This window comes from Acanthaster planci, linkage group LG17 (genome assembly GCF_054643075.1).
Source record: "Acanthaster planci isolate LZ-2023a linkage group LG17, COTS_SCS, whole genome shotgun sequence".
NCBI classification, from domain to species: Eukaryota; Metazoa; Echinodermata; class Asteroidea; order Valvatida; family Acanthasteridae; genus Acanthaster; species Acanthaster planci.
In genome coordinates, this window is record NC_141793.1 from 8,776,165 (window position 1) to 8,907,912 (window position 131,748).

The following is a 131,748-nucleotide window of genomic DNA, read 5'->3' on the forward strand; positions in this document are numbered from 1 at the left end:
CATGAATCAGTGAAATAAGCTTTTCGAAGACTTCCTCTTTTTGCTAAGGATCTTTTTGTAGACCAGTATGTTAGCCTTCTGGAGAGTGGGTTAAGCGTCTTGACAGCGTCCGGGAGATGTCCTTCGGCCAGTCAACTGAATCTCGGCGTGGTGCAGTACGTACGACGTCCCAGAGATCACCCCGTCTGGTTTATCCTCTACCGGCCCGCTACCGACAGCTACAGACTACAAAACATTGCCAGCCTCTTTCTTCAGGCGGAGGACGACCACGCTCGATTCCTTTCAGTGCTTCGAGACCTCAGCCTGGTACGATCCGACGCCCCCAGCGATATGCTGGTGGCCGGCGCCGGTGACTACTCCGTTTCTCCCGCGGCCCCCAATCTCGAACCCGTTGGCGGCCGCCTACTCGACTTCGCAGGGTTCTGGCGAGAAATTACTTCAGACGAATGGGTGCTCGCTTCACTTACTAAGGGCTATTGTCTGGAATTTACGAGTCCCCTCCGCCCGACGTATCTTTCCGGCCGACTCCAGTTCCAAAAGATCGATCCTAGTGACAGGCTCTGGAGTCGGTGATCTCGGCGCTGCTGCTGAAGTGCGTCATGGTTCTGGTGCAGCAGGGCTTCATGTCGACGTTGGTTCTGACCCCAAAGAAGGAACCTGGGAAGTCGCGACCGATTCTGAACTTAAAGCCGCTCAACGTTTACACAAGACCAAAGAAGTTTAGAATGGAGACGCTGCGTGCTGTCCTACGATCACTACCCGTCCCGGCTTGGGCGTCGTCCATAGACTTACAGGACGCCTACCTTCACATCCCTATTCATGTACAAGACCGCCTATTCCTGCGCTTTTCATATCGTCACCTGGTTTACGAGTTCTGCACCCTACCTTTCGGCCTGTCCACCGCTCCCAGAGTCTTTATAAGGAAGGTCCGAGCGGTGGCAGTCCATCGACGCTCAGACGTGCTCATATTTCAGTACCTCGACGACTGGTTGATAGTCGGACGCTCCGAGGTCGAAGCTGCTTTGGCGGCCAAGACAACGTACGACGTTGCATCTCGCCTGAGTTTCGTAATCAACCCCAAGGTCTGATGGCCAGCCTTGTCGACCCCGTCCTGCGGTGTTAGCTTTACATGCGGCCTCTACAGCTCCACCTTCTATCTTACTCCAGGCCGAGCAAAGATTCCGTCGTCTTCCAAGTTCCGCTATCGAGCCTGATTTACCGTCACCTGTCATGGTGGTCAGTCAGGGCCAACCTCAATGCCGGTCTTTCTTTCGTTCCACCTCAACACGAGATAGTTATCACCATCGACGCTTTCAATAAGCCCTCAGCCTCTTCCGGCCCATGATTACAGGCAAAACGGTCTTGGTTCGATCAGACAATGCGACGGCCATTGCCTACATCAATCGTCAGGGAGGCACACATTCTCCAACTCTCTGTGTCCTCGCCTGGCGCCTACTACAATGGACCATGCAATTTTCCATTCTGGTTCGAGCCGAAAACATTCCAAGAGTACAGAACGTCCTTGCCGACACCCTCTCACGGGGCACAGTTCGCCCGACAGAGTGGACCCTACAACCAGTGATCGTTCAAGCTCTTTTTCGGGCGATAAACAGACCTCACGTGGACCTCTTTGTATCGCATCTGAACGCTCAGCTGCTGACATTTTTGCAGTCGCTATCCACATCCCAAGGCATGGGCGTTCGATGCCCTAAGCATTTCTTGGGAGGGCCTTCTCGCTTACGCTTTCCCTCCGATATCACTCATTCCATTGGTACTGACTAAGACTGAGCAATTGCCGCATCCTTATCATCGCCCCGTTCTGGCCGAGACCAGTGTAGTTCTTCCGGTTAGTCAGGCTTCTGGCCGTTGGTCCCCTACTACTGCCTCCATGTCTAGATTTGCTGTTTCAACCCAGGTCTCGTCTACTGCATCCGGACCCCACTCACCTACACTTAACGTGTTGGACGTTGTCAAGCGATCCTTCGACCAGAAAGGCCTTTCTCAAGACGCTGCCGCCTTGGCTGATAAGGATTGACGAGAGTCCACAAGAAAGATTTACTGTTGCACCTCTTTCAGTCGTGACCGATTTTTTTAGTTCATCTTTTCCTCTCTGGTCTCCCCGTCTCCACAATTTGAAATTACCGCTTGGCGATCGCTAGGGTGCACGGTGGCTTCGCTGATGGCTCTTCGATATCTAACCCTCCAATGAAGCGTCTTGTTCCTGCGTGGTGTCTCGGTGATGTCCTCCGACTTCTGTCTTAACCCCCTTTGAATCAGCAGGCCGTGCCTCCCTCCTTCACCTCAGCATCAAACTGGCACTCTTACTCGCTGTGGTGACTTCTCGTCGAGGGGTTTCGAAATTAAGGCTCTCTCCATAGCTGAGGGTCAGCCGAGGGGGTCAGCCTTTAGGGGTACGTCTTGTTCCGAAGTTAGGCTTCCCTACTAAGAATCAAACTCCGTCCTTCCATCCCCCGATATCTCCGTTCCGGCAATCCAGTCCTGGGCGTCATCATCATCGGATAAACTTTGCTGTCCTGTCCGCATGCTGAAATGGTATCTTGATAGGACAAAGGACATTCGGGGGCCAATTACACGACTATTCATCACTTCTACCCGACTTCATCGTCCAGCCTCCAGAGATACGATTGCAAGGTGGGTCGTTTCGGCTATTAAATTTTGGTAACGTGGACTGGCCTTCTGGCTCTGACGACCAAAGTATAAAGCATATTCGTGCCCATGATGTCCGTGCCATTTCATCCTCATGTGCCTATTTCAAAGCGATTCCCGTGATGGACATTTGAAGCTGCCTGTTGGAAAACCCCTACCACATGTTATCTCAGTGATGTTTTGCACGGGGAACATTCACATGGACTGGCTGTGCTCCGGACGGCATCGCAGTAGCTCAACTGCCGGCCGTCCTTTGCTTGTTCAGGAGGAGACAATCGCACATTTGTCATGGTGAGTTAGTTTGTGCTCTCCTCTTAACGATATGTCAGTTGCTGTGTCTCATATAGTTATAATTAATATTTGTTTTAACCTGCTTACTTCCTCAGTGATACATAGATGTGGTTAGTAGTGCGCTCTCGCCTTCCAACCGTCCACAGATTTGGTGCTATTCTGCATATGTATTGGTAATCTGCATAGGTTGCAGGCAGTAGACTCTCCCCCACACCTAATGTGGGTTGAGTCTACTACTACTGCATACCTACCAGATTACCAGTCTCCCTCCCTCCTCCCACATTGCTTCGGTGCACTTCGTGCATCGAAGAAGAGGACAAGCATGGCTGACACCTTTGCGGGGGGCGAGTGAGTGGGGGCGCACTATTAGTAATCGAGATTTTAGCTAATAGAAGTAATGGACGTTAAGGAGGAACGACGAAAAAGTGGAGATTCTTTGGTTCGAATGGGCGAGGACCCAAAGCACGTCCCTCCCTCCACTATTGTTCATATTGTACAAAAGAACGAAAAAAGGCCTTACAGACGCTTTGAGATGAATCCATCATTTGTCCAGCGTTGGCTAGCTATGTATATCTGCATGTACATAAAAGCTTCATTCCTGTCCCAATTAAGCCATTGAGTCTCTCTTCGGCTGGTTGCACAACTATTTTTCATTCACAGGCAGAGTACATGCTTTACACGAAGTTAAACGCAGACATGCAGTCGACACCGTGGATTTATATTAATAAATTATGCCAGTTGCAGAAAATTGATACGCTACATTAACGTTTAAAAAGGCTATCGTTATGACTGTCTGGAGCTGGGGACCTTTCACACCACCAACAAGCAAGTTTCCTGAGTGACTGATTTGAGAACTACAGTTTACTGTCTCTTCAAATGAAAATTACGTTTATTACTTGAAAATACATGCTTACTCTTTGAATCCCCCAGTCGCCAAAGGAAATTCTTCCGTTTGGAAAATACATGCATTTGGAATATCATCTCATTCATGTGGGAAGTATCACATGTAAGTTTCTAAACGATTAATCTGTTTTGCAAATTGTACATGAATTGTGATTGCTGAAGTTGTATTTAAAAGTTGTTTAATAACAGCGAAAGAGGTAAAACTGAGGTTTAACCGAAAGTATGTTGCGACATGTGAATTTTAAAATAAATACACAAAGAAAAAGGATAAAAATAATAAAAAATTAGAATAAATATCTAAATTAAAATGAAAAAAGATGAAATAAAACTAAAATGGAAGGGATATGTAAAAACGAAACTGAAATTCAAAAGGTATGTAAAAATGAACGAGACGCATTAAAAACATTATATTGTGCAACGTAAGGAACGATTCGCTTTAATTGAAAATCGGTAATCTCAACAAAAAACGTTGCCGGTCCCGCGTCAAATCTAAAAATTAGAGTGTTACCTGTCTAAAACAATCTGCTTTATTGTTGAGAGCATTTCTTACGGTGTTTGACGTTGTAATTTAATGTCTCAAGTGCTTTTTCGTTGTATGTCAAGTCGCTTTTGAAGAATGTCCACACTCTACATTCTATAAGAATGTACTGTTAACTGTACATTCTTAACAATAAACGACACTTTACTGAACAGGGTGACGTCACAAGAGTGGTTTAATAGGAAATAATGCATATGTATTGGTAATCTGGTAGGTATGCAGTAGTAGACTCAACCCACATTACGTGAGGGAGAGTTTGGGTGCAGTGCTGGCTGCCGTAACCGTTTGATTTTTGCCACGTGCTTGCCGCTACGGTTGCTTTCCCCATGCTTATACTATAGCAGTGTTAGAGCGGCATAGATAAGAGGTGCTCTGAACTCTCCAACGCCTTACCAACTGCCGAGTGATGTAAGTTTTTTTTCAATAGATCTCATGACCAGCAAGTCCTGGTCAATGGGCAGACATCCTCTCTGACACCAGTTACATCTGGTGTTCCCTAGGGGACTGTTATAGGACCCCTGTGGTTTCTCCTGAATAGATATATAAACGATCTACCGAGGAACACATATTGTCAAACAAGATTGTTTGCAGACGATTGTATTTTGTACACCCTGGTTACTGCTGATCAATAAAGTATACGGCAAAATGACGTAAAATTGCTTGGAGACTGGCAGGACACATGGTTGATGAAGTTTAACCCCAACAAATGTTGCACCATGACTATCGGATAAAAAGAAACCCACCCCACCTCAAATACCACTTTTGTGGCCAAGAATTCTCATGTCTTGACACTTTTCCATACCTGAGTCTCCATCTTTCCCGTACTTTGAAATGGAATCTACATACCAAAGAAGTTTGCAAGAAAGCCCAAAGAGTCCAAAATGTTATCAGGAGCCCTTTGGGGTGCAGCAAAGAAATCAAAAGCCCCCCCCTACAAGATGTCAATGGTGAGGCCTGTACTCGAATGCGCCTTGGTAGCATGGGACGCTGCTTTTAAACAGAACATAAATTCATCAGAATGTATCCAACGGAAACTACAAGAGGGAGGAGGGAGTGGTTACCAGAGCACTGGCTGACCATGGATGGGACACACTAAAGGGCTAAAGAAACAAATTATATGATGTACAAGATGGTGAATGGCCTGGTCGCAGTCCCACTTCGAGAGTATATTCATAAAGCCAAATCCTTCCAGAACTCCTCCTTTGTAACAACCATAGTAGCCTGGAACAGGTTAATAACCGAGGTGGTAAACTCTCCATGGAATTATTTAAGAAGGTAAATCTGATCAGTAAATGTCGTCTAGCCACTCCACACATAGCTTGCCCTAAATGGGCGGGATGTGTGTCAAAAGAAGACATGTTGCTGACTGAATGATACAGAAACAGATGACCTTGCTGGCGGGGTTGGCCATATTTGGAAAGTAGAGAGCTAAGGAAAGTGTTACGCGGACTGTTGCGGATAAAAATAATTTTGTTTGTGTTCCGTGCGGGCCAATTGGGGGCGCTCTTGATTCGGACCATTCTAAAAACTTCTAAAAACCAAAGATCGTACGGTACAGCTTTGCTGAGCCCACCAACGTGCACCACTGGCACTAACACTAGGCGCCGGGCCTACATGTGTACTGCACTGAGACGTTGAGGTCTGAGAAGCAACTTTGAGGTATTGCTTGTCAAAGTTCGATATCTTTGATATTTGTAAAATGTTTTAAGATACGGTTTGAGTGATAAGGCTTCTATTATTTATTAAGATTTTAGCGATTCGGATAGTTGTGTAGAGGAGCCATTCTGGTTTTGTACGTCGCTTATTTTGGCTTGCTGATCTCCACGTCATAAATTAACGTTGCATGCATAGGCTTACAACTAGCCTACGTGTACATAGGCCATGTATCACAAATACTGCATGGGTGATTTTACACAATGGTAGAACTTCGGAGCATTGTTTAAAATCACCCATGCAGTATTTGCGATAAGGCTTACATATGTACATATGTTCGTACATGGTTCATACACTTCTTGTGACCGATTGCTATCGTGATTGGACTTTAGTGTTTACTCATTTTAACGTTGTTTAAATAGTTGAGTGCATCAATCATCATGTGGACTGTTCATCACACAACACATAACTACTTTTGTATAAGCATGGTCATCAGGACTATAGTACAGCAAAGACTAAGTTGAGGAAATCAATCTCTTGCAGTGTATGACTCTGGAGGCTTGCGCCTGTTTATATTGTGAGAATTATCTTGTTCCAGAGACCAGTATGTACAATGAATTTAGTCTGGAATGTATGGGCTTTGCATGCACGCTGAACACTTACAAGAACCTGGTTAGAAAAACTTGTTACCATCTGTGTTTTCTTCACCGGTGAAGGAACACTGCAACTTGGCATGCTTGGGGTGGATGCATGTATCTATTCAAAAGCAAGCTGCATGTAATTGACTTTTCTTTCTTTGTTTTTTAAAGTGAACAAATTTGCAGGAAAACGATCTAGAAATTTGATTAAACAAGGGAATAAATATGGCTGGTCTTAAACGTGCATTTAAGACCTGCTCAGGAGAATAGACATGACTAACATGCTCTCGCCTGCGACTTAGGCATTATCAGCGGTCGTTCTCCTCAGCCAGTCTTAAACGCACGTTTTAAACCGGCCAAGCACATATTGATTCCCATTCATTAACCCTTCTATGCTGAAGTCACTCTTTGGGTCATTTGGTGAACACCTCAAAGAAGCGGAGCTGTGTCGTGTTGTGCACTGCACTAACTGTCCCTCACAGGAATATCAGATTGCACTTTTGTGCTGCCCAACAACTGTGCTTCACTGTTTCATGTGCATAATTGTGCAGTAAACCAAATGCAGTGAAGAGGACTGCACAAAAGACCCTGGGTCATTTTGTGCTGGCAATCTACTGTGTACACACTGAACCTGTGCATGTTTGAGTTCCATATAGAAAATACATGCTCACCAGTGACTGGGCATTTGTGCACATTTGTGCTATAAAACCAAAGGAGGGTTAACCACTTCGTGCCGGGGCATTTTTCAATGTTGATGATGCTTGGCCATGTTGGCCGGCATGACTGTCATTTTTTCCGTTTTCAAAATCCTTCAAAAATTCATCATTTCATTTGATTGTGCGGTGTTATATAACTGTCTTTTGTTCATGAACCTGGCTCAGTGCACTGCTGACCTTTTTTCAATAGGGGCCAGATTAGCGTGCAGTGGTGCTGTACATGTATGGCTCATTGCTGTGGTGGTGGAGCGCTTTTGTCCCCGGTGGTAATCCGCTTGCTCTCAATGCCCCAAACCCTGGTATACAGTTTCAAAACAAGGCTGGATTGTCACCACTTTTGAGAGTGAAAAATGCCAGTAATGCCCAGCAGCCTGGTCTTTTGTTCAGAGTACGGTCTTTTGTTACAGGGCCCTGTTTCCTTTGTCTGAGTTCGGAGACCCTGGCCACCCATATAAACCATACGTCTCTGAACCCGGAGTCCCCGGCAGGAAGTGGTTAACACCTTTTCATTCAGAGAGTCACAAGAAGTCAATATCGGAGCGATTTTCAACGATTTTATTAAAAAATGTTACTTTCATTTTCCTGAACACCCCCGTCCGTTTTATGGTATATTTCTTTCGAAAGTTGTCCAATAGAATCCCCTTCAATGAGCTTGGTGCGCGCATGGCGTGTCGCGTGCACACAGACTCCTGACCAATCAGACCTGATTAAACGGTCTTGTATCCATGTGCCAGCTTCGATTTACTCAGCTGGCATTACAAATGTTAATACATGTAATATACGGTCATGTGACGCGTTTCAATCAACAGGAATAGAAAAAGTATTTTTGACTATTGTTGTGGTTAATTTTACTGATCCCTCAAATGAATTGAATGTTTTAATCCTGACAAATGACATTCCACATATGCATAGTGTACATTGAAGAACCCACAATCAGGCCTGCCAACCCAGCCATACTCCTTCCTGAGGTCAGGCATTACCACACAATAGATTAAAAGGTATTTAAATGAGCCTTCACTTCATTTAAAAGGTCTGCACAATTATACATGTACATGTATGTCTAGAATGCAGAGGAACATTGGACATTACTATCATTTCCGTTGCAGTACTTAATTAGCCATCAGAAAATGATTACATGTCCTAAAAAATTTAGCTGTGAAAATGTTGAACCAACACTTTTCAGACCAGTTTGAAAGGGTCTGTGCACAGGGTGTCAAGTGGTATCCAGAAATGGAACTCTTTCTGTCGCCGAGTCCCCTAATGGGGTTTGGACAACTTGACAGTTTGCCAACACAACATTTGAGGCAACTCGACCATTGAGACAACTCGACCAATGGAAGAACTTGACCATGTACCAGTACAATTGGGACAAAATCATCCAAAGAGACAAGTTGACTCAAAATGAATACGTTTGTACTTTACTTTAACATTACAGTCACATCGCCCACATCTTGTCTTTAAATTAAAATAGAGAAAGGATAAGGGGACAGATTTACCGTCTTCCACTCTTGAAGACTGCATACATGTACGTACAGTAGCAACTGATCCTTGGTGCTGCTGAGGCACCTGTGCACTTCAGATGTTTCTTGCCGATGAGACTGTGAGATAATTCTCATTACCTCACATCTTGGTATTTGCACCTGTTGGTTTGTGACGTCTATCCCATTTCTTCACCCATTACTCCATTTTATTTACTTTTAACTTTTTTTACATTGCTTGATACATGTAGTTTATGTTTCATTCCGATTTATTTGTCGTCCTTATAAAAATAAATCCAACATTTCTAGTTTCTTATTTGATGTAAATCAGCATTGCTAATGTTAGACAAAGATTGAAACATTTATGTGTTTATAATGTGTAGCATTCTCGACTTGCATAATTTTCACGACATAATTTTGGTGTAGTTTGCAGTTGAAACCAGCTGCAAGTAAGGGTTCCACTCAGCAGTGAAGTCAAGGAACTAGAGTTTCAGAATGCCGTCATTTGCAGGGAAAGTTATCCTTATCACAGGTACGCACTTACGTTTACAGTAAGCATGCTCATACCTTTCCACAATGCCTCCATTTACCCCAGTCAAACCCACTTTTTGTTGCTTAATTACACGTGTCTTAGTTGTTGCATCCATCAGTTTCTGCCCTGTGGCTGGTGCATGTATTTATATGCTGGGCTCTGGTGGTCATACCATGAGCTTATGTGGGTCAGTGATTATTTTTTACTTCAGAAATGAAATCCCCAGCCGCATCTTGGGCAGGAAAACCTCCTCAGGGGAAGGGAGAAATGAATAAACATACACTTTGGGTATTTGGAATGTAGTACACATCTGAGGGAATGAACCTTCCAAATGCCAAATACAAACATGGATAGACATCTTTTCATAATGCCGAAAACAAGTTAGTTTCAAATGCTCCAGAAAAAGAATTTTTTCTTCCTCCTTACATGTAAGTTGTCAAGATAAATTTTTTCTTCCTCCTTACATGTAAGTTGGCAAGATGAATGTCTTTGATGTATATGAATTGTGGCACACCCATGATTTGTCCCTAGGGGAGGGGCTTTCCTCCTTAAGTTGTAAAGACGCACGCCCTTAGTGTATATGAATTGTGGCACACCCATGATTTGTCCCCAGGGGAGGGGCTTTCCTCCTTAAGTTGTAAAGACGCATGCCCTTAGTGTATATGAATTGTGGCACACCCATGATTTGTCCCTAGGGGAGGGGCTTTCCACCTTAAGTTGTAAAGACGGATGCCCTTAGTGTATATGAATTGTGGCACACCCATGATTTGTCCCCAGGGGAGGGGCTTTCCTCCTCCTTAACCACTTGCTGTCGGGTGGATTTTTCTTGAGCAAGACAAGATGCCAGGTCCTTTTCAAGATTTTCCGTTTTCAAAATTCTTCAAAAATCCATCATTTCATTTAGTGGCTGTTTATACCAACGTGAAAGACTCTTTGGGCATTACTCTAAAGCTGACAGGTAAACTTCATCGACTCCTGAATATTTCAGCCAGGCCTGCAGCCTTGGAAAAAGAGCCCAGATTTTGCGGTGTTACGTAAGATTCTTTTGTTCCCGAAACCGGCACAGTGCACTGCTGACCTCTTTTCAATAGGGGCCAGATTAGCGTGCAGCGGTGCTGTGGCTCATCGCTGTGGTGGTGGAGAGCTTTTGTCGCTGGTGGTAATCTGCTCGTTCTAAATGCCTCAAACCCTGGTATACTGTTTCAAAAAAAGGCTGGATTATCTCCACTATTGAGAGTGAAAAATGTCGGTAATGCCCAGCAGCTCAGTCTTTTGTTATGAGGCCCAACTCATTTGTCCCAGCTCTGCATATAAAGCCTATGTACCTGAAAACGAGTCGCCCAGCAGGAAGTGGTCAAGTTGGCAAGACGAATGCCTTTGTGAATTGTGGCACACCCATGATTTGTTCCTAAGGGCCGGCGACCATTTAGACATGGTTTGAAAAGGGCCCCCCCCGGTAAGCTTGCCCTGTTGCAAAAACCCCTTTCATACCGGCCTGGCTACCGGCCTGGCTACCGGCCTGGCTACCAGCCTGGCTACCGGCCTGGCTACCAGCCTGGCTACCAGCCTGGCTACCAGCCTGGCTACCGGCCTGGCTACCAGCCTGGCTACCGGCCTGGCTACCAGCCTGGCTACCAGACTGGCTACCGGCCTGGCTACCGGCCTGGCTACCAGCCTGGCTACCAGCCTGGCTACCGGCCAGGCTACCAGCCTGGCTACCCAGGCTACCAGCCTGGCTACCGGCCTGGCTACCGGCCTGGCTACCAGCCTGGCTACCGGCCTGGCTACCGGCCTGGCTACCAGACTGGCTACCGGCCTGGCTACCAGCCTGGCTACCCAGGCTACCAGCCTGGCTACCGGCCTGGCTACCAGCCTGGCTACCGGCCTGGCTACCGGCCTGGCTACCGACCTGGGATGCTGGACTGGTTGTTGATCTCGAACTTCTCCATCCTGGGGTCTATTGTTTGCAAGTTACTGGTACATGTAATCTATCCAAGAAGGAACCTGCTTGTGGTTTTTAATCCTTCAGTGCTGTACAGTGTTTACACTAATCCGCTTAGACCCCTATTCATCTGTGCAAGCATGTTGGGGGAAGCCTTTCATCAGGGACTTTGAAATACCAATGTGCAGACAGGCCTTATACCGGCCTGGATTAGGCTGAATGCCGGGCAGGCATTATACCGGGTGGGCTACGGGGGGGGGGCCTTTTCAAACCAGGTCTAAATGGTCGCCGTCCACCTAAGGAGGTACTTGGACTGGATTTTATCCCTAAACGGCTCGTGTTGTTCAAGTCCCCCTACCCTGTTATGCCACAGGGGAGTGGGATTTATAGCAACATCAGAGCTACAGGTAGCAGGTTTAAGACGTAGGTACATGTACCTTCGTTTTTCAGAAAGTAAAAAAAAGAAAAGGAAAACGTATAGGGGAGGGCTTAAGTCCCTTATCCCTAAGCCCCCCGGTGCATCCCTGGAACAGTGGTCACTGTAGTGTTGCTTTGTGCATTAAAGTCATGTTAGAATCAATTGTGCCCTTCCCTTCAAGGGGCTAGCTCTGGCATTGGTGCAGAGACTGCCGTTGAGTTTGCGGAATCGGGATGTGGTGGTCTGGCGCTGGTCGGACGCAACAAAGAAAACCTGGATGCAGTGTGTCAACAGTGCCAGGATAAAGGCGTCCCAAAAGAGAAGGTCAGGCATCAGGTTGGATGGCTCAAAGTCAGACCATTGTCGTGGACTCCCTTTCTGATTCATGAGCTATATTTGGAGTTATAGAGTCCGTGACTTGAATTCTACTTTGGAACTTATTTTGTGCAGCTTTCCTCCTGTCTTAAATGTACAGTATATGAGTAGTCTGCTTGGTTAGTCTGTAATTTGAGAAGTCGACTTTTGTAAACAGTGACATTTTTCATGCTTTTGGACAAATGAGGGTGACATTGCTGTCATTGAAGGAGGATACCGTTCAGTTTAGAGCTTTTCTATTTAAATTGGGAATCCAATCATTGCTCCCAATTGAATACATGTACATCATTGGTGAAGAACCTCTCTACTGTTGTGTGCTTTACATTTACATGTAAACTAGCGATGAATCTCTAAATATTGAAGACAGCAGGATGTATGAAATGACATAGTTCTTTTTGCCGTGATTCCAGTTGATGATGCCAAAGTGAAAATTCATCCACAGTGAGGAACCATGTCGAGCAGTTTTTCTTTTTGCTGGAGAAAGGCAATTTTTTGGAAGCTGTTTTGACGAATCACTCAAAAGTGTCCTGCAATAAGCCAGTTCGCTATTCCACAGTGCATTCCTATATGTAGTACGAGGCTATTTTGGCTATGTGTGAGTGCGTGATCGTCTGTCCTACCAGCACAGCCATTATGTTGACTCATGCGTGCTTTGTTTTCAAAAGATTTTGGCTTCTTGAAATACTGAACTAGTTCATTCTCTGGCATACCAGTAGCCCTCAACCTGCCATATGAACCATTTTCTGATGTTTGCCTTGCATGAAGAGGCCCTGCCCCGTTGTGTTCTGACCAATCACAGACATGATTTTTGTCCGACACGTACTCATCAAAGTCTGACATGCATGCGCATACAATGCGCTTGGCTGGTAACCGCAGTATGTGTAAAGTGTCCTCGTGCGCAGTGGGCGGTGGTGCTTACTAGATCAGTCTATTGTAGTTATACGAGTTGTTTTTGTCCGACACGTACTCATCAAAGTCTGACATGCATGCGCATGCAATGCGCTTGGCTGGTAACCGCAGTATGTGTAAAGTGTCCATGTGCGCAGTGAGCGGTGGTGCTTACTAGATTGGTCTATTGTAGTTATATGAATTTGCCTTTGTTTCCTCCTGTGCATCTTTGAAGGTGCTGGGCATCATTGCTGACATGGCCAAAGATGAAGACGTACAACGCATTATGGACAGTACTATTCAGCAGTTTGGCCAGCTGGACGTATTGGTAGGAACCCTTTCCTGGCTGGGTTAAAATGTAGTCACTCAGTTGCTGACTGGCTAGCGAATGAAGTTTTGTGTTAAACTGTAAACCGGGGTTGTTGATTTTTTTGAATTTGTTTTTTAAGAAAAAAAATCGGATTTTTAAAATTTAAATCAGATTTTTATGATTGAAATCAGATTTTTTAATTTTTATGAAAATTTGAGACAAGTTGGCTCAAAGGTCTATTCAAAAGCAAGCAAATTACATGTAGCTGCATGTGTAATACTTTTCTTTTATTTATTTGTTTTGTGACAAAATTGAATAAATTTGGATTTAAATTAAGAAATTTAAATCAAGTAATTTGATAAAATTCTCAAATCACTATGTCTTAGCCTTAGTGAAATTCTTGCAGTAAAACACCTACCAGTACATGTACCTGCAGCAAAGACACTTCCTTCAGAGACAAGTACGTGTACATGCACATATACCAGGGGTAAAGTGCATACCAGGTTTTAAACTGAACTGTTATGTTTTGACAAAAGTACATGTAGAATTCACAGGAATTTGTTAACAGGGTACTTATACATGCATCAAATGATTAATGAGTCAGAAGCATGCCATGAACAACATTTACATGCGTGTATTTTGCATGCTGCATGTGTAGGTACAAAATGCTGGTATTTTACCTTGCTCTGTGGGCAAAAAGCAGTCTCATTTTGTTTGTGATCCAGCTCCACAGAGCAATGACTAAGGCTTGAGTAAAAATCACTTAACTAAAGGCAACGTTAAGGACTAATGTTTCTAATCTCAATAAAATACATGTGTACTTGTAGAGATGTAAAAGGTTGATGTACACTGATATTTTAGCATGTTAAACCATAGAGGAAGGACACAGGAGTTTGAACTGCCCGGGCTGTAACATCTGGCCAATTACCACTTTCTGGCATGCCTGGTATGTCCATAGCCAGAGCGCAGTGAACACTTGCTACACACCACCTGATTTACAACCACAAAACCCCTTTGTACCCTGTGATCATCTCCGCAATTTCTTGCTGGTAATCTGCATCCTGAAAATGTTGTACACTGCAGTATAGGAAGATGAATATTCATGCAATCGATGGTGCTCGGTATGACCTGAAAACCACATCAAATTTAATGCTTGGGCAGTTGCTTGTATTAGGCTGTGTGCCCTTAGTGTTCGTGTGCAGTCATTGCCCTTATCAAACACTTTCTTCTGGAGTTGTTTTGGGAATGAATAGCCAAGTTGTTTAGAAGATATTGTGTTTTATTTGAATCATTATCATTATGGCATTTATACAAAAAGGTATTTCATAACATCTCTTGAGCACTCCTTGTGATGAAATAGTGCATTTTGTTTGTTATGAACTTAACTGTCTAGTGATGGTCAACATGTTGGTCAGTCTTAGCCAAATTTGTACAAAGACTTGGAAAACTGATGTTTTGGAAAGACAAAATAAAATTACAAACATTGCAATTGGAAAACTGTGTACAATTGTACACGGTTTACTAAGTGTGGATCCTCACCCATCCTTGGACCCTGATTTGAATATATTATATACGTACCTTTACTTGTTAGGTAGTTATGAGGACTACACATGTATTTTTTTTTACACACAACTCCATCTTGACGTCCCCAGTGAATGGAGTTGTCCTTCCATGCATGACCAACACACGTTTGTTTCATAGTATGGGCATTCCATTATTCCTGTATGGTTCAGAAAACTCCCGGGGAAATGTCCCTTTTTCTCCCTCAGTCATGTGCATGGTAACATTTTGGCTGATGATTTCCTGAACTGTTCTCATTTATTTCTTCACAAATTATCCTGGCCTCTAATACCTCTGGAGTGGTTTTTGAGTGAAGGGAAAACACTGTGTGGACGTGTGTGAGTCCACACATCTTCTAACCCTACATTATTTGGCCTTCTTTTGTGTGAAGGTCCACACCACATGTAAGTATGCCACACACCAAACGGAAATTGTCAAACCAGCCTGAAATCACTATTGCATCCTACATACCCAGTGTTCCTTTGCAAGGGTGCACTGTCATCTTTTGACGTGCATCTCCCTCACACCTACAGGTGAACAATGCGGGAATCTGGTGTGTGAAGTACTTAGGCGAGGAAGGCATCATGAACGTCTATGACGACATCATACGAGTCAACGTTCGGGCAGTGCTGCAGCTGACCCATCTTGCTGTTCCACACCTTGCTCAATCCAAAGGTCAGATGGGCAGATTTTATCTCTCCAGTAATTTCAGATGATTGATATATGGCCCATATAGAGAAGCCAGTAAAGGACACTTTGCATGCATATATGCACATGTAGAGGGCTGTGGGTGTGTACATGTAACTGACCAATTATCGTATTAATGCGCACAACGTATACATGTACAGGCATATGTGTTCAGTGTACTCACTGGTGGTAGGAAGTGCACTCCGGAAATACCATGCAAGTGACCTTTGACCTTATGTTTTGTCCAAAGATGCGTGTCGTTTGATTGCTTGTGACATCCTGACATCATGACCTGGGTTTGAAAAGTTTATTAAGAAAATACCAGTGCTGCAGTTTTGTCCTTTAAAAGTTATGACCTACCCATCAAAGTTTGCCTAGTCTCAACTCCAGTTACAAGTTTCAGAAACCAGGCCATCATGCCATTCCTCATTCCTTGTTGCTGTTGGCTCTTCCTTCAGCTTTACTTACGTTTGACTCAAGACTACAGTTGTGGAAATGTTTGAAGTGATATAAAATTCACAATGGTGTTATGAGTAATTTTATTTTATTTGTAAGTTGGAAGAGTTGAGAAGTCTACTTCAAACACACATTGTTTTGTGCCAGCTAGCATTAGTGATGTGTCAGCAGTGCTGTAGTACAGTTACCAATGTTGAGTCCGAGTCCCAAGTCTCAAGCCTCCAGTCCAAGTCTTGAGTCACAAACCGCGAGTCCGAGTCACCTATCACAAATCATGAATCAAGTTGTTCAGCCCCATTATTCGAAGTGTGTCAAACCATGGAGGAACATCCATGATCAAAGTTGTAAGTTCATTGTGTGCTATCTGATTTTTATGCTGATTAATTACATACAATGTAATTGGGTACTGGGTATTGTATGGGTGCTTTTTTGCTTGTGAAAATCATCCTCCATTTAAACTTTAAATTCCAGTATCTTCATTTATTTCTATTTAGTGGAACAAAATTAATTTAAGGAGAGTATGTTGGCCAAAGATGAGGATATTTAAAACCATTTACAGTCACGCCCAGTGCAGGCCACACATTTTTCATTTACACACGAGCCTGGCCATTTCACTAAAATTGTTCATATTTGCGACTGGTTCTGGAGACTGTGAGGCTGAATATGTATGTCGGTACTCACCTGTAAATAACAAAATGTGCGCCAGTGAATAGTCTGATTACTGCTGCACAGTTTGTAGATGTGGAATATGACGCGTCTGGTTGACTCATCAGTTGATATTTAGCCATACATAAATGGGCGAAGTGGAAAATGTGCAATGTGTCAATGCTCCAGGCATGCAAACCAGCGATAGCACGGGTGCATACAAATTAATTTTCGACAGCGGATACGGTAAATATGTTTTAATGAAAATTACATGACTCAAGTCACAAGTCACCAAGCTCAAGTCAGAGTCATTGTGGTTGAGTCCGAGTCATTATTTAATGTGACTCGATCGAGTCCAAGTCATGAAAAATGTGACTCGAGTCTGACTCGAGTCTGAGTCCTGGACTCGAGTCATACAACACTGATGTTCTGCATCTTGTGCACCACACTGGGGATATGTGCACCACACTGGGGGTTATGTTCCCCTGACAGTTATCTGCATTGTTATATTTTAACAACAGCATATTAAACAATAATCAAACATCTAAAATTAATAAATTGTTTTTTCTCCACAGGGAATATTGTCAATGTTTCCAGCATTTGCGCCACTAGAACTGTAAGTAACCAGCTCACAACACTAAGCACTATTGAGTACAGTATATTTGTCAAAGAAAATTTCCCCCGGAAAATGTTGGAAGTAAGGCTTTCTTTCTATTTATCTCATTTATTTGAAGTCTGCCTGCAAAACCTTAGCTTGGATCAATATAGCAATGTGTATTAACATAAGTAGAATTGGCTCAGAAGTAACGAATCATTGTGTGACACTTCATGTATGGCGAAATACTTCTGTTAATTACCTTTATTAGCTGCCCATCCAAAATACTGTGACATTAGTAAAGTTTTGCTCATAAGGTCAATGCACCTGTGACAGAGAAAGGGTTCATAATCATGAGAAACTTAATAATGCCTAATAAAAAATGATCACCAAGAAGTCAGTGGGAGTGCCAGTAATGCACTTTAATAACCAGCTTGATTGTCCAAGTTGTACGAATATGCAAAATTTCATCCTCTTGTTTTCTGTGCAGCATTGAAGTTTGATGGAGTTGGAAAACATTCCTACAACAGTACACCCAGGAATGTAAAAGGTTTTCAGCAAATTCACAAGCTAGATTTGTGTGTGTGATATTACGGCAGTGTATATATATCCTGAAACCTCACTGTACAAAGGAAACTTGCATTGTTTGATCCGTGACAAATTTGAGAGCATTTTCCTATTGCATACATTGCAGCTTCCTATGATGGTCACATATAATATGTCCAAGGCAGCCATCATGCAGTTCACTAAATGCTGTGCACTTGGTAAGTACTCGTTGCACCATGAATATGTAGAGAAACAAAGCACATAAAATACCAACCTTGATTCTCTCTGCAACAAGGTGTTGAGGTGCTGTGGTTTGATCTGTACCATTCAAAGTTACAATCTGTGGAGATTGTTATGGAATATCCAGGTGTGATTATTACAGAGCATCCACTGTAATAATGGAAGTGTGTATAGCGAAAAAATCATCTGACAAAAGTCTTGAAAATTAAAAATTGCTGGAAATTTTTCAAGAGCTTCACGACTAAACTATGCCTTTTGGTTCTACTTATTACATTGACCGCAAGCTGTACAGTTATGCACCTTTGCATCTGATGCATACATTCTTTCTTTGTGTTTTGTACTTTTCTTTAGATCTTTTCTTCAAGTTTTCTATTCCACGTTGTGAGTTGTAGTTCTCACTTACGAGTTCAATTATAACCTGTGCTCTGAAGGCGTTCTTCCCTTTTTAATCCATCCCATGATGTCTGTGGGAAAACAGTAGGACAGATGCTGGCCCGTAACTAGGACTTTTCGTGGGGTGTGTGCTTTTTCCTCAACAAAGCCGACCAAGCATAGATATTTTGGGTTTTATTTGAAAAACAGTGGGGATTCATGAGGTCGTACCAATTGTTTTAGGGGGGTAACAAGTAAACTCCTGAAGAGGGCATTGACCGAGGCAAAAATTACTGAAGCGTGCAGCATTTTGCTTTTACACAAAATGTTCTAATATAGCTCAAAATCTTTTCTTGCCTCAAAAGCAGACCTTTTAGTTGGGGGAGGGGTGCAGACACATCCCCTGCACCCCTCCCAAGTTACGGGCCTGAGATGGTCCTGTGTGACAACTCCAATATTCAGACACACTGCATGCATACACTAGATCTTGTGCATTGTGGAAGTAGGCAGAGCTACATATGTAGATTGTATGTGGACATATTGGAATCGTCTTTGCATTTGCCCTAATTGTAAATGCATGCACACAACAGCACTGACTAGCAGTAATCTGTCTCTCTGTTGCCGTTCAGAGGTTCTTGCACACTAGAGTAGAACTTTGGAAGTGGATTTCTTCAGTTTGGTCCAGATGGAAAGGTTCAGTTTATTGTTTCCAACAATACTTACTTTAGTAAGTCCTGCACTTCCCCATATTAACGCCAGCAGTGGACGACAGTTACTTAATTTTTGCCGTGTTCTTGTTTTCTTTGCTGTTGACAGAATTAGCTGCAAAGCAAGTTCGCGTCAATGCTGTCAAGTAAGTTTTGTGGAGATTTGATGAGTTATTATATGAGATGCAGTTCGACGGATACAGGGTCTGTTCCTCATGATGAGACGTCTCAACAATCAAAACGTTCCCAGTGAAATGCTCCTTTTAGAACACTGCCTATTTGTGGCATGAACTAACTTCATTCCGATTCAGAATTATTGTTCAGAAGTCAGTTTGCATATGTACAGGCCAGTGTATCCATTTATGAACATTGTCTTGGATTGGAATACTGACGCCAGGCAAACACTGACGTGAGGCGGTTTGAATGTGGAATTCTCTGCATTCAAACCACTAGTCCCCCACAGCTCTGATGAAGGCCCATGGGGCCGAAAATTCATCACCTTAGCACACCCGTGAGCATTGGTTTTTCTTACTTTGCCCCTGTATCATTTATGAACATGTTGTTTTCAATGAGGAACAGCCAGGGTGCCTAACTGAAGCAAGCAATGTTCTTCCTGCGACGTTCTTTTGCCATCCAACTTTCATGACCCTCCCTAACTTATTTGCCTTGGAAGAGTTTGATGTTTCCCTCGTGTTCAGTTCTCATTTTTGGAGTTTGCGTCACTAGTGGTAATGAATGCAAGACTATTGTGATCATTTGTTTGTTTGCATTCTTTGGTCTGCAGTCCTGGCACAATTATGACCCCAGTGCATGAGAGATCTGGTCGGGCTGACTCAGTTGTTGAGGTATTTTACTAAATCTTAATATCTTTGTTCATTGAAAGAAAAAGGATTCTACCAAAGATGTTTCATTTTTGTTTTTGGAGCTAATCTTACTGGCAGTAAAATTACTGCCAGTCAGCTGAGTGAATTCTCCAAATCACCTTCTAAGTGATTGAAATATAATCCAAGTCGACCATGAGTAAGATACAGTGCAACAGGGACCTTAACAGAAGAATTTCAAAACCACGCAGTGATCTTAGAGTGAACATTTCTACTAAAACAAAAAGCTTGATATTGACAGTGTCAATGTTTCTGTCTCCTATTAATTGTTGAAACAAGGCAAGAAACATTGTTTATCTACGAGGGCGGTGGAGAATAAGAAGAATGAGGAAGAGCGGAAGGCTTTGCACTCATTTTCCAGGAAATCTGCTGAGACAAAACCAGTCTTAATGTTCAGGTTGAGGCTAAGGGTGTATCATGTATTTTTTGCCCGCTTTCTCTTCCTGGTTTCAGAAAGCTAAGAAGGTGCATGCCATGGGGCGGATAGGACAGAGCAGCGAGGTTGCTAAGGCCATCTTGTTCCTTGCGTCTGATGATGCCTCCTTTATGACCGGGACAAACCTACCCATCGATGGGGGCCGGCATGCCATGTGTCCACGTTGATTCAGCTGGATGAGAAAGTTTACCTGTGGTGCTGTCGTCACACGTTGGACAACTTGCTCGTGATACCAACATTAAGATTATTGAAAGAATCTGATTGGCATCTTATTAGATCAAGCTCGTGTGTTGGAATGCCTCAGGAAAATTGTTCATTCATTTTGGCAGGGGTGGCTGGTATGATCCCGACTGATTCATGTACGCTATTTTTGAGTTGGTATGCGTGTGAAATTATCATACGTGTATGTTCCCATGCACATCGGTGATCCTAGGCTGACCCAAGGTTTGAGATCCTCTCTAATCTGGATTGATCTTGAATTTACCCCAGTTCACATTTACCACTTTGACCACTTGCTACCGGATGCTTTTAAAAATGTAGGGCACATATACAGGAGATTTTCAAGATTTTCAGTTTTTTAAATTCTTCAAAAATTCATTTCATTTAATGGATGTTTACACCCACACAAATGACTGTTTGGTGTTACTCTAAGCTTACAGGCAACCTTCATTGACTACTGAGTATTTCAGCCGGGCCTGCCACCCTGCAAAGAGAGCCCAGAATTGTGAGGTGTTGCATAATTTTTTCCATTATCCCCAGTGAATGAGGGTGGCGTCTTTTCAAACGCGGTTGGATTAGCATGCAGCGGTGCTGTGTTGCTCATCAATGGGGCCCTGGAGCACTTTTGTCTGCGGTGCTAATCCGCGGGCGCGCTATGGCCAAAACAATGGTATACTGTTTACAAACAGTGACGGATTACCTCCCAAAATGCAAGCCGAAAAATGATGCCAATTCCCAGCAGCAGGTCTTTTATTCGGAGTACGGTCTTTTGTTACACGGACTAGCTCTTTGTAGGCACCCCAGCTCTCTTTTGCTATGCCAGTCGTTGTTTTGGTCTATCAGTGGTTGGCACACTGTGGCAAGCCATTGGTATAAAAGCAGAACAATAGTCCACAGTGTTAAATACCTCTACGAGTTTTAACCACTTCCTGCCGGGGACACCGGATCTGGACACGTATGCTCTGTATGCGTGGCCCGGGTCTCCGAATTTGGACAAAGGGAACGGGGCCCTGTAACAAAAGACTGTTCTCGGAACAAAAGACCAGGCTGCTGGGCATTACCAACATTTTTTCACTCTCAAAATTGGAGATAATCCTGCCTTGTTTTGAAACAGTATACCACGGTTTGGGCATTTAGAGCGAGCGGAGTACCACCGGGGACAAAAGCACTCCACCACCGCAGCGATGAGCCACACAGCACCGCTGCACGCTAATCTGGCCCCTATTGAAAAGAGGTCAGCAGTACACTGAGCCAGGTTCGTGAACAAAAGAATATTACGTAATGCCACAAAATCTGGGCTCTTTTTACAAGGCTGCAGGCCTGGCTGAAATACTCGGGGTCAATAGATTTTGTCTGTCTGGCTAGAGTGGACACCAGACATGCCTTCACGTGTTTGTAAGTGTCCAGTAAATGAAGATAGGAATTTTTAAAGAATTTCAAAAACAAAAAAAAATGATAACTATCCCGCCCCAGCATCATCAATATTGATAAATGCCCCGGCAGGAAGTGGTTAACGCAAAATAATAATCATCCCAAATATGTACTGAAAATACATCTACCCCATTCCACATAAACATGCGGCTAATGTGCAGTTCAAGGCAAAACCAAGGGTGAACTTCTGAAGTGTCTCGTAATAACAATATACCATCCCCAGTGTTGTCAAAGCTTAGAATTTGTATGTAATTCTTTCATCCATCGATCCTTCCATTGCAGTTGCATCATTTGGATATACTGGACTGATTCTATTTCTTTGAAGACATTTGAAAAGGACAGTATAAAAATTGTGATTTACTTGTGATTTACATCAAGTTGTATTCAATGGCCATTAAATGAATTTGAGCTTGTTTCCTCAAAGAAAAAGCCGTGTACTATCAACATGTGTCTCAATTTATTGATCAACTTTTTGTAAAATTTGTTTTCAGTTAGAATCGACATTCATTTACATATTATTACTGTCGACTCTCGTTGTTACAAAGTTGCAGAGACCAGACAAATTACTTTGTTATATCCTGAACTTTGTTACGAGTGGAAAAACAAAGAAAAACATATGAATTCAAGAAAGTGGGATTCGCAGAATTTGTTCTTTATAAAAGGATTTTGTTATAATAGTGTTCTTTATAATGAGAGTCGACTATAGTTGTGCATCGATGACTTTGAATGAAGTTACGATTGCAGGAAATTCAGGACATGCAGAAATAAACTCTATTTATATTTTGTTGAGGGACACAGCTGTTTGAAAATGGTCTCATTTTGCTCTAAGAAAACAAATCTGCCATAATTGGGAGGTTAGGGCTAACATAATGAAACACGTCTGCTGCAATTATTATAAACAAGTGTAATGTTGAATAAGCTACATGTAATTGATTCAATATTTTTGCCCTGCCCGACGTGTATTATCACACTGAGTATACAGTGTGAACAGGTTCGTAAACAAAAGAAAATTACGTAAAACCGCTTAATCTGGGCTCTTTTTACATGGCAGCAGTCCTGGCTGAGATACTCCAGCATCAATAGATGTTGTCTTTCAGATTAGAGTAGAACCAGACAGTCCTTCGTGTATTGTCACACTGTATACTCAGTGTGATAATACACGTCGGGCAGGGCAAAAATCTTGAATTAATTAACATCTCCCCCGTGCAAATCAATCCTTGGGAAAAAGCTTCATGTACGTGTACTCCATATACAAAGGCGGAAGATGGAGTCACAGGTAAAACGAGCAACAGAACAGAACTGACAGGGCCAGTCACATCAGCAGTGTTTCACCTGTGGTTATACATTTCTGCAAGAGTTTGAACAGCCATTAACAGTTAACATTACCATACCTCATACATATTCATGACAGACTGCCGAACTCTCATTGATGCATTCACAGTAATGCACCAGCTGCTATTTTTGCTGTTTGCCAAGCGCACACACGATTGTTCACGCAAGGAGTAAATATGGATGGTTTGGTTTTAACTGTCGCATTTTGTTGCATTGTCCAAAAAGAATGATTAGTTGGCCATCCATGACCATGTATGAATAAATAACATATCATTGGAAAGAGGAGATAGGTGGCCTTAAGGTGCTACATGTACTACTCACTTTGGTGTAAAGCTAACACAATTTTCATCAACTTGAACAGAAATCTTGTTGGGTTTTTTTGATACACACTGTACATTTATACTTGTGAATAAACATACAGGCAGTAGTTCAAATGAAAAAGTTCAAAATGGGCCTTATATTTATACCAAGTTTTTAGTCCCTTTTGCGGCCATAATGGAACAAAAGTTACATGTAAGGTTTGATATAAAAACAATCATTGATTTTTATTTCAAAACAGACTCATTCATGAGTCTCAATCCAGTTATGGTTTCCACATTGATAAGCACAGAAAACAGGCTGTGGAGTGCTTAGGACAGAAATCTAAAACCATCAGGGAAATGCAGCTATTGTGATGGTACATGTACATGTATACAGAGCACTGGACCCTTTACTGTGTTTTGTGCCACATGATTTTTGACTAAGACTAGTTTATAATTCCAAGTAAGCTTCAGGTCAAAGGGCTTTACTCAAAGGAACGGCAGTACCACATTAAAACTTCACTGAAATTTCTGACTGTAAAATCAGTTCCACTTCATGGTTAAGTATGGAATAACGCTAAGTTTTAAATCAATCATGTTCACTGATGCAGTTTAGATTTCCCATGGCGTATCTGCTCTATGCATGGCTGACTGTACAGCAGGATGTATAGAGCACATTTCTATGGCATAACTACAAGAGCAACAGATGAGTCTTTCTTGTTGAAGCTTACTTTACAGTCATCCAAATGTGGCCTCTGCCATACATGTAGCATGAAGCTTGGTGACTGCAACTTTGTTGATCTGGACTAGGAGATTATGCCGACTTGAATGTGTGATCTATCTGCATGCATTGAAACACCATGTTGCATCCAGGAGAGTGATTCATGCCACTTCCACAAAAACTGAAGTTTGGTGTAGAAAACCATTCTTCCATCAACCCCTGAAGGAACATGCCCATTCTGAGGGTCATGACCAGTAAGATCAGAATAAATGTGGCCAACGTTTGTGTGCTGCTTCAAGTCTATGCCCAAAGTAAATGAAATATTGTCAATGGCGGCATTCCTTGCTCTGCTCCTTTCTTGAAGCCTGCGATGTGGACAAAATAAAAAAGAAGCCTTTACAACTTCTTAATGTTGGGCATCAATTCACACTTGTTCTAGTTCTAAAGCTTAGTCACTGTTGTGGGAAATTTTGGTGAGCTGTGCATCCGGCCACCAAGTTGTTGAGTTCTTTAATGGTGTTATGCCCTAACTACAGCATTGTCCAAACTATAGGCCTAGTTGGGAATCCCAACTGTAATACTACAGTTCGTTGGGCTGGCCCATTTTAGTTTTGATGGTCCCAACTGTAGTTCGCAGTTGGACTGGTTAAAAATATATGTAATTGTCATTGCAAATTTGAACAAAAATTTGCTTGTTGGTTGTCTGAGATCAAGCTTCACACTTTCTTCCATATACTGTACATGTAGTTGGATGTCATTTCAGCAGGGGCAGAATCACAGTTACATGTTGGGTAGGGGGTTAGCAGGTTAGGGATATAATGTATAAACACCAAGTTTAAAAATACTGCTGGTTATGCCGGTATGTGAAACTAACATGACTAAAGCAACACTTCCTTAGTGTCAATTTTCCCAGGCCGAATGGACTTATCTTCAAATAATATGGAAATACAAGGTGACTATGGTGAGGTAGAAGATAAAAGAATGGGGGAAGGGGTGCACTCGACCATGTCGACGGAACCCACAAGACAGATGACAACGACTAGATGACTTACCTAAGTAAAGTAGAAACGGAATAAAACCAAACTGGAAAGGTCATTTTAGCAACCGTCATGACATTTGTCACCCTCTGTCTAGTTTCTGGTTTCAGCTTCATTGTGTTTGTGGACTTTTCACTTCGCCACTAGCTCTGCTAAAGTAGAAATGAAAGCCCCAAATTGATGCACAACTACACGCACGGCGACCGGTACAAAGGCTGTAGTGAGGGTGTACCTCACTTAGGTTCTGGCTAGCTACATATATATGCACAAGACATATTTTTAACGCGCATGCCCACGGACTCAATTCCTAAGTTTATTATATACTGTGGAAAATGTTGCAATATTTTCCCTCGCTCTTTCGTCAATAAAATATGTTATTCAAAATTTTACCACCAAAAGCATTCAATAATACTGTAGATTATCAAAAAGGTAAATTTAATATTAAATAAAATTATTTGTTACATACAAGATTTCTATTAATAAAGTCGCAATTCATTTGGCAAGATGGCGGCGTACAGAGAAGGTCGCGTGGTTGTTCGTGGCGGTGCCGACCTCGTTAAAAACCGTCCTGTATTTTCTTCAGATTCAAAGTGAGCGAAAAATAGAGATTGAACTACGTTTTCTCCCTTAAACTCTCCAATTTGCCAATTTAGGGGCATCTGCAGATTACATGGATGTGTTTGATTGAGCGTGATCGATGTGCGTCGTTGCTCTGCGGTGTACTACAACTTACAAGTACTGTACATGCTGTACGTAACTGCGTTAGTCCGGTTTCGAGTCAACTCGGACCCAAACCAACTCGACCCATGCCAACTCGGACCCATGCTAACTCGGACCCACGACCAACTCGGACCCATGTCAACTCGGCCCCAATACTAACCCGGACCCATGACCAACTCGGACCCACAACCAACTCGGACCCAATACTAACTCGGACCCACGACCAACTCGGACCCACCCTGAGTCAACTCGGACCCAACCCCAGGAGCGTGCTTAACTTGTTGAAAATTTTTATTTTGTCCACTTTTACATTTTAGCATTTGGTAAATGACACTAAACAGCCCCCAAAATTTTTGTTGCAATAAAAAGCCACAGATAGGCCCTTCTGATGTACATAAGAGATGCTGCATACGTACAACAGATACTGCAGATATACATCAATGTCACGAACATTGACCTTTTACAGTGTCTAAAATACCGGCAAGAATTAGGCAGATGGAGGAATTCATCCATACAGGCCTTAACTGACTGTCCAAATAACGCAAATAGGTTGGTAATTTCGAACGACACAAATCAAATCATTTTAAAATAAAAATGTGGAATATTTCCTATTGGCTTAAACTTGGAGATGGTTTTGAAGCGTCGTATGTCTGCTCGCGAGCTCATTATTAATATTTTGTGATCTCACAGTTTCCTATTTTCTACAAAAAGACGTGCCATAATCACGAGGGATCATAGAATTATTTATATAAATCCCGAATTTGGGATTGATAGTGTCCGGTTCAGAGTATTTCTTTCACAAAGAGCCCCACACTGAATGCGGGCCTATTTTGGATAGAGGCAGGCGGCTACATTTATATGAGCGCATAGTTTTACTACTATTAGGGGGGTATCTTCGGGAAAAGGCGAATAAAAAAGTTCATAAAATTGAAACGAAAAGTGATCGATCTGTCCATAATCTTGAATTTCCGGTCTACGGGCGCGTATTTGGTGTAATGCAACCATAAGACTCAATGGGTCCGAGTTGACTTGAGGTGGGTCCGAAACGGCATGGGTCCGAGTTGGCGTGGGTCCGAGTTGGTTGTGGGTCCGAGATGGTCGTGGGGTCCGAGTTAGTATTGGGTCCGAGTTGGCGTGGGTCCGAGTTGGTCCTGGGTCCGAGTTGGCATGGGTCCGAGTTTGGGAATGGGTCCGAGTTGGTTTGGGTAGGAGTTGACCTGATCCCGTTAGTCCTCCCACACGTAGGGGGAATGAGGAACCCTCCTTCCTCCATGGGAACACGAAGGGACTACGGGTACAGTGCGGCGCGATCACGCACATCGACCACGCTTAATCATACACCACCATGTAATCTGCAGATGCTCCTGATAAATCGACTGTTGGACATCTCGTGCCCAGGACAACTTGTACCCAGCATGCCCGGATAGCCGGACATGCCGGAACATTGTACCGGCTGTTGCCTCGATGCCCATGGTCTTTGCTTGGACGCCCATAGATAAGTGCAACAATGTACATGTACATGCTGTAAGGCATCAGAGGCAGTTGCCTTGATGCCTGTGGTCTTTGTCTAGATCATTTGCCCATAGAAATGATCAACGTGATTCTCCAGTACAAGTAGCCCCACTAGTATGGCACGGACTCTCACCTCCCGATCCATCCTTAGCCACACATCCGTATGCGCAATGTCGTGTTGGCGTACTGAACATTTTTGGCGGCACCCACTTATAATCGTGGGCGCAATTTCTTTTGCATACGAACATGATTCTTGACCTTTTGTTTTCTAAATACCATTTACTGAATGATTTCACTCACGTTATTCAGGTATTTTCCAGTCTTTTTTCCTTTATCCATTCAATCTAACGGGCTCACTCTCACAGTCGCCATCTTTGAAATAAGGTCGTTGAGCATTACGTCACTTGACCCCTCGTCGTCTCAGCGGCTGTTCCATGTCAAGACATGTAATAAACGGACTGAGCGATAAGATGCTACATGCACCAATGGACTCTTCCAAAACTTTGGCAGCAGTTTAGATGTCTTGACATGGAACAGCCGCTGATTATAAGTGGGTGCGCCAAAAATGTTCAGTACGCCAACACGAAATTGCGCATACGTATGTGTGGCTAAGGATAAATCGGGAGTGATCCGTGCCACACTAGTGGGGCTACAGTACAAGTACCCTTTGTGAGGGAGAAATTACCTTGTCCCTTTAAGAATGAAACTTTTTTCCTGTTAAGGGATTAAACGTGTACATGTATGTGTATGGGCAGGACCTGATTGCATTAATTATGTGTTTTTTACTCCTTTGCAGATACATTTTTGTGTGTTCAGGGCACACAGTGAAAATCTTCAGTGCAGCCAGCGGAGATTGTGTCAGGGAGCTGAGAGCTCATGATGGTGAGGTCACTGGAGTGGTGGTCAATCCACAAAACAAACTGCAGGTACATGTAATATACCAAACAACAATACCAGCCAACATGTCCCTTACTGCCCAATTGAAGCAAGATATGGGACGGAGAGAACCCCCCCTTTGTGTTGGTCATTGATTGATTGGAATCTCAGGAATTCTTTGCAGACTTCTAAGGGGGATGTGTTAGGTAACAATAGTCTAGAGTGTGTATAGGGATTGGACAGGTAAGGGGGGTACCCCTCCGTCCCATATCTTGCCTGGTATATTGCTGCTAGACTTTGATATCTACTTCTTACTGATTAGATGTAGTGTTGGAGTATTTGATTTCGTCTGTGTTCAATAAAATAATGACAACAAAAAAGTGTATTTGTGTACTGAGTACAGTAAACAAATTGAGGGAGATGAATTTCATGAGGAAAATGGAAAAAAAATTCACTGAAGTTTACTGGACTGCAAGAAATGTTAAAAGGCAGACTCACTATTAAGGGATTATTAACCAACTGTTGTATTAAATCATTTACACACTGTACTGTTGAAAAACTTTCGGCAATACATGTACATCTTTGCACGTATACCTTTAAAAGTTAAGCTCACAGAATTTCTTTTTTACAAAAATTTCAGGGCAATTTGTAGAAAAAATGGCAGACTGCTGGGTTTGTACTGGTAATCGGTGTTTTACTAGACCGGTGTTAACCACTTTTACTGTATTGAATGCCACAAATAGTGGTACAGTGTTTCAAGAAAAGGACGGATTACCTCCGCTATTGACTACTGAGAAATGTTCTTCAGGTCCCAGCAGCTTGGTCTTCTGTTCAGAGTGTGATTTTTTGTTGCAAGAGCCGGCTCCTTTGTCCAATTTCGGGCTCCCCGACTATGCGTAAAATATAAGGTACCCGATACCAGGTCCCTCGGCGTGAAGTGGTGAGGGTCAGTCATTTCTGTCCACTACCTGGTCCAGTTGACCGTTTTGAACTGTTGATGTTTGCCTTTTGAATATGGGTACCTCCATATTAACAGTTGTACATGTATGTAATTATTTGTAGGTATTCACAGGTTCTATGGATGGAACTATCAGTCAGTGGGACTACATGGACAGTGTACTTCTTAAGGTACTGGATTGGCTACGAACCATTTGAAAAATTGTTTCTTTTGTCAGTGTCTCAATTATTTTGTAATTTTGGTATTCCGTAGGTTTTTATGTACAGGTGTACATGTAGGGGTCTCCTTTTCTCTGTCATCGTCTGTGTTCATTATACACAAAAATGACAAGTGTACGTACTGACAAATATTTCCAAGGGGCAATCATGTACATGTGTAAGGGTAATTCCAGAAATTAGGGATCCATTTGTTTTCGTGTCCCTGTCACATCTAACGTATGATTTTGTAAGTTAAGAATACATTTTCTCATTTCCAAGAGTGGTTGATTAATGCAAATTACCTGCCAAACAAATAGTAATAGTTTGAAATCAAGTCTGGTGATACTTCCACATTAAATAGCAAAGGTCAGATGTAACAGGGACACGAAAATGTCACACTTTTGGACCCCTAATTTCTGGAATTAGCCATATGACTTCTTCATATAAGACCAAAGACCCCAAAATTGTTACATGCTAATCAACGGGTGAGAATGTAAATGGTAGTACACTTGTAATATGTGCATGACAGAGTAATGTGATCAATTATTTTGGAGCGTGTCCATGCCTGTTAACACTTCTTCATTTACAGGTAGTCCTTGTGTGTTCTTGTTTCAAGCACACTGCTTTATGAATAAAGCAAACAAGAATACACCATATTACATTATATGCACATGTGCAGAATATCGCGTTGTTCAAACACACTGGAACCACCATTTGAGAAGTACACAAGATGACAAGAGAGGCAAACAATTGCCAATTACTGAGGGTTTTTTGCTGGAAATAATAAAGCCACAGCCAATTTTCTGCATTAACCTTTTCACTAGGAACGATCCTCAATCCTCCAAAATCCTCTGATTTCGACGTGAAAAAAATTGCGTTCAGCTTCAGTCCTCCCAAATCCCCCAAAATTTCTTGAAAATGTTTTTCGGAGTTGTGTCAACTTCCTCAATCCTTCAAATCCTCTGGCAATTCCTGTCATTATGTTGACGCAGTGCAAATGGCATTCTTGAGCAGTGCGGTCGATTCAAAAGAAACATCGGGCTGAATTCATGCATGACTGAGCAAGAACAAGCCAAGGTCTGCCCATGACCTTCACTCTTGGCATCCTTTGCAATCAGCCATGCACTTTGCCAATCACCCTCAATCTTTCAAAACCGCCGAAGGATTTTGGAGGATTGAGGATGGTTAGGGTTAAGTTTATACCAGTGCGTCTGTGCAGTGCGATTTGGTGATGTTCATGTACATACATGTAGGCCATACGCAGCACTCTTTCTTCTTGTACATGTTTTCATTGTGTCTTCACAGTGTAGCATTCAGTGCACGTTTGCTTTTGTGAGATAACTCACATTGACAGAGTGTTTTGGTGTATTTTGTTCCACAGACATTGTATGTCCGATCCCCCGTCTGTGGCCTGTTTGCACATCCATCTCATCCAGATTCACTGTTTGCTACAATCTTTGATGAGAAAAGTGGTGAGCACATATACCATGACTAGTAAAATAACAATAATTTATTCATTTATAAAGTTCAAATTTCATATAGATATGTTCAAATGCGCTGTACAATGAAGACATTAAGCATGGAACAATGAATACATTTAAACATGGTTGAGCCGATGGCATACAAGGGCGCCTCAGGCAGTCGCCAAACGACCCATATTCACTTTACAACTAAAGATTGCTGTCATAGTAGCTACTGCTTACATTTCAGCACAAGTTATTTGTCTTGCTTGTATATCATTTGGCGTGTGCTATAGACCTTTCTCACCCACGTGACAGAATTGCGTTAAATGTACACAATAACACCACGTGTGGACCACCATGGCCGCGGTGATTGCATATATTCCTATGGGCAGCTTCATCCACATACAAGTGCATGTGCAAACGCTGCATGCTTGACTAGTTTATCTTGAATAAGTAGATTACCATCACCACACTATCCACTTGTTTACCATCACAACAAATCGCAATCCAGCATCGTTATGACACCACAGGAAAAAGGTTTATAGGTTCTCTGACTGTTTCAGGAACCAAAGTCTCTCAGTAACATTCACTTTTCTACATGTATGTGCAGGATACTAGAAATGAAAACGTGGAAAAGTATTGATTAGTTGCTTCACAATAGCAAGACCTTTAATATGTTCAAAAGCCTGTTTACCCCCAAATTCTAAAACAATTCATGTGGAAGTTAGAACTTCCAATATTTCAGAGTTGGAAAATTTAAGCCCAGTCACTTGTAATCAGTGGTAGGGGAGGATAAAGCCATGGCCTTACCCCCAAAGCAAGTGGAATAATTTTTCATATTTTAAAATATTTAATGAGAAAGAGCATTATTTTGGACTGTTGAACCTCCCTAAATGTGGAAAGTACTCAAGTGTAGCAGCACACTTAAGAAAGTACAAAATTGTGAAATCCTCCAATTTGCTTGGCGTACTGTGCCTCTGTCCCTCCCCTCCAAAAAAGTTGAGCTCCAGGTAATCTGGTTGTGGATTTAACCTTGTATTTACAATTATCCTTGTCCCATGCTGCCTTACTTTTGACAACAAACTCTTGCTGCATTCCTTCTAGATGACAATACCAGATTGAAACTTGTCAAGATAAAGATCCCCAAACAGGCTGGGCAGTGCGTAGACGTGGTCGACCAGTTCGTAACTGGGAATGTCCAGGCCGGTGACAAAGGTGTAGCATTCGGTGCCAGAGGAGAGTTCATTGCTACCATCATGAGGAGCACGCTCAAAATAGTGTTTATGAAAGATATGCACCTGAAAAAGTGAGTTCTGTGATGATCTCGCCATTTTTAACAAGAATACCTGCTAACTGTAGCATTTATGAAAAGGGCTATATAAATTATTATAACTGTACCGTATATTGGGTGCATTCTAATACTTTGAAAGGCAGATATTACCAGCGCTAATTATATTGCTTGTCTGATGGAAAAATGCATGGTGTGAAGTTATTTCTTAGAATTTGGTGGGAAGTTATTTAGGTTTCGAAACGAAACTTTCCTTACCATGTGAAGAAGGAAGCATGTACAAGTATGTGGGCCTACATGTACATGTATTGTAATTGGAAATTTTACTCCTGTCTTCATATAGTGGTTTAAACATTCAATTCCTCGTGTGGACCTTGGAACAAAAGAGTTCCACACAACGTGGAAGTGAAGACTTGGCCATGTCCTCACAAGGTTTCCCCCTCTGAAAAAGAGATTTGGAGGCATTGTGGGGTTGCTGACAGCAAAAGGAAGAGAAACAGTCAAGCACATTGTTACGATCTGAAAAACTCCAAACTGTTTAATTATTTTGAAGCTTGAATTTTCTCAAGAAATCAAACAAGATGACAATGATATAAGGAATAAAAAAACAAGTATGATTTGATGAGTGTGTTACACTTAACTTGTCAAAAATAAAATGCTTGGAACTAGTTTACAATAGTAAGGATAAAGAATCAAAAAAGGTCTTATATAAACAAGATGTTCTTAAGGGTGAGAGCTTGGCAGGTACTACAGTGAAGAATGCTGGACTCCACAGATAGTGAACAGTTCGGTCCTTGCCAGTGCAAAAATTAACCTGCAACGTGGACAAAGACCACGTCAAATAAGAATGACCGGCCCAAGACGAAATGACGAGGGCATGATGGCCGTCGCAAATACGGGAACTTGATGATCCCACAAACTGGAACTGGATTCAGTTCACAAACTGTCTCTTTTGGAACAAAATTCAGCTCTGCACTTCACTTAGTCTGGACGAACTTTTCTAACAAATGTCACTCCACAGACGACCCGCCACCACAGGTTGAAATGGTGCAGAAGTCAACAAGTCAAAGACTTCTCACAGCCTGCATGCGGTAGAATCGCCTTTCAAAATCTCTCTTGGTGTGTGTGTCTCTCGCTCTCGTCCTGTCTTTGCCTGCCAGAGCCTGTCTGTTATAATCTACAACTCATCTAGAAATTTCTTTAGTTTCTACAAAGTTCTCATCATTACATAAGTTTCTTAAAATAGACGTCTTACGGCATTACATAATCCTACTGGAAACTTCCAGAATGTACACAGAACACTATACAACTACTGTAGAAGTAAAGTAATCTTACAGGAAACCTCCATAACGCACAACTTGAGCATTCTGGACCACAGTGAGGTTATTCACCATGGCCTGAGTCAAACGCGGGTCGCACACAGAGTCGTGTGTGATACCGTTACGTAATCTGTTACATGTACAGAAACTGTGTATGTACATGTACACTGTATATAACAACTTCATCAACAGAAATCCAGTTTAAAATAGTGTTTGTAATTCGTGAAAAATGAGTATTTTCATCTAGTCTTAGTTCCAAGATCATCCTGTAGTTCATTCCATGATCCTTATTCCATGTATTCCCTTTCTGCTGCTCACTGGTGCTGAGGTTCCTGTGAAGAGAACCCATTGGCCCTTTAATGCCCCCGCCCCCTTCTCTCAAGGCAGGATCCAACATAACTGAAATGAAAACCCGGCTAAATGCATCAAAACACATTGCCGAATGCAAACTGGATCAGCATAAGGTCCTTTGTCAGTGGATCTTCCCGTTCCTGTCATGAAATATTCCCTTGTTGTCTTGTTTAGCACACTCAATAGACAAGAGGGAAGATGTAGAGAGTGTGATGTCATTTTGAACTAGGAAGTGTATTGCTAAAGAATGGAATACACGAGTGTTGGTTCATGCGCTGGTTCTAGTGCTGATGCCTTTAACACATACTTTTGTGGGAGACCATTCACTTTGGTACTTTAACCACTTCGTGCCGGGGCATTTTTCAACGTTGATGCTGGGCCGGCATGACTATCATTTTTTCCGTTTTCAAAATCCTTCAAAAATTCATCATTCCATTTAACGGTCGTTTATAGAGGCATGAGATAATCTTTAGGCACTACTCTAAGTTGACAGGTGACCTTCATTGACGCCCGAATATTTTAGCCAGGCCTGCAGCCTTGTAAACAGAGCCCAGATTGTGCGGTGTTATACAACTGTCTTTTGTTCACAAACCTGGCTCAGTGCATTGCTGACCTCTTTTCAATAGGGGCCAGATTAGCGTGCAGCGGTGCTGTGTGGCTCGTCGCTGCGGTGGTGGAGCGCTTTTGTCCCCGGCGGTAATCCGTTTGCTCTCAATGCCCCAAACCCAGGTATACCGTTTCAAAACAACGCTGGATTATCATCACTTTTGAGTGGGGAAAATGACGGTAATGCCAGAAGCCTGGTCTTTTGTTCGGAGTACGGTCTTTTGTTACAGGGCCCTGTTTTCTTTGTCCGAGTTCGGAGACCCCGGCCACACATATAAACCATACGGCTCCGATTTTGGAGTCCCCGGCTGGTAGTGGTTATCCCTAACCCCCTAGGCTCCTGCAGTAGAAAGCATACTGAACCTCACAAAATCCAACTGGTGCATGTACTTGTCTATGTACTTGTACATGCAGGTCACTGTACCAAACCTGATAAACTCCAACAGAATGAGCTTGTTGGAGTTTGAGTGATATGGTATGGATGGGTCTATGCAGTATGGGATGACTTGCACTGAACAGTAGCAAACCTGACAAAATCAAGCATAGTCCAACAATTGGTACAGCAAGCCAGACACTGCACACAGTGACCCGTGTGTGTCCAACTCACACAGAATCCAACACCATCTCCCTGGGCCTTTCATCCCAAGTCTCACAAAATTCAACAAGAAGTTCCTCAAGTACGGTACCAAACCTGCCAAAACCTCACAAAACCTGCTGTTGGAGTATGGCAGGTTTTGGGCAGTTAGGGCTATAAACAATGGCTGTAGCAGTTGCATTTTGAAGAGTGACGTTAGTTTTGTTCAGTTCAATTAATACAACTTGAATTTGTGTCTTTACTCTCCTGCAGACTTTCCCCAGACAGAACCCCACTGACTTGCATTGCCTGCCATCCATCTGATTACTGCATCGCAGTGGGCGATGAGAAAGGCCGGATCTCAGTCTGGCGGAACTTCCATAAGAAGGAGCGTCGAGCGCTGGAACACTGGCACTCGCTGAGAGTTGAGGATTTGTGTTACTCACCCGAAGGTTGGTACACGTAGCTTATTACATGCCCACAAGTAGAGGATCACCTCAGTCTCCATCTTTGCCTGTGACAACTTCTTAGTTTAGCAATTCATGCTGAATAAAGATCATTGTCTTGGTTGATGTCTCGCATATGAAGGACCCTTTCAAAATTGCTTTTGGTGACTCTTAGAGAAGTTTTGCTGGGGAAATGTTAATTTGATTTAGTTTTCTTTCCATTTATGGATGACAAAATGCACTAAATTATGCATTCGGGCAATTTTCCTGTGTGTTACTCAGGACACTTTGTGCAGGAAAATGTTGCATGTGCATTGCTTTCAGGTCGTACTGCATTAACGGTCAAACAGTGTGATGTAAGAGAATACTTGTGGTCTGGTTGAGTGCATGTTCTCACGCTTACCCACGGGCCGTAATCTTGCTGTTCTTGCACTCAGGAGTGTACTCTTGTTATAAACAGGAGTATTGCACTGGTACGCACCCTCTATGTCACTGTCAGTGTTTGACATTTCATTGGTATGCAACTGTTTTTATATGTGATTGTAGTGTATGGAAACTTGCTGTTAGAATGGCTCATGTAACCTGTTGGAGTCCAGAATAACACATTCGCAGTGGTCATTGTGGAATGCTACTTGCTGTGTCATGATTTACAAATGTACATGTAAATGGATGGGCAGCCAATGCACAATGCGTTAGGTCTGGTGTTGTAATGGTAAATTGATCAAACATACAAAAGGAAGGTGAAGGATTCCACAGAATATCAGTTTTTAAAGTAATGGCCTTTTCATACTTGAACCAAAAAAAGTAGAAAGTAGATTCTTAATGCCATACAAGTATCTGCACTTTGAATGCGCCAAAATTGAACATGTACATGTATTTCAAGTTTGACAAATGTCATTTGATCTGTTTAGCAGTGTCATATTCACTCCATGTTCTTGACGTTGTCTGCGCGGGAGTTCTGAATTGACATAACCCACCTGCGCAACACCAAATGAACCGAGCAGATTTGTGAATTTTATGTTATTAAAATGCTGCTTTGCAGGATCAGTGTTGTACAGTGTTGGTCATGAATGCACTCTGGTGGAATGGCGGCACGAGACCTTGCAGAAGAAGTTTCTTCCTCGCCAAGGTGCACCTATCAACCACATCGCTTATGCTCCAAACAGCCAGCAGAGGGCGCTGTCACTTATGACAAATGGTCAGTGACTCTTTGGAAGTATTCTAAGTCACGGTGGTGGCTTCTTTTTCATCTCAGTCTGTATCTCTGACACCAAAACCGCTCCTGGCCTAATACATTCCAATGTTGCAAATACATGTCTTTAGGCTGAGAGCATTCAGTATTGTGGCCTTGGAGGGACATCACCAGTTGTCAATATTGATGTCAGTATTTGCGACCAAATTTACGATCCATTCTTTGGTCATGAATATTGACGCCAATATTTGCGGCTGAAGAGTGGGTCGTGAATTTGGTCGCAAATGTTGACGCCAATATTGACGATTGGCGATGTCCCTCCAGGGCCACCATAATTCAGCCTAATGTAGCCCAAGCAAAACACATTTTTATCAAGCTGAAAATCCAAAGTTGGAAGGGTAAAACTCAAGGAAAGCTTGAGGCAGAGACATAGATGAGATTTTATTATACATGGTCCATGCACTGCATTGAGTAAAAACTTGCTGTGGTTATTTGTGGAGAATAATTACAATACTGTCTTATTTCCCATTGTGATAATGTCACATTATTGTATCTGAAGAAGAGATTCCTACTTCTCATTGCTGCATGCACATCAAGCACTTCCAGCATCTTGGAGCACATGTATGAGGCTAGTGTGATTCACAAAAAACTGACTTGCAGGTTGACTGCTATTCAGAGCTTAGTGTATGTGTAGTTGTGTATTGTGCTGGTATAACTCAACATTTGTGAACGATTTATCTTTCTCGGGGCACATACACTTACACTTTAATACAGGCCTACGATTCTTCAGTAAAGACACACAAATTTGCCATCTTGAGAGTCTTCTTTAGTTTTACACAGGTTCAGTTCCCATTTCAGTTACTTTTCGTTTGACTCAATATTTATTAAAGATTTCTAGACTTTGTGGCACCTGTGGGCGGAAGGTTTTAGGTTAGCACCTTTTAAACAGAGGCATGGGCTATGGAATTGAGAGATTACTGACAGAGAGCAAAATAGCTCTAAACTTAAAAGAGCTGGGCATTTTCAGAGCATCTGACAGCTGGGGGAGGAGGGAGGAATGTAAAGGCGTTTGTTATGTTAACTTGTGGAATTTCAATTCAACCCAAAAGAGTATTTGTCTTCATGGTAATTTACAGTGTAAAATTCATTGCCTGATACCTGTCAGCCTGTGTGCGTTAAGCACATCGTGGGAAACAGAACATTTTGGCTGCCCTGTTTTGGTAAAATGAGCATTTCCTGACATGCTACATGTATGCTCAAATTTTCATTAAATTGGTGTCAAATTGGTCGGAAAGACGCAAGTGGAAATCTTCTGACGGCTTAGTACAGAAAAGAAACCCGTTGTAATGATAAAAATGTGTGAGGGGGGGGTCATCCCGGCTGTCTTTTTGTGCTGGTGCAGTATTCCAGTGGCCACTGGTTCAACTCCCACCCAAGCAGTTAATCCAGAAATAAAGGAAACAGGTTTTTGCTGTGGCAAATATGAATTCATTCAAATATGAATTCATTCAAATATGAATTCATTCAAATATGAATTCATTCAAATATGAATTCATTCAAATATGAATTCATTCAAATATGAATTCATTTAAATATGAATTCATTCAAATATGAATTCATTTAAATATGAATTCATTCAAATATGAATTCATTCAAATATGAATTCATTCAAATATGAATTCATTCAAATATGAATTCATTCAAATATGAATTCATTCAAATATGAATTCATTCAAATATGAATTCATTCAAATATGAATTCATTCAAATATGAATTCATTCAAATATGAATTCATTCAAATATGAATTCATTCAAATATGAATTCATTCAAATATGAATTCATTCAAATATGAATTCATTCAAATATGAATTCATTCAAATATGAATTCATTCAAATATGAATTCATTCAAATATGAATTCATTTCACTTGCCAGCCATGCTCATCCAGTCCCATCTGACGACAACTCAGACCATCCAGGGATTGGTGCGTACAAACTTCAACCAGAAGAGGGAGGACTACCTTCCCACAGGCCTGGTCATAGATCCCCACACGAGGGCGCTGGTCACCAATGGCATGGTGGGACAGCTTCAGTTCTATCAGCTGGATGAGGATCGCCTGTTGTTCAGTGTAAGGAAAATCTCACTCTTCTTTTCTTCAACTGTGTACAGATCCTACATATTGTCACTGTTTTCATGAGGTGGAAAAACTGCATATTGAACGCTCTGTCGTAAAGGCCCTCGTATGTGTGTGTGGTGGGGGGGCATTTAATAGATTGATGCATGGTACTTCTCTTGCCCTCCACCTCTGTGCTCCAGGTTCGAATCCTACCCTGTCCTGCATATGGATTGGGTTCTCAGTCCCTGCCTGACTCTGGGTTTTCCTGGCATTGGCCTGGGGTTTTCCTCTCACTTCTAAGTATTCTTCTACTCTCTTTGTCTAAGTTTCTGCAGGCCTGTGAGATACAATACCTTTGCTCTTTTGAGGAAAATTTCATTCCATTATTAGACAGAATCAAAACAAATCCTGCAGTGTCAAAGCTTTACATAAAGTCACTGTTCTTGCACATTGTAGACTGCACATATTCTAATAGGAATGACTCCATGCTTTTCAAATTTATACGTGACTTCAAAAGGTGAGCTAGCATTTACTTTTATGTTGCATGCAACATATTTAGATGCACATAGTCAATTTAAGGTCTGCTTAGGGTTTCCTTAGCAGCAGTACTAAACAAATTAGATTTTTGACTGCCAAGCTCCAGAGAAACAAGGTTCCTTGATGCGGTTGTTAATTACTTGAAGAATCAGTATGAGTAACCTCATAAGGCGTGTACACTCACATGCATTAGTGTACTCAGGATTTCAGCATATTTTCTCCCTGTTTCCGCTTGGTTCCATGGTCAGCTTGACATCACAGGTGAGAATTACATATCTCCAGCAGACCTACAGCAGCCCCTGTTTCACACTGAGGTAGAGAAGGTGGCCTTTGACCCCCCAGGTGACTGGATGGCCACAGTGGAGAGGAGAGACGACAAACAAACATCGCCCGAGTTGCGACTCAAATTTTGGGAGTTTGATCAGCTTAAACAAAGGTACTGATAGTTCCACTTTTTAAAAGTGAAGGATTCAAACAAAAAGTCAAGTGTTTTGGATCTGTTCAGAAAAAGAATTCACAACACTTCAATGCAGAAGTCGATGTCGCTGTCTTGTGTCTTTTGTATATTGTGAAAGATGTATAATAGCACATGAGGCTAAGTTACTTCAAATAATTGAATATTCAAATATTCCACCTTCCTTTTAATCAAATATTCAAGTATTTACAATGTAGTTGTTTGAAATTACAACAAAAGCAGAGAGAAAACATACATGTTAAACAAAAAGTTAAAACTTTAAGGAAAAGAAATGTTAGCCTCACCGTCAAGTGTCGGCATTCAGCTTCCAGCAACCAAGTAAGTGAATTTATCCTTTTTTTTTATTGGTTTTTGTCCCTTAACATTTGATATTGAAGATAGATATTAAATAACTTATCATGAATGGAATATTCGAATTTTTTGAATTTTTGAATAATTGACAAAGCTGAACACAATTGCCAGAGATGCGCCAATTAAACTCAAAAGTCAAGATGATTGATGCCAAGACCCTCAACAAATCCATACAGAAAAGATATGCTTAGTAGAAACAGGTGACAGGTCAAACTATCATGGAAGTAGAATGTATCATACTGCTGACTGGTTCATTGCTTATTTTACTTTTACTGAGGACATGTTTACCAATGTTGTTGTCTACCTAATGTACTTAACTAATTCTAACACAAAGAGTTGTCATTTTAAATAGCAATGATGGCAATTTTGTGTACCCATTTTCTGGTTTCTTAAGCATTTTTGCAGTTTTAAGTTTTTTTCTTTTGGGATTTCTTAGTTTTGTCTTAAATACCGTCATCTCGGAACCACATGCCAGCAGGATCAACTGCCTCAGTTTCAGGCCATCCTCATCAGTGTCACATGACACCCACGAACCGATGGCTTTCACTACAAGTGATGATGGAAAATTTAAGCTGTGGGCTGCAGCAAGTGATGATGACAGTCAAAGTAAGTTCCAGGGGAAACTATGACAACTTCAGGATAGACATAATCCTGATTGAACACAGCGACATGACTTTAAGGTGAAGTTGAACTCTGTGACCTCTACAGCATTGTACTATTGCTCTACTTGTTGAAGGTCTGGACTGAGGTGGCAGTTCCTGTGTTTTTTGTTCTCTGTACTTTTTTTCTTGGGGGGATAACCAGTGATCAGAAACCAGCATAATTGGTGGCATCTTCCACATTTGCAGCGGGGTTGACATAGCTTACATCACTTAATTTAGTGTGATCTCCGTCGCTATGGTTTTCATGAGTGGCGAATGAATTCTGCTTTAGAGTTGGTGAAAGTGAATTGAATTGCGTCACATAGATTTGACTTTAACATTTGCTCTAATGAATTCATGGGCTTTCAAGTTTGTTTGAGATATAAATGAACCTTCAGTGATCGTTTCTTGTAAAACTGTTTCTTAGTAAAATTATAAAGGATAAGTAGGTAAAATTACAACTTAGCTGTCTTGCAGGTTGTGGAGTGTTTACTGTACGTCAGCCATTTGCCATTGACCATGTTTGATCTTGCTTGATCTGTTAGACACTCATGATCCCATGCCCTGCTATCCAGCTTTCTTAGCGTTACCCTCGTCGGTCGTTCCACCCCCATCCATCATTCCAGGCATTGCATGTGAAAATGCAAATCTTGATGTGATTTGTTGGGTGTAGCATATTGAGGCTTCAAGTGGGCTGTATATTGCAGTCACTCAATATTTTGGGATTTAGAAATTCTAAGTACATGTACCTCTGAAGTGTAACAAAAAAATCACTTTCAAATCATGGCGGATGAACACTGATAGGCCTACCCATAAAATTACATATACGCCTGGATGGAGCATGCTAACAGGTGTATTCCTGCACAGTGCTTTTCAAGGTTTTCTGAAAACTTACGTAACGTCATCAATGGCTCGTCCTTGTTAAATTTTATAGAAAAGGGCAGAAGTTGGGGCTGTGAGTCTGTTGGCTTCTTCAGAGATGAAATCCCCAGTTGCGCCTGCTTCTCAGCAGACGGATCCCTCCTGATTGTTTCCTTTGGTAATGTTGTGACGATGTGGGACCCAGACGTCAACGTCTTGAAGAAGACACTTTGCCATGGGGTTAACGACCAGCACATAGAGTAAGTTTGTTTTGTGTGTTGTTGGAATGATTCTATTCTAGCATAGCGTAGCTATTCTTGGTTTTTGCATTTCTTTAGCGTTTTATATGGAACAAATGTAGCCGAATAACCGGTGCTAAGATTGATCAGAGATATGAATCAATTATTGCCAAGTCTACTCAAACAGTTTTTTCTCTACTAAAATGGATCTAAAATTCAGACGTGGGTGAAATGATTGCGGGTGGGGGGCTTTTATGATTTATGGCAGTTCATACCTGGTACAGAAGTGCACATTGAATGCAAATTTGTGACATTTGATCGAATATGCAATGAATTTTCAAAAGTTGACCGCATTTAAACTTGAGTTAGTTCACTTTTAATGTTTTGTGACATCAAACTTGCTATTCTGATGTACATGTAGCCACCTGGAGTATGAACCAGTTATCGTGAAACATTTTTGACATTTTAACCTTTCAATCTGTAGGCACGTGGTATTTGGGCATGGTTCCGCAGCTCACTGTCTGATTTCAGCCTCATCGAGTGTTCTGAATGTGTGGAATCTCCTGACATGCACTGGTGAGTTGGAGTGTTGTGATTTGCTCCATCATGTAAAAGATCTCTTGCATGGTTCTAAAAACTGTGGATTATTGTCCAGCTGTGAAAAATAATGTTTGTGTCCTTGAAAACAAGGTCCCTTGCCTCATATGCGTTCTCTTTACTCAGTAAATGCCTGTGAGGGCAGAGAGACGATTGTTTGAATCCTATACTTTTGTTGGGTGCTCCCAAGTATCTGAGATGACTCTCTTATTTAAAATGCTTCATGCAGGAGTCTGTGGGATGCATTTATAAACAATTTAAGTTGACCTGGTGTCAGAGGTCAAAGGGGAATATGGCTTGCTGGCCATACCAAGACTGTTATTTGATTGAAAGACAGAGTCTGTGTGGGAATTGTCTTGTACATTGTGGACTGCCATCTTAAGTTTGAGTGCAGAGTAGTGTGTAATGTCTTACATTTCTATTTTTTCTCTTTCTTTTATAGAGACAAGATTAAATACATTGTATATTTAATGTTATACATGTACTTTAATCTGTCATGTGTAATCTAAGATTGGAAATTTATTTGCAAAATTTGAAATTGTGTGGTTGCATAGAGTTTAGTTAAGTGTTATCTCAGACAAGTTTAGTGCAAGACCAGTTTCTTACTTTTTATTATAACTTTCTTTTATCATTCAGTGATGTGGAGGGTCAACATGAATGTTAGTGTACTCGTTGCTGACACAGAGTCAGAGTTTGTCGCTACATTTGACAGATCAGGAAATTGTGAGTACACCTTACTTGCTCTAGCATTGCTTTACTGGTCAGGTGATTTGTGTTTCTGAGTCTCTTGCTCTGCCAGAAACAAGCCAAGCATTGCTGTAAATCTGAGGTGAATGTGATCTCTGACAAGATGAATTAGAGCCATTTTCTTTTTTGTCAGTCCTAGGTGGATTTGCATTGACTTAATTTGGTTTCATCTGGATTTATTTAATTTCAGCTGGATTCAGTTGATTTGAACTGAATTTGGCTTATTTCAATTAGATTTGGTTGATTTCAGTGTTATTCAGCTGGTGCAAGGCTAAGATTGGCCAGGAGTTTTCCTGATTACAGGGTTTTTAACCTCCAAAACATACCTACCTGAATTCCATCTTATTAGCTCACCACCCAAATGCAAAATCTTCGTTATCTCTGTAAAGTGATATCGCATTTATGGTTTTAATGGTTGTAGTTCTGAAGTTCCAGTAAACTTCAATTTTTTAAAAAACTTTGTCCACTTTGTCATGGAATTGCCCCTGGTGTGAAAGGCAATGTGTTATATCTATTATCGACATGCAAAAGCTGGTTCTGGTAGGCAGAGAGAGTCAAAAGTGCACTCAACTTAAGTCAGTTTATTACACATGTATGCATTGCCTGGGAATCCCCCCTCCCCTGTATGCAGGCATGGCCGAGTATATGTAATGCCAATAACTCCTTCCTCCACGTGTACATACTTTATGGATGGCCCCTTCATTTTACAATCTTACCAACTGCTGTATTCTCATGAATGACGATTGTACTGTTCACAACTCATTTTCAGTTGTTTCTGTCCCTTCCAAACAGTGTTTGTTTTCCACCCACTGGAACCTAAGCTAGTCTACACCAAGCAGAACCTGCCTACACCCAGTGTCATGGCAGCAGTGTTCATCCCCCTGACAAGAACAGACTCATCTTCATCTGGAGGATCTCATCTTCTGCCGTGGGAGGAACACTCCCACCTTTACTTTGTGACTAAGGGCCTGATGCTGATGACCGAAACTAGCCAACTTCATCAGCAAAGAGTCAGTCATGCTGTAAGTGGTTGACTTATTCGAGGCGTTATTGCGGGAACGGGAAGGTTTAATTTAAGTTCTCTCAATTTCCTTTCCATTGCCGTCTGTCCAGTTCCTCTTTGATTGGATTGAACTCCTCATGACATTCTACAAAATGCTGTCTGCTTGTGCATATAAATTCACCTATAAAACATGAAAAAATACCTTCACTCACCATATGCCGTTGCGTGCTGCCCTCTGTTGTTTAATTGGTCACCACTGGTAAATGAAACATTCATATTTTGTGTATTGTTATCTACATGTACTCGGACCAAACTATAACTTCTTGTAGCAACTCGGTGAAGTAATAATCCCCAGAATCCTTCAACAGTGCATGAATTGGTATGTTGTTTTTTGAAGAGATAGTTTGAACTGCAGGATGAAATGAGGACAGAAGATACAGTGCACTGAATGCAGCAGATTTGTTACAAAAAAGGAGTAATTATGAAACCTTCACAATTAGTATTCATGTATATTCATTGACAGATGCCGTTGTCTGCAAAACATGTTTTTGCCTGTGAGCATACATGGGTAGGCATTCACTGCGTTAAGGGGACAAGTTATTTTGTTAGGGAAATTTGAACCGAGTTGTGGGGACATTTCTGACTCCCCAGGACATTTTCAGTCCCCACAAAACAGGTGAAATGTCGAGTGTATGTCCCCACAAGTATGGTGCGGGAGTAGCTCTACGTGTAGATATTCACCAAAGTTCCACAACTCAAGTGAAGCCACAAGTCACATTTGTAAAAGTGAAGTCTCAAGTCAGCTTTTTCCAGTCACATTTGTACCTAATCAAACTTCCACAAGTCACATTTGTACAAGTGAAGTCTCAAGTCTGCTTTTGCCAAGTCACATTTGTACCTAATCAAATTTCCACAAGTCGCATTTGTACAAGTGAAGTCTCAAGTCTGCTTTTTCCAAGTCACATTTGTACCTAATCAAATTTCCACAAGTCACATTTGTACAAGTGAAGTCTCAATTCTGCTTTTGCCAAGTCAAGTCCCAAGTCAAACTTCCACAAGTCACATTTGTACAAGTGAAGTCTCAAGTCTGGTTTTGCCAAGTCAAGTCCCAAGTCAAACTTCCACAAGTCACATTTGTACAAGTGAAGTCTCAAGTCTGGTTTTGCCAAGTCAAGTCCGACGCAAAAGATAGCGACTAGAGTTTGACTCAAGTCTGAGTAAGGAACTTAAGTTTACTAACAAAACATCAACATTACTGAACTCATCTGAGCTCCCTGGGGAGTGTATGAGCCAAGTGCTATTGTGTTTAGCTGTTGATGCCCATTTCAGGCACTAACCAGTCTCTGCCCCCACAGCTACCCATTTACTCCTGGGTGGAGAGGTTCAGTTTGGGGTCAAGTGACTTGCCTTAGGTGGCAACATGTAACCAGCTGCTAGGATTGGAATCCCTGACCCAGTTATCAGGAGCTACGAACTCTAAACACTGAGCCTCGTCTCTATCACAGTCACCCTGCTTGAGGTGGTAGTCTTGGCATGTGCACGGGGCGGATGCATGAGCCCAGTTGAAAACTTCCCACCGGCCTAGTGCCTCCTTGTCAGAGAGGGAGAAGTTTTAGTTAAGAGCAGATAAAATAAAAATTTACGTTGTTTGGCACATTTCAGGACATGGAGGAGAGATTGCCGCCAACTCCATTTGCCATGCTGCTGAACAATCAGCAGCGTAAAGCAGAAAAGGAGGAAGGAGTCAGGATGCAAGACCTGCCTGCCTCAGCCAACATGAGAGAGGTGAGTCTTCTGACAAGGCATTCCTTGACCTGGTGAGGCATGGCAGTGTGTCTGTAACACTATCAATTATGGACCCCTATTACCCTTGAATTTATTTCCTAGATCTTCGGCTTACCGATTCAAGCATATCATGCACTCACCTAGCAGAAAACAGGCATGCAACATTTCCTCAGATCAGCTGATTTCCTTGTTTCTCACTTCACTTTCATTCTATTGAAAATTGAAAAACACTGTACAAAGTCTTGTAAAGATTGGAATTTCCTCGTATTTTGTCAAAGTCTAAGTTGCATGCCTGAGAATAGATCTTACCCTTGGCCACGCTTAGGTGCAAAAAAGCTCCCATTGTCCCACACCACATCAGAAAATACCTGTTTGCACATTCTCAATGTTTGTACTTGTCCCCGTTCGTCAGTGGTGGTTATACCAGAGAAAAGTTTGTATTGGGAATTTTGGCTTGTTTTTAGAAAGGGAAGTCTGTTATGTGAGAATAATCTTGGCAAAGATCCACCTCATACCGGCTAAAATTGTAGAGTTGGGTCTTTTTGTCCTTTCTTATCCACTTCTATAATGTGTTTCAGATTTATCTGGTATGTGAAGTTTTTGTGTACAAGGCCTGTGCCGGGTACCCGCCCGTTGATATCAAAACTCGGTTCCATTTTTTCAGGTCGAGTACCCTTAAAAAAAGTTCCACATATAAAATGTATGTGAACTTCAATAGTGAATGACTGAAAAATCACCATGCCCGCTGAAAAACCTGGTCCCACAGTCAAACTGCACTTCAGAGATAGAGGGAGCTATTTTTGGTATAAAATGAATGTAATAATAAAAGGGGGGGATTCCCCTCTATGTTTAGAACAATGTGTTGCTTCCTATTTCCAAATAAAAAAGCCATGTTTCGGGCACATGGTCTGTGAGGATTGCACGTAATGCCATCTGTTAAGTGTTCCTGATATGTTCAGGGTACTTGAGTACCGGGTATTGACGTAAAATGGATACATGGTAAAAAAAAGGCACACGCCTATTGTGTAGTTTCCTGTTTTTGTACTAATTATGTATTTGGGTTATCTTTTGTTTGGGAGAATTTTGTGAAGTTAACACCCATGTTATTCCAGTTCCCTACATCTGTATGTGTTTGTAGTCACATTTCATGAACTGAACATATTTGCACTTTCTTTCTCATCCAAGATGCTTCAAGCGCCAGCTCACATATTACCACCGGTCAAGTCTCTGTGTGCTACATTCCTTCAGGGGCTTCTAGACCCAGGAACAAAAATGCTCAAAAGGTAGGAGCTCAAAAAGTGCAAACCAGACAGTTGATGAAAGCACAAACAATGTTTTTTCTTGACATGCTTATTAATACAAGCAATAATAATACAATAATACCATAATAGCAATAATAATACAATAATACACTAATAGCAATAAATATACAATAATACCTAATAGCAATAATAATAGCAATAATGATACAATAGTAACCATAATAATACAATAATAGCAATAACAATACAATACACTGTATCCTGAGTGTTACAAAGAAACTAATTTGGTTCCAAGTCTGTGTAGCTTTGTATTCCATTCCTTACAAGACTTCTGCTGTTACAGGTAATTTGCAAAGTCCCAGTGACATTGTCATAAAAAGATATTGTCTTGCATCGGAAACAATGAAATCTGTTTTATATTACATTGCATAAACTTGAATAAAGGATGATACACACGTACACTGGTGATTCTTGTTCACGTACTTGTATTAAGTAATATTTCTGAGTTCTGTTTTGTGATTCCAAAAGTTTCTTGTTTTTCTTTTCCTAAATAGGAAAGAAGAAAGAGATATGGATGAGTCAGATGAAGATAGTGACCAAAAGTCCGACTCTGAAGAATCTGATATGGACATGGAGACAGCTGGTGATGGTGCCGTGAACCAGTCAAAAGACACAGGAAACGGCACCGACCAATCACAAGACTCTGAAGATCACAAGGATCAATCAGAACTACAGGCCAGATCAGGTGGTCAGTACAGAACTCAAGCATTAAGTGAGGCAGATCTCAGGCGATTGGCCAAAGTGTCGAGGTCTGGGCTCAAATGGATGCACAAGGTCTTCCAAGAAATATACTAGGATTGGACTTAAAGTACTTGCACCTGAATGTGGACAAACCACTTTCATCAGATAGACAGGAAGGAATGGATTTGCTTTCAAAGACAGCACTGTGGACCTTAAACACCAAGTACTGTGGAGAGCTTTTGGATCCAAATTAATTTCAGCTGTGTTTCACCTGAGAAGTGGATGGGGGGAAAGCTTTGACATCTGTTTAGGTAAATTACCTCGATTACTCCAAGTACAACCTGGCCTTTATGACATTAATCAACTCTTTCTCAAAAGCCTTCAAGAGAGATTCCACTGGAACCAATGCACCATGCTCTGTAGCACTGTTCGTTTCAAGTGCTTCCAGTCAGAGTCTTTCTTATAATTACAACTCTGTATAGACATGGAGTTTGCTGAAAACTTCGTTGGGCCAGACATGCCAGAGGTTGTAATGCTGAGATAACTCTTCTTCTGAGAAGCCATCACATTTTTAGCATTGATGCCAATAAATGTTATCTCCAAAGTTTTCCAACTTGGCAATTCAAGTATTGACATGAGTGTGCTAATTAATCTCGACTGTGAACCCCTTGACATCTTCTCTAGTATCATCGCAGTGTATTTTTTGCATGCACCAAACCTTCAAGATTATTTTTGGAGAATCCCTTGCGGTCATTTTGACACCACTTTGGTGAAATCAGACAAACCGTTCTCACACTGCACCCATTTTTCTGAGGCAGGTCAGCCAAAAATGTGTACTTCATCCATTGACTTGCTTGATGCAAGCACGCTCGAGGTGATGAACTTCAATGACCGTGACAACGTAAACGTGCTTTGGATTTTGTGGAAATTTCCTAGTTGTATTTAATATGAGTCTTTCGATATGCATGCCAAGCTCCAAAAAGATTGGACATGGGACAGCCGATTTAACCATATTTATGGAAGAATATGCTGCTCTTATTACATCCCCCAAATCTTTTTGTTTTTTCGCCGTAAATATTGAATATGAGAAAAATAAATTCACTTGAAGTTAACGTTTTTTAGGAGTTGTTATAGCTGTTTTCGATTTTGATCAACGAGTGAGCTTTTTTGGGGGTGGGACAGAACATTTAAGAGAACATTTCTTACCTAACTCTGGCGTTTTGGTTATAGATTTCCCCAGTTGTTACGTCATTTTTCCATGAGCGTCATCAGAAAGTCCAAAAAATGAATTCATTAGCAATTACCGGCCTTTCTTATTTTCTTATTCAGCTTGCTCGAGAAGCCAAGCTTAACCTGGCACGCACATCGTCCTCTAGGCTCCTCCGTGTACTTCTGTACAGATTACAGTAGAAAAAAGTAGCAATTACCGGCCTTTCTTATTTTCTTATTCAGCTTGCTCGAGAAGCCAAGCTTAACCTGGCACGCACATCGTCCTCTAGGCTCCTCCGTGTACTTCTGTACAGATTACAGTAGAAAAAAACGGCTTTCGCAATGGGCCGCTTACCACGGGCGTAAATATCCTGGCGGGCTATGAGGGGTGTATGCTCTGCCCCAACTTTTTGAGTGGGGGAATGGGCTATTGAATCATCCATTCCCCGCACTTTTTTCCTGAGGTAAAAAACAAAAAACATTTACGGTGGACTTTGAGGAATCTTTGTCGGACTCTTCAATTACCAAAATGTATTATGCGCTGGATAAGGGAGAAAAATGAAACAAAAATCCATACATACACATAGGTTGTTTTGATGCAAGATTCAGGGATTGTAAGCATGCATCTGTATAGTGAACAGCGCTCCCTAGTATCATATGGTGTCAGCACCCGGGCAAACTTTGGATTTATACCTTCCCACCAGTTCCCCTGCACAAATTTACACCACTGTTATTTACAGTGTTTTGTTCCAAGTAGGTCTTTCTACAGAGTTGGGACCTCAATGGGTTTGTAATACTGGATCTAAGAGATAGGAACTGATCACCAACGAGCCCTTTTAGGAGGGTTGTTTAAGCTCTCTGGAAGCTACTCGAGAAGCATTGCTCGATCTTAAGGGATGTCAGGCTGAGCATTCATAACACTTCGCTTCTCTCAGCTCTGGATTGGACAAAATGACCGCTCAACAAGTTCTAGCCGCCCGACTAGATCAATTCGACACCAGAGCCCTCCGAATGATCGCGGCCTTAAGATGGAGACACGGTATGACTAATGAAGATCTCAGACTCGGACAGCGAATCTGCAACAACCTGCTGTGTCTACCTATAGTTGCTCATCGCCGTGAGCGCACATATATGAAGCAAGATATGCGACGGAGAGCACCCCCACCTTTGTGTTGGTTATTGTTTGATCGGAATCTCGGGAATTCTTTACAGACATCTACGGGTGTGTTAGGTAACAATAGTCTCGAGTGTATACAGGGATTGGACATCTAGGAGTGTACCCTCCATCCCATATCTTGCTGGGTATATGTACGCCGGTTCGGTCACCTTCAACGGTTACCAACTGACCAGCCGAGAAGGCCATTCTCAAGTTCGACTAAAACTCCGCCGGTTGGACGAGACCCAGGGAGAACGTCACGCACCCGCTGGATTGACATCAACAGAGATCTTGAGGAGCTAAACGTGGACTTCGAAGAGTAGGCCTCGTGCAGGATCCCCTTTTGCGGAGATAACTGGTGGCTCACGTTTGGCCCACGAGTGTCAACATGCAAGAGACATGATGATCATAATGATGATGAATATTGGGTTTTGGGAATACCGCTGTCATGGCATACACATAGGGAGACTCTGTCAATAGAGGGAGCCCCTCTTGCTGTGTTTTTTAAAAGACCGTATAATAATTACATGTATTTGAATCTAACTTTGAATTTTTATTAATGTACCAATCACTATGAATACACCAACAAACCTCAATCCAAAAAGAGCTGGGGTGGAACCAACACCTACCCTGGACACTCTGCCCGATATCCAACATCGTCGCTCTGCGTTTTTCCCGAACCGAGACTTCTGGAGTCCAGTAATGTTTTGCAGTTGATTTCGACACCGAATTGTGAAAAATCGGTCAAGCTATTCAAGCGAAAGGTCTGCCAAAAATGTGCTCAATGCCCGCGGACCGTATGTATCGGATTGACTGAAACTTCACAGATGTAGTCATAACGAGAGTCTGCATGTGCCACGTTTCAAAAAGATTGGATTAGTAAAAACCAAGTCAATACATGTTCACTAACATGCGGCCATGGGCTCACAATACAATGCTAGAGTGAGACTTTCGTCTCAGTGGATAGCAAGATATGTGTAATCCGTTATCATATCCGCTCTGGACTTCAAGGTTTTGTCAGGTGCACGTTTTTATCGACAATTGAATCCACCAAACAGAGCGGCTGCCGGAAATGGAATTGAAAGCTAGCTGGTGTATTAGAAATTAGTACATCACATGGTAGAAACCACATTAACAAAGTTACATCCAAATGTTGTATTTTAGCTGATAGCCGGGTAGGTTGAAAATGTCAGCTGAGATTACAAACCACAAGCAGTAAAATTCAGTGGAAGCCATTTTAGCTGATAGCCGGGTAGGTTATACTCTGTGCTTACAGCAGCAGCACTTCATTGAGGACACCGTTGACGTTTGTCGGATGTGCAGCGTGACCTCGTATCATGTAATTACTGAACTTTGTAAGTGTAAGATTTCATATAAACTCTTCCAAATTACACTTTCTCGGAAATTCTGTTCAATCATCCTGTTTCGAAATCAAGATCCTTCATCTGAACACCAGAGGACACTGACTAATTGTGACGCCCTAGAGGAAGGTTTGGAAATAGTCAGCAAATTATTTAAAATTGTAGAAAACAATTTAATTTCACCTTTTGTGTATCCGTCTGCAGTGTGTCCATGTAAATTTACGGCCTGGTCGATTCAACTACTTCTTTTTCTCTCCACCAGATTCAACTACTTTCATGTTCTTACCTCTCTTTTGACGTCACAGTAATGTTTTGCCTACAAGTGGCTGCTAAAACTACAGCTCTCAGTACAAAAGTAAAAGAAGAATTCACAAAGTATTAAAAGTCCACACAGCTATCAAAATACCATATAACACACGTACGCATATTTGCTACATGAAAATACAACCCTATTTAAAATCAAAGGGACAAATGTAAATTTTGAACGAATTTGAGGTACAATCGAAAACCAACCAAAAGGTGATATTTAAGTAAACTTTGGTAAAATGAGAGTGGTCTATGAGCAAAGTGTCTTTAGAGTGACGCATTCAAGACCCATTAGCTCGCTTTTGAAGATGGCTGGTCTACCATCAACAAAGTGTCTCACCTGGAAACATAAATTAACTGACTTGCCAAATAGATCCTGCAAGTTAAGTCAAAGGTCACGCAGCGAGCTATATAAGAACCCTAATCGGAGAGCCCCCACCTATGGCGATTTTATATGAGGCTGCCCTGTAATTTCTATCATTTTTAGAAGAATGATGTCTGACTAAAGCCACCCCAAGAAACACTCATGTCAGAATTTTATCTTTGTGTTCTTTTAATAATATTGTTGAAAAGTCACCTGAAGATGGGTAAAAATAAATTTCATCATCAACCTTTCACTTCCAGCACTGGCCTCCCTAGGTCTCCTCGAATGTGTATGTTTATCTTCAATTCAGTACTTACGCGAGAACGTTGCTCAGATTTAATTTGCCTACAGGCAACGGGTTCTGGGCTGGCCTAATGTGGTTCTTTTCAGCAAGGAATAGATTAGATTTGAAATTTTTCATAAATGCTGATTATCTCTTTGAGTTGATTCACTGTAATTGTAAATAATTGTAAACTGCTAATTTTGGTCTCCTGTCTAAAGTTTTTATCTATAGACAGCCATAAAATAATTTTGTTTGTGAACATTCACGTAAGAGTACACGCAACTGCACTGGTCGACATGTATTTTAGATTTTCGGAAGTGTGAACTCATGTTTTGGCACGATATTTCTTTTTCGGGTCAGGCAATTTTGCAGTTTCTAGAAATTAATATGCTAGGAAATATTTTACAAATGCCCTTTTCAGAGGGATTTTTTTGAAGAAATAAATGACAAAACATAACCGCGAATTTTGGAAGGTTGGTTTCTTATCCAAGGGTTCCGGAAGTGCGCCATCAGGGGTCCACTTCCAAGCTCTATTCTACTCTGAGTGCAATATACTATAGAACAATTTACTAAATACGCGGAGCTACCTGAGTTGCCGATCGATAATCTGATTGCTGCTTCCGTATAACTTTTTTTTTACGCCTTTGCTTGAAATGCCCCGCGCTTGTCTCGCTACATAATGTGTTTGTCGGGGCCAGGTGTGACCTGGACAAAGTTCAAGTGTTAGGAATAATCTACAGGGACATTAAATCAATGACCAGGAACATATTTAAGGGTGGCCCCTAAAAACTTAGAACTGAGGAACGGTTAGATCATCCCAGAGAGGCAAAGTAGGCCTACACGGCAGCGGAAGAAATCGTTGACCAACGTCATTCAGCAAGATTCTAACGCCACTGCTCTCTCTTTTTACACTTTTTAGAAGAATGCGTTTTGGTTCGCTACACGCAACAACAAATCGGGAGTACATGATTCACTTATTTTGGAGATGACAAAAATATTTATTTTTCGTCATTTCGAACCGGCGGTAAACCAACTCCAAACTCGTTTGGTCGGAACTATGACGTGACACAGGCACGACCGAAGTCGCGACAACGCTCAACCAACGACCAAGCCAGAAACAAGTTTTAGGTCGGGGTCTCGAACTCATCCAACTCTCTGGATAGTAAAGCAGGCATTGCCTCTCCCATACACCAGACGAGTAAAGTGTTTTTGGATCCATTTAAAGTAAAGCAAGGTCATTCCTATGATCAATGGGGCAGTAGGCCGAATCACACCCATGTCCTAACTGGCATTACGCCAGAGGTTTTGTTCTCGAAAAATCTTGGGCTCAGTGCGACCGCGGAAAATTTCCTGCGGTTCAATAATTCACAGGGTACAAAGTATGCGGGGTTGTATCAGCTAAGGTTAATAAGAGAATTCTAACGAAGGCTAAAATGGGACGACCAAATGGCCTTACAAAATAATCCGACAAGTGTAATTTTTTTCCTAGGAAGGTTAGGGGTAATTATCCTATACGCGGAAGTGGTTAACTGCGAGCTAGTAGACACTTACCAACTTCAGTGCCAAGGTAAATGTGGGGCTTTACTTTCCAATTATAGAAACATCTACCAACCACCTAATTCCCAACCAAGAAAAAAAATTAACACATAGAGAATCAAACTCTTGGTTTGTTGGTTCTAAGTATAACGCTCCTCTAACAGAGCTACCATGCAAGTCGGCCGGAAGAGCAGTTTGGTTGTGTCTTATACTTAAAAGTTTGTGTATCCCATTTATGATAACTGCCCCCAGCTTTCCTAGACGAAAACGCAACGGTTAAGATACGCCCATTTTATTATAATTTCCCTAACCTCCCTAGGAAAAAAATATGCATCCCACAAGCTGTGTCTAGATATTCGTGTCAATTCAGTACAGCCGGTAAAGGCAACATAGTTACCAAAATAAACTATCAAACACTGCTTTCCATGTTTTCCATAACAAGAAGCGTATGTAATGTATATGACTACTGCTTTGTGCATTGTTAAAGTGCTAATAATTTCCGTACTATTCTCAGTTTTTCATCCGGAATTTCATCTCGGAGGTTCTCAGCGAGTAGTAATAGCCTTTCCACTGGTACCATACCACTCCCTTGCCGTAGCTGTCCGTGTTACCGCCCAGGTAGTCTCCATTCAGCGAGGCATAGTAACAACTGTTGTGCCACCATGCACTATGGTACTCCTTCGCACAGTTCTTGGTACCCCAGTTGTCGTTATCGCGGTCCTTGGTTGTGAAGGGTTGGTTGTCATGATTGGCCATCGCATCACCTGAAAGAGACGGTGTGCGCAATGTAAAGTGTCACGTCACAAATTTGTAGCAATGTCTACTTATATGGACTGCCAAAGTTTGCAGAAATATCATCCTTAGTTGGTGTCAGGTTTTCCTTATTACATTTGCCCAATTAGGTTGGAATTTTCAGTTTAGTAGTAGATTATTCAGTAGTATTTTTTATTGCGTTTTATAGCTGCGTGCACGTTTAACATTTTGTTTGATGGACTGAAAAGCACGTTTATTATAATTAGTTGCTATATTATGTTCATCAAACTAGCCAGCTTTAAGAAGTTTGTTTTTGGATCTTACTGATTAAACACAGATTACCCTATTCAATCCGTCTGCGGGTTTTCATCTGCTTCTGCCAGGATTTGGTTTCGGAAACAATACTTCTTTAACAATGGTTGCTCTATCTACCCTCATAAGCGAAACCGGACATGTGATCTCCTTCCACCTCAGAAGGATCATATTCTATTCGTTATGACGGAAGCACGTGCGTCACCTACTTGAGATAAATCGTTGGTAGCCATTCATTTTGTACAGCTAATGTTGCACCCGAAATGTTTCATGATTAAGCAACTGTCACACGTCAGGACTTGTAAATACAGTGCATATTAAGCAGATGAGTGCAGAAGTCAAGGAACTGTTTACAAATTATAATTATACTTCCATTTTTTTTACAAACCGAGCGCTCCTTGGGCCCTGATTGCCACTACCGCTCAACTGACACCAGCGAGCAAAATGAGTAGGCCTACATCGTTGAGACAGGCTTGGCGGTAAGCGTCAAAGTGCGAGTGTTGAGGGTTGTTCTCAATTAAAATTCGTTTCTTGAAGACAAAAATACCAATCATTCCTTGAACTGGTTTCAAATTGCAGCTTTTTACAAATGGGGAACGGTGCATTGATTCTTTACAAAGTTTGACAAATGAAGAGCGTTCTACATAGCAGACACCGAGCCTAGGCCTGTCAGCCACACAGGCCCTTTAGTTAAATAAGCCTCTTTCAGGCTTCGCACAATTTAATGGGGGTTCTTACGTAATGGCTAACAACAGAGTAATATGCATGTTCTGCAGTTACAGCCTCGATGCTGTTCTATTGTTTGGAGCTTATGGACATGATGCTACTCCCCGCTACTGATGGCATTTTGTGTCTTGAAAAAGTCTAAATACCAGAATAATAGCTAGCTCATTATGACCAATAATTTAAACCAATAAGTCCAACCTCTCGTCCTCGTAGTGGGAGACAAACATGTGGCTTTCAAGTAGGGTATAGTTCAGTGGGCTGAAGCTCCACGGGCCTTGACTCTTTTAAACCCTACGGTAGCCGTAACAACCCACTCCAAATCATGGAACAGCAGGTCAACAAGGCCCTAGTGAAAGTCTGGTGGCGACAATCGGAGCGCGCAATCTAACAGGCGTCTTCAAAGCTAAAAACCCGACCTTGAGATCTATGGCTAACCCGCTGATAGCACAGAAGAAGGGTCAAGTCGAAAGAGCCTGCGTCAATCCTTTCAGTCCAACCAGCGTATGCGTGGCTCCCTTAACATGGATGTAGAATTTCCCCAATAAATGAGACTGATGGCAACCCATGCAAGACGGTCGAGGAGATGGTGGCCCGCTGGCAAGAACACTGCAACCCCACGCTCAACCACCCACCAGCCATGCCCCGCCCTGACCTCAATGCACAGGCAACAGCCGCAGTCCCCGTTACAGGATGTTCCCTGAGACACCCCATCCCGGCCGAGGTACGTTGTGCCATCAGAAAACTCAGGAACGGACGTATTGCAGGACCTCACGCGTTGACATCATTCCTCCTGAACTTCTCAAGTGTGCAGAGGCCCCAGTAACGAGGCACTTTATAATCTCTTCCTCAAAATATGGCCTTTGGGTATTGGGCTCATATTGAATGGAGAGACGGCACCATCTCCCTGTACATAGGAAAGGGTCATCGAAATGAAGGCCTATCACGCTGTTGTCAGTCCCCAGAAAGGTATTCAACCATGTCCAACTATCTCGCTTAGAATAAATACTCAACGGTCACAGTCGCCAAAGCCGTCTGGCTTCACGAAGCGCTGCTCAACAGAAAGTGCTGTGCCTTCCGATTCCTGTTAGAACTACGTCGTAAAGAGACATATGAAAAGACACAGAAGCAGCCTTCGACTCAGCTGATCAGGAAGCTCTATGGCAAGTCCTGAAAGCACTACATGTACAGTCCCACCATTCCTGCTTCATCTGCTTCAGGCTCAGCATGAGGATAGCACATGTACCTCGACCGGGCGTTTTGGAGACGATATCTCAACCCCCTTTTATAGGCCTACCACCTTAGGTGTACATCTGGGCTACATTCCCGCCCAAAATCTATTATGCCGTGTCATCGACCGGATCCTAAACTGCTGCCAGTCAGATCTCCGAGTAATAGTTGGAGACAAGCCCTTTACAGACACTGGACTATGCCGACGATACCGCCCTGTTCATACAGAAAAACACGACCAGTAGCCTATCTCACTCAAGAGCTAGTTTGAGAAAGAAACCGGGACAATGGGGAATGCAAGTGTCAGGGCCAAAACGAAGACCTAGAGCTACACCGGCCTTGGCCTATCGATCGCGTCACCTACTGTTATGAACCTGACTGTCCCAATCAAGGAGAAATTTGGGTATCTCGGCTGCGACACAGACTCCTCAGGATCTCTTTTCCCGACATTCCCCGACAAATAGACCTCGCTTCGTCAACCTTTGAACAACTAAACCGGGTGTGGCAGAACAAACGCATTAACCTCTCAACCTAGCTGAAAATATACATGACTTGTGTCCTTTACGTTCTACTATAGGTCTATGGGTCGGCGACGTGGAAGCCTAACTGAGGACGAGCGAAGGCATCGAGCCTTCAATATGACGTGCCAGTGGCACGTCAACGGCGTCCGGCGGTCCGACTTTGGACTGTCACCAACACCGCTGTATCACGAGGATCACTGGTCTGAAGAATATCCACGCAACCATCATTTACAAGGACGTCAATCCCTCTTTGGCCTCGTCTGACGGCAACCGGTTGACACGCCAGCCAATCATGTCTCCCTTAAGCTGAGCGTCGATGTACAAGGGGACTCCACCCCGACACTGCCCGCAGGAGACCCATGGACCAACCACGCAACACCCAGGTGGGCCAGGTGGAAGTTGACAATGGGACGCGAGCGCAAAAGCTGTGGCAGTCTGCATCCGATAGCTTCGTCTGGGCAATATACTTCTACCATGATGGATCACAGAAGAACGACGATAATAATGATGCTATGCATCGTTTGTCTTGTATAATGGAATTTACTATTCATGCGTTTTGGTATGCGCAGAGTAACAGCTATGGGCTTAACAGCGAAATGGACGGTTGGTTGCTTTCACCAACTACAATTCTGTAAAAAATCTCTGTAATCTTAATTAAATTCATCTAATCTAAATTAATTCAAATATATCTCGCTGGCATTTTTCTCATTGAAGTATGAAATACAGGAGAAACTGAAATTTTGAAACAACGGAAATTAAAATTTGGAATTGTCCCCTTTTGTTATAGAAAAAAATGTAAGCAACAAATCAAGGAGTTCGCACACTCATCATTGACTCTGAAAATTACAGTCTGGAACCCATAACAGAGCAGAAACCGTAACTCATGTTCTCGTACCGATTTACTTAAATTTGACTCGTGTGAAGAACTTCTGAGGAAGAGGTCGAAAAATTGTTCAAACCTTAATTGCAAGTTTGACTGTGTACGTGTAGCCTACAGGAAATCATTAAAAAAGATCCCGTCTGAATACTCATCTACCAATAATCAATCCACGTGTATAATCCACAATGTAGAAGAAGTTTGCCGCTGCTGCTTGCAGGGTACGTGGAGCGTCTATCATGAAGATTCACTTGGTACTCCTCGTCACAGATTCACAGCATACAATAAGCCTTTACTGCGTTCTCGTTGCATCATGGGATGCATTTTATGCACGAAGGCCATAGGCTGAAAAATGATCGTGATTGGCCAATGCGGGGATGAATGTGCGTCGAGTCCTGATTCTGGTCAGTACCAGCTCATTGACATACGCGATATCATGGGCTTAGAAACTGGTGTTCGTGGAAGGAAAGGCCTAAAGTTTTCTTTTTCTGACAAGTTTAAGAATGTTACTTCTACAAATAACTTTATTCTAAATCTACCTTTGGTAAAAAAGCATGAAATAAAGTGGAAAGGTATATGTTTTGCTGGTACTCTTCTATCATAGGGTTGTGCCTAAATGCATTGCTTGTTTTTCATCCAGTCCAGTGATGAATTATGAGCATCGGAAAGATTTATACATGTACGTGTATCTAATGCAGTCTAGCAATGTTGAAGGGTAGCTGCAATCAATTTGTGTTCAACGTTCAAACTCACACACGCGACGTTTCCCTGTTCGCCTTAGAAAGACGTTTTCACACAACGAAGAAGAGTACAAAGATGCAGAATAATTGTTTAAGAAAAAGTCATTGCAGGCTCAGTACATATTCAACCGGTGCTGGATGTCCAACTTCAATGCATGTTTATGAATGGGAAGAGCTATTGTTGCTATTCACCGGGGGTTTTTTGCTAGTTGGAAGGCATCTTGCCCGGAATATCAAGTGTGTTTTATCAGACTCGGCTCTCGTTAGTGTGCTTTGTGGTAAAATTTGTCAACGCCGGAAAATGCATGAATATATTGAGCTGATTTATCACAAAATGCGATGCAATACCACAAAAACGATTCTCTCGGAAATCTTGTGACCTCAATACAAGTATGAAAAGCCCAAGCGTTCTTTGCTTGCGTACTTCCTAATAGACTGATTGCGCCCACCAAGCCACGTGACCTACAGGGTATCAAACATCGACAAACGTGGTGTAATCTCATAGCAAAGAGCATCCTAAGTGTAATTTACCAACACTGACTAAATTACTGACTACTTATGTGCTGAGTACAAAACCGAAAAATGGCTTCATTTTTGGTAAACAACCACTCAAAACACACTTTGCTATGGCAGGACGCCATGTTGGTGATGTTTGATACCCAGTTTACCCACTATAGGTTATGTGCGGCGGGTGCAATCAGTCTCTGGATCACAGGATTGGCGTGAAAAATGGGCGAATGTCGACCAAGTTGTGTTCATAGTCTCTGAGGGCGTTAACAGTGAGGTTCTATTCATATCTTACCAGCTGTGCCGGAATATTCTCCAACTGTCAGCCTGTAGTTGTCCTCGGCGTCAGCGACGCGGAACAAGTCGTAGTTGGCGTATGCCGAATTACCCTCAAAGTCCGTGAGATCGACGCGCAGCTCGTATTCATCCTGCGCGGTTAGTCGGTGAAGGTTGTCGTTACCTAGCCAGAACTCCTCCTCAGGGTCGCCAAAGCCTCGACGGTATTGGGCAAAGTTGCGGTCAAAGTCGACTGTACCGTCTTTGCGCCGTTGGAAAACCTATTAAAATCATATTTATGAGACAAACTTACTGTGATTTCATTCCAGGGAGAAAATCTTAGCGTTCATTAATTTTGAGCGCTAATTGTGGTTAAACTATCTGATATTTTGCTGCGTTAAACTTTCCTTTCCTTTTGTGATTCAATATTGTGTGAGTGCATGACAGAACACCTTCATCAGAAATGCTCTCCAAGAGGAAATTTAAAAAGAAAACCTGAAAACAGATGCAGTGTATTGCCTGAATGACATCAAGGTAACAGCACCCTCTTTTGTCGGGAAAAGCAGGGATAATTTTTGAATGTTGAGTGTACAAACGAATGCCAAATAGTTTTTAGGCATTGAGGAAAAATACCAAGTTGCACAATGAGTAAAATAATTACCCCAACTTTTAAATCGTCACCGACAACAAGAAATAACACTAAGGTCCACTCCACTATTACTTTGTGAAAATCGCTACGTAAAAACAATTGGTTTCGCGAAGTAACACCACAGAGCGTGCGCGCACACAGACACTTTTTTCGTTTACACATCTTTACAACACAGTTACCGAAACACAATTTGGAAAAAAAAATTGACTGGGATGTTGCTGCATGCAGGGGAATAGGGATAAATATCTCCTTCCACTTTAACAATAATAGTTGAAATTGTGTTCCTGATGGTCTTACCGTCCATCCACCACCATCAGTCTCCATATCGCAGTACACTTCGATCGCCCTTGAGAAATCCAGAGGTTGGACCATATACACGCCGCTGTTCGTAGCACCTCTCGCCAGTGCCTCTGAACAATCCTTCGGCAGTCCAACCAATGTCGCTGCCACAAACAAAGATCATGTATCGTACATGTTTCATTTTCTGTGTGCTGATTGACGCGAAATTAAAAAGTCCACTAAACTTGTTGACATTGGAGAATTTTACATGCGCACAATTAAAAGGATGCTGTCAACAGCAATAGCGTAGTTGAATGTGAAAAAAGGACAAAAAAGAAATGGGAATAGGTTAATTCTAGGTCACATCTAGGTTTAAAAGATGACAAAAAGAATGCACAAAGTACAATGTATCTGTTATTTGATCTGCAAACATGTAGTGTGTAAGAGAGACTCTCTTGATCATTTCGACACGGGTTTAGGCTATATTATTACATTTAATGCTATACTTCAAGCGATATTGGTGATACGGTTGGATCCAAGTCTAAGAAAATGTTTGGGTTGAGCACTTTGCTTTTGTGTGGACGTGAGAGCTGCACTATGGACCTGTATTATACTATAGACGTTTCCTTAAACAGTAAATCGGATATTTCCAGCATAAATTCCCCTTGACTACACTCATAATTCCATACACTCTTTAGTGCAAATACTCATACAATTTTTCCAGACTTCATTCCTGTTTTGTTTTGCAAAGGCCTATTGAAACATTAGCCTAAGTTAATGTTAAATGTTTCAGTTGAAATCTTTCAGTTGTTATTATTATTATTAGAATTCGTGCTAAAAAGTTACATCAAATGGACCCCAATGAAACAAAACTGAGCTGTCAGCATTAACCAAAGAACAATGTATATGGTTTAACTATATAGGCGCGTTTTTGGCAATATGCAAATATAGGTCTATGGCCCGTTGGGTCTACGGTTCATAAACTGAAAAAGCAAATAGGCCTTCGTCCTTTCATGATTATAAAATTCTCCCTATTATATCACCACTCAAGGCATGATACATGGACATGTCATTAAAAGATGACATTGGGAATTAATGAGATGGAAAGGGACGAGGAAGTTCCGGGATGATCTATATTCAGAAAAAGCAGTAGGGCCTACTTAAACATTCAGTGTAGCAATTGTGTGCTTTGGAATGCGACCGCAACATTCCTGTTTTTACCGCAAAACATCACTGAGCAGGTGTGATTTCTCTCATTCTCATTCACAGAAGACATTGAAGGGCACCTTGACATAATGTTTGGAAGGACTCGGAGACTAAAGGTTGCAGGCCAGTAAATAGGTCCAAAATTGCCAGCGCGGACCAAATCACGATTTGCAGGCTGTCAAATTCTCTGCTATTAGAGCCTTTCGTGGCACGTGGACTGGGTGGTTTGTTAAAAAGGTGGATGAAATGCGGGGGCAAGACTGTCAGCTTGTATTTCTCAAAGTATCCTCCACAATGGCCACGGGCCTCTTGACTGTTTTGAGGGGTGATTTTCTCTGGAGAGAAATATCTTCAAAAGTCATCGGTCAAGCCACAGAAAATTGAAAGGAAAATGAAAGATGAGCAAGTGAGCTTTAATTTGATATGTGTCTGGAATACCTTTCCTGAATTTTTAAAGTGGGGATATTTATCACTGTTGTCTATAGCAACTGATTTACTGGTCTAGACCCTATATTCGGTTTCCCTGAAGTATGACCTAAGGAAATGAGGAAGTGCATAAAGTACTTGTTTTGTCCTTGTTGGGGTTCATTTTTTTATTTCAAGTAGTACATGCTAAACACACCTTTACACTGAACAAACTTCATTTGTTTTCTGTGTGGATGTAAATCCGTGTACACCGGGGGCGAATCCAGGATTTTCTGCTGGAGATGGGTTTCGGGAAATCTTTGTTCGTGCGGGTAGTTGCCACGGTTAAATTTAATCCCTTTGTTTTGTCCTCAACCGTACACACAAATAAGACTCCTACATAGTTTCTGCTATTTAGGGGTCTCCCAGCCTTAAGACATAGCAAGAAATCGCAATGGGTGGAGTGGGGTTGACCCTCCATCCCCATCCGTGCCTACACAAAGACCAAATGAACAAGAGAGAAAAATCAAAATAAAACGAAAACGGAAACCAGCAAAAAACGACAACAAACATGTAAATACTCCAGAACTTTCAACAGACTTTATGCTAAAACAACCAGAACACCGTTATCTTCTAACTTTAAATGACATCAGTATTTGGGATATTGCATTAGCATAAAAGTCACCCTAGAAAAGGAAAGACGAAATCCAAAGTAGGCCTACAGATGTAATTCACAGATTACATTGAGAACACCATGTTCCTTTCACATTGGCCAAGGAGCTCTTAGCTTGTGAGCTCCAGGCTCTTCTCCAAAGGGGACAAACGTTCCCCTAGGTATGGTAGTTGCCCCCGCACTCGCATGAACTGTTTGTCAGTCAGTGGACAAGCTTATCCAATTAACAGATTTTCACGTAGTTTTCAAACAAATGGGGCTATTTGTTGTAGTTGTGTTCTTATAATGACGTCACCACTGTTTGGCGGTTAAGTTGCGTGTTGAACAATTGAAACGCACAGTTTTGGCAGTGCCAAGTTTGGCACGATGGTGATCGGTCTAGCGATCACGTTGCGCAATCGATGTTAACCCTTGCTATGAGAATTCTGTTACTTGGTATCGACGTGTAATGTTCACACTACATTGTCAGTGTGGTCCCAAGTTGCGAAAAAAAAATTGACGAGCTTGCTTAGAGCGCAGACATCGCCGGATCACGCAGAACAACCGATCCTGCCCAACATGAATACTGACATTTAATGTGGGGGTGTGATGTAGTTATCTTAAAACAATGCTACAGCATTGCGCAACACTTGTTTAATGATGAAGAGTGATTCAGGCCCGGATATCACTTCCCAACATGACTGTTTTTGCGTTTAAGCACCGATTGAACCCGCACTATAGACCCACCAGGCCTGACTATGCCATGGGATCAGTTTTGTACGCATTATGAACATCCACCTTTCAGCATTTCAATTGGCTCTGCAAGGGTTTTTATTATTTTTTATTTTCCAGCATTACTTTGGTACCAGGAGAGCTTGTAGACCCGCACTGTGATTTAACTAAACATACCGGTAACCACGAGTTCCAAATTATTATTTTGTTTATATGGAGTGAACTGAATTTAACAAATCAAAAAATGGCTGGATAATTTAGAGCCACCTGTGTTTAAAAGCTGATGGAAACTTCCACATTAGTGAATAGAGATACCATCTAAAGTTAAAGGTTTCGACATCGGCTGCCTAGACATGAAAAGTGTTCTGAATTTGCGTGTGTGTGTGCTGGGGGGTCGCATGGGTGGATGGAATGGGAAGGTTACGTTTTCTGTTTTGAAGTGCTTCTTGATTGACTTGGTTCATGACAGGGAATAAGTGCAAAAACATTTTGGAATAGTCAAGTTGTCTTTTTGCTGTGTAGTGCAGTTCTCATCAGACGAAGCCCGTTTAGCCCACAGTCACGGTAGGTCCCGAAGGGACGCAGGAACTCAGTACGCAGGTGGGCCCTTCAAATACAAGCTTGCGCAGCGCTGTAATAAGCGCTTCGTAAAAATTTTACTAAAATTCGAAGTTGTGATTTGTTTTGGATAATGGCATTCCGATCACCAAGGCAATTCAAATTTAAGATGGAGGAAAAATAAGTCGAAATTCACTGTGTCCTTTTCAATTTCAGTCACTAAACGATCTTTTTTTTTTCAAAGTTCATATCTGATTTCGAGTATGGCTTGTGAACATCTATAAATAAAAAAGATCCCGTGATATTTCCTTCGTTCGGGTTTGCCTTCGTTAACGGGACATAAGCCAGAGTCAACACTTGGATGATTGATGCTGAAGCATTTTCGAAGCTTCAAATTCTTCAATTCCCAGCGATTTGCGCAGAGCCTTTAATGCCAAACCAATTTTGTACGTCGATGACCCTGACTGCATTGCGGTGACCTGACACTCCGTATAGTTACAACAAAGGCATGATTTGTTTCCTGTGCTGGGACAATAAACAGACCTTGCCAGTGGCTTTTGCACGCGCAGTGGCAAAATCTGAGTGAGGGTACGGTTGCAGAGCGTAATTGTTAGACTACATTTCGGGTGACCTGCTACCGAGATCGATACGCTAACAGGCTATCACATTACCGTAATTCAGTCACCATACCATTCAATTTAAAAATTAAATGGTACACGCGTGATTATGGAAAATTGACTTTCCTGGTCTGGGGATTTAATGAGTTTGCCGTATGCACCTACATTTTGTTTTCCTGGTCTATTTTGCGATAATCATTAGAGGCGGATATATCGGTATTATTTTTTATTTCCTATTTTTTCCCCATATGGAAGCACGTAACATAACGAGTCGGTTCTAAACTTGCGGCTACAATGGGTTCCAATTTCCTGTAAAAGTTTCGAATATTCTCAATGTAGCCTACGTGAGCCAAAAGAAAAGGTTTACAACTGATACAAACTAACTGAGGAGAACGTTGACACGCTCAATCTGTACAGTGTAAAATGCAAATTAACTAGCCAAGGGGCAACCAAGGGGCGTCCTCCAAAATGAAACAGGAACTTCATCAATAAATTGAGAGTCTTACCAGGCACTGGGACCCCAGGCCGTTGAAATGCCTTCAAGACGACGGCAAGGTCTGAAACTGCCGAGTGAAGTTGCTGCAGTTGCTGCCCCGTGTTTCCACGACCCAGAGCATCACGGCAGCTGTCCCGAAGTCTGGCCAACTCCGACGAGATCATCTCCCGAATGGTGGAACAGTTGCAGCACGTCCCGGAGCTGGTAGAAGCAGCGGGCGAGTGGATGGTGATGTGGGGCTGACAGACAAATTTCCCCGAGCTTATGTCGTCATCCGTTCTCGATTGAGTAGCGGGTCGGTCCCGGTCATCTGTGCCGGGAGGCTGAGCATCCACATCGGTACTACTGCGGGTTGTGGTTCTGCTTTGGTAACGTTCTCTCGTCATGTCAAAATCTGTAGACAGCGGGCCTGACGTGTCTTCGTTCCCTGCCGGGATGAATGTACGCGGCCCTCTGGCAACATCGGGTCTAGCGAGGTTGTCCCTATTTGTCGAAGTTTCTTGCGTCTCCGAACTGTTTCCGTGTTCAATTTGAGATTTGGTCACGGTGACATACAGTGCAGCTAACAAAAGAACAGTTTTCACGTGTGAAGGGCCCATTTTTTGCATGAGATGAATGCGCACAGACAGCGACCAAGATGGCAACAGCACAGCTTATACCACTGTCTTCCTGTAATGTTTATAAACTCTACCAGGGCATGTGCGCAAAATCGTGTACTGCACAAAGATATACTCAGGAAATGACAGTGGTACGGTAGCCTCGACAAATCCCCCAAAAGTTTCAAGCAACAATACAAAAAATGAAAGGGAGGCATAGAACCCAAACTGGCACCATCCCATTTAACACATTACATTGCAGAAGATTGATTCGTGGAACATGATCAAACTGGCTTTCCTGTAAATTAGGTCTATTTTTAATTACATTATAGTTACAATTAGCAATAGTATTTTTTCAGTAGTAACACAGTCAACAGACTTGTCCACATTCTCTTAGTATTAATTGGTGAAAAGGCATTCAGTGGTCATCGTACAGAGGAAGGTCCCGACTTCCTAATTCAATCGTCACACAAGTCCCTTGTCCAGACAGCGTATGAAGACGTGCCAGACCGATTAATACGACAATTGATAACGCCTTTTAAAAAGGAAGCCTTTAAGGAAAGGAAGAAGAGGGCACGATCAGGGAAGTGGGAAGTCACCTGCAAATATATTACGTCTAAGATCTCTGAAAACATTGTAATTGCTATGGGCCAACTAGAGGACTGTTTTGTGCATTATTCTGGTAACTCAAGCTCTGAAAGACAGAGAACTTTTCAAAGTGCTGTTTTTTTTGTTTTATTAAGCCTTCCTGTGCGCACTTTGCGAACAGTAAGCGAGCAAGCACAGAACCATTAACTTAATAATTATAGATCTCAAACCACATTTCCTGCCGCTCTGAATCCAGGACCCTTAGACAAAACTTTAGGGAAAACAAGGCCTGCCCGTGTATTAGTTTATTACACACGATTCCCTCGTAAATGTAATGACGTGATTTGAAATGTGATCCTGCAGGTGGAAATCATCTAAAGCCCTAACCGATTTCATGAAATTAACACATCTTCAGTGAGTAATAAGGGTTGAGCGAGTGTAGCCGACCTAGCGGTTGACCTGGTGTTGGTGTGGGTATAGACCTTTGTGCGTAGATTGGACCCCGTACTACATCGACCGGGGTAGAGATGGAGATTGATCATCAGTGGTGCGTTTTTCATGTACAATTACATATAAACATTCAGAGGTTTTCAGAATCATCACCACAGGTAGGTGTCAGGTGTTTCAAAATATACCCTTCGCCCCATTAGTTTTATTGGGGCCATATTTTCTGTTTAGTTTGTATATCATTTTGTAGAAATATAAATTAAAATAAAAAAGTAAATAACTAAATACGACTGTTGCATACAAAGAGAAGGAAAGCCCTTTATAGTGCAATGGATAGGGAATTTTCAAACAGTGAAGTATCTTTTTGAAATTTGGTTTTCCGAAATGTGAAAATGAACTTGAAGAGTGTTATTTATTGAACTAGAAAAGGTACATCTCATAAACATGAACAGTATTGTAAGAAATATTTTTGTTTAATTTTGGTAAAACGTTTTACGACATGCACAATTTTGAAGTTATGTTGATGAGTTTTGTTTTCGAGTTCGTTTTTGCGAGATACGTATTTTATATCTGATGAAAATCAACTCGAAAAAATACATCTCATAAAACTATTTTAAAAACGTACATCTAAAACCAGTTGCCTCCAAATACGGGCAATGTTTCTAAAAATAGATCTTGTAATAGTGAAGCTGAAAAATGTATCTCGTAAAAACGAACTCTGGAAAAAGTTACACATTGTAAAAACGATATTCGACAAAACTTCGGTATTTGAAAATGTTTACTTCATGGCACGAGTGGGCTTTTCGTAAAAGAGGGTGGGCTTTGCCTGTCGCAATCACCTGGCAATCCGAGCCGAGTGGAACTGAGTCCTTGTGCTATCTCTGTTTGCTAAAGCTTGCCGTTTATTGATGTCTGTCAGTGGAGACACAGTTGGACTGTTTGAACGTTTGACGAGAATAACCCAACCATTTTGGATAAGGACTATATTGCAAAAAGGGGACACATTGCACAAGGCCTTTACTACGGGAGCCATACTAATAGCGTTAATCCTGAGCATTCCGTGTGTAGTGTCTGAGTACCAGACATCCAATGGAACATAAAGGCTAAGTTTAGTGTTTATTCATGACTTTTTGCCATGATTGTCGTTTGCTTCCTTTAGTTTTTATCTCAAGGATGTTGTGTCAGAACGCATTTAGTAATCGCATCGAGTTGCAGTGTGTTTTCGTGGTCCTTTCAAGGTAAGTCGAAGTTTGAGTTATGCTTCAAGTTGGTCTGTACTGCAGGCGTTGCCTTTGACTGAATGGCTCCTTACGGAGGGGGACACGGCAACCACTTTGTAGATGGGATCAATGTTGGGGATTTTATGAAAGCAGGAGCTGTATTGGCCCTTTTCGTTTCCTTTTTGTAAAGTATTTTTCCCACTTTCTTCAACGCTCCCCTTGCTACGCCCGCCGCATCCTCCCTCTCTCAGTTCAATGGTTCAGGTATAATGCGCTTGGTGTTACCCTGCGTGTTGTTTGATCTGAAAATGTCAGATACTGATGTACGTACGAAAGGGTAACAGCAAATATGAAGCTATCAAGCTTAAGGATAGGACGGAATCTTTTAGTTTATGTAAAGAGAAGAAAGAAACCAAAGGACAAAAACACATTTAAACAAGCCCAATTAAAACGAAAATGTATTAGTTTGTTGGGTCATCAACTAAAGAACGCTCCTAACAAAAGCTGCAAATAGATGACATAGATATTTAGTCAATGTCTTATACCCCACGTTTTTCCAGTACAACATGCAAATAGCCATTAAAAAATGTTCGCTCGTCGACTACTTTCCCATTAGTGTCAAAGCATCAACCTGGAGAACGGATCCATGGCTTTGACAGCAATAGCCGTGTAATCACATCGGATTTCCCAGACTTCCGCTAGCGCTCACGTTGGACAGATTGACACCAGAGCCAGCAGGTGGACGGACTGTGGGTCTATTGAATTAAGCCTCACATGCTGAGGGTCGGTCTGGGGTCCATTCAGGAAACACTGGTTCCTTTTTTTTGTCAAGTTAACTCCAACTACAAGAGCACAGGTGTGCAGCACAACCAGCCGTGCGAAATTCCGCCACAGTATCTCGAATTGTTTCTTGCCACTCTGCATTGTGGGAAAACTTCACCCTAATCATTCTATTCAAGGCCCAGTCTGTTCAGCCAAGGGTTCTGTTTAAATCAGTAAAGGATTTCTGACAGCATTTATGAGACGGAGTGTCTTAAAACAAGAAACGTGGATATGCACCCGTGCCAAATAAACGGCCACAATAACGTGTTTGTTAGCATGAAAAAAAATTCAGGTGAACTTCCCTGTCTTTTTGTAGTGTCAAATTTTAATTTGAATTTCCCTATCCATGAACCGTGAGGCATGTAATATCTTTGGCAGAAGACAGTATCAGAGTAATATCTTTGGCAGAAGACAGTATCAGAGTAATATCTTCGGCAGAAGACAGTATCAGAGTAATATCTTCGGCAGAAGACAGTATCAGAGTAATATCTTTGGCAGAAGACAGTATCAGAGTAATATCTTCGGCAGAAGACAGTATCAGAGTAATATTTTTGGCAGAAGACAGTATCAGAGTAACATCTTTGGCAGAAGACAGTATCACAGTAATATCTTTGGCAGAAGACAGTATCAGAGTAATGTCTTTGGCAGAAAACAGTATCAGAGTAAACATGGGCAAGTTCGGCCAAGGACCACAATGAACCATAGAAAGTGTCCTTGCTCAGTGGTTTGACCGTCAAAAAGTAGTCTATTTTGTTTGGATATAGAGGTCTAGTCGACTATTTACCGTGCGACCAGCCTACACCTCACGAGGTATGTCGCGCCTTTGGTTGCCAAAGTGCAGAGAGGACCAGAAACAAGACAAAAATGGGAAAAAACGGGAAATGTAACTAAGTACATGTACGTCACTAGTAAATCATCAGTTTTACTTTCCTTTTGTTAGTTTGCCCTTCATAGGGCCACTTTTTCTCCCCATCGACCTAAAATGACCTGACAACAGTTGCCTACACGGTACGTGGGTTATGGCCCGAAATTTGCCTGCGCCTGCGAAGCGCCCTGTATACGCATGCACGTCATGACAACACGTACCCGTCAATAATTTGACACAAGGCTAACAAGGTTCACAAATACATCCCACGCTCCCGTAAAAACAATAGGCGTCACAAAACACCTACTCCCTGTACCTTAATTACGTCCTAACACGCACAAATCCCAGCCTCCGAGGTGTGGGCGTTAGGGGTCAACAGTAACGATTGACAACAGTGTTGGGCTCTGGTGATTTGTTAGGGGACTTCTTGGGTTGTGCTTGCAGGAGCTGAGCAGCTGTTTCTCAGGCCATCTAGAGCCTGGAATGAGTTACTGTTAAAACCTAATGCAACGCGTGCTTGTCAGTGACAGTGGAATTCTCTTGCAAATACCATGTCCTTTGCATGCCAGTAGGCTGTTGCGCGGAGGCGGCACGTTTAGCACCCGGCACTTAGCCTACATTGAGTGCCACGATGCTCTCAGAATCGACAAGAACGAGCTTGTACGAAAACCCTTGAAGAACTGTAACTAAAAAAGTTATCTTTGTTACTATCGCGGACGCGATGATGGCTTGTAGACATGTGACTGCTCGTAAATATATGGCAGCTTTGCGTACAAAAAAGAAAAAATAACTAAGGTATACAATGGACTCATGGAGCATTGGTAACATTCAGGGGAAAAAGGCGAAGAAAAAAATTGTGTATCAGGTCTTCTTCAATTTGCAACAGTGACATAGTTGAGATGATCAGCGCCGTTGCATTGCCACCTATGATATGCCCAAAACAATGATCCCACGGTATGGTGTCCTGTTTAGAAAGGAATGTTTATAGAAGTCTGGTTGAGGGTTACTCCCTGTTAATACATCGACAAAGGAATATTTCTCAGAAAAAGTTTTTATACACTTCTCCCATCCCAGGCAGAAGTTTAACAACTTAATATCAAAGGGAAAACTTTTAAAACTAAATGTTGCTAACGGGTTGGGGATTAAAAAAAGAAATTCTTGTGCAGCACAGATTTCATTTGTGATAAGTTTATATTGAAACTCAGAGTTTGACATTTTTCCGATATCAGTCGAAACTGCATAAATTTATCGTCAAGAAACGCGCAATGTTGTTTTCAAATTTAAGAGAGAATGTGAAGCCATGTGCTTTTCAATGACAATAAAAATATATATGCAAACGTTAATCGCCTTTCTCGGAGCATTTGCAACCCTGTGTTACGAAATATAAAACTACCCTTTTAAAAATCCATGTCCTCGAGATGACAATGTCCAATTAAATTAAAGCAAACGGAGTTATAAAGAAATCCATTTCTCCTTCCCAGCTAACTTAAATTGCATCCCGTCAATAGCTTTGTCTGGTTTTTCAAGTACAGCGTCTTTTTAAAATTGCTGATAGCACACAGCCACGTTTTAAACCACTGTTCAATAGGTGAAAAATGCATTCTCAACTTGATTAGGATTGTCCATTAAGGAATCGGTTGATGTGCAGCTTGCAAAATGAACAATTGTTCCATCTGGGATAAACTGATGTGTGTTGATCGGTCTACGAAGATAATTCATACATTAGTTACGTTTTGGAAATGACAACTTCGCAGGCTGATCAACTTCACTACTGTTAATAGGTCCATGCGATGACATTTTGTGAAATACGTGTTTTGTGCTTCTAAAAACCTTGTTCAATGTATGAAATGAATTTCACATCCTTTGGGAAGTCAGAAGTAAAAAAAAAACACCTCTGTAAACATTTCCTAAGACTTTCTGGGCACGGAGGGCGCTGTTACAAAGAGCATACAGTGCACTAGGGAGACACTTTTCAGTTTATATGTTTTTCTGTTGGCAAAGTGAACCCAAATATTGTTCATTGAAAAACATTTCTAAGCATGGCTTGCTCGTTGGCTTAAAATATCGCTCTGTATTCACACAGGTTTAGTTCCTTGGATAACAAAGAGTATTGAATATGAATATTTTCATTTTCATAAAACTGACAAGGTACCCATCCCTATTATATAGGTACCGATAGCTAGCTGCAGTGTAACGTATGCGATTAGCTCGGCCAATTTGGTTGCTGAATATTTAAATTTTTGTCAAACTAATAGCAGTGCTTTATGCATAATATGACCATTGTTTAGAATACGATAAATGGGACTGATTATTCTATTTGAGGTTCATTCTTTTCAACGTCAATGTCAATCCTATTTTTTGGAGCAGATTGATAATTTAATTATTTCAATTATTTGTGTATGCTGGAATTATATGGCTCTTTTCAGAGTTTGTGCTGCCTACTACTGTCTAGCCTGGCCCCTGCTATCGATAACGGATCATTTCCGAACCTTGCTACCTGACACGTGGTGCATATAACATTGCCCCTTGGTGGTCACCTATGATGGTCCTTGAGGGACATCGCCCGGAAACGTCAATATTGACGTCAATATTTGCGACCAAATGTACGACTTGTATTTCCGGTTGCGAATATTGCCACAAATTTATTTCCGGCAAGCTAGGCGGAAATGAAGTGTCCACGCGCATGTGTAATGATCTACTGAAGTCGTTATTTGGCTGCAGCAGTTTTGGCACAATGCAGGGGGCACAACATTATTAAGCAATAACTGTGTCTACAGCCGAGCAACTTCTCTCTCTACCTAGCTAACTGGAAAATATATTGGCGTCAATATTCGTGACTGAAGTTTGGTTTGGTCACAAATATTGACGTCCATTTTGACGATTGGCGATGTCCCTCTAGGGCCACCATAGTCACCCGATGGTCGCGACAATAATATGATATATAAATTAAAAACAAGGTGGAAACACCAAAGTACATCTCTAAGAATTTGAGAAATTAATTGTATTACACGGATCCTGTAAATTTGCATAAAAGCTAAGAATAATTCTTTGGTGGGCTGTTTATTTAAAAAAAAAAAGGTTTCTGTCACTTCTTGAGAACACCGAGGAGATGTAATATGTGATTTAACATACAACGTAACCATAGAATTAAGTTTTGTAAACAATGATACCCAAGATTTTCTCCATCTCTCTCACCATCTGCTTGTCAGCAAGTCCGGGAGGCAATACTTTTATCGCACAAGATTCTGTAGATATACTTTGTCCTCTATGCGAAATGGTTTTAATGCCGATTTTCAGAGGAGACCAGTCTTCTTGTTTTTTTGCACCTTACTTCTTAACAGAGAGTGTAGAAACAACCTCAGACTGTGGAACCCCAAATGGCTGTCATTATGTATGCAGTACACCATGCAGTATTGTGTGCCAACTCTTCATGTGCACTGACGCATGACCCACCATTTTTGTTCTAACAACAACAGCTCTGTTAGTTCCCTTTGAAAATCGAGAGCCGCCCTTTATTCGCGCCGGGTTTCCCGGCGTGTTATGTAAAAAAAGTGCTTCCGGGAGCAACCAATTTCATAAAGATGCGGGTTTGAGAATTTGAGGGCGCCTGCATGCCGAGCCGGTGTTTTGTATGGCTCTCTAGTATTGAAACCAGTGGGAAATCCTCTGACCCGAAATCCCATATCATAAAATTAAATGCTCATGGAGTGAGATCCTGCTATGCCGGAATATTAGGCAACATCAAACCATCAGGGATTTACAAATCCGTATAAGTAACAAGTCAAACAAGGAACATTGAGACAAAGCACAACAATTGAAAATGCTAATTGCTCACTAACGTTTATTTTCCAAAGGGTCTGACTCTAGAACATTCACGTGCACGTGTAATAGTCATCCTGAACTTAATTTACATGAACTTAATTTACATAAAATCTTGTACATATTTTTCTATACATATTGCAAATGAACACATTGTCCATTGTATAATTGTCGATTTACATATTTTTGTGAATTAGCATACAGGGATTTCTTGGGAATAAGATACAAGCATCTGTTCCGAACTAAAAATAATTCAGTTTTTTTTGTGAAACCTCGTTCATGAAGAATACATTAGTCAATAAGTATTCAACTGGCGGATACTTAATTTATAGCACCTGTATTGCTACACTTGCTGCCTGACTATTCAGTAATTAAGAAATGAACCTCGAACAGAACAAGGAAGCTCACAGTGAATATTTAGTTTGAGTTGTATGAAGGATTATCTAAGATTTCTAGAACGTGTGAGTGAACCCACTGAGGCTCCAAAACAGAATTCACGTATTATCGTAACCCCTTCAATAATTATGGTTTGCTTCCGGTCACGCACTACAACCCTTCCTGTTTTCAGACCAAAAAAATAAATGCTACACCTGCTTCTTGACCACTAGAATAATCATGTGATTAACTTTTCTTATCTATCACAACAACGACATTAAGACCAACATATACTGTTTACTTGAATATTTTGGGGTGCAAAGACAAGACTTTGTACACTAAAGGTATACGGAGAAGGGAAAGAAAGTCAAACCAAATCTCCCATTGCGAGTCTCGTTTCGTTGTTTTATCTACAATAATGTGCCAGCACAAATAATATTGAAATAAACAACTTCGTCAGTATTTACAAGTATATCTTCAACTGGCTTCCAGATAGGAAAAAAATGCTTTGACATGTCAATAAAAGGGGCTTACATCTACCGCTGAGAGTCGTGACATGTCGTGGAATGTTAGCAGTACAAATTTCAATAATTATCGAGCAGATATGCTATAATCAATATATAACGGACATTGAACAAATGCATCGTGCATGTTGTGGACATTACTGGAGATCGTGGGTGAGGTACAGGTTTATGTGCGCATGTGTAGACATAAAGCAGTAAAATAAATTATCATAAAACAGAAACGACGTTCATTGAGAATTTCTACTTCACCGTTTATCTTTGCTTGGGAGAGTTTGTGTTCAACTTAATGTACTTTCCGTATTCCAGTAGCAACGTTTCAGTCGGTGCAAAATGCAGCGTAAGCACCAGCTGTATATAAATGATTTCCCAATGGTTTGTCAACAATTATACCCACCCATAGCCATACAATTATAAATACTCCACTAAAAGTGTAATGGAGACTAGATCAACAAAACTCTTAAGGTATGTATTTTTTCTGGTTGAAATACTGATACAATCTTAAATGAAATTCGTGGAAATATAACGGTTATTAACTTGGAGGACTTATTGGTATAAGAAACTCACATCGCTGTTGCTAACCCTTTGTCCATTTGACAAAAATTCCTCCCTACCAATACCGTGTATAACTGCAAAACAGACGCCACCTATCTGACAGCACTGTTCGATATTCACTAAATTCCATTTGAGATTGTAGCATAGTAAGAATAATCCCGTCCAAAAGGTGTATAGCGCCCTCATGAACTCGTGTATCTTCAACGGCGTCCATCAAGCTATGGCAGTTTGCATGTCATGATCCGGATCCATCGTTTAAAAAAGTGTTGATGTAGTCGTCGAAATCGCTGTGAAGAAATCAAATGGTAATTAAGTTGTGGTTTATTTGGGGGGAAGGGTATCTTGAAATGTCTCGTCAGAAACTGCATGCCGCAAAAGGTGTTCACAAGTGTAAACAAATAGGCCTATATGCCTAATCGTCTTTCTTGAATCGAATAATCCATAGGTTTTACTTATATTCCTGTCTATACAACTATTAAGGTAAATCAGTGACAAATTTTTGAAGAAATAGAGACAAATTGTGCTTCAGAAATTGAGATAGATTTAGGTGTAACATTTTCTACAGAAAATAGATGAAAGCTCTATTTTATCCATGTTATGAAAGCCTGATTTAACAATGCTTGTAGTAAAATTACAACGCTTTAATCAGTGGTGTAAATCTGTGTCAGCGAGTGGAGGGATAGAGATGGACCAACTCCTACAATTTCCCGGCCCTACGAATTCGAAGTCCCTGCCTCCTTGGGTTGGGGTTTCAGTACACCACCTTAAACTGAGGGGCACTGTTCAATTACACAGACGTTCAACTTACTCATTCTTTTATGAGCTCACACACCTTAAACGTCCATCAGAACGTTCTCTGACATCATTTTGTTCTCCGTAATGGTCGAAGAGCTCTAAATAACCCCAATGTGACTTTAATAAGCAAAATGGGTGTGCGCGTGGGTGAAGGTGATCAAATGGCCAATTTCCCCACCAAAAAGTGGGAGATATAATGCCCTCGTCACTCGGGAGTGTGCTCATGTCGGTAATCAAGCAGCCATCGCAGTTCTTTGAATATTAAAAAACACAACGAAAGAATGGCATTTGTTTGCTTCTGTCTCGTAATATTGAAAGAATATATACCAGGTATATCATTCGGTTTGGTTCAGTTTTAACTCCTAGGGCATGGCATGGTTAGAATGCGAACCTTTTGACTTTGTACCTCGGAGTTCCTTTTTCTTTTCACCTACAAAAGAAGATGGCAGGAACTGGGAATTTCGTTGAAATCACTGATTGTGCTAGTGGACCTGGCATTTGAACGTGACCTGATCGGAATTAGCCTCTATGGCTCTGTTTATATTCGATATTGTATCATGGTATCTTCACCTGATGATTTATTTGCAGTACACGCTCTGAAGTTTCATCTGTCTGCACCACTTGATAATGTTCAGGGTGTCCATCATCAAATCAATGGATTTGGAGCTCGCTCGCTTTTCTTCACTGATCACACCGCTCCCTTTGCCTGCCATTCTCTATATACACGAAAAAAGGACAACAGTGGACATTTCAGTCAGTGCATAGCCTATAATGTCTATTTATGCTTTACCCGCCACACACAAAGCCCTACCTGTCAAGGTGTACTGGTTAAAATTGAATTTAAACATCCATACATAGCGTGCCTGTAACGAGAACAGGGAAAATAAACAAAAGGTTGGTGGGAGTGGGCTGCAGCGTGACGTAAAGCGTAGAGTGAAATTTCGTTGACCATTTCTATTAACGTTAGAGTGTCGTGGCTTGACGGACAAACGACCCCAGTTTGGCTCCATTGGGACTGTTCGGCGTCATACCTTCGGATTTAAAGAGGCTTTTTCGACAAAGTCTCCCAGACTTACAGTACTCAGGAGAGCTAGGGTGTATTCCACTGGTATATTTTGCCGCTGGTCGCTAAATGTCAAGTTTTTGACCAAAGGTTCCGGAAAATATTGTCTTCATTTACCGCATTTGGCCATTAAAAGGCTAAACTGTACGGTCCCTGTCACATATTATAATAAGTCAACTCATTATGAAGCCAGCCATCTTGACTTGAAAGTTTGCCCACGAATGACGTAACCATTAACAGACGTAACACGTCGTACGTGACGTCGCAACATAATCACTTGAACAGTGAGACAATTTCCCATTGAAGGGTATACCACAAACTGTTGATTTGGAAGTATGATCTAAAAAGACAATCTCATGACGGCGCATATGAGGGATTTTTAGAACACTGTGTAACAAATGCCATTCAACAGTAACAAAATACTTATCCCTCGACTAAGGCATTGCACAGCTCGAATAAGCCTCTAAATTGACGGTACAGTTTCACTGGTTAGGTCAGTCTTGCAAAATTATGGGCATGTAGGCCTATCCTTTAGTTAGGTCTGTCTCAATTTAGACTAGATATTTCAGCAGCCAGGAGTTACAAAATAGACTTCGACAAGCAAACTGTTTTGACATGGCCATGAGAAGCTTGACTAGCATGCCATCAGAGAAATCAAATTAGCCTATAACGAAGTTGGGCCTGCATACCACAACTCTTCATCGATGAAGCACTGCGCACTAATTCTAAGCTAATTTGAAAAATTGAGGCTCTTTGTGCGTCTGAACATGCCTAACTGATGGAAGTGCCATAGAAGGACTATATCTCCGTCTCAATGCACCTCTACGATTGGCGGAATTCGCCCATGACTCTCCTGACATGATATTTCCATTTCTTGGACGGGCCTGTGATCAACAGGCCAGCGGGGTCTGACGGTGCGCCTGATCGGTGATTGAGTACTTGCCGATCCGGCTAATATGCTCTGACGTCTGAAGTCGCGCTCCCACTCAGTCGTACGAGCACGACGCCCGCGGGGCTCTCCATAAAAGCCCAAACCGAAATGCTCGCGCACCGTTATTTTCCTTCATTCAACCCTGAGGATGTTCTCGAATCAGGTCCTGGTCGCTGTTTGTTTTTGCTCAGTAACCCTGACCGACGCTTGGGCCGGCAAGCTCCTGATGTGAATGAGGAATCATAACAAATGACCGATTTTCCCCCATATCTGTGACTTTCATCGACAAAATGACAGATTTTGCTCAGACTGTCCGATATCAGGGGGTTGTCTAGGCAACACTAAACGTTCTGGGGTATTTAAGTTTGAGCTTCATTTAATTTCCTCTTAAAAGTGAAGTTAAGTATGTAGAATATCAACAGCTAATCCAATTTATCACTGTGTATTGAAACTGACTTTGCCAGGGGGGCAAGAGATTTAAATAGCTCTTTTGAATCCATTACCATTGGTAATTAAACCTCTCAACTTCACATTAAGAGAGCACTATCTCAAGCAGGGAATGACGAATTTCTTATTTTCTTTCAGCATTTTCAATTTTCACATCTACTTTTCCTGAGAGAAAGATTTTAATGTGCTCTTGAAAGTGTTGTTATACCTACGCCACACCAAATCCTGTTCGTTATATCCCATTATTATTCAGCACGCTAGGGTTAATACCAAAAGTTTGTTCTAATCAGGTTTTAAATTCTTTTGGGGCTTTTGCAGAAAGCATAAATTTGCAATATGATCTGATATATAGTCAACTTGCGTTCCAGTTTAATTCAATTACATTTCATTTGTCACCAAGTGTCATCTTCCACAAGGTGTCACCAAGTGTGATTTTTCCCCAAGTGTCAGTCATCGTTCCTCAACTTCTTTCAGACAATGAATGTACCGGTAACAACTTTGGCTATCAATGTGTAATGCAGATCTAGAACTGGTATCATTTTCTGTTCTGAAAAGGGGGATTATTAAGCTTAGGGCAAAGTGTACTTCTCGAGGACACAGAAAATGGTGAGCATGAATGGGCCTTTTCGATGAAGCTACTTGTATTCGTTGTCAGACTAATAGCTTCTGACCCCTGACCTATCACTGAGCCACTCTACAGAACCTATCACAACTCTGGGATCGCTCTTCACCCTATCGCCAATGTGATTTTGTTACCATCACTGCATTGGATTTTAGTTTGAAACGTCACCCCAAGTCTCCATTAAACTCCAGAGTCATTAGTTGCACAAAGGGACATGGTATCAATGTCGCTGTTTTATTCATGCGATTTTAAGGAGAGACACAACAAACTTTGATTTTTAAAAAATCACCAATCTGTACCCAAGATAGGGCTGGATCCGGTAATCAGGTTGGTTTTTTGGTTTAAAAATTGAAATTTAACTGAACAAAGTATATCAAGACGTCCAAAGTGGTACCCAAAACTTAGTGTAATCAAACAATCAGGCGTCTGTAGACAATTGTGTGGGAATGGGGTATAATCGGGTTGTGCCTAGGAGACAGCGGATGGGTTTGCTTGCTTCATACCCTTACTAAACCCCTCACTGAAAACCCTGTGCATTTTACTATCAAAATCATATCTGTGAGTTTCACAGAAGTGTGTTATTACTGCACTGTTAGTTCAAGATTTTAGTCGGCGGATGTATGCTTCATGTGCGTATCTTTCCCCTTTTTCTGTAGTTGATGTTTTGTTCATATAGCTTTCAGCAAATGCGTTTGACATCCCGAACGTTTTAGACATTTTCGAATTTCAAAGCTTTAAGTAAATAATGCTATGTTTCAAAACTAACTGGAACGTACTTAAAAGAAACGAATAATCATGTGTATGTTACTGGCTTTGTTCTTTCCCACAAAATGTGTCCCATTTACTTGAACCGAGAGTGCCGTTTCATGGACACAGCCAAGTACTTTAGGGCCAAAATCCGTCCACATTACCATACATACAGTGAACTCGCAGTTAGTGACTATGCTGAAATGCCCTTTGTACCAAGTGCCAATTTTTGAGGTTTCCCAAAGAGCTAATTATTTGTTTTTTGAGAGACAACCTCAGTCAATTTAATTAGGAAAGTGCAGTCGCATTAAGTGTGACGCGGGGATGGGTGAGACCCATTGGGAAATACTAGTCAAGCACAGGGCGCTCAAATTACTGTTTGACAGGATAGGCCGAAAGGCAATATTTAAGTCGCCCAGTTTAATTCATAGTATCTAACTCATAGTTTTAATACATTAAATTAATTTCGTGCGTTGTGTGAGTCAAGAACCATTTTTACGTGCAATTATTTATGAATAACCAATGTGACTTTTTAAACACAAGAGCAAATAAAATCGCACAAAATACAATAGCATCAACGATGACAAAGAAAAAACGGAATAAACACGAACGATGACGTGCAGGAATTCCTAATGTGTTCACGATGACTATTTGGGAACTCCTCAACTTGTACAGTGTTCATCTGAGAACGATTTTCAACGAAGCAATCTCTCAGTATGGCACGTAATGTTAGAAATGAGGTTTTCTCGATGCTTTCAGAATACCACAAATCAGCTCAAACACTAAATAAAAAGCCGTTTTAGCAAGGATCATTTTCTTTTTTCACGATACTATTATCCTCTTTTATACGCTCAAGAGTCCTTCTAAATTGTATATTTTAAACAGAAACGTATTCTCCTCCAATTTGGGGGTGATTTCTGTTGTCCAACAGATTTATCTTAGTTGTGTTCGCCTGGTGAGGCTGCTAATGAAACCATTAAAGGTCTGGATGCCAGTGTCATTTTTGTCTTCTGTCACAGCATTACTAATGTTAATTGACATGCGGTTCAAACATTGATCCCTTTGCCATAGTAACCGGAGAGTGGTGGGACACCAGACTAATTGATTTCGATTGGGGCGAGTCCAACCAACCGGACTTTAGGCATCTGTCAAAATAGCGACGGGCGTGAATTACAACAGTCATGAATTTACAAGGCTGTGTGGTGCTGTCTTGTTCAAGCTTTACGTCTTTTCCCCGGTACTGCCTCTAATAACTTAGACGACACCGGACAATGAAATAATATTGCTCTTCAATTTCCGTCAGGGCCTTGAGCCCAAATCAAATAAACGTCATTTCTTTGTGCAGGCCTTTTATTATGTCAACAACGTTTCCACAATGGGATTCTACAGATAATGGGATACGGAAGGTACACTTTGTTTTTAGTATTTCTGCCACAGACTGCCATGAATGTGTGTATGATAAAAATTCCAGTCTAGCATAGCCAGCCAACAAGGGATAATCCTTGGAAATATTTCCGGAATAGTTAACTACTTTGATGGGCAACCATCCCCATCGTTGGTTTTCTCCATGCACAAGTTCCCCTTGGGCTGCTTTTCCTTTTGAGGAATACAATACCCACATCACGTTCAGTGTGCGCTGTTTTTTGAGGTTCCCTCACTGCAAAGAATTCAGCAACAATAATCATATGCTAAATGTTCAAGCCCGGATTCCTCAGGAGTCAATGGCACAAAAGCTGATGCTGAGACACTGATTGCGTTGAGGCGTTCAGAACAGTAAATTCCTCATGCTTTGAGGGAAAACAAAGTCTTGCTGAAAATTTCAATTTAAGGTGAGGCGCATGGGGGGGGGTCGATAATGCCGGATGTAGAGGTAAGCTTTTCTAAGTCAACCTTCTCCCACAAAATAACAAAAACGTGAGGAAGTAAAACAAAAAATTGGACGGACTTGAAATAAAGGTGCAACGAAAACAAAATACAGGGGGGAACAAGAAAAAGGGTTTATGGAAGATTTTGTTGTTTGGAGCAACATTTCTCTAAATATGTGCACAGCCATCAAGAATTCGATAATGATCTCCGAGGATTTCCCACATAATAGAGATGTCTCTTTAATATATTTAAGAGATGTCTGTTTTATGTGCCTGCTACTGCCGCCCGGCATTTCTGAAAATCTGAAATGCGAGCTTAGAAATAGATCTCAAAATTGAACCCCCGAGATCCAGATGTCTTTTTGGTTTTGTTGGTGCGTTGGTGTTATTTTTATTTCGGAAAAATTGATGGGTTATGTAAAAATAAGTTTTTATCATATGCCATTACGTAAAAAAGAAATTGCCTGAATAATTCCCCGTCAGGCGTACCCAAGACACTCGTTATTTTTGGAGCACCAAATTTTGCGCAGGGCACTATAATTTGGACAAAATTGAAGAAAGTGACACTTAATTGTCTGATATGTCAAGACTTACAAATGTTGTTTGAAAGCGGGAAAGCTTAAAGGTGTGCACAATAATATAATTTTTGTGTCATTTTCTTGCCGTAGCATACAAACAATGCAGCCTGCAAACGACACATTTATAGGGATATAGTTGTATAGCTCACTTTTGGTTATAAGCAACTAAAACAGAAAACGCATTTGAAATTCAAACAGTAACACATGATTACCATGGGGTTTTATACAACATGACGTTTTTAACAGTTTGCAGCACAGCTGCGACTTTTTGAAGACTGGGTTATATTATTGCATGTGATTAAAATTAAATCATTGTAAGATATTTGGTAGTTTACTGTTGTGTACACCAAACACCAGCACGCGGGATCTTTGTTATGTAAACATACCGGTCGCAAGAACCCCAACGTGACCGGCGTTTGACCCAGAGAGGCGGGCCGGTTATGATTCACTAGAACTTTCTCTTTGTGTGCATTAGAGATTTATGGCGTTTTGATTAATAGTTAACTGTTTTGAAACTTACGTAATACAGGCGTTCCACAATAGCGGGCCTTCAAGAGTTTGCAACACGTTGGCCAATCACAATGCGCGAAATCTGTCAACCCAATGCGCGTTTGGAAGGATCTCGCGCATTGTAATTGGCTCATGTGTTACTAAGTCTTGGAGGCGCGCTAGTGTGAATCGCCCGTATTATAACAGTTTTCTTGAAAGTTCAAAGTAAGTTCTATAAAAGAAGAAAAACCCCATATAAAGTCAGCACTTTGGGAAATATGGCAGGATTGGGATTTGAAAAGTTCTCGACTTTCGTCGAAACTGCTGTAAGTCAGGACACGTGATATGCTGGCCACTCATTTGTGGGGGGAGTGGAGGAAATGCGTCTTAACCCAGGAAGTGCTTGAGAGCTAAGTCCAATCCCAGAAGAGACATTTTGGGAACTGATTTTTCAGTTCAGTATTTTCGAGTTGCCTATTCCCCATGTTTTTGTAACGAGGGTCAGCTTGCGTCCCTTGCAGTTTCGTCTGTTTCCAGCCGTTTGTTGGATGTGAATTCGCCCCGCGTCTCAGCCTGTTTTACACGATCAACTGTTTTCGCCATGACTAGAGTCGTCCTTCATTGCCCAAGTCCTCCCCTATATCGTCTCATTTATGTAAGATCCTGTATCTAATCAATTTTCGCTAGTAAACCTTATCAATCTTAACTTTTGTTGACAGTTTTAGAGTTTAATATTCTTGTTAAATGCTACTTGTTTCTTTGCTCTTGATATTAGGGCGATCTTGTTTTATTTCTTTTTTTCATCCGAGAAATTTGGGCTTTTTAAATAATTTACAATCGCTGATAGTTTAGAGATTTCTGGATAGCAACATTTGTGTGGTTTTACAACTGAAGAGGTCAGGATTTGGAAACTGCAAAAATGAACATGAAGCTCATTTGCATTAACGAGTGGCTTTAGAATAACTCAAGAGGAAACATCGGCCGTACATTATTTCATCCCTCCACGAGTTTTTCTCTTTTTTGCACAAAACACGCTTATTTGTCGACTTTGACCCAATGTAACAGGCGGTTGAGATTACTGAGTTACTATCAAAATGACTGCGCTGAATATTCCTAACAACTATCATCAGGATGTGTAGCTGAGTGAGCCCTAAGGCTTTTACTGACAGAGAATGTCATTAGAACTGTTTCCTTGTGACCAAGATTGCAGAGATCATTGAATTTACGTCGCAACATGAAAAGGATTATCCCTCTTACTATTGGCTACGTCATGTTTATTGACGTCAATATTTAGGTTTCCTTCCTGAAAGGTGACTTGCCTGTAATAGTGTTTGAATCCGGCGGTTTTTGTCGACGTTGTCCTCGTTTTCCCAATTGGTCGCTCCCCCTGCTCGCCTCTCCATCAAGTCATCAAACTCGCGCGCCTGCGTACTTCTGCTCTGGAGTATGAGGATGAGGAGAGTGGCGCTGAAAAGGACCAGTATGGATGCCTTCATGATGACGGGCAAGATGTGACGGCTGACGGGCCTGTGTGTGCCTTTCCACTCGCTCTTATTTGATCTCTCAGGATTAGTTCCTCCTGGAAGTGCAATGGAGAAGCAAGGGATTGCGTTTACATTTAGATCTGGGCTAGATGTCTAGTGTGGCTATTTAGATCGTTTACTGCAACACAAGAGGAAACCGACTCTTCTGTCAAATTTATACACTATGAAAGTGCATTTACTCTTCGTAATCATCTTCGCAAAATGAACGTTTGTCAACAGCAGGAACACACACCAATACCTCCTTCGAGAACATGCATTATTTCATGGCTATTCGGGAAAAACATCCTTTTTCAATTGTGACTTTAATTTCAGAAAATCGTGGATGTGACACGAAATAAAATTGGAGAAGTATAGCAAGCGTCTGAAAGTGGATCATTCCAAACTTTTGGTGAGGATTGACTTCGAGATGGACTAAAAATACTACATGTATAACAGACAGTGTACCCGAATGATGGGAAAAAGCGGACAGGACAAAAAAGAAGACAACATTCAAAGTCTAAAAAGGGAACAATGGTTAAATTAATACATTAAACATGGAGGTGTAAATAATTTTGAAATATAGTTCAATCTTTGACTTTTATTTAAAGAACTAATTACATTTATTCAGTTGTTCAATTAATTAAACAACGGAACCTGTTTCGACGCTTCTTGGTTCCAGTCGCTTGGGGCCGGTTTAAAACTTGTCATTACCACGAGAAACGAACAACTGCCTTCACAGGTATTTGCCCAAGTCCGTTCGATTTAGCAGGATGCGTGTCAACCTGGCGTGGTTGTGCGTGTGGGTGCAATATGCACAATGCTCTTTCCTCTCCCTTTGCGCCGAAATTTTAAGGGCAAATGCCGGCTCGTGTTCTGTCGTGAGAAGCAGCGCATGAGCCTTGTGTTTATTTTTCCACTTAAAAAAGGTCTGGTAGACGTGGGTTGGGCCGTATAGCCATGCCCCGGCTTCCGTTATCGCAGAGCGGAAGCCGGACCGAAGTTTGATCGGAAGAGTGCCGGTGACGTCAACGGGATGGAACCTATTTGCGGCTCTTAACTCCACCTCAGCATTTCCACTAGGCTTTAAAACTCTACCACATCTATTCAGAAATGTTGAAAGTTCCATGTTCTTCCTGTCCAACTTTTCACTATTTAAACGGCAGTCGGCTTCCTTTAGGCGGTATCACCGTTTATGTCTAGAGAAAGACTCATTGATCACCCGATCCGACTACCCACCGCTACTTATAAGTGAGGCCTATGCAGCAAAATAGCCATGCTCTAACTGTGATGGTAATATAATATCGTACGATGCAATACCGGTACTGTAGGCAAACTTATAAGTGAGGATTGTTCGAGCCTTCTGCATGCAAACTTTCGTGACGCTGACCTTCTGCGTGCAAACTTTCGTGACGCTGACTAGTCTCACTTATAAGTTTGCCTACCGTATTGCATCATACGATGATAATAATAATACATGTACTAATTACTAAAAGCGCAAATTTCATATAGATATGTTCAAATGCGCTGTACAATGAAGACATTAAGCGAGGAACAATGAATACATTTAAACATGGTTGAGCCGATGGCACACAAGGCTTCCTTTATGATATATTAGCATCATAGGCTATTTTGCTACATATGCCTCACTAAGTAACGGTGGGTAATCGAACCGGGTGCAACGACATACACTCCTTGTAGATTCGTTTATATTTTCCTTGCATGCATGCAACGAGCTAAATGATCGTTTGAGATTATCCAAAATAACTGTAACTTGTTAGCTTAATGTTACGCCAAAAATGAAAGCCTGCTGGAAATGCAGTAGCGTCAGTGTGAAGTATGCACAAACATTCATTTGTAGCCAATGTAGGCATGACACGCGGTTGAGAAACTTCACATTTAAATTGACGTTTGGTCTAGTTTCAAAATCATTAGATACAATAATACTTTTTTTTTCAATTTTTTTTCGGTACCCGCTGCTTCACCTGACTCGGACCGGCCAGCCGACCCCGGCAAGCTCGGTGGTCGAGTGGTGAAGACGTCTGTATTAGTAAGCAGGAGGTTGTGGGTTCGAGTCCCACCCAAGTAAGCTTGTGACTCTTTTCGCAAGCTTTCGGACAAGCACTGAGCATACAGTGTTTATCAATATGTACGTTGGGCAAGGGCAAAACCCGTTATATAAACAATAATACTTACAGGTAAGACTTTGCCAGTACCCGTTTTTCTTGATTCTTTTGAGGGGTGTGGCTGCAATGAATATCTCTTAGGCACATTTTTTTTTGCAATTTTATGCTCTTTTTCTATGAAAACTCCTTTTACATTACTATTTCGTAAAATGTTTTGAAAATTATCTGTGTTTTCCAAGAAAACTTAGGGCGCAGTTGTTGTAATGCCATGCAGGGAAAATACATTGCTCTGCATAAGTTTTCTGTTCAAATTATGAACCCAGAATTTAATCACTGAAAACATTTCTGAGAATTGGATTGACGCCTTCTTATTGCTGTGCACATAAACAGCAAGGAATCAGCAATGAAGTGAACATTTAGTCTAGAACATGTACAAATGTGTAGAACATTTTTGGGCGCAAATCAGTGTAACAGTGAGAGTTTCTTCCTAGGATTACATCACAGTTTTGCTCATGAATGTGGAAATACACATTAGCATAAAACCAAAAAGGCAATAAATTACCCTTTGAAATATTGAAACCGAAGGGGAAAATAAGGTCAACTGAGATAAAAGGTGTATTTTGAAGGTCTGTATTGAAAGAAATTGACTACAGCGACCCTTTAAGGTGCGAAAAGTGTTCGCAACGTTTAACGTTCTACGTATCCTATTTTTGAAATGGGAGATATTAAGAGAAATATTCCACGAGCATGTAGCATACAATGTCACTCGAATAGAATAAGTTGATGTACCAGCAAGCTCTTTTAAATATCTTATTGCATAAACAAGTGACCTTGGCCGCATCACGATGCACACTGCCGTTTTTGAGCGGATTCATTGTTTACTTGAGTATATTACAGCTATTTCTCCGAAATTTCCCATACTTCTGAATATATTAGCACCAAATATCCGATTTTTGACAGATGATTCACTCTGTTCCCTAGAGATATATCAAATTCAATCACAGCGCCAAATCTTTAAAGATGCCATTCTCTCTTTGTCTCGTTTCCTTTCTTGCGGGTAGGTAAATATGTGGTACGCTGGAATGTATATGGCGCATTTAAAGAGCCCTTGGATATTATAATTGCCAAACCACTCATCATAGTGAATGGTTGCAGAGAATATTTTTCGAAATACTCTGAGAAGAGCACTAGCACGAACCCGTGCCAACATCATAATATACTCCCCCACAGCCATTACACGCTTGAATGAGTGACTCGCTATACTTTACTCCAGTGTAATGACCAGTGTATAACGTCCATTAAAATACTACAGAAGCCCAGGGGAGCTGTGGGGGCGTGCTACATTGATAGGGAGAAGAGACATACTTCCTTTCTCCGCTGATGGTGGAAGCACGTTTGTGGTATTTCGGTCATCTGGGAATCTGAGTTCGTTTACTTAATAGTTTCTCACTGAGGACGGAAGAAATTATCAGTTTTGTGTTTGAATGGCAGGTTGATTTGTAGTAATTATGACTTCAAAAACATGATTACGATTTTATGACAATCAACAGATTCTAATACTTTTTCAACGAATATTTTGAGCTTGGAATCATTTGGGAAGCTGAATGTAAAACGTTTAGTCTGTGAATATTGATGATGGCAAATGTGCCTTCTTATCCAATTATACAATGTATTTTTACATTTGTGAGTATACGTATTGTTCTCTTACAGTAATGCCAAATAGTGCGGAATTCTATTAAAATTTACATATGCCTACAGCAGGAGTCTGCAAGATCTGCAGTGCAAAGTATTTAGCGTTTTCCTGACGTTTGAAATATCAGTCAACTTTGAAAATTCCATTTGAAAATGCACTTCTAACTATTAGGTTTCCTATGTTAGATGTGCGTGAACGAGCATCTTTTGTGTTGTTTCAGGCGTCGAATATTGCGTCCTGACAGGTACTGCTGTGAATGATAAGCTTTCCAATACCCCAGCAGTCCGATTATTTCTCATTATATTTCCTTGGAGTAGCTCTATATGCACTTGTTGGCAACTGAGCGACGGGTAGCCCGAGCCCTCAGAAACATGTCAGTGGTGAGATTGATAGGGTTCACACACAAATCCGTGGCGGCACAATGGGCAGGAACGAGCCATTGAGTTTGGATTCTGTTAAAGGTGACCACTGAAATCTATTGAGAATATTGTTGATAACAAGACCTGTAACAACCCAACATACATCTTTCCACAGTGGCACACCTAGGATTTGTCGTGGGGAAGGTGTCGGACCGGTGTTTACCCCCGAAATAGCTCATGGTGCTTACCCACGATTACGCCACAAGGGACTGGGATTTACAGCTATGTCAGAGAGTTGTATCTTCGCTTTTTCAGAAAAAAAACCTTGAGTGCGCGCATTTCGACAACATGCCGTTTTAACTGCAGTTTTATTCACGGCGAGTTTCCATAACTCGATTGCCCTGTCTCCTCTTCCTTGGTCGTAATTTGACAAACAGTCCCGCGTCCACGGCACAAGGGGATTGGTTAGTGGTGATGTAGCGCCAAGACACTTCATGGAACACACGTGCGTGCCACTGGCCATCACCGCAAGTTTACAATTGCCGCCAAAGGGACACCGTGAGTTGCTTATCGCTGCGGGATCACCCAGTAGTAATTGTACAAGTAAACCTCAGATTGTGAACAAACACACAGTAGACTCAATTCTCTTTTATCTTGGTAAACCATCAACAGCGCGCGACGCATACCATTACCAACGTGGTCGATTACTTACTGTCGATATTTGGAAATTGTCAGCCTCAATAAAGTATGACCCACATACCTCGATGCGCAGCTTGTGGAGAAAACGTATTCTTAAGGGTTTCAACAGAGTAATAAATCATTCAGGATGGGTGTATTTCGTTGTACATTTAAGGGATAAAGTATACGCTTCACTTTCAACACCTTTTGACTAAAAGCGGAAATCCAATAGAGACTGATAATGTCATTATAATGGAAACTTATCTAATTCAGCTTGGTTGAAAAGATTCGAAACCAATGTTTAATGACCATTCGTGAGCATCAAGTGAGAGACTAAATATACTCCGAATTGACGGAATCGGAATTCGAAAGCCCTGCTAAAGGAATTGGGTGGCATTGGCGCACTTTCCGAAAACGGATGAAATAGAATAATTCAGAGGAAACATCATTAGGAAACGTATTCGGAAGTAGGCTGCATAATGTGGAACTCTTTCAAGAAGCCCCGAACTGAAAAGTACATTAAACTTTACATTACATTAAAGCATTACAGCTACGCCAATGAAACAAAAATACTTTAAGATAGATATAAATTTCAAACGGCGGGAAACTGTTTCCTATTCATATAAATATTCGTTATATGATCTATCAAACAGTACTCGGATCTGTGTCATTTACCTCAACATGTATACGTGGTGAATACCAACAAATCATGGTGTACAACTGAAAGGAAAATAGGAAGTACCAGTTAAAGGACAACTGTGGTTTCCAAAAGAAACAAGTTCAAAGTTCCATTTAGCAGATGATTCCGTAATGTGCAGACGGGGCAGGCTATCTCGTTTTCCATCCGTTTATACAAGAAACACGCAGTCCATGCACGTACAGGTCGTGTTACCCTGTGGCGTTGCGCGCCTCGGCCTTAATGCTCCCTAGATGGGCTAGCCGACTTGATTGTTCCGAAATCAGATTCATTACTTTCTGCAATTGGAAAACAGAACGATGATGGAGAAAAGTGCAATCCATTCGGAGAGATGGAAGGCCGGGATGCTATTTTGTGTTTTGTTTTTATCAACTACAGTGGTGTGTTGGTTTCGTAACATTAGGTCTATAAGTACGGATGACGTCAAAATTTGTTCACGTGTTCAATTCCCTAAGGAAGCAGTGAGGGCTATGGTCCAATGAGCACCATAGGACAGCACACAGGGGTCTAATTATTTACGCCTTTGGTTGACAGTTTTAGCAGGTGTATGTGTGATTGTGAAAACCATTCTGTGATCTTATATACATCAAGCAACACACCAACACGCCTTGCACACGTACGTGATATATAATTTCCACAAAATGATCAAAACAAAGACAATGTTTATAAGAAGGGATCAACATAGTTACAATGGCAGCTGAAATCTATCACCTGTTCTTTACTTAACAGGCAGGATCAAGAAAGTGTGTACTGTTTGCAGACTTTCATTTCAAGCGATGTGATATAGCAACAGTGGCATTCGAGACAAGAACCAGGCTTCAGGTAACATGATGAGTCATGTGCCAATTATTCAACATTCATTCATTTCAGACGATGAAAGACCCTTTGACAATTACACCAATTCGTGCTTGATAAGGGCAGATATGCAAGAACATGCCATCTTCAAAGGAGTTTCCCTTCAGGTGGAAATATTTCAATCAGGATGATCGAGCTAGAGCTATGTGTTTCTTGCTGCTATGTAAATTGTAAGGTAACCGTGGATGGCGAATCTTGATTATGCCAGTATCGTGCAAATTAGTTGCAGTACTTCGACCTCCGGTTCCTATTCTGAGTCAAGTTCTCAATTTAAACGGTTGCAGTTGTCAAGGAGACGATGACGGTCGTTCAAGTCAAACAGTATGGTGGATGCGAAACTGCATCATTCAAATTACTTATTTAAGGAAGTCATTTATGACATCTGAGAAAGCCAAGAATAGAAACGAAAATTAAAAAAAATGCACAAGCTGTCCCAAAACAAAATGAAATATATAGCAACTAGTTTTTCTTTTTTTTCTGACATATTTTTATCGCAACGCATTTCTAGCAAGCACTGCTGTAGTCAACATCTTTCACGAGCCTACCAATAGATTCCGTTGAAATGAACAGGAAAAACAAACTTAACATATACACAGAGATGCCCCTGAGAAAAGGATAGATTCCCTTCGTAGTTTGATATAAAATTAGTAGCATTAATATGAACACGAAATTCACTGACACAAAGTAACATTAAATATCTATTCAATCCGCAAACATTTCTTTGTTTGGGAATATAAACGTGTAATACCTTTAATTGAGCCCCCCAACAATTAAGGCGTTACTTGCAATTTCAAATAGAGTTTCTTTATTTTTTCTTCAATTCCACTCAAATCTTATTTTTCAAATAATCATTCTTGGTGTTTGATGTGAGTCCCAGGTGTGTAACGTCGTGGGGTTTTGGTTAAATATCTGATATCCTGAGATGCGTCGTGCTCGCTCCTGCTTAGCATACATAACCCCGTCATAGTGTTGGGCGTTTAAACAAAAAGCGCTGTCGCAGAACATCTCTTTCCGGGCGTAGCTTGGCTGTCCCAATCGCCATCGCCCATGGCTAACCGTAACATCTCCGGTCGATATGCATCGATCGCCACCATTCTCTGACCAATCTCTGACTGAAATTTGTTGTCCCACCAAAATAAGGCGCATGAGATCTGGGTTAAGTTATACGGGGCTCCGTGGCACCCCCGTTCATTGTTGTCTGTTCTGCTTTGTTGTACTCGGCGATGCAGGGAAATCTCTCCTGGGGAAAAATAGCTCCAGCAAATGCGGAAAGTACTGTCGAACTCTTGAGGACAGAAAAGGGGAAAAATCGAAGGCCACAAATCACAGGGTGGGAAACACTGTGGCCAGGTGTTGCCGACTTAAATATGGATTTTTTAGGGGAAGGGGGCTTGATCTTAGATTCGAGTTCAATGCATGATGGCGTCTTCTACTGTATCGCAACAGGTTGTGTGGAGACATCAGTCAGTTTTGACTGACTTGCTGAGTGTTATTGGCCGGGGCTGTCGAGTGCCCGGCGGAAACTCTAGAGTACTCTTATTTGGAATCAAGGCGGTGACGTGGACTGGGAGCGCGGGATTGGAAAACACCGAAGTGGAAAAAGAGAAAGCTGGGATGAGTGCTCGATATCCATCACGGCTGAGGTACCTCAATGGGGCGACCTAAGACGCAACCCGAGCACTTACGGATGAACAACGTACAAGATTACCTGTGTTGCCCCGGCGAATACTGTACATTTTACGAAGCGGTGTCGGCATACTGTATTCTCCAGTGTGACAAAGGCATTCTGAACGGAGTGGAAATGAACGGAGAACCCTCTGGCGGTAAATCATGGGCGCAAATGTTGCATTTGTCCGCGGCGCGTCTTAATTCAATCCAAGGTTCCCTGGGGACAGACCTTTTGTGTTTATGCGATTACACTGTAGGTTTGTTCAATAAAGGACAGCGGCTGTAACAATAATTGTACAGCAATGTAGCTGCTTAAAAAGTTGTTTCGAATAGATGAGGAACCCATTGAAGAGCACCACAAAATGGTCTAGGGAACGCTTAGAAAATATCTCCAGACATCTGAACTTGTGCTTTTGTATTATAACAAAATAGCGACAAAGGCGAGAAATGGCCTTTTTCACACATACAGAAATTCACTTTTAAAACAATACGGGCTATTTACAAATATGCATTTCCAAGAAATTGCAACGCGTTGACCAATCACAATGTGCGAAATCTGTCGACCCTTTCGAAACGCTCATTCGTGGACAGATTTAGCGAAATTATGATTGACCGCTGCGTTGCAAACTATTGGAGGCGCACTATCGTCTATTAATGAATAGATGTTGCAGATTTATCTTTGATCTACAACAATGGTCATTCAGTCAGCTCGTGCTGGTTTAACATGGCAGGGTCCTTAAAAGTGTTTGAGCCTACAAAAGGCACAGGTTCGAAAACGCAGAACGACTTCTAATAAAACAAATTTATAACTTTATTAAATTTTGTGTTCTTTGCCTATTTCACTTCTTTTTTCTTGGGCAGAATGGATGCGAAGATACTGGTACTAAGTAACATGTTAAGTAGCATCAACTTGTAATCCAGTCGGCCAATCGACAAAACAACTCACACTTTCTCATTTTGTAGCGGATCTCTGTGAGAGAGGCCCTATTTGAGAGCGTAATTGCTCATTGATCACATGTGTATACGGCACCCTCCACATTATGCACAGTCAGGATTGCATCGCACAGCTGATATAACTTCAAAAGGCGCGACTTCTCATCTTGCTGGAGGTGCAGTAAGCTGAGACCAAAATTAAATTAAATCCGAGAAGTGGTGATATCCCCTGCGTTTGCACACGGCCTGATGAAAAACAAAATGTGGAACACGCTTCTCGTCGGGTGGATGCATTCATTCCGGTTTGGGATTTACACCAAATTTTTTTCCCCGTCGCCAAAACAAAGCAAAACTTGGTCTGTTTTTTTCTTCTACTGAGCTCCGATGTCGTCGAAAGGGCTCAGTGGACAAGCGATATGTTGCAGGGGCCACTGGCGACATGTGCTCCGCCACGGCCTCTGCTCGGATTTGGTGTTGACAATGGTAATGGACCGCGTCCATTAAAACTCTGCGAACCGTGTAACACGTCATCGCCTGCCCATAATCAAATAATGCACATCCAGTATCACTTGCGTGTATACCATTCACAAAATTCAACGGAAGCTGCAACTCCAAAGGTTGACGTTTGGTTGCATTGATTCTCTCCTATGTCAGAGTTACTTAACTATGCGTAAACTTTAACCAAGTGTATGAACCAAATTCGCAGACGTTATAGAGTGCATCATACGGCGCACCTATTTGAGTAAATACTACGCAGGAAATATATCTGGGACTTATTCCCCTGTCATACCATAGCCGGTAAAAAAATGCCAAAGGAGAGAGTCTTAACTCATTTCACATCCAAAAAGGAAATTAGACCCAAATTGAAGGTGTAGGTCCATGTTGTTGCTTATAGTGGCAAAAGTTGAGCTACACCAGAAAGCAAATGATGGTTGGAGGCGTCTGTCCTTGTTTCAGGTAAGTTCTGACCTGTTCATGGTAAGAATTGGTCGTGGGCGCTAATAATCGGCCATTAGGCAAAACTGCACTAAACGTGATCATTGACAAAATATGTCGGGAGGCTCAACGGAGCTCTCTTCAATCAGTTTGATCGTTCCACTTGTTCCGCTTGACACTTTCGACAACAACACTGGAATGCGGTTTTTTTTTGGGGGGGGAAGCTTAAGGAGTTTTCCAGCAATAACTTATGCCCATTTCACTAAATGGCAAAAATCAGACATCCATTATCGGGAAACTTGTGCGAGAAAGGCCAGCCAAAAATCGTGGCCTTAAATGGGGGGTATGAGACAAGGGGGGGGGAGATAGTGTGAAAAATAGCTCTTTCGGGTGTCAAATAAACTGCCTGAACTGTATCCGTCAAACAAAACGCAACGTTGGAACCTCTGCAGTCTCCTGACGACGCACAGAGCTTACTGTCTGAAACGTTGAGCATCCTTCGGTTCTTTTCAGAACCACACATGCACGCTCAAAAGAGATATCGTTGCTTGGTGCTACCGCAAACCTATATAACTAGCTACCTTCACCACATGGGCTTCCAAGCTCAAACTGCAGGTAACAGTCCAAACCTGCATGCATACGTACTCAATAATACATTGTTTCCCTCTGTACTCGCTGGGCTTCTGTACAGAAGAGTGTGCACTGGCTATTTCACATTTCGTGTTACAACATCGATTGTACAGAATAAAGGAACGATTTTATCTACAGTGACTGCTAAGACCAGAAATCCCCAACCTGTAAGGGGCGGGGACCATCGGCTTGGGACGGGGGCGTAGAAAACAACTGACGGGGTGCATCATATTAAACCTCTTCAGATTAGGCAGGTGTAACTGACTACGCAAGGTGCCATACATCATAGGTGAGATTTATCGTTCCGGGTTGGTCCCATTCAACCAGTTTGATCTATCAGTTCTCAGCGGTGATAAAAGAACAATAAATCACCTTGCTCATTACAACACCGCCTTGTTGCTAGGAGCCGACCGCTTATTACACGGAAACACCACAAAAATGGCGAGAAGCCGGATTCACTGCATTTTCAATTACGAGTAATCTGGGGGGTCTTGGGATCCACACGTTTTTTTGATGTATTGAAGCCAGATTTATGGTCGGGTAGCGTTTCAGTCGTTACGCACTGCAGGAGAGGTTTTGGAGAATGATAGGGGACGAGCGACAGTGTCTGGTTTCGTCTTGTGAGGTATCGGACTCAAAACTATGTTCAATTAATGATTACGTTCGTAACTGGTATCAAAAATACCAGATGCAAGCTTCGTGATTCATCCATATTGACCAAAGTAATTTTCTTGTATTCTTAAGCAGTAGTAAATACATGACCATGCGAGTGTATTCGCTTCCTGGTTTTGTGTATGTGTATCGTTATTTTTGATGAATACTGTCTTACCTGTACTTTTGATGAACACTTTTTCAAGGGAAAGGTATATATGAATTTTATTGTGAAGGTTCTTGATTAAGGACCTATGACAAATCTGTTTGTGCCCAGATGTAGATAAGTTAGGTTAATTTGATGTCTTAGTTCAATATCAGCTTTGAATGTAATGTGTTTATACGTCTGAGTCCCAAACGTTGTGAGATTGTCAATGTTCAGCATCATGCCGTCTGGTACTTGGCCCGAACGTAAACATAGTCCCCTGTATTCTCCTCTACGCTTTCCGGTCCCATTGGCCAATTTCCGACACCGGGCCATGTTACCAAGTGGGTCAAGCTGCAAGATTGATTGATTTTGTGACAAATCTCGTTTCATTTGACGCTATGGGAATTACAGCCCTTTTAGCAGGCGTGGGTGCAGCCCAGTAGAACACATGATTTCCCTGGCGGTGTAGCCAGAAAACGCAACAAAAAGTGGAAAGTCATTTTTTCAAGAAATCAGGTCGTGCTGATCAGTGTCTTGAATTCAAAAATTTCATGTTTAAGGCGAGAAAGGGTAAATTATTTCAAAATTGAGACTTCAAAATGAATGCCACGCGTGTTTGCCAAAGTCTTGTCCCCAAGGCCGAAGCGAAGTCCAGTCATTGATTTCATAACTTAAACCATGACAGTAATATGCCAACACTTCCTGCCGAAGGAGGCTGTTAAGCACGATTCAGGAAGATTACATTTTTTACCACTGTTGCCACCAATAACCTCCGCAAAATACTGAGTTCCCATTTTAGAACAACACTGCCCTAGGTGTACTCCGTTGCATTTATACCGTTCAAGACGACTTACCAAAAACCAAACCGAAACAAAAGCCTGTGCAAAAGAAAGCCAGCCTTGCGTGTTAAACTCGAAGTTCATTTCGATCAAAATGCCACGGTGTTCTTCCGGAGGCTGTCCAACCGGCCCTTTAAATGGGAGGGATGGCGTGTATTCGAGGTCGTCACATTTTAGCAAAAAGAAGGAAAAAAGAATGACTAGGAGAGCGCTGAACGGTACGTTCGCACGCAGCTTATTCAACGCTAGGCATTTTTTATCACAGTTTTTGAGGCAGTCCATACAGCAATTACCTTCCCTTCATGCAGGACGACTCAGGCAATAACAGGTCGGAAATTTCAAGAATCAAATCCTGCTAAAGATCAACCACCTGCTGAATTCTCACAATATGTAAAGCCTACATGGTTTGCTTTTCGTTTTCCTTCAAAACTAAGAACTAGTTGTTACTCTGTTTTTCTACAAATACGGAAAGGTGTTATGATTCTATATTTTAGTGTATGCCTTTTCAGGCCAACTTTAAAATACCGAATGTTGAAAGTTATGGCATCGTTTCATGTGTTTTATTTTCATTTGTTTTGTTCCAGTCATTTTGGCATAGTTCTGTAAGTATATTTAATGAAACTGCCATTATAAAAACGTGTTTCTGTTGAATGATATTACTTTTGACCTTTATGACAAAATGAATTAGTAATAACAGAAACAGAGCATGCAAAACATCAAATTATGAATTTATGAACGCTTTGAGCATCATACATGTGTACTGAAGGTATACACAGTTTGTTTGCCAGAGTACTGGCTTCATTTCAGAAGGCAATGGTTGTTAAGAGTCTAAAGAATTTGTTTCAGAGAAACCAACTTCAGCTGAAGAGCTTAAAAACACTATCAAGTTTACATGAAGTCTTTAGTCTTTCAAAAGGTAACATCCTAAGCTTTACTTTATATAATAAATTCGTTTTGGGTGAAAACTAATGTCACTTTTGGGTTGCGTTTTTTTGTTACCTGTACCTGTATGGCTCTTTAAAGAGCCATAAAGATTTATAATTTGTTCATATCCGTTATTCGTTCATGGAGCCCTTGCTCCAGCCTGTCGAAGACGTTAGTCAGAAATCACGATAAGGGCTGTTGACAGGTCGGTGGTTGGCAGCTGGTTTTATTGTCTTTGGTGGGTTAGTCCCCATGTCTTGCAAAATTAACCGCCAAATGTGCGAGGTGCAGCTCTCCTGTAAGATATCCAGTTCGTAAGTGTGACGTCACTTCAGTTTAAACCACGCCCACTGCACATACACTGCAAATAGAGACACATACATTGATCGCCGTTTATATGGAACCATGGAACCGGAAGTTAGCGCAACTTCTCTGCGATTGTCCAACGGAAGCCTATAAATCGTGGCGTGTTTGCCTTTGTGACAAAGTCTCTTACAAACCGGATTAGTCTATATAGTACCCCAGCAAATAACAAGTTATTACACAGGAATCCATTTGTAGTCTAAAACTTTGCCTTCACAGGCCAACCCGTGGCGTCCTTTCCTTGCTCTGCGACTACATCAGCTCCATTTTATAACATCACGAATACAGTAAGCGTAATTCCAAAGGTCGCAGTTTCTTTTCGATGCAAAAAGTCTGTGCTCATATTCGATTTTAAAATTCGGTTTTATTTAAGCAAAAACAATGAAATTGCCTCGTCTTTACAAAGAAGAGACCATTATGTTTATACTTAAAAGTCTCGACCTTTTGGTCCTCATGTTTCACGTGTATCGTATCTTCCTTTTGACTTTATAAACCCGGGTAATGCAGAGATTTTACAAACCGTCAACGCCGAACTTGTCCCAGATATTGCAATCCAGCATAGCTAGAGAATGCCTATACTAATTTGGCTATGCATTGTGATTTCATGGGACCGACTGATTAAATGCAATAAGAGCGAGCACCGAGAAACCAACGTGGCTTGTGTGCCATGGACATTAGGGAAAGTATACTATACAGGCAGCTGTTCAAGAATCCGCTAGGGCTGTGCAAGAGGTGTCTTCTCTGCGTAGGTCGTATCCTTTGTCGCACTCGCAGTATTCGAGGCACCAATGACTGCGATTTATCAGCAGTGAAGGATATGTAATCTAATCTGTTTGTATTGTGTCTTTACCCCAATGGCTGCATAAAACCAATTGAACAAGAAAATTCCTAGGTTATGCGCATTATTTCAGGTTGTCCTCGTCCGAAGGGTAAAATTAAAAAGTGACCTTACGTGCGCACGGCATGGAGATGTTCAGCATCAAACTTAGAGATAATTTGCAAATAACAAAGACTGTTCTAAAAAAAGAAACGATGTTTCGACTAACATCATAGCAAAATTATTAAAAGGTCCATGGCATGAATTTTATTGGAATATATTTTGCGTATATTCCAGCTACACTTAAATGTATGAAAATCATATAATTTTAGGTCTATTTCATTGTAAAGTAGGCCTACGTAGATCCTAAGATTTTCTCTTTAGAATGAAAGCACCGTTAGTGTGACATCATGTTAAGACGGCACTGTTCATTGTAAGGGTTTTCTATTCGAACTCTGAACTCATAAATTGAAAATACTGTAAGAAATCTCATTCATTGGACTGCTGCCACGACTAAAACAAACAAATCACCACCAAAAAAACCGAAAAATTCGAAAAAGAAAACTATTCCGAATTCTTCATGAATTTCCAACATTCGTAACGAAAAAACAATTGTAGGCCTAGGCTATAAGAAGCGTAACAGCTCAGTCAATTTCTGCATTTTATTGGAGGAGGGAGAACAAAGCACATTTAGTTCCATCTTTTGTGCATGGAAAATCTCGCAGGTAATATGATAACGGGTCGATAAGTGAAAAAAACCCTGGACTTAAAAGAATTGATACTTTAAATGGTCCTTAAGAGAACAATGATCGGATCGAGGAATATGCTTCATTCTATTGTCCGGGATGTCTGTCTGGGAAGTACTGATAAGGAATTCAAACAAGTCATGAGCGAGCACGTCCGCTTTGGACTATGACAACGTCTACCCCCCAGATTTCAAACCCATTAATGTCAAACCACAGACATAGAGACGGGTAATACCAACTGCCTATGGTTGTATACTTAAGTTTGGAAAACTATACAGAAACTATAATATCATTATTTCTCCTGAGTCCATTTGCGATTTTCAAATCAACTGCTTGATGAAAGCCGCAGTATGTTGAAGTGTTCTTAGGACAAAGAGACTAGACAGGATGGGATGAATACAGGAAGGCCAACAAGCTCGTATCATCAACGTCTTATCGTCAGGTATAGACACAGTCTAACTGGCGTCATGCAAATTTCTCAGAAATACAGATGGCGGATTCTCTCGGTGGACGAGACCCTGAGATGAACGTGGCAAGACAAATACGTCCACGTGAGGTCCACGGCGCTGGATTACAGACGTATCGACGCTCTTAAAGCAAAGACAGTGTACGACACGAGGTGAGAGCAAACATTTGATCAGACAACAGACCCGAAATCAACGCACAAGATGTATTAACACAATGCGAAGCTGTTAAAATGCAAACATTCGAAATACTTCGACTTGTCTTGCTATGTCAACGGTTTTCACTGCTGTGTTACTTTAATGAGGAGAGGTGTTACTGCTCAGGATCATGTAAGGCGTGGATATCGGTGACTGGACTTACTGCATTACATGTTTACGAAAAAGATTTGACGGATTGCATCCAGCAAATATCCGGATGGGAGTTAATAGAACATACATGAACCAAGTTTATAACAATACGTCTGGATAATCATTAACAACATTCATAAAACAGGGACGATGTCGCCTGAGAGCAAATTAGTAAGAGGATTTTTCTGTTTGTCGTTGCAAGAATTCGAAGATGCCAAATTTAGTTTGTTTGAACAGTATGGGGCTACCATCAGAAACTGAAACCATAAGTATTTCAGGCAAACGGTTTATGTTTGACTCTCACAAACAGGAAGACAAACACCATTAGAGAGACAAGCAAGACACCATTAAGGAGACAGACACTTCAAAAATTATTTTTTTAAATACATGTAGTAAATATGTAAAATAAACAATACTTCACGTGGAAACAACAGTTTAGTCCCACAGGATGGGTATGTCGATTAAGCTGCAGACATGAATTCTTGAAACGTATACATTTTAAAAAGTTACCAGTAGCCTTTAATTTAGCTCAGAACCACAATAATTACATGTGGAAACTGTTGCAGGCAAAATGTGTCGGCGCAGTCTTTCTGGCTTTAAATGGATGCCTGTCCTCAACTTTCCAGGGACGTCGTACAATGTGAACCCGCCAGAGCATGCTCGAAAACGCTGGAAGACGGGAAGCAAGGCACAAGGCACTTGACAGTTCCCATGGGTCATTAGGTTAGGTCGTCAAAATCGTATTAGAATTGACTAAATCCTCTCCCGTCTGCATGGTGCTGTGGAGTAAAGCCGGTGAAGACACCTCAGAATCTGCATACAAAATTGAGACTAGATGCTCTTTGCTAGCCCCCGATTATTGGGTTTCTGATGATAGTTCCACAGCTCATCGAAGACGAAAGAATCAATCGTCATGCAGGGCTGGGTTGGGGGGCTGACTGAAAATTGTCATTTGCGTGTGAGCATATCATCTTCACCGGATTCCTGAATAAATTGTTGGACACCTGCAGATACTCGGAAAGCCTGTCCACCACAAGGAAGATTTTTTTTTTCAGTTGGTAAAGGCGAGTGTAAGACACGAACGGAAGGAAGAAAGACGTATTTTTCACGTTTACAAAGAAGTATGAAAATGCAGTACTCAACCAAAACGTGCCTTTGAATGGATACACTTCAACAATCCCACGGAAAGGATTGCATATCTTGAAGAGTCAAACAAAGTAATTTGTTCCGCACCACACTGTCCACGGAATATCATTTTGGACAGGATGAAAAGTTCAATAAGCAACTTAAAAATCAATACATGTAATTGATGTCGGAACAAATTTGCTTAAAATGTCTCCAAAAGGAATATTGGAATGCAGTCCTGAAACTCACTGAGATTGCTTGGAAACATTTTTGGGGAATTTCAGTATAACATTTATAGTACAATGCTTGTTTACAAATGTTGAAATGTTACACAAGAAGAATATACAAAGGTAGTTTGAAATACCTGATGTGTGTAAAAGTTGTGAATTTCGCCACTGCGGTGCTTTACCATGGCCTGAAACCTAATTTGAATGTATTTTGACTTTGGATAGAGACTATGTTGAAATTTGAATACTAAGTAAAGTCTGTGGAAAGGCCAGTTCGTTGTTCAAACAACACCGAAGGTGCCATTTTATTCTTCAAGATCTTTGATATAAACCTTCTGTTAATCACAGTCTCCTTCAGTGACATCGTATTTCCATATAGCAGTGGTCTCAACATTAATGATTTCAATCATCTCACCATCGAGCCATGCAAACTTCTCACAAAATGGTTTTGTGCTAAGCAGCTCAGAGATGCAAATAGGCTATAAACTGAAACTTAATTTAAAAAACAATACAGGTGTCACAACTGTAACCAATACCTGTATATAACATCAAGAAGTTCCGTCGATATTTGACTGCATAGGCAGCAGCTTTCAATCTTTGCTGAACAGAGAGTATTTACACCGAAATCAGCTGGTTTGTAAAACTATCGACAAATCGATAGGGATGAATTGGAGCATCTAGGTACCTAATCCACGCTGTGACCTCAAAACCGCTATGCGACTCATGGCACTCTGATTCGGAAGCAGGATTAAGTTTCAATTTGACTGCGGCAGTTACGTTCACCAATGGTGTCGTTTACCGATCAGTGAGTTGAAATAACACACTAAATAGCTCTTTACCTTACATTTGAAAACGGGTGATATAGTATCAGCGTTGTCTTAAAGATTGTTGAACTCCCAACAGAGCTTTTTATTTCCTCTTTCGTGATACGCAAAACACTACTTTCGTTTAATAATATTAACACCGTACGCATTGTTTGGATTATTCCAACGACTTTAATATATCGCAACTCTTTGTCGAGTATTTCACGCACTGCTTTTGATGGAAACTAGTCTACCTTTCAGGAGACAGTCGAGTTTGGAATTCTGGCTCCAGGGAGAGTTGTTTCCCAAACGCTTCCTTTAACGCTGTGCTAATACTTTTGGCGACCAGTGTTACTGTTATGGACAATTAACCAAGTGCTTATCAAACTGAAGTATTTATTCATACATATACGTTTTTGTCTTCAGACGTGTGGATTACAACACGCCGATTTGGAATGAATGAAGTGCATCGGTAGTTACCTTGTGGTTCTTGGCCTCAGTCAGAAAAAATAGTACCATACACACTTTCTGACAGCAGCTGATCTAAATTTACATCCGCAATTACATTTGATGCCAAGATAATAACATTTGGCGCTCTATTCTACGTAAGCAAACAATGTTACCAGACTGTTACGGTATTCACGTCCGTATTTGACATTATCAAATAACATTCAAATCTAATATATCATTGTCCACGTTTTCTCAGCTTCAACAATGCTTCGGCTGTAATTGAGTGATTAATCACATTTCTATCTGTCAGTAAAAAAACTATATACGTTCCTTCATTGCTATGCAGTAAAAATCAGTATGCGTAGGTTTGTGGACTCTGGTCGATTAATAAATAATAACTTAATAAAGATTCCACTTTTATGTGCTGGTGAGGATATTATTCATAAATTGTCGTGACCCAAATACTTGCCAAGCAGAAAACATTGAAAATTTAAAAATGAAAATGAGTAATCGCATCCGGCTATAATTTGGTTCATGTCATAAATTGTCTCAATCAAAAAATAATGGTATAAATTACAACAGAAAGAAAGTATCATAACTCATAAAAAAAAATGAAATATTTGCATTTGGATTGTTTTGTTTTTACCACAGTCTGATACAATATCTCAAGTCTTTGCAAAAGCTGCCTCGTAACAGAGTTTCGCAACTCTTTTGATCATTCATGACCAAACAACTGTTGATATCATTTTTTTTTTCGTAGAAAAGACCTTTTGCGTCTATTAGAGTTGTCTTGGTGGTGAGTTTTATGATTTTCAGTAATTTTAGGTGATTCCAATTTGTGAAATAGATGCAAGAAGATTGAAGTAGCCTGCAATTTTATGGATCCATTCTGGTGTTGTCTCCGAGTTTTCAAATTTTAATTTAAATCTACGTCTTCAGGATCTTTTTGTCTGCTTAAAAGACCCTTCACTGTCTTGGATCCCTATTAGAAATCACCCACAGAAGGCAATGTTTTTTTTTCTCCCAAACATGGGAAAGAGCATTTTATTAGACCACTGCCTTCATAACGCATCTGTCAACCTCGATAGCATTTTTGAATTACACTCCACTGGTTAGAGTTTCATGAAACACCTCGGAGGTGATGTCTGTGCGCATTCTTTATTTACGAGTTTATCTTGTAAGCTCGGTCTCTCGGGTCCGTTTTGGATTACCACGGAGGGCAGGTCTTCATTAAGCGCGGGTGTCAGTACTGATCCGACTAATTTATATCATATTAAAGTTCATTGCCTGAGGGATTGTGTGAGCATCCTGGATACCACTAGACTAGTTTATACAGTGATTGATCAACTGTTGCTGAAGATTTTGACATGTAGTCATATTTGTGTTCAAGGAAGAACAGTCATATTAACTTTCAAGGGAAAAACATTTGGAAGTTCACTGACATAATAGTCCACATCTCGATGAACTTTATTTTTTTGAGCACAGTTATGGAGTAATTATGAAACAAAAAACAAGGTAGTTTCGAAAATTGTTCTGATCCTTTGAGAACGGCAAACACAGGAAGGCTATTAAACGAGTTGTTGGTTTGCTCGTCTGAAATAAATAAGTAAACTCGCTGTAGTACAGGCGCCAGGGGATTTTTGCCGGCTAACCGACTTCGCACTATTATGCGCACGTCATCACCCGAATAATCATACCAAGCTATCATCGGCAATGAACTTAAGTGGAAAGCCTCGTCAGTCGGTCACTTCCGTCACCTCAAGGGTTTTCAATTTTAGGGATTCTTTCCTTCCAGAGGTTTAGTGGATTACTCGTTTAATTTTCGCCGTTCAGAGGAGTGTGGAAAAATCCGTTAGCGGCATTGCCTGGATTGTGTCTGCTAAAACGGCTAACCTATTGTGCCAGTTCCCGACTCCCAATGTTCGATGACTGAAAAGATATGAAAATAAATCGATTGTGACTTTGGAATCTGAAACGACATCTGCAGTCGTACAGCAAGGCCCAGATTTAAAACTGTTCAGCAAAGAAGCCCTAGAATTCTTAAACTGGCATAAGAGAGTGAATGATATATCGTTTTATCGTTGAAAATACTGGCATATTTTGTGCTAAGCACCAGTGATGTCAAGCACCTGTGGTGTGTCTTTGTTTCAAATGTTTTAAAATTTATATCAGCAAACTACCGTTTTAACATCTACACAGCACTTGTATATAAATACTACATGTAACAGAAACTACGACGTCATTGCACTTAGAACCCTACTTCAAACCAGACAATCTTTGCCTTTCTTTGAAATACTTCAATTTTCGGTAATGTAGGCTATGTCATACATTTCCCAGCAAGTCAAGTTTGCAATGATCATTCTTTAGCCATTGTTACGAGTGGGTCGGCTTCGTGACACGAGTGGTGCTTGTTGTGTACAAAAATGAAATCTTCACTGCGCCTATCTTTACATAGTTGGGAATAGGGTTGCTGGTTTTTATAATGAGTTTTTCTTTGTTGTGGAAAGCTACGTTGAAGATTTGCTTTGTAAACTTTCAACACCGTGTGAAACAATCATTTCAGCACACTCCAGACTTTTAAAGGAATTTCAAACGTTCCAAATTCTTAACCGATTCCTTAATACATCATTAAACGAGTTTTTAGTGAAAAATGGTCGAGACTTTTATGCAACAGCGATAAATGAATGAATAAATAAACAAATAAATAAATGAAAACCTGCATCTCTCGTGCGATCACCCTTCCCTTGAGTGTTACGGAGAATGATCTGGGGATTACAGGTCACAATATTTGTCAATTTTTTTGTTTTGAAAAGTGAATGTCTTGTGTCATTCACCAGCGAAAATACCATTGCGTCCTGGCGGGCCGAAATGCTTGATTTCCCCATCTCGCCGGAGATGCACTCGCTGGATAAATGATTTAGACCAGGGGGTATTTTGCGCGGTCGGGCCAGAGACAGTAATGTAGGCTGCCGCACCTAGACTGGAGTCGAGCAGCAGGACCGGCGGCTGGCCATAAATTATACATAACCCTTGAAGCAGAATGGGAAACACATTAGAGCGTGAATGGGGAAGTGTAGTATAAATACAGGTAAAGTAGCGCTGCGATTTGTCCGTCTTACTGGCAATTGAGAGTTTCGACATTCCGAGAGCTGTATTTGCCAATATTCTATCATCTAGAGTCTGCAGAGAGTTCTTCCTTTCAACGCGAGGGAAAGCGAATGCATTTTCGGACAAGTTTTTTCGCTCCGCCGCCTGCGGCAAGGCATATACATTAACGAAGAAACCTGGGCATCAAGTCAGAAGATGCGTTGTTTTTATCACCAGATTATAAATGTCTGGCTCGTAACTGGTACATTCTATAATTAAAGTTTCTTTTGAAATCAACTAAAATGAACAAAAACTTGTACCTGTTAATGTGAATTTCTGTCACTTCTCTTCATTAAACCACCCCAAACTTGTTAGATTCCTAAAAACTGACATCATTCAGCAAACACGTCTACGTTGCTAAGGAAACCTTATGGTTCTTGCCACACGCACCTCTCTCCATTAATTAATTAATTAAGAGTTACAAAGGCACAGATCTCAGAATTCCAAATATGATCCTCAGGGAATTCAGAATGTAAAGATTGACTAATTCAGGAAAATGTTTGACCAAGGCGATCCCCGGGGGGGAGATCGGAAATGAAGGTCGAGGCCAACAAAGCCTCGTAATTGACGCAGTGATTAGGGTATCTAGAGTTTGTTTGCGCCTGTCATGCGATACAGTCACCCCTCGGGGCTAATCAGGATTGCCGTAGTCTCTATCTCAGTCTCTTCCATTCCACTGTCTTCATCTCTCGTTTGTGTGACGTCAGTCGGGAATTAAACACTGTCCGGTTTGAATACGCCTCAATAGTTGACAACAACGCACTTGCTTAGGCCGCAGTGTGTGGGATGGTGGCGAAAATCTGCCATCAAAAACCCTAAAAATCTTAGCAAATTTTTTCAACATTACCTCAAGACCAAAGTAACAATTCAAGCGAACATTCTGTGATTTCAAACCGCACAACCGTCACAGAGTTGTACTAATGGGGTTAACTTGTCTGGTCTTTCGTGAAAAATGTGCAGTTCGTACATGTATTTTGGCAGACTTACGTAGAGAATTTTCGTCACTTTACAATGTTAGGTTACCAAGCATATCCAGTGCAGCCTTGTTTTAAGTACTGACATTGTGAATTTATTGAAAAATGTTGTTGTTACAAACAAATAATCAACATATTAACATAATGTGATGGCGTCACTTTATGAAAGTATACACACTCTCGAATGTGGACTTGAAAAACCCAATTCCTTTAATGACTTAACTTTACACTTATCCAACTCTAAGAATTTATACAGTTTGGTGGACTAGGCCCTACTGAATGAATTTTAAACTTTGACTTTTAATGAAGAAAGTCCACACTGTTGTCGAGTAAAGGAAATAATTGTTAAAAGAAAAGATACTAAAAAACAATGAAGAAAACAAAGACGCAGCCGCCAAATATACATAGTCTGTAAGAGAAAATTGCAGGAAAAAAGACTTAAAAGAATGGTGTAAGGTAGACTAACAACAAACAGGTGGAAGTTGTTGTTTTGTTGGTCTTAGCCTGGTTATTTACTCTTGAAAATGCGATATTAAAGAATGGGACAAGGATGTGACGTTAATTCACCTGGACAGAATGACAAGTGTGACTACGTGTGCTTTGGTAATTGTAGCGGGTTTACTTACACGTGGATAGGCCTACACGGCAGCTTTTCAAACAAATCGTAGCCGTGAAACCCGACCGAAGCAGATCTACCAAGAGAGGCAGTCTAATTAGGCCTCAACACGTGCCAAAGCGCCTACTTGTACATTGCGGAGAATACTTTAATCGATCAAAAAACCACAGGCAGCGATATAAAACGTCGTGTAGTGTGTAAAACGTAAATAAGAGACCTTCTCAAATTTCACTGGAAAAAACATGGAAAGCAAACTCCGAGTCACAGTAACGGTGCTCAAGGGATGAGACGCTTCATACAATATGGATTTTGTATTCGTCTGAACTCTGCATCCCACGCGTGATCACAAACCTTTTTCAGTAATAAATATACGTGCGAAAGTAAAGTCAGTCTTCTCTCGAGTCATCAACAATTAGAAAATCCTGCTGAATATTGAGCTGGAGAAAAGACAACCGACTGAGGAGCACACTACGTGGCATTTTGATGAATAAGTAATTTTATTCCGAGCAATTTTCTTCCAAATGAGGAAACTCCTGTTAATCTCTTACGCTTACATTTTGTCTGGTATATCCACGTAAATAACAAATGGGATTTCACATTATCGGAATTCATCTCTTTGATCTTTTTCGGATAAAATGTACGGGTTACCTCAGTATCTGCAATAAAAATAAGTGGAGACTTTCTTGAGATAATGAGTTTGATGACCATATAAGTTTTTAAAACTTGTTAAAAGCGTAGAAGTTAGGAACGTTGAAATAATACAGAAGAGTTTAGGAACCGGGTCAACAAAAATCTGAAATTTGTCTTCACTTTTGTCAATCGTACCCGTTTCTTATTTCTCTCACATTTGGTAATCGTTTAAAAAGGACGCGGTAAATTAAAACAAAAGTCTTTCTAAATATAAATCGTCATTAGATTTTTGTGACAACACGCATTTCGCTATTTTGTACTATAAGTATGTTACCCTTGTTGTCAGCTTAAGAAAACCTTATGTTTCAGACTCTCCATCTTAAAACCCTAGACAACTTAGAGCTACTCTTGAATGAAAAAAACTGTTTGCAAAGACCCAAAGCTCAGCAGTATTTAAACTCATTCACCTCCAAGAGGAAGTAACTAGCTGAGATTACAGAATTTGAATCGTTGACTCAGTGGGGATGATTATAACCCACATTTGCGCATTGACGGTCACGGAACATTTCGGAAGTCAAGACACGCCTCATGTGGTGTGTGCTGAAGCATTCCGCCTCCTACCACAATCAGCATTGTTACAAATCACACTCCAGGCAAATTGGGACTGCAATCATGCCCAGCCTCACGATCGTCCTTGTGGGAGGTAATGAAAGAATGATTGAAACCCAGAGGGCCCAACCCTCATGTATGATTGCGATTCTCAAGGTGCAATATACAGCAATCAGCGATAATATTTTGAGAGACACCGCTAACCGAGTTTGTATATAACGAACACGTAGTAATGCATAAAATAAAATACACAGAATGCCATCGTCACAGTGGGATAATAACCCCACTTAAATGGAATCACGCTACTTCTATGAATGCGATATCAGAATTGTAAAATGAGCCATTATCCATATACCCTTGTCTTAACACCAGCATTCTAAATACGTAAGGCCAAAAAGATATCAGTCTTGGGATCCAACAGCTCGGCCTTCCTCCCTATAGCCGAAAAAGAAGTCTGGGAAATTTTTTTGGCAGTGTTTATGTTTTTCAGTTTTCCCCCAACTTTCCGGGGAAGCCAATTAACAGCTTGTTTTGAGCCTCCATTGAAATTATTTATATAAGTTCATGACGTCAACCGAGAATTGAAAACAAAAATGGCGCCCCCGATCTCAGAGATTGACTATTTCCTTGTAAAATGCCGTGATTAAGAACCGCCAATAGATTAGTTTCATAACAGCTATCTATATTCATTTGGTGAGAGCATTCATCCTGTGAATGTCCAGTTTGGGGCCTAAGTTGAAAATGGCTCAAATTTTCCAGTTATCTGCGCTCGCAGTAAGTTCTTGGCTGCTGCTCCAGACTTTAGAAGGATAAGCCTTATTTTGTGAGTCCTCAGCTCTGAGCGTCTGGAAAAAAATATGCAGCGTGATGTTGGCTGATGTTACAGTTTGAATACGTCGTTCGTGAATGTGAAGCATGTTGAAGGTTGTTTGCATAACATCCGCCGATCATCACTCACATGATATGAATAATGCAAATCCTATACCATATTACCATAGTCTATTGCTACGCCTGATCAAACGAAATACCTAAGACCTTCCTGTGAAGCGATTCGTCTGGTGACTGTTCGTGCCGCGGAATGACGGACGGCCTTGAGCCAAGACTACAAAGATATATGTAACAGGCCAAATAAACGACAAAACGCTTTGCATTCCACAAACTCGTTGCTGATTCCTCACCAAATGATGTGACACGTATTCATCTTTTCTATCGTGCACATTAAATCAACAACTCGCAAATGAAATCAAAATGATCAAGTATAAAAAGTATATAAAATACACACATCCATACTAGGTTTTGAAACCACAAGTGAATCATATATGCTAACTTATTTCCAATATTCCAACCTCCTTTCCATGGTGACGTAACGGGCAGTTGAAAACCAGTCGTCCTGTTTGCCGGTTATAGCGGCGACAACCGATATTGGTAAAGCCCCTTCTAGTTTTAATTCGTCATTCACATCGTTCATCGTGTAATGAACAAAAGTGCATTGAACTCTAGGCCTGTAGCGCATATGGATTTTGCAAATATTGTTATCACACAAGATAAAAAAGAATAATGAGATAAATAACAGTATGCGGACTACACAAAACTACCAACATGCACAGCACATGCGCACTAAAACCTGCTCAACCTGTTTGCTGAATTGTTACGGAAGCACGCACAATGAATGAGCATATATTCCAAGTAAAGACCTGCCAAATCTGTTTCATCCTATCTGTGGCTATCCTTGGGCAATTAGATAGAAACAGGCAATATATCATGCATAACAAAGTGTAATATTACGTACTTCTTTATGGGACTACAATTATTTCTGGTTAAGAAAGAAGTGACGGACGGGATAACTCCCACGGGGTTATCTTAATTTTCTTGCGGGAGCTGACGAGTGGTTACTTTCTTTGCTTTGTATTTTAGAAAATCGTTTTACTGCAGGGCAGAAAAAACAGAGATGGGGGCAATGGTGTTCAATCACTGGAGGCACATGACGGTGGGGGTTGGTGTCATGGGATTATAGCTGGATGTAGGTGTCTGATATGCTGGTAATATGTTCCAGAGAACTGCCTATTAGTGGTGTGGCAACTGTCGATGCCTCCATCTAATCGGTCTCTTGCGGCGTTTGAGGGCAGATGAGAATTCAAACTGAAAATTCACTCAACAATTCACCGACTGCACTGAGACGCAATTGTTGGATTGTCGCCCGTACTTTTGATAATGATCCCGGGTTTGGCATCATTAGGCGCGTGTATCGTGTCTCACCCAGGTGCCTTTTCGCCTTCTGCGCCGGGGCATCGTGTTCGTGCCTGCGCCTACATTGTGACTAATTACACCGAATCTAACACTGAGAGATGGGTTTTTAACTGTGGCCCTCCGTCGACACATCTGACTCTCGGCATGTTGATGATAACTCCCGTGTCTCTCTGTCAACTTCCGAAATTCCCCGCTCAATTTACACTGTTACCTTTTACACGGCATTCATGAGAAACTGAAACGAGTAATCACGACATATCATGCATAACGTTGCACCCAACACCCACCAAGGGTTTGCATTTAAACAAGCCATTAATCATACTGTAGTGTCAGAATATGTTCTAGAGGTTCACTTCTGGAATTATAGTGGACTGTAACGGAGCATGGAGCAAAGTATATGAACGGAGTCGACGTCGGTCGCATGCAGAAAAGAAAAGATGCCCGTCTTTCAGTTCGTTGCGAATTCACAGGCCAACAGAAAGACAGCATGAGAGTCGCCAAGCTGTAAATCTTGGTAATATTAGGTATTATCAGCTTTATCATTTGGGGAAGTAAAAAACTACTTTGTGCATAGTGTTTAACGATGTAAAAGTTACATCATTCTGTTTTAAGAAATGTGTGGCCATATACCAGGAAACAGGTTTGCTTGGAATGTCAGGCTTTTGCAAAATGCCGGGGAGGCACGCAATCTTGACGAAGTTCCCAAGTGGAAATGAGCACACGGCTTGAAGAGCTCATGCAGAAATCTGGCCTTTGTTGGAACAAATTTGCTGTATTACATGTACATCAAATTTGGTCAGCAAGGCTTCGCTAGCTACCCCACTCCCTATAATTAGGAATCAAATGGAAAGGCACGGCCTTAATTTCGAAAATTTGCTTTCATCTTGGAGGAATAAACCTATGGTACATTGATATTTGGAAAATGACCGCTCACTGGAGATTCAGGTTTTCGTCGAGGCATGTGCAGGTGACGTCAAGAGCCGCGCGCAATTGAACTGAACAGTTGCCGTTATTTTGGGCAGAGTTCATGGGAAATGGACAACTGCTTGCCTAACACAACTCTTGACACTGCACCCATTGCCTACGCACCAACACAATCACAAGAGACCAACAGAGAGACCTTATCCACTTGAAACGTACTCCAGTCTATAGTCTGTTTGCTTGCGTACTTGCACCGTCCTGCTCGGTCTAGTTAATAATCTTCACGTGTTTGCAAAGACGTTTCAATATTTTTATTTCCCCAATTGTTACCTTAAAAATGAACTCCACTTACTAACAGTCTTGTATTCTGGTAAACGGCATTGATTTATGCATTGGTTGTACTTTTGTAAATGAATGGAGATTTCTGAAGTAAATTAGATGATTTGTGAGGATTGTGTGAAATCCTTACCCGAAACAGGGCAATTTGGATTTGGAATTTTCTGTGAAACGTGTGATCCAAACCTGTCTGAGTTGGTGAAAGCATGAGTTGCAGTCGTACAGAATTATACTGTATAAAACTTGGAGAGGCTAGTACCTTATGCTACATGTTTTTTTAACAGGGCGGATCAAGGGGGGCCCAATGGGGCCAGGGTCACCCCAAAAATTATTGGGAAAATAATTTTAGACAGGCGTTTTTTGTCCATTTCATTTCCCTCCCTCCCGAAAACCTGCAAAGATCCCCCAAATAAATGCCCCCTCAAAAGGACCCACGAAGATCATATCCAAATATTTGGCCCCCGAAAATTTGCTCCTGGATTTGCATTTTTCCAAAAATTCCCAAACCATAATTTTGGTTTTGACAACACGTGTAGTTGTCATGTATGAACATAAGGAACACTCTACAAAGGCAATCACCCTACAATGTAAGTATCGTCAACAGGTCTTCTACAGCTACGTATATTCTGAATACTGCCTACCAACGCACTGCCACGCAGAGTCAGGGTCGCCTGTCGTTTTGCCTAAGAAACAAGACCCGCGGAAATCCCGGTAAAAGCTGAGGGTCTTTGTTGATGCACAGGTGCCGACCAGGTGACAGGGTGTTGTAATTCGATCGTGGAGTCAAGGAGAGAATTCGACATTCTGGGAACTGGGTCTGTATACAAAATGTTTCTTCGTGTGGCAAGGTGGAAATATGCACACACACGTGCCACCGGTATCCGACCCGTTGTCGCTAATCAACGCTTGGTCTCCGTTTCGAAAATCTAAACTTTATTATTTCTGCTGTCCTTGCATCTAAAAGCTTCACTTTCAAAGAAACTTATTGTCATCATGATTAAGAAAATACACAGGCACTTTCAATAAAATTACCTGCTACTTGGTGACGTACCGGAACTCAATGTAAGACGCACACTACGTTGGTTTTAGGTTCTTTATATTGGAAAATTTATGGGCCCAGAAAGCTGTTATTGTCTAGCGAACAGCCGAGAACTAATCATATTTTGGTAGTCATTTCTAACGACGAAGTATTTATTCCCAGAAATGACGTCGTCGATTTTCAACCGTGAAATAATGATCTTGACACGCCCTCGCAACGGATGCCAACCTGGGGCATCAGTCTGCCTCTAATGCTGTCATATTTTTTTTTCAGCCTTGCACGGTTTAAATGACGGCGAGCATATGATGTGGTGATAATGGGCCTGGTGTGATGCAATCCGATCGACCGCGGTATGCCAAGCACTGGAAGTGGGTCCACGAGGCTGAGACGGCCAGCCTATTGAGTTTCATCAGACCTATCCGAGTATCAATACACTAATGGAGAACCTGTCGTGCTGGGGTTTCAGTGGTACCACTCGACGACGCACACCAAGAAGAGAAATCATTGCTTACGGGTGCTGGTTACAAAACAATAAAATCAATAATATATAAATAAATAAATGCACAGGAGGGAAACGTGGGAATTGGAGAGTACACCAGTGAATCAGAATACCCTAGGAATGAACCTAGCAGCAAATATATGGATAAAAGTGGAAGTTAAAGGAATTAATCACGTCGTCTGTAAAACGTAAAAACCAGCCGTGTGGCAAATTTCCAATTGCAAGGTTCAAGGGAAACAGTGCAATGAAGGACTTTACGAAATTGTGCCCTGGTAAAATTTAGGATTTTGAATTTTAAAATAAGCCAGTTCTTTATTCCAACAGTATAAATATAAGCACTTCGGTGTTTGATAACTTAAACTTCGGACGTAAATAGGCAGAATCGGAAATTGTAGAACGCAGCAGCGAAATTTAAGCAACAACGTTTTGTTTTGCATTACATTTCAGTACGAGATTTCAGCGAGTTGGGTCAGCACATTTTTTGCTTCGTTGTGAACCATTCTCAGTATTTTATGCTTCAACATATTTGTAACAGGTATTTCCATTTTGGGTTTTGGCTATGGCCTCGTATACTTAGATTTGTGTACACTTATGTTCCGGTTTCATCCTGATGAAGTCGAATTCACCAACTCTCGATAAACAATAGGAAACAGGAATACCGAACCTTCCAACTGAAGGAAGCGCAGGGGGAGGGATTGGAACGAAACAATACCCCTATGGGCAGTTTGGTTGAGAATCTTTCTGACGCATTATGTCGTGCGGACATATCGTCGGTTTTCTTGTTTCGCCACAATTGCGATTGTACGCGTGACTCATTGTTCAGTGGTACTTGTCTCGCGTCACTATGGCAACTTGACAAGGTTATACTCATTTGATGCTATCATTTTTTAATCTGTGGAAGTCCTCAAAACAAGAACGATTCAGTGTTTCAAAGATATAGACAGACTTGATATTCGGTTATAATAGTGGTAGGGAAAAAAATTGGTATGCGTCATTGTAAAGCACGTTTTGATATTATCCATTGGAATGGCTCTGAAAAGAATATTAATGAAATCTCTGTTTTAGCCTCCCAAAGTTTCATCAAACCAACGAAGATATTTCTCAAGTACAGGTAGGCCTATCAGTCTTTTCATTTTACGTCAAATTAAAGAGGACGAGTCATAAAATAAAAATTGAAATAGTACACACATACAAAAGCTGTTGCCAGACTAAATCGACAAAATGCAAACCTAATATCAATCGTTTTCCCGAAGTAAAGAAAATTGTCATTACAGTTGAAAGTTCACCTCACACGTCTTTTAGGTAATATTGTTTCGTTTTATCAAGGAATAACCAAAGAAAATGAACAAGAGATGTAGAAAAGAAAGCCTTGAATTTCTATTTCTTTATTTAAAATCTCAGTGCTTAAAAAAAGTGACGACCTCAAAATTTTGAAAGAGCCCGTGTCGCTCCTTTTAATGTTATACCAATTTTATATATACATATATTTACATTTTTTACCGTTGAACAGTTTCCATGGGCCATCGCTACTTTCGTATCCACATCATTACGCTCCAATGAAAATGATTTTTCGGCCGTAATGAATGCATGTACATGCATGTATTGTACCTGCTCGGGGGTAGGTCTTACAATTTGTGACGGAACGGTGGTTGTCACATTAAAAACAACAAAAGTGTCAAAAAAAAGTGTTCCGATGCCAATACAAGGATGTGTAACACGTCGACGCTGTAAAAAGTATGACATTGACAATATTAGTGTAATTCAAAGATGTAACTCTGTAAGGACTTTCCCGATCAGTGCAGTCCAAGAGCAAGCTGGTGTCAGGTTTTTACTCCAGTAACTACTTTAGAAGGAGTGATTATTCAGAATATTCGGATTGAGAGAAAAAGGTGTTTGCAGGTTTATCAGATATGAAACAGACCATGTGGTCACTCAGTTATATCAACTGGCGAATACTTGAACTCGTGTTGTATCAAATATATCTGGCTCACTCAAATGCTCGATCACAATTCATTCCTATTAAAGATGACAGTTTTTGGAAAGGCAAATATTAAGAAATTATGCAGTGTCACCGAACGAATGAATTTCGTTCATTTGTTTGTGAGCTTCTTGCTCGTATCTTACATTTGGTATGATAAAACCCTAATACTCTGGTGCTTAAATTGCAACATGTTAAAGGGAATAAAGAAAAACATTTGAAATGAGCAAAACGTAAACGAACGATAAGATAGGCTTGTGACTTTTCGAAGACTTAAACACACTACGTTTGACAGGAAATTTAAATGAATCTGTTGCGCTTAGAAAATCAAATAACATGTCTGTACATGCCACTTAAACACTGTAACTGCTGCAATCACGTTTAAATATAGCTACGAATATTTAAGCGGTTTTCGCCTTAAGCTAGAAAATGCCATACATTAACTTTGACTCTACCCATATCCCAGCTGCTGTACTCAGTTTGCCATTGACAAAAAGTCATAACATTTTTTTCGCTTCTGCTACTAATGAATTTGTTTCATCACTATCCAAAATGAAGGCGAGAAGTCAAGAAAACCACGGTTAAATGATAAGCGAAAAAAAAGGGGATTTGCATTCATTTGTACCTACGGAGGAATTTTTCTCTGTTGGAAAAGAAATCGAACATATTTGGCATTGGCTATATTCTTGAGTATGCTCATCTAAACAAAGATGGCGTCTTGCTTCCTTCCGTCTTGAGACAATTCATAAAAAGTCATAACTGCCATAGTATATCACTGTACATTTTGCGCGTGAGTGGTAAGTTTGATATAGAAATAAGTGACCGAAAATGCTGCTGTCGATACACCCATGCATGCAATGTTACGACATCTTACGTGGATGGAATGGAATTTGACATTTTCTGCTTCCAGCTTGACTCGGCGTAGGTTCATTAAAATATCACGATGCTAAATCTTCCCTCCTCTGAGTTCATACAATTACATCTAACTTGGACATAGCCGAGGGACCGCCTAAGATCTGGCTAAGTTCTCACTTCTGCACAACGACAAAGAACATTAAGGTCAAACCTCTCCACTGCTGATTGTCCAGTTATTTCGTTTCTTATTGGCGTCTGGAGCTTTAGTTCTTGTTAATATAACATTTTCGTGACCACTCTGCAGATTGTATAATTCCGAAGACCTCCAGCTTTTCCATTTGGTCCGAAGGACAGAGCCCTCTTAATTATCAGGGAAAAGCCGAATTATAAAACAGAGACGATAACACACGCTCATTTGCTGTCCGGGTCTTTACATTGGTACATGGTTTTGGATTACCCAAGTACTGAACATAGCTTTAGCTTGGATATGGTGGAATTAAGTCATCAGGAAGCTTGCTGCCTGCAGAGCATTAAGGCAAGAGTTCTTAATCCCCATTGTTTTTTCCTCTCCAGTGATGACGGGGAGAGGTGAAGTGCTTTAAGAACTGGAAATGAAGGATGATAAATGATATTGGACGGCCGCAGTTAAAGAGTAATCCCGCGTGCACTCCAGTGTGTGAGCACCAATATAGTTTGGAACACATATCCTTCAGGACTTCAGATGGGTCTTAGTTCCGCCAAAGACATAGCGTGCTGATGATGCCACGGCCCACTCAGCGGCAAGCACCTTCAACACTGGAACCCAAATCTTTTAGGTCTACTTCGTCTAAAAGTTAATTAAATACTGAGTTGAAATCGAGCCATTTTGTCACAGAGAACAAACAGCTCTCCCCTGGACTCCCTTACAAAATAAATCGCTCGATATTAGAGGAGCCCTACCGGCGCGTCACGGTTGCCCTCGTAGAAGGTTTTGACCAATAAACATGCGACGAGCAACGCAGCCTAAAACTCGAAGAAGACGCAAATGGATCAGACAAAAAATCCCCCATGTAACAAAATAAAACAGGCTATGTTCTTCGACCACTTCACTGGGTGGAAGGGGTGGTAACGTTTGACCCGAGGAAACTAACAACTGTTTGACTACTGAAACAAGTGGACTAAAGTCAAATCTGATGACCATATTAAAGATGTTTTGCAGGTGCTGACATGATTCACAGGAGTATATATTTTATTTGATTGGAATCCAATTTGAATACATCCATAATTTGAGCGCTCTTCAAGATTCAAACAAAGATTAATTCAACACTTTGATGCGAAAGCCTCGCCAGAGGTGGTGCAGAGTAGCCGAATGTAACGGTATGGAGATTTTAAAAGCCAAACGGATGCCCATAGAAGCAATTTTGGGCCGGTGAAACAAGTAAAAATTGAGCAACGCGCTGCAAAAATACTCCCCAATCGACAATTATGTCGCTGGTGACTTCAAGCCTAATTTTCTTATGTGGACCTGAAGGGGCATGAAAAGGCTTTTCAGCAAAGGGCAAACGAGACCTTAATATTCGTGCCTGCTTGGATGACCTATAGTCTTTGATCAGACTAGTTACTAGCGTGTGTTAAAATTACGTCAGCGTGGGTGCATTTCTCAGGAAATGGCCGTTCGTCGGCTTTCTACCGTGAGCTTGAACAACAGGCCCGTAACTATAGGTATTTACAAGTCAAGTCCAAATGAAGTCTGTGCGGTTATTAAGTTGATTGCCTCGGTGTGAATCTGCAACATGCCGTTGTGGTCTCAAAAATAAACCTGCCATTCTCCCTCTACAGAATACGTTTCCATCAGTTTTTATTCGCAAGCAATGGTAAAAGATTCTTGGTTCTTTTACTCTCAAGGGGGATGTGTTTTGATTTTTATTAAAACAACTGTTCACGATCCAAGTGCTGTGCGTTTCTCAATTATAAACGAATAAATAAATTCTTTAAATACATTTAAGGTCACCTCGACAGCAAACAATTTGCAACTGCCCATTACTGACAATTTAGCTAAATTAAACAGGAAAAGTAATCCAAATATTTCATGACCACTTCCTTTCATGGCTTGCACCTGGTCCGGTTGTGTGCTTCCACTTTTCCTAAGTGGCATCAAGTATGTGATAGTAAATCGAAAATTGATATCTCCTATTAAAGATTGTCAATCTTTAGTAAGGTAAACAACAGGGCAAGGAAACGTTCTCCAGGGTGATGTTCGAATTCCAGGTCCCCTGTTTGAAAATAAGCCGCAGTTAATTGGCTTTTAGTGCCTTCTTAAAATATAACTGGGCATCCTCGAATCGCCCCAAAAGTTTCCCCTCAGATCAGTTGCACGACTGCTATACTACTCGGCGAGGGAAAAATAAGTCGAGAATAAATATTTTGACGACAAGAACTAAAAAAATTTGAAATGCATACCTTATCGATGTTTTAAACAAATTGGCATATTTACTATTCCTTTTAAGGCGGAAATGTTCAACTGATGTCTTGAATTATGTAGCAGTTGTTAACATCCTTGTTTGATGGATGATGATGGTTTTGTCTTAAGCGCACAACAGCTTTTGGTCCCTGCTTACAGGACAACGAATGCTACATCTCTGTGGTTCGCTGAATTTCGGTTTGTTCATATTTTAAAGGAAGATTTTGTTTGGCAACTCCTAGATGTCCAAAACAAAATCAAGTTTCTTTAAGTACAGAGGTAAAATTGCTTGCACTTACCCGACTCTTCTATAGAAAATCGTAAGTTTCGATCTCTGTTTTTGCTCTTGACCAGCAAAGATGTAAAGCCTTCCTTTGTCACCGCCGTCCACTGGTGATTCTTTATCTTGACTGCTTTCAGACTCGAGTGTCACGCTCCTTTCCAGCACGGCTTGAATTTGAGTTCGGATTCACGCGGCCTTTCCCCCTCGGTTTTATGCAGGTGAGCAATGGCCACTCCTTCCCCGCGGTGATTCGCCAAACCGTCGCAGATGACGCGAATTCTGCCGGCTAGTGCGCAGCTCAGTGTCCCCCACGCGGAGAGACAGTTGCAGCCTCGAGTGCCACAATACCACGCCAGTTCTTGTGGGTCGTGGCTCTTGCAATGATTTGTTGTTGCCTGCCTCTGGACATGCGTCATTAAGCTGTGACACTCTATGCACCCACTGTGCCTGGCTAATAGAATCTGTAGGACCATTAGGAACTGGCAACGTAAAGTAACGCACTTCCTGGATGTTCTCTCCGCTTTGAAAGTAATACACAAAAGACTCTTGTTTAACACGGATTGTGGGCATCATAGGTAAAGCGGATTTTTCAGTGTCAACAACTGTTTTCAAAATATAATTAGTAAACTTTCTTTTGGAGAGACGTATTTTGATGAGACGTAATTACATGCTGCAGTAGGTTACGTTTCCTTGTACAATGCCTACAGTGTACGGTAAATACAATGTCCAATGTAATGTTTCTATTTATCAACTCCTATCCCAGCGACATTAGAAGTTTTGCAAGCTCTAGAAAAGCATTTATTAAACTCTAGTGCCTCTGAAGTTCCGTTACAGGAAAGGCAAACAAAATATTTGACTACAGGTTAATCAATGTGTTTGCTAATCTTGTCTGTTCTTATCAACATTATGGAGATTTGGTGCTTGTAAGTTTATTACAATGCAGTAGGCCTATTCCCCAAATCGTGAGTTAGGTGGTCGTCAAGTTCACAGAAATTCGTTTGTAACCATAGCTGCCAGATAAACTTTATGTTATGGCCTTTTCTTTAAACTGTTTATTTATTTGAAACCTGAGCTCCGTAAAAAAGGGGGCTTTTGGCATTCTCTAGATTCTCTTTCGGCCATAATTCGACCTTTGGGATATCTTGTGTATAATAACGGCACAGTCTGGACAGTTTTGTCACATTCTGTTGCTTTCCGCTTAAGATATTCCCTGTATTTATCATGAACCAAAGTAAATAGCTTTGGTACAGCGTCATCGCCTTCTACCTGAAACAATATCAGACAAAACAGATGTTCGCTCAGTCTCGTTTAACTTGAAGACCACGACAACAGGAACGACTGAAGAAAGCCATCTACCTGTACAAACTGACGAGAATGACAAACACAGGAAATTTGGCCCCTGATCAGTCCGCCTTGCCGTGACTACTCGCTGCGCAATGGCTGCACAAAATGCCACAGGTAATCCAGTCATTTATCAGGTTCACAAACTGCTGGTGAAGACGTCCCATGATGTACCACAAAGTTGGCCCTCTAAAAATGAAATGATGCAAAGTGTGAGAGGATAACGGAGACTCTCTCGTTTCCTTAAGCTCCAAAAACAAAGTGTAAGTTAATGCTCTCTAACGATATTTGGTAATTGAAACCACGTAGCTTTTGCACATTATTGAGCAAAATGAAACATTTCATTTCTTTAAACCTTGTATAATTATACTTATAGAAAACCCCCGAGTAGTTCCAAGTTCTATCTACTATTGTCCGAGAAATGGACTGAAGAATCCGTTTTTACCCCAGGAATCTGTCCTATTTTTTGTTGTACACGCCATTGAGTTTAATTTATCAAAAAGTAAGTAAAATGTGACCACTTAATTAAGTAGGCCTACACTTAATCACGTGTCTCCCCTACAGACGCTGCACTGCATGCGCGTTACTCGTTCAAGATTACCACCGTGAGTGTGACCCAACCAACTTGGGATAATTTTGAAGATCTGATCTAGGCAAATCAGTGCACGACGTTAATTTCAATGGTATCTGCTTTTAATGGGATGCTATGAAGATTATTATCGTAAACTTGGAAAGTGACCAGGATTCAGACATGAATGCTTATTGTAGTGTGCTGTTCAATTGCCATTGCAATGTGTGGTGTACCTACACCGCCTGTGGGGCTGGGGTCCAATTACAGAAAGCAGCAGATCTGGAATGGAGCATTTTCCTAAGTACATCCAGAATCTCGTAGTATCATGACGATTTTTCATTAGTAGTTCGATCATGAGAAACTATAGCGCCACAATCTGTAACAGATTGATAATAGGCCCGCTTTTATAACTTCCAAGGAGTGAAGCTTATAAAAATTGAGCCTGCGGTGAGATTCATATCAAACAGAACACTATCGATATGGTCTCGTCGGTCATACGGGTTAACTACAGTAGAAGCAGAAAATTTAGAGTTCAGAGATATCAGGCAATGAAACGAGTATGTGCCCAATAAAGTTAGCCGACTGATCCAAAACAGCTTCGGAAACCATTTCATTCAATTTGCTAAAAAGACGATTTATGTGGCAAGTTGCTACTGTTTTCATCATGTGGGCTGTGAATAGTGTGAACGGTAAATGAGAACTCCTCTCACGGTTATACAGAATCTCAAAGAAAGGATTAGGTGTATCGTAGGCCCTAGGCACTAGTCCTACATGGTCCCCACTCGGCCCGAAGCACCAGCAACAATTGTGTAGCGGCAAGGCTTTCTGTCTCATGTTGATGCTATGACGGCTAGCTGGTAATCCAGGAGGCTCTCAAATGTTCGTAGCCCCTAAATTTTCATATAGGCCTTAGGCACAGTGCCTACTGTGTCAGTTAGATAACCAGGCCCTAATAGTGACAGTAAAACATATTAGATTTTATAAATATGTTCACTTTCAGCGTACAGACTGAGGTGAGCTTCAATTTCTACCTGGTTAATCTGTTTATAGTCTTTCTGGGGTAAATGTACAATGTACATGCGCTGCGGATTGCCATAGCAACGCCCTCTTGTGACAGAGGTAGCGTAGCCAAACCTTCTTCCCACAGAGAAAGTGGTTGCATGGTTCATGCGCCTGGTGTTTCTCAATGAAACAGAAAGAGAATCGAGGAGTGCACGTTTTTAATCTTAAAATTAATTGTAGCTCCAATGTATGCACCGGAGAGGTATGGCTCCAATGTACAGAAACGAGCAGATCTGGCATGAGATCCACTACTGTCCATACACAGGGCAAAACGAAACGACAGAAACAGACTCCGATTTCACACATTTGTGCATAACACCCCAAAACTATACCGTCACGAGGGGTTACTTGGAGCCCTTTTTTACATGCATGTTATCGTTTCTTCTAAGTTAAAGACAATCAATTACAATTTCCCTTCTTTTCAGAGCTTTGTGATATAATGCTAAGATCTTGGGCGTTCATATCCAAAATGATCTAAAATGGGATTCACGCGAAAAATATATTTAAAAAACGTACCAATGGAAAACTCCATATGTTACGCGTATTGAAACGTTTTGGCCTTCTTTGTGTGGACTTACTTACCGTGTATGTCGGATACATCCGGCCCAACTGAATATTCAGCGCCAGTAGAATACATCCGGCCCCTGACTGAATATTCAGCGCCAGTATGGAGCGGAACATTGACAAAGCAACAAAAACAGCAAATTGAGCGAATCCAGAAACGAGCTCTGCGCATTGTGTTAGGACAAAGCTACACAAATTACCTCGAAGCTCTCTCCCAATGCTCCCTTTAATCCTTGGAGGACCACAGGTTATCACTTTGTTTCTCATTTATTGATAAGACCCTGAAACACACCGCCCAATTTCAAAATTATCTACCCCGCCGCACAGAACTCCAGAACCCTAAGATACACAGCCAATATACCGGAACTCTACTGTAAAACCAACAGGATGAAAACTAGTGCATTGCCTCACCTTGTTCGTTTATTAAATGCTGGCTGATATTTTTTTTTAATTTTTAGGTAATTATATAAACTTTCATACTTCTTTTCTCGTAATTTTAAAGGCAATATTAGAGGTTTTCCCCTAATCTTGAACGTTTTATATTGTGTAAGTAAATAGCACAACCTCTAGTAGTTTTAATGCGACGAATGATTTATGTTTATCTTTTTTACACATATAATACTAAATGTGTCCACTTTTTATGTAAGTTCAAATGCAATTCGGCCTAGTGCTGCGAGATTTGAATGTTTTAAATAAACCATTATGAATGAATGAATGGATATACTCATCTAAACTTCGATGCTGAAAAAAAAAGGAATTTCAAAATTTATTGGTGTCTTAGGGCTTAAAAAGTGGTGACCAAAATTACCTTGGGTTTGGGGCAACATTGGCCACCTTTTGTTTTAATCTTAATCAAAACGGGGCATGAAAAACAAAATAAAATTGGTTACCATGGTTACCACAAACAACGAAAAAGTTAAATAATGAATAACTATGATATTTCTGAATAAAATGATACTAAATACGTCCGCATCCACTGTACATTTGAGAGAATAACAACGTTTCAACCCTCTAGTGGTTACTGACCAAAGTTGCCCCTCTGACCAAAGCTACCCCATGTTAGGGTACGCCACACGCCCCTGGCTGTGACCAAGGGTAAGCCTCACATAGGTATACGGTACTAGCAACTTGCAATTAACACCCCTTACCTATAGTCTCAAATTCATTCTCCAAGCTTCTTTATCGCTGAGTTGAGCGGGAAGGTTGAATACCGAACGTCTTGTTGCTAACCATGCAATGCCTTGCCCTTATTCCAGATGAGCTAAGTAGGATAGGTTTTGTTTTAATTGTTTTGTTTTGGTCAGTCTTAGTTTTCTTCTGTAACCTTGTATTGCTCACGTAGATATGGCTTCATCCGAATCTGTTGTCTAGAGCTAGGTCTAGGTCTTCCCACCATTGAAAATGTGCAGAGACACGTAGACAATAGACCTAGCCGTAGATCTGGAAGCCCATTTCGGACACGGCCTATAACTCCATCACAAAGCCACAACTGGCAAACGTGCAAAATAATTAGAATGTTTGGTTAATATTTGCCAATGTAATTGAGTGAACGCTTTAAGCTCAGTGTTTTCTTGTAGGGGAAAACAGCAGGCTTGCGTTGCTCAGGCGAGACTCGAACCTCCTCCTCCTAACTGTTGGAGCGTCCAACTGCTTGACCATCGGGCACGTTGAGAAAACTAGCCCGTTCAGTATAAGGTGGTACCACTGTCGATTAGTATCGATAGAGTTGGCATCGGGAGGATGCAGATTACATTATCCCCTGTTGTACGAGTCGATCCAACCATATACTTTTTTTTCAACTTTACAACGCCAGCTCCATCAATAGTAATCAGAAATGTATCTCTGTTCCTCAACTTTGCTAAATAACGTGGTCAGTGTTTACAGCTTCTGTTGGTTCTTGGGTTTGTTTGACTCTTTTCCCTTGATGATTTCGTGGGTAATGGACCTTGCAATTTGATAAAACACAGGTGAATGATTCAGTTCAGGTGTGGTCCATTGCTACACGAGGTACCTCATGTACCTTGCATCTTCAAGTTGGTATAAAAGGTGCCATCGTCTCTCCATTCAACTTCAGGCGAAAATCATCTGGTCACCTTCCTGGCTGCCTGCTATAAATTTAAGGGGGTGGATCCAGGTTTGGTGGGTAACAGCTAGGAAAGAGTTTGTCTGTAACTAGTAAGCCTAGTTTCTTTCTTTCGGAAACCAATAAAATTGTAAACCGTTTAACCCTGGGTAGATCTGTCAGTGCATTTTGATATACACGGGCACTGATCAACCAGCGCCATGTGCAGCTTCCGAACACTCAGTTGAAAATACATGTAGTAAAACCATCATTGACTAGTCTGTATTTGATCAGAGCTAGTGGCATTACAATTACTGTTGATCCATGAAGTCTACCGTGGTTAACAACAGATTTGCCTGCAATTATCCATTTAAATGGTTTGAATATATTCGTATATTCGCATATTTCGTATAGATGCAAGATACCTTTTTAAAACTTTGTATTTTATTTTTGTTTCATAGCTGTTAGTAGTTTTCTGCCCCACACGTTGAAAACTAAAGCCAAGACTTTGCAAAATGAAGGCCTCTGACTAGCGCTCTTCGAACTGTAAAATCAAGAAATCGCCTTCGCATGAGTTTGATAAGAGATGACACACAATTTTGAAGGTCAAATTCAGCGTCATCAAGCTGTGCTATGTCTTTTTACAGATCCAAAATTCGCTTTCAAAACAAAAGATTTTGGAGTGCTCTCTGCATGCCCCAAAAAACCTTAAAATAAATCTTCGAAAACGGCATTCATAAAGTCCTCTAACGATGCCTGTGTCGTGCGTATTTTTGATCTTAATTAAAATATTGCAACACATCTATTCGTGACAATGGGACTAATATAGAAAAGCAAAGAAAAATAGAAACAAACAGACCTGAATGTTCTTGCAGGAAACAAATATATGTAAGGTACGAAAATATCTACCGCCCAATCAATTACGTAAAAGGACGTGCAAAGAGAACACAGAAATTACCTACAAAATACAACACACTAAATCCGCTGAAAAGTCACATACATGTAAAACACATTAGTGTTACCTAGCTTCGGAAATATCAACAGTGTCAGTGTAAATCACGTCAAATATTCTGAAAGCTGTCAGCATGAAAACAGCGAACATAGGTTTTTTTCTAGCTCCAAAATAGGAAAGAAAATACGGCCAACCGCAGGAGATGAAATACATAATATTTAAGTTTCGTTTCCCGTCTGTGATTAGAGCTAGTCTTGATCTGCTGGACGGAAGAAAAACACCTGTTTTGTGGGTTGTCAGACAGTCTTCATTCTGAGGAAGCTACAGACTACAACTGCGCTTTGCTGCTTGCGTGTGGCTGTAGTGTTCTGATTTTAGAATATCATATATTTCAGTTGTTTTTCGATACATTCAGCGCCGTGAAGTTACGCATGTACAGATATGAACTCAAGGTTAAACAGACAATTAGCAAAAAAACAAAACAATAAAAAGACAAACAACTAAAGAACTTCAGTTGAAGACTCAAAGATTTACCACATTGAACGTAAAGTTACAAAGGATTCACAATTACTGACAACTTGTTATTCTCCTATTTGATGATTTTCTCAAATCCTTCGTCCATTATCCTTTGTTTCGTGCGATTACTGCCCTCGTCTAAATGAGTTGTACCAATCACATTTTGGAAATCTCTGGCCTTCATTTGTTGTTGATGCCCCTGGTACTTTGGCTAAGAAGTAGTCCTGCGTCACACAGTGTCGGCAAATGCGTCACGCGAACGGGGTGAGACGCCGTATATCATGCACTTGGTGATGTTCGTGCAACCACTACGCTGGAAATCATGAGGTCGGGTTCACTGAACAGGATGATAAATTCCCAACGCTTCTTACAATGGCAATGGCACTTACTCATTGCCGCTATTGATAAGAGTTAATGGTTTAATTGCTCAAAACCAGTGGGTTATGACTCTGTTTCGAGGATGTCGGACTGATTGGTGTCTTGGAAGTAACACTGATGAGTGATGATTCGTGTGTGGCATGCAAACGTTTAGCTAGACACCGTATGAGCATTTAGTGGCACGTTCAGCCTGAATGCCATTTACATGTATATAATGTGTATTTGTGATAATTCCAGTAAGTTAAAACAAGTGGCCTTCCCACGCCATCATATCATTAGTTTCGCGGCGGTTTCTCCGTTATTGCATCAATTAAATGTAATACAGTAGCGAGACGCGACCGGTGGAGGACTGCGAGAATTATAGAGATCGTCTGTCTCGAAATGTCACGACACCCTCGCGTTGCGTGCAGAAATGCCTCATTCTTGCCCTGCCGAGCGACAAGTGCGGCCAATTACCCCAGAACTGGCAGCTGGTGTGAAATGTCCCTCGTCAAATACCCTAAAGCATGGAAGGGATGGTGCCCGTTCCTTAAGAGGAGCAAGTGTTTCCGTTCTGGTGACTAATTGAGAGTTATAAAACCTCAGCATTATTGTTTTCATCTTGTGAGTTAATATTTACAAATTTAAAGTTTTTGTCCCTTTATATCTGTTACCAATAGTCTCCCTTGGTACATACCTCATTCAGATAGTTTGCATATCGCCCATGAATAACACAGTATTATGCAAGTCATCAAGTAATATGCAAAGATACAAAACATACTTTACACGCTTAACAGCACATCGTGCCGTTGTACAATTATTGTTGGAACACGGCTTAAATAAAAATTAGTCAAGCACAGTAGCGATTAATGTGGCCCAAGAACCAATTTACTTTATTTGGTAGGGGGGTAAAATTGTTGTTTGGGGGCCAAAATAGTTTGATATATTCATGCTGCGTTTTTGGCCTCTCTGAGGGGTACACATTTCAAAGGCTGTTTACACTCTTTTGGGATAAAGGGAAATGAAATATATGGGCTAAAATCGCCTTTCTCTCAGTATTTGTTATAAAAGAAAAATTGTTCGGGGGGGGGTCCCTGTTTCCCCCGGATCCACCAGGTGAAGAGCTGGACGCAAATGAAACTTCAAAGAGAACTTGACCGGGACCAGAATATGAAATAAAAAAGTTTAGAAAAAAAAAACATCGAAGTCAGCATCAATGTCAATGAAATGGAACTTTAAGCCGCATGGATCAATTTAGTTTACCAACACAAACGAGCTTCCATTTCTGAAGAATGGGACTTTTATCAGGTTGAGAACACGGCCTGCGCGTAGCCAGACTTATGTTGCAAAATAGAATGTCAGTCTCGTTCAAGACAAATAACGCTATGAGCTCCGAGCTGGACTATGAGAGGGCGCTTTTTTTTTTTAGCAACGGAGGCTTCTGTGGTCGGAACTGAAATTCGCTGGTTCATGAACGACTTGGAAATGCACGCGTATACGGTCCTGTCGCTACCAACAACTGAACCCTCGCACTCCCGACCAACATGGCTTTTTCAACCGATTAGGGGGTGCTTCTGCTAAAGGCGGGTAAGGAGATTGGGTAGATACCAGCAGCTTGCCTGATGTCAATGTGTTGTCTGTGTTGGGGGGGGGGAGAACATGGGAAGGGGCACATTTTTGTTTATACAAAGAGGCTTAGAGGGCAAACGAACTGCCGCCGGTGTGTAGGTTTTCAAACGGGCCGGCAGGGGACATTTGTTACGCATCTGCTTAATGGAGGATCGTGCCCTTCCTGCGCCTCCGTACATGACGCTGTTCTAAGATCAGGGCCAATTTGGAAAGTTTTTGTAACACAAGTATTCAATGCTTTTATCATCGTCCCGATTTACAGATATCCCACTTTTGTTCCACTCGACTCGAGTGCAAGCTTGCAAGACTCGAGTCTCAAAAATATTTAAAGCAAAAATTGTTGGAAAAATAGTTAAAATCGCACACGCCGCTGCTCTTGTATCGATCGTATTTATTGTATTTGTTAAAAATCTGTGACTCATATTGACTTGAGCTCGGTATTTGACTCGACTTCTTGACCGAATGACTCAACTCGACTTGAGTCACGATGTTAAAATGACTCGACTCGAATCACCGAATTTAGTGACTCGTTACAACAATGTCAAGTGCCCTTTCCCACATAAGAGCGATTTTTCAAGATTGCCCTAGTTGTTCTCCGTGACGTTTGAACTTCAGCTTTCGATACTGTCCGCTTTGAGCAGCTTTATTATAAAAATATAGTAGGGACCAATAGAAATAGTACCGTTGCCCGTGCGGTTGTGCATGCGAGTCGGGAAAAAAAACTTGGTTAAATTCGGCGTGTTATTCTATCCTCTCCACTAGACGCCAAGTGCATTTCACATCTTTATCATTATGTAAATGAATACCCACTAAAGCTTTTGAAATAACCGCAGGAATCGGCACTATAACCACCCAGTTTTTCCGTGCCACATATGAATCCCGTGTTTTCCCCATTTCCTTGATGGACAGTAACGCCAAGTCACCCCTCCCCTCGCTTTTCGATTTTTGCAGTTAACAAGGGGGCTGTTGATTGCCGTTCTTTTTCGTATTTAACCCTCTCCAATTTGTTTTGGGTGTTTTTGAGGGGGTTCTTTTCACGGGGGAATTTCATTTCTTGTGGCAGAAACAGCAGACTAGATACCTTATAGGAAAGCTTAGGACGTCGTGGGCAGTAAGGATGGCAAACAAGCAATGTCTTCATACAGCCAGGAGACAAGAGAAACAATAATTGGGGACTGTCAGTTATCGGCCAACAGGACGAGGAAAACTACATAAAAACACGTCATTAAAAATGGAAGATGGCACACCAAACTGACTTCACGTCTTTGCTCTTGCGCAATGCAATGACGAAAGAACGCATCAAGACCGAGGACTAGACGCCATTGGGCGCCATCTTTGGAGGCCCAAATGCGCGTATCCAGTTGATGACGACCCATCATAGTGGATTGTTGCGTTAGGACATTTAATGTCCATTTTCTGTGGACTCAGTTTTTATTTTTTTTTTCAAATAACAATGTTCTTTACGTTCAACCCACGTCGTTATTGCTCGATACTGCAAAAAACTTGGAAAATTACCAATGTAAATAGCTCCCCCAGCAGCCCTGTAAATTGTGGCGTTCATCTTTAGAGACCACCAAATCGAGCAAACTTTGTGTACGGCGTTAGCCGCAGCCATTCTGTGCGTACAGATTTTATGTAGGACGTTAATGATTCTTTTCGAGTTCGGCATTAGGCTTCACTGTTTCTCGGCAATGGAAAAGAGGCCGTTGAAGCTAACAGTTTTGAAAATATCCTTGTGGCTGAGTTTAATAACAGAAGAGACTGCCCTCCGATGAGGGCGTACATCGTACAAATTGTTTTACAGGAGATCTTCTGCTGCTGACCTCCCATGAATAAGGAAGCAATTTGTTGTAGGACTTTTCAGTTAGTAAATACTTGCAGCCGATGGGGGGGGGATAAAATCTAAAACCCTAGGGCAGGGGTGTTGACATGATCTATCACAAGGGTGCGCTGTTTATGGTACAAATGTATTTTTTTTTTAAAAAGGCGCTTAAAGTTTGTACATTCTAAACACTGTTTTGTACCCACGTTTAAACGAGTTTCAACCACGATACGCTTAAATATTTACATGAAAGTGCATTTAACAATGTATTCAAATCCTAAGTGGATTTCACAAGCTTAGCATGTACCGTGAAAAAGTGCTTAAACTCATTCCTAAACCAATTTAAGTGTAAAATGTTTAACTATAACCCACACAACTGCTTTCGCTCTACAAAAGTGAATGATGAATTTCAACGATATCGTATAAAAAGAGCGTCATGTATGAGCAAATGTCACATGTATATGAATATTCATAGGAAGTGTAGTTAACTGAGAATGAGACACATTACCAAAGATGTCCCTGCCACCAAAAATTTGTAGCGGGCGGTAAAAGTCTTTATCCCTCCTCCCTGGGATCGCTGAATGAGACTGATATCTGTAGGCTATTGTGCTGTTAATTCTAACGAAAACGGAACAAATTTGATTTATTTTCAGATAATCTAATCAAATAGATCTGGAAATGTTTATTGAATATGACCAGTGGTGACATAATTATTATCAGTCACCGTTCGATCTCTCAAATTGCAAGAATTTCGTTCGTTAATGTGACTTTACGCAGGTAAGAATGATAAAGGAATATTTCCAAAATAAATATAGTTCCAAAAGTGACGAATA

General features: G+C 41.3%; 4 protein-coding genes and 1 long non-coding RNA gene across 7 annotated transcripts; 2 read left to right on the top strand and 3 right to left on the bottom strand.

Annotated features, from left to right (window-relative positions):
• Positions 1-5,911: 5,911 nt before the first annotated feature.
• On the top strand, positions 5,912-22,553 carry LOC110985559 (uncharacterized). Of its 3 annotated transcripts, none has more exons than XM_087147780.1 (11): positions 5,913-6,058; positions 8,319-8,404; positions 9,311-9,416; positions 11,958-12,100; positions 13,275-13,367; positions 15,443-15,584; positions 17,273-17,313; positions 17,987-18,056; positions 19,267-19,303; positions 19,942-20,002; positions 20,492-22,553. In XM_087147780.1, exons 3-11 carry the CDS (start codon positions 9,380-9,382, stop codon positions 20,639-20,641), a joined length of 774 nt encoding a protein of 257 aa, XP_087003906.1. In that variant the 5' UTR covers positions 5,913-6,058; positions 8,319-8,404; positions 9,311-9,379; the 3' UTR covers positions 20,642-22,553. The 3 variants fall into 3 exon arrangements, with proteins under 3 accessions (XP_087003905.1, XP_087003906.1, XP_087003907.1); XM_087147781.1 differs by lacking the exon at positions 8,319-8,404 and adding an exon at positions 6,596-6,656 and having other exon boundaries at positions 5,934-6,058; XM_087147779.1 differs by lacking the exon at positions 8,319-8,404 and having other exon boundaries at positions 5,912-6,058.
• Positions 22,554-22,557: 4 nt separating this feature from the next.
• Positions 22,558-25,869, bottom strand: LOC147796329 (uncharacterized). Its single transcript, XR_015428130.1, has 2 exons — positions 25,529-25,869; positions 22,558-24,841 (listed from the first exon to the last, which is right to left on the bottom strand). It is a non-coding gene; the product is annotated as an uncharacterized LOC147796329 (long non-coding RNA).
• A 119-nt stretch (positions 25,870-25,988) lies between these two features.
• On the top strand, positions 25,989-49,488 carry wdr75 (WD repeat domain 75). Its single transcript, XM_022246641.2, has 17 exons — positions 25,989-26,103; positions 28,542-28,671; positions 29,684-29,749; positions 31,158-31,248; positions 32,344-32,545; positions 35,651-35,829; positions 36,866-37,021; positions 38,952-39,145; positions 39,919-40,106; positions 40,933-41,102; positions 42,072-42,258; positions 42,722-42,813; positions 43,471-43,557; positions 44,374-44,603; positions 46,247-46,369; positions 47,555-47,652; positions 48,186-49,488. Exons 1-17 carry the CDS (start codon positions 26,018-26,020, stop codon positions 48,484-48,486), a joined length of 2,580 nt encoding a protein of 859 aa, XP_022102333.2. The 5' UTR covers positions 25,989-26,017; the 3' UTR covers positions 48,487-49,488.
• Positions 49,489-52,247: 2,759 nt separating this feature from the next.
• LOC110985549 (microfibril-associated glycoprotein 4-like) lies at positions 52,248-66,834 on the bottom strand. Its single transcript, XM_022246640.2, has 4 exons — positions 66,131-66,834; positions 61,473-61,618; positions 60,546-60,807; positions 52,248-55,351 (listed from the first exon to the last, which is right to left on the bottom strand). The coding sequence occupies exons 1-4, from the start codon at positions 66,726-66,728 to the stop codon at positions 55,098-55,100; spliced, it is 1,260 nt and encodes a 419-aa protein (XP_022102332.2). The 5' UTR covers positions 66,729-66,834; the 3' UTR covers positions 52,248-55,097.
• A 7,638-nt stretch (positions 66,835-74,472) lies between these two features.
• On the bottom strand, positions 74,473-120,240 carry LOC110985564 (uncharacterized). The gene is made up of 4 exons (XM_087148196.1): positions 120,056-120,240; positions 84,785-85,044; positions 77,294-77,439; positions 74,473-76,215 (listed from the first exon to the last, which is right to left on the bottom strand). The coding sequence occupies exons 2-3, from the start codon at positions 84,959-84,961 to the stop codon at positions 77,302-77,304; spliced, it is 315 nt and encodes a 104-aa protein (XP_087004322.1). The 5' UTR covers positions 84,962-85,044; positions 120,056-120,240; the 3' UTR covers positions 74,473-76,215; positions 77,294-77,301.
• Positions 120,241-131,748: the final 11,508 nt, after the last annotated feature.

Coding starts and splice junctions, on each gene's coding strand:
- LOC110985559 (XM_087147779.1), top strand. CDS start 9,380: ATGCCGTCATTTGCAGGGAAAGTTATCCTTATCACAG. Junction 15,585..17,272: donor ACACCTTGCTCAATCCAAAG/GTCAGATGGGCA, acceptor TTTTCTCCACAG/GGAATATTGTCAATGTTTCC. Junction 19,304..19,941: donor GTTCGCGTCAATGCTGTCAA/GTAAGTTTTGTG, acceptor TTTGGTCTGCAG/TCCTGGCACAATTATGACCC.
- wdr75 (XM_022246641.2), top strand. CDS start 26,018: ATGGCGGCGTACAGAGAAGGTCGCGTGGTTGTTCGTGGCGGTGCCGAC. Junction 29,750..31,157: donor TGGACAGTGTACTTCTTAAG/GTACTGGATTGG, acceptor TTTGTTCCACAG/ACATTGTATGTCCGATCCCC. Junction 40,107..40,932: donor TTTGATCAGCTTAAACAAAG/GTACTGATAGTT, acceptor GGGATTTCTTAG/TTTTGTCTTAAATACCGTCA.
- LOC110985549 (XM_022246640.2), bottom strand. CDS start 66,728: ATGCAAAAAATGGGCCCTTCACACGTGAAAACTGTTCTTTTGTTAGCT. Junction 61,619..66,130: donor GCCTGGGGTCCCAGTGCCTG/GTAAGACTCTCA, acceptor TGTTTGTGGCAG/CGACATTGGTTGGACTGCCG. Junction 55,352..60,545: donor AGAATATTCCGGCACAGCTG/GTAAGATATGAA, acceptor CGTCTCTTTCAG/GTGATGCGATGGCCAATCAT.
- LOC110985564 (XM_087148196.1), bottom strand. CDS start 84,961: ATGAAGGCATCCATACTGGTCCTTTTCAGCGCCACTCTCCTCATCCTC. Junction 77,440..84,784: donor GGATTCAAACACTATTACAG/GCAAGTCACCTT, acceptor TCGTGTATATAG/AGAATGGCAGGCAAAGGGAG.